This window comes from Aegilops tauschii, chromosome 3 (genome assembly GCF_002575655.3).
Source record: "Aegilops tauschii subsp. strangulata cultivar AL8/78 chromosome 3, Aet v6.0, whole genome shotgun sequence".
Lineage (NCBI taxonomy): Eukaryota > Viridiplantae > Streptophyta > Magnoliopsida > Poales > Poaceae > Aegilops > Aegilops tauschii.
The window spans coordinates 180,451,287-180,595,465 of NC_053037.3; the positions used below are offsets into that span (position 1 = coordinate 180,451,287).

General features: G+C 48.5%; 1 protein-coding gene across 1 annotated transcript; it reads left to right on the plus strand.

The window, feature by feature from the left end:
* Nucleotides 1-39,384: 39,384 nt before the first annotated feature.
* On the plus strand, nt 39,385-43,513 carry LOC109737857 (uncharacterized). The gene is made up of 7 exons (XM_020296985.4): nt 39,385-40,574; nt 41,141-41,273; nt 41,413-41,628; nt 41,919-42,074; nt 42,161-42,796; nt 42,888-43,004; nt 43,096-43,513. The coding sequence occupies exons 1-7, from the start codon at nt 39,496-39,498 to the stop codon at nt 43,471-43,473; spliced, it is 2,715 nt and encodes a 904-aa protein (XP_020152574.1). The 5' UTR covers nt 39,385-39,495; the 3' UTR covers nt 43,474-43,513.
* Nucleotides 43,514-144,179: the final 100,666 nt, after the last annotated feature.

Here is a 144,179-nt window from a genome sequence, read left to right on the forward strand (position 1 = left end):
AGCAATAGCAATAAACTAAACGATCAAGTGCTAAGCTAACGGAATGGGCCAAGTCAATCACATCATTCTCTAATGATGTGATCCTGTTAATCAAATGACAACTCATGTCTATGGCTAGGAAACTTAACCATCTTTGATTCAGCGAGCTAGTAAAGTAGAGGCATACTAGTGACACTCTGTTTGTCTATATATTCACACATGTACTAAGTTTCCGATTAATACAATTCTAGCATGATTAATAAACATTTATCATGATATAAGGAAATATAAATAACAACTTTATTATTGCCTCTAGGGCATATTTCCTTCAGTCTCCCACTTGCACTAGAGTCAATAATCTACATTACACAGTAATGATTCTAACACCCATGGAGTCTTGGTGCTGATCATGTTTTGCTCGTGAGAGAGGCTTAGTCAACACGTCTGCAACATTCAGTTCCGTATATATCTTGCAAATCTCTATGTCTCCTTCCTTGACTTGATCGCGGATGGAATTCACGCGTCTCTTGATGTGCTTGGTTCTCTTGTGAAATCTGGATTCCTTTGCCAAGGCAATTGCACCAGTATTGTCACAAAAGATTTTCATTGGACCCAATGCACTAGGTATGACACCTAGATCGGATATGAACTACTTCGTCCAGACTCCTTCATTTGCTGCTTCCGAAGCAGCTATGTACTCCGCTTCACACGTAGATCCCGCCATGATGCTTTGCTTTCAACTGCACCAACTTACAGCTCCACCGTTCAATATAAGTACGTATCCGGTCTGTCACTTAGAGTCATCCAGATCAGTGTCAAAGCTTGCATCGACGTAACCATTTACGACGAGCTCTTTGTCACCTCCATAAACGAGAAACATATCCTTAGTCCTTTTAAGGTATTTCAGGATGTTATTGACCGCTGTCCAGTGATCCACTCCTGCATTACTTTGGTAACTCCCTGCTAAACTAATAGCAAGGCACACATCAGGTCTGGTACACAACATTGCATACATGATAGAACCTATGGCTGAAGCATAGGGAATGACTTTCATTTTCTCTCTATCTTCTGCAGTGGTCGGGCATTGAGTCTGACTCAATTTCACACCATGTAACACAGGCAAGAACCCTTTCTTTGCTTGATCCATTTTGAACTTCTTCAAAACTTTATCAAGGTATGTGCTTTGTGAAAGTCCAATTAAGCGTCTTGATCTATCTCTATAGATCTTGATGCCCAATATATAAGCAGCTTCACCGAGGTCTTTCATTGAAAAACTCTTATTCAAGTATCCTTTTATGCTATCCAGAAATTCTATATCATTTCCAATCAACAATATGCCATCCACATATAATATTAGAAATGCTACAGAGCTTCCACTCACTTTCTTGTAAATACAGGCTTCTCCAAAAGTCTGTATAAAACCATATGCTTTGATCACACTATCAAAATGTTTATTCCAACTCCGAGATGCTTGCACCAGTCCATAAATGGATCGCTGGAGCTTGCATACTTTGTTAGCATCCTTTGGATCGATAAAACCTTCAGGTTGCATCATATACAACTCTTCTTCCAGAAATCCATTCAGGAATGCAGTCTTTACATCCATTTGCCAAATTTCATAATCATAAAATGCAGCAATTGCTAACATGATTCGGACGGACTTAAGCATCACTACGGGTGAGAAGGTCTCATCGTAGTCAACTCCTTGAACTTGTCGAAAACCTTTCGCAACAAGTCGAGATTTGTAGACAGTAACATTACCGTCAGCGTCAGTCTTCTTCTTGAAGATCCATTTATTCTCGATGGCTTGCCGATCATTGGGCAAGTCAACCAAAGTCCACACTTTGTTCTCATACATGGATCCCATATCAAATTTCATGGCCTCAAGCCATTTCGCGGAATCTGGGCTCATCATCGCTTCCGCATAGTTCGTAGGTTCGTCATGGTGAAGTAACATGACCTCCAGAACCGGATTACCGTACCACTCTGGTGCGGATCTTACTCTGGTTGACCTACGAGGTTCAGTAGTAACTTGATCTGAAGTTACATGATCATCATCATTAGCTTCCTCACTAATTGGTGTAGAAGTCACATGAACTGATTTCTGTGATGAACTAGTTTCCAATAAGGGAGCAGGTACAGTTACCTCATCAAGTTCTACTTTCCTCCCACTCACTTCTTTCGAGAGAAACTCCTTCTCTAGAAAGGATCCATTCTTGGCAATGAATGTCTTGCCTTCGGATCTGTGATAGAAGGTGTACCCAACAGTCTCCTTTGGGTATCCTATGAAGACACATTTCTCCGATTTGGGTTCGAGCGTATCAGGTTGAAGCTTTTTCACATAAGCATCGCAGCCCCAAATTTTAAGAAACGACAACTTGGGTTTCTTGCCAAACCACAGTTCATAAGGTGTCATCTCAACGGATTTAGATGGTGCCCTATTTAACGTGAATGCAGCCGTCTCTAAAGCATAACCCCAAAACGATAGCGGTAAATCAGTAAGAGACATCATAGATCGCACCATATCTAGTAAAGTACGATTACGACGTTCAGACACACCATTATGTTGTGGTGTTTCGGGTGGCGTGAGTTGCGAAATTATTCCGCATTGTTTCAAATGAAGACCAAACTCGTAACTCAAATATTCTCCTCCACGATCAGATCGTAGAAACTTTATTTTCTTGTTACGATGATTTTCCACTTCACTTTGAAATTCTTTGAACTTTTCAAATGTTTCAGACTTATGTTTCATCAAGTAGATATACCCATATCTGCTCAAATCATCTGTGAAGGTCAGAAAATAATGATACCCGCCGCGAGCCTCAATGTTCATTGGACCACATACATCAGTATGTATGATTTCTAATAAATCTGTTGCTCGCTCCATTGTTCCGGAGAACGGAGTTTTAGTCCTCTTGCCCATGAGGCATGGTTTGCAAGTACCAAGTGATTCATAATCATGTGGTTCCAAAAGCCCATCATAATGGAGTTTCTTCATGCGCTTTACACCAATATGACCTAAACGACAGTGCCACAAATAAGTTGCACTATCATTATCAACTCTGCATCTTTTGGCTTCAATATTATGAATATGTGTGTCGCTACTATCGAGATTCAACAAAAATAGACCACTCTTCAAGGGTGCATGACCATAAAAGATATTACTCATATAAATTGAACAACCATTATTCTCGGATTTAAATGAATAACCGTCTTGCATCAAACAAGATCCAGATGTAATGTTCATGCTTAACGCTGGCACCAAATAACAACTATTCAGGTCTAAAGCTAACCCCGAAGGTAGATGTAGAGGTAGCGTGCCGACGACGATCACATCGACTTTGGAACCATTTGCCACGCGCATCATCACCTCGTCCTTAGCCAATCTTCGCTTAATCCGTAGTCCCTGTTTCGAGTTGCAAATATTATCAACATAACCAGTATCAAATGCCCAGGTACTACTGCGAGCATTAGTAAGGTACACATCAGTTACATGTATATCACATAAACCTTTGTTCACCTTGCCATCCTTCTTATCCACCAAATACTTGGGGCAGTTCCGCTTCCAGTGACCAGTCCCTTTGCAGTAGAAGCACTCAGTCTCAGGCTTAGGTCCAGACTTTGGCTTCTTCACTTGAGCAGCAACTTGCTTGACGTTCTTCTTGAAGTTCCCCTTGTTCCCTTTACCCTTTTTTCTTGAAACTGGTGGTCTTGTTGACCATCAACACTTGATGCTCCTTCTCGATTTCTACCTCCGCAACCTTTAGCATCGCGAAGAGCTCGGGAATTGTCTTATCCATCACTTGCATATTATAGTTCATCATGAAGCTCTTGTAGCTTGGTGGCAGTGATTGAAGAACTCTGTCAATGACACTATCATCAGGAAGATTAACTCCCAGCTGTCAAGTGGTTGTGGTACCCAGACATTCTGAGTATATGTTCACTGACAGAACTATTCTCCTCCATTTTGCAGCTGTAGAACTTATTGGAGACTTCATATCTCTCAATCCGGGCATTTGCTTGAAATATTAACTTCAACTCCTGGAACATCTCATATGCTCCATGACGTTCAAAACGTCGTTGAAGTCCCGGTTCTAAGCCGTAAAGCATGGCACACTGAACTATCAAGTAGTCATAAGCTTTACTCTGCCAGACGTTCTTTACGTCATCAGCAGCATCTGCAGCAGGCCTGGCACCTAGCGGTGCTTCCAGGACGTAATTCTTCTGTGCAGCAATGAGGATAATCCTCAAGTTACGGACCCAGTCCGTGTAGTTGCTACCATCATCTTTCAACTTAGCTTTCTCTAGCAATGCATTAAAATTCAAAGGAACAGTAGCACGGGCCATTGATCTACAACAACATAGACATGCAAAATACTATCAGGTACTAAGTTCATGATAAATTAAAGTTCAATTAATCATATTACTTAAGAACTCCCACTTAGATAGACATCCCTCTAATCATCTAAGTGATCACGTGATCCAAATCAACTAAACCATGTCCGATCATCACGTGAGATGGAGTAGTTTTCAATGGTGAACATCACTATGTTGATCATATCTACTATATGATTCACGCTCGACCTTTCGGTCTCAGTGTTCCGAGGCCATATCTGCATATGCTAGACTCGTCAAGTTTAACCTGAGTATTCTGCGTGTGCAAAACTGGCTTGCACCCGTTGTATGTGTACGTAGAGCTTATCACACCCGATCATCACATGGTGTCTCGGCACGACGAACTTTCGCAATGGTGCATACTCAGGGAGAACACTTGTACCTTGGAATTTAGTGAGAGACCATCTTATAATGCTACCGCCGAACTAAGCAAAATAAGATGCATAAAGGATAAACATCACATGCAATCAATATAAGTGATATGATATGGCCATCATCATCTTATGCCTTTGATCTCCATCTCCAAAGCACCGTCATGATCACCATCATCACTGGCTTGACACCTTGATCTCCATCGAAGCATCGTCGTTGTCTCGCCAACTATTGCTTCTACGACTATCGCTACCGCTTAGTGATAAAGTAAAGCAATTACATGGCGATTGCATTTCATACAATAAAGCGACAACCATATGGCTCCTGCCAGTTGCCGATAACTCTGTTACAAAACATGATCATCTCATACAATAAAATTTAGCATCATGTCTTGACCATATCACATCACAACATGCCCTGCAAAAACAAGTTAGACGTCCTCTACTTTGTTGTTGCAATTTTTACGTGGCTGCTACGGGCTGAGCAAGAACCGTTCTTACCTACGCATCAAAACCACAACGATTTTTCGTCAAGTGTGCTGTTTTAACCTTCAACAAGGCCGGGCATAGTCACACTCGATTCAACTAAAGTTGGAGAAACTGACACCCGCCAGCCACCTGTGTGCAAAGCATGTCGGTAGAACCAGTCTCACGTAAGCGTATGCGTAATGTCGGTCTGGGCCACATCATCCAACAATACCGCCGAATCAAAGTATGACATGCTGGTAAGCAGTATGACTATTATCGCCCACAATCTTTGTGTTCTACTCGTGCAAATAACATCTACGCATAGACCTGGCTCTGATGCCACTGTTGGGGAATGCAGTAATTTCAAAAAAATTCCTACGCACACGCAAGATCCATCTAGGTGATGCATAGCAACGAGAGGGGAGAGTGTTGTCTACGTACCCTCGTGCACCGAAAGCGGAAGCGTTATGACAATGCAATTGATGTAGTCGTACGTCTTCACGATCTGAACGATCCTAGTCCCGAAAGTATGACACATCCGCGATCTGCACACGTTCAACTCGGTGACGTCCCACAAACTCTCGATCCAGCTGAGTGTCGAGGCAGAGTTTCATCAGCACGATGGCGTGATGACGGTGATGATGAATTTACCGACGCAGGGCTTCGCCTAAGCACTACAACGATATGACCGAGGTGGAATCTCTGGAGGGGGCACCGCACACGGCTAAGACAACTGTCAACTTGTGTCTCTATGGGGTGCCCCCGCCCCCGTATATAAAGGAGTGGAGGAGGGGGAGGGCCGGCCCTCTATGGCGCGCCCCAAGGGGAGTCCTACTCCCACCGGGAGTAGGATTCCCCCCTTCCCTAGTTGGATTAGGAGAGGAAGGAAGGGGGAGAGGGGGAAGGAAAGGGGGGCCGTCCCCCCACCCAATTTGGATTGGGCTTGGGGGGCGTGTAGGGTAACACAGCAGAAAACAAAAATTTTCCGACCTACGCACCAGCCCAGGACCACTATGAAGACTACATACAAGGTTTGATCTTTTTCGTTACCGACTCGTAGGGCAGCGGGAAGTAGTGACGATGACGATCGGCGGTGCAGATCCCCGCAGATAGGATTTACAACCTCCCAACCGCGAGGATGTATACCCTTATTTGCCCCTCGGACAGCCCTCCGGGAGGTGGTCGGACAGTCCCTCGGACGGTGTCGCGGACAGCCCTTCGGGAGGACCTTCGAAACTCGAACGGCCACTCGGACAGCCCTTCGGGAGGACCTTTGAAACTCGGACGGTCACACGGACAGCCCTTCGGGAGGCACTCTCGAACTAAGACCGAAACTACGATCTCTCTACAGAGTTGCACACATACGGTGTCATCTATCCGGCAGGGCTTCGTCGTCCAGAACTAGTTCCCACCGGAACTCAGACAACCTTTCGGCTCTACGAAACTATTTCGCGGGGAGGAAGAGAGAATCCAGATCATTGCAATGGCACTTGTATGTGAGAAAGAGTGAGTGTGGAGAGTGCCTCTCCACCTCTATTTATAGGAAAACCCAAGGGGTAGGGGGAATCATGAAAACCCCAAAATGCCCACACTTTATGTCACACATAAAAGGGCATAAAGGGATAACAAGTGGGGCTCTATGGAGGAGCTGCACCCTCCAACGTCCCACCTTCATGGGGCCCCCCAAAGGGGGTTCCTTGATCCCCAAGTCCTTCTAGAAGCCTTTTGGGAAAAGCCCCAAAAGGTGGCTTTCCATAAACATCCCAAAAAGCACTTTCACTATTCACGACGACATTTTTCAGCGTCCGTTCGAACTGAAAATATTTATGTGGGCTTAGAACATTTCCAGTATCCACTAAAATAATTTTCAACGCGTTCCAAAACAATTCAGGATTAGTGATTTTCATCTGCGAAAAGCATCTGAAGTGGTTCCGGCAGCTCCAGAGCAATTCTAGCTTTTATCCCGGAAAATTCGAGAAAGTTTCCAGAATGACTCTGGCACCCTCCAAGAATTATCAGGCATGTGCCGAAACCAGTTTGACTTAATAGTATATCCCGAAACAACTTTTCGGTTTCAGCGAAACTCATCCGATGACCTCTCAGTGCAGAACTTTTCCGCTGCCCGAAACTTTTCGGTGTCCGAAACATTTTCGGTGATTTTCTCTCAGACTGCCTGTCTAGTATTCAACAGATAGATGACCCTTAAGCGTGTGACCCTATAGGTTCAGTGAAGTATAGACATGACCCAGAACCCCTTCCGATCAATGATCAACATCAGAGCCGTGGACACCCATATTGACCCCTATACCCACACGAATAAATATTCGAGTGAACCTCCAGTTGCAGTGAGCTATTCTTGTTGCTTCGCGATATGTCACAAACACCCGAGGTGGGATTTATTGCATCCCCGTGGACGAACAATTTGTCCACCATGCAAGTTACCTCGTTACCGGTTTTGTTCTCTTTTCTCGTTAACGTGTTCCGGCATCCCAGTGATCAAATCACAAGGTGTCTGGCCAGACGATTATGGATACCGTAACACCGAGAGGGCCTAAGAATATCTCTCCATCGTCGGAGGAGCAAATCCCAATCTTGAGCTATCAAGTTACTTGACATACTTTTCCATGAACCCGTAAGCCGCCGTAATAGCCACCCATTTACGGATGACGTTTAACAAACCCCAAAGTTCATGAAGCAAGCATGAAGAAACTCGATACTCTCATAGTCTAAGGAATCATGCAAACGTTAACCATCTCTCTGTTATGTACCATTAACTTGTGACGAATGAATCTCATAGCATAACATCAATCCGGGTCGATTCAACACAAATGTTTTCTTAACATTGTGCCCTCAAAGTTGATGGCATAGACGTGCCCATTATCAGGAAAACAGAACAATCATGCAACACTTGAGCTAGTCTTAGAGGCCAGACTAGGAATACTTCTTACCGTTTATTATTCCACACGTGCATATGAGTCTCCCTCCGAGCCTCGTGGATATTGCAGACTCGAGAATCATTGCAGTTATAGCATGGAACATAAACATAATTATGAACTTGGAGATAAATAATATCATTTATTATTGCCTCTAGGGCATATCTCCTACAGACTCCCACTTGCACTAGAGTCAATAATCTAGTTAATGCTAATGCACTTTACACCTATGGCATACTGGTGTAAAAAATGCATCGCATGTGGTATAGCCTGATGTCTATCGGATCTGACAACTTCAACTCTGTGTGTATCTCTGCATATCCTTGCATTTTCGCGCTTTCACAAAATTCATATTTTGTGCGGACTTGGATTTGTATATATGTGAATCATTGGTCGAAACTTGATTCCTCAGACTGAGTTATGGAGCAACTATCTGCAATAGTGTCCCATTGACCAAAGCCTTCTTCTTGGAACCATACTAAGTTCATGAATGAACTATATGATTCAACATCTTTGTCTTTGTCACTTCTAAAGCGGCAACATACTTCGCCTCTGTTATAGAATTCGCCACAGTAACTTGTTTGGAACAATTTCCAACTAACTGCACCACCATATTGTGTGTTTCACAAAACCCTCATTTAAATTGAAAATCGCATGGAGAAATGATGAAGACTGTATCGATGTAACCTTTTACAACGAACTCTTCATGATCTCCACTTGCGAGAAAGCATGTCATCAGTGCTACTTTAGTACTCAATGATCTTTTTTCACTATTGTCCCATGATCAGTACTTTTGATTACTTTGGTATCTATACTCGCAACAGCTTGGGAGTATTGGACATATCTGGTTGTTTTACATACCATGGAATACATGATTAATCCAAACACAAGAGTGTGTGGAATCTCCATCATGTATTTTTCTCATCAGTGTTTTGGGACACTGATTCTTGCAAAAACTCTTTGAATGTGACTTTGGCAAGAATCACTCCTTGTCGTTCTTAGTGCTAAACGGTTTTAGCATCTTGCCAATATGTATTTTTGCTGAGCCCTATTAGGTAAATCTATCTCTATAGATCATTATGCCTAATATCAAGGCTATTTAGCTCAAGCACTTCATCAAAAAACTATTTTCAAATGAAGTCCTAATTCGTGTCAAGATATTTATTTCCAATTAATAATGTGTCAAGCACACAAGGTTTTCAGAAATATTATTATGCTCCCACTTACTTTCTTGAAACCACAAGCATCTTCGTTACCCATTGATGAAGTCAAACCCCTTTGACCATTCCATCAAAAACGAAGATTCCAACTCCATTTTGCTCTCTTTTGTCCATTGCTGGAACTCTGAAGTTTGCATACTTACTAGCATACTCTGGACTGACAAAATACTTTGGATTGTATCACATACAAGTCCTAGGTTGTATTTCCATTTCATGGAAATTCTTTTGTCATCCATGTTTCATATCTCATGTTTGAAATATGTATTAATTGCTAGTTTAAGCCGAACCGAATTTAAGCATTGCTACGGTGAGACAATCTCATTGTAGTCAACTTCTTGAACTTGTTCTTGCAACAAGTCGAGCTTAATGGATAAAACATTTTTTATCCGTATCAGTTTTTAGTCCCATTACAATTCGTTAGACTCCAAGTCTTTCGGAGGGTTTATCAAGATTTAAAGCTTGAATCATTTATGGAAACTATCTCAGATTATATTGGCATTTAGCCAATTCCAGAGTCAGGGCCCATCAACGCTTCCTTGTGTATCATAGGTATACTGTTGTATAACAACAATATCTCGTTTGTGCACCTAAGAGGTTTGCACGAGCTTTGCCTACGTTGGTCAGCTGCAAGTTCGACCGAAGTCCATACATCTCATGTACAGGCTTCCGTATCAGTCACAGTAGGAAACTCTGGAATCACTTCCAAGGTTCCTTTCCTTCGACCTGATGACGAAGATACTTGTTATCTCGTCGAGTTGCAATGTCCTCCCACTTACCCTTTTGCAAGAACTATTCTCTTTAAAAGCATACCGTTTAGTGGCAAAAATCCTTTGCCTCGGTGTGGTGGGGGAATACCCAGTGACTTTGGATAACTTACAAAGTAGCACTTTTCTGATTTGGAATAGGTTTGTAACCTTTTACACAAGCCCCATATTCCAAATGTTAAAAAAAGATATAAGATGGTTGGGCGTACCATACCATGTCGTCATTTCAACATACCTGATGGAGCTCTTTTCAGTGTAAAAGTTGCAGTCTCTAAAGCATTACTCTTTAAAAGTGATAATGGCAAATTTATTTATGTCATCTTTGATCTTACCATGTCATAAATGGTTTTATTACATCTTCACAAACATTCCACTCATAGTGGTGTTCCGAGAGGTGTAAGTTATGAAACTCTTTTCACAACTCATCAGACATTCGCTAAACTTGTAACTCAGATATTCCTTTCTGCAATCAAATTGTAGAAACACAATTTCCTTGTTACAATAACTTCTACTTCAGTTTTGAAAACCTTTTGAATGATTTCAAAAGATCCAGACTTACGTCTTATCAAGCAAATATCCATATATCTACTTGATTCATTTCTGAAGATAGATTAATCCACTACTTGCAACAACATTTATTGAACTACAAACATCAAAATGTATGATCACCAATAAGTTTGTTGCTCGTTCCTTATGGCCTGTGACGGTATTTCAGTCACTTCACTTTTCGGAGGAAAGTTGCAAGTATCAGATGATTCAAAATCAAACGACTTCAAAATCCATCATAATGGAATTTTTCCGTGCAGGTTTCTCCAATGTGACCAAATGTAGTGCCACATATGTGTGGTATTCTCATAGTCTTGCGACATTTAGCATCAGTGTTATGGATGTATCATTTTACCATCAATATTCATAACATACATCCCATCTTGGATGGAAGCATGGCCCTTCATGTTATTCAGAATACTGAACAACAATTGTTCTTTTATGAACAACTCTTTTGCAATAAACATTGTGCAATGGGCTAGAGTGTATGAAACTCTAAAATGAATTATGAAAGTAAACACAGAGGTAATATATTAATATCATTATTCAAAACATACATCTCATTCATAATGAAAGTATGGCCCTTATGTTTATTCATAATACTGAACATCAAAAGTTCTCTTATGAACAACCTTCTTGCAAGATACCTTATGCAAAGGGCTAGAGTGTGACAAACTATAAAATGAATTATGAATGAAAATACATAGGTAATACACCGATGGAAGGTGTAGTAACTTTTACTATGTTCCCAGCACATATTAAAACCTCATTCCTGGCTAGTCTTTTTAGGCCATAGTAGCTCTTACATTGATTCGCAACGGAATGCAATCAAGCGGGTATCTTCGTGATTAACTCACAATACCCAAGAATTAGTGATTAACATGTTTAACCATAATTCCCAAGAACTATATCTTTGAACAGCCTTCTATACATCAAAAACTTGTATGACATTCATACATGAGCTGGATATTCCAGTCATCTTTCTTTCTGCCTTTATACTTCTAATAGTTTAACTTTTAGTATTTCTCCTACTCTCAGAAGAAGCACCCAACTTAAGAGTGGCTTTTAGCCCTGGACATCCTAGGGGTGAAAGTCTCACTAACACCCTTTTGGATAATCCCTTTCTCTTTAAGTGGTGGTTTTATTCACCATCAGCACATGACAGGCGTTCTTCTGGATCCCTCTCCTAACAGTCAAATGCCCAGTAAACACTTTACTAATCCTTTGCAAACAAACATTGCTTTGTTTGTATCTGAAAATGATTTTCAGTTCCATGAATATCACATAACTATCCCAAACTTTCGAAGTTTGGGTCTCATGGAAGCAAACATTTTGCACTTGAGCGTAACAGAATTCTAGCTTTTGGATCGAAGGACGAGAGTCACATCATCCATAGCATTTAGCGGGAGTATACGGAAAGCATGCGATAGGACAAAGTCCTTCTCGCCACTTTTGAGGAGAATCCTCACATTAGATTACCAACCGTAAAGTTTTAACCAGATATTTAACAGCTATTTAATTTTAAGAGGGAAGGTGGAAACGCGAGCCATTATTCTACAACTATTTTGCAAGAAACACTTAGACAGTGTTCATAATTAATTGCACTGAGAATTAAACATGTTAATTCAACAGTGTGCTCCCAATCAAATCAATATCTCTCATAGTTGATTGTGAGTGATTCAAGATCCGCATATCAATTGTTCGCCATTGGTGTAACACCACTGATGACGAAAATCTCAACCGGTAGGCCAACTTGCCAATCACATCTCTATGCGACTCTTGTTCATCTTTCGATGGGCGTGTTCCGAGCTCATGACGGTCATGCCTGAACGTCAAGACAACCAAGTGATCTCGCTGTGAGGTCCCAACTCACCCGCCTCACACTTCTCTAATCGTTCGTACCCGTGTGACACGGCGCACCCCGAAAAGATAGGTGCCGTGACGGTGCTACACTTGGGAGAACACTAACTACTTTGATATTTTTGTGAGAGATCACCCTAATAAAAAGCGACTACCGCGCAATCAAGAAGGGTGTATCATAAGGGATAAACATCTCAGGCAATTCATAATAGCATGATATGGTATAGCCCTTTCTGACGGAGAAGTCTTTCATTTCTTCGTCTTCGGCATTCGCGTCGGTGTTCACCTTCGCGAAGATTGCCACCACCTTGTCGATGCACCAGATAATATTGCTATCTCCATAGCGTATAAAATTAATGCATTACTTAAGGTTGACACGCAGGTCATTAAAGTGCAATCATATGGCTCCAGCCGTCATGCCAAATCATGACTCGCAGGTCATGTTAATCAATTTTACACCATATAGTCATTTCATACATAATCAAATTATTATGAGCACTGCTATACCACATCACATGCACATGCAAAACCCTCCTGCAAAACCAAGTTAGACGCCTCTAATGGTTCATGCAAAAACTTATTTTTCGTGGCTTCTAAGGTTTCAAAACAGACCGAAGCTACCAACATCCATCATCAAGTATGATAATTCAAGTCGCTAGATTAACTTTGCGTGGTGTATGAAGCACGAGATAATAAAATCTCGAACCCCATACTAAACTTCATCATACGCATGACCCCCGTGCAGATCATATCTGCATTGCCCTTTCGACTGCGAAACATCCATCTTTCTTTAACTATGGTGGAACCCAAAGAACGGTTAGCACTTCGTTGATCTGTCAATCAGCATACTCAGGAGTAGCATGAAGGGATCACGGATTGCCAGAACTTTGTGAGATTCCACCATGCCATCAAGATCAGGATTATGCAAATTCAAGGGAAGCAACAAGAACATCGGGTAACAGATTTCATCTGCTACCCACACAAATAATTTTTAGTAATAGAACTCATCTATTACCTAATTATATTGTGCAACACCCATACATCTCTATGTATTCTAGATCGCAACCTGCATCTACGCATAGCACGGCTCATGATGCCACTGTAGGGTAACGCAGCAGAAAACAAAAAATTTCCGACCTACGCACCAGCCCAGGACCACTATGAAGACTGCATACAAGGTTTGATTTTTTTTCGTTACCGACTCGTAGCGCAGTGGGAAGAAGAGTCGATGACGATCGGCGGTGCAGATCCCCGCAGCTAGGATTTACAACCTCCCAACCGCGAGGATGTATACCCTCATCTGCCCCTCGGACAGCCCTCCTGGAGGTGGTCGGACAGTCCCCCGGACGGTGTCGCGGACAGCCCTTCGGGAGGACCTTCAAAACTCGGACGGTCACTCGGACAGCCCTTCGGGAGGACCGTTGAAACTCGAACGGTCACACGGACAGCCCTTCGGGAGGCACTCTCGAACTAAGACCGAAACTACGATCTCTCTACAGACTTGCACACATAAGGTGTCATCTATCCGGCAGGGCTTCGCCGTCCAGAACTAGTTCCCACCGGAACCCAGACAGCCTTTCGGCTCTGCGGAACTATTTCGCGGTGAGGGAGAGAGAAGCCAGATCATTGCAATGGTACTTGTATATGAGAAAGAGTGAGTGTGGAGAGTGCCTCTCCACCTCTATTTATAGGAAAACCCAAGGGGTAGGGGGAAACATGAAAAACCCAAAATGCCCACACTTTATGTCACACATAAAAGGGCATAAAGGGCATAAATGGATGACAAGTGGAGCTCCATGGAGAAGATGCACCCTCCAACGTCCCATCTTCATGGGGGCCCCCCAAAGGGGGTTCCTTGATCCCCAAATCCTTCTAGAAGCCTTTTGGGAAAAGCCCCAAAAGGTGGCTTTCCATAAATATCCCAAAAAGCACTTTCACTATTCACGACGACATTTTTCAGCGTCCGTTCGAACTGAAAATATTTATGTGGGCTTAGAACATTTCCAGTACCCACTAAAATAATTTTCAACGCGTTCCGAAACAATTCCGGATTAGTGATTTTCATCTGCGAAAAGCATCTGAAGTGGTTCCGGCAGCTCCGGAGCAATTCCAGCTTTTATCCCGGAAAATTCCAAAAAGTTTCCAGAATGACTCTGGCACCCTCCAAGAATTATCAGGCATGTGCCGAAACCAATTTGACTTAATAGTATATCCCGAAACAACTTTTCGGTTTCAGCAAAACTCATCCGATGACCTCTCTCTGCAGAACTTTTCCGCTGTCCGAAACTTTTTGGTGTCCGAAACTTTTTCGGTGATTTTCTCTCAGACTCCCTGTCTAGTATTCAACAGATAGATGACCCTTAAGTGTGTGACCCTATAGGTTTAGTGAAGTATAGACATGACCCGGAACCCCTTCCGATCAATGATCAACATCGGAGCCGTGGACACCCATATTGACCCCTATACCCACACGAATAAATATTCGAGTGAACCTCCAGTTGCAGTGAGCTATTCCTGTTGCTTCGCGATATGTCACAAACACCCAAGGTGAGATTTATTGCATCCCCGTGGATGAAAAATTTGTCCACCATGCAAGTTACCTCGTTACCGGTTTTGTTCTCTTTTCTCGTTTCCGTGTTCCGGCATCCCAGTGATTAAATCACAAGGTGTCTGGCCAGACGATTATGGATACCGTAACACCGAGAGGGCTCGAGAATATCTCTCCATCATCGGAGGAGCAAATCCCAATCTTGAGCTATCAAGTTACTTGACATACTTTTCCATGAACCCGTAAGCCGCCGTAATAGCCACCCATTTACGGATGACGTTTAACAAACCCCAAAGTTCATGAAGCAAGCATGAAGAAACTCGATACTGTCATGGTCTAAGGAATCATGCAAACGTTAACCATCTATGTGTTATGTACCATTAACTTGTGACGAATGAATCTCATAGCATAACATCAATCCGGGTCGATTCAACACAAATGTTCTCTTAACATTGTGCCCTCAAAGTTGATGGCATATACATGCCCATGATCAGGAAAACAAAACCATCATGCAACACTTGAGCTAGTCATAGAGGCCAGACTAGGAATACTTCTTACCGTTTATTATTCCACACGTGCATATGAGTCTCCCTCCGAGCCTCGTGGATATTGCAGACTCGATAATCATTGCAGTTATAGCATGGAACATAAACATAATTATGAACTTGGAGATAAATAATATCATTTATTATTGCCTCTAGGGAATATCTCCTACAGGGCACCCCCTCCTAGGCTCCCGTCTCCTCTCTCCCACTATGGCCCAATAAGGCCCATATACTTCCCGGGGGGGTTCCGGTAACCTCCCGGTACTCCAGTAAATGCCCAAACTCACCCGGAACCCTTCCGATGTCCAAACATAGCCATCCAATATATCGATCTTTATGTCTCGATCATTTCGAAACTCCTTGTCATGTCAGTGATCAAATCCGGGACTCCGAACAACTTTCGGTACATCAAAACACATAAACTCATAATACCGATCGCCACCGAACGTTAAGCGTGCGGACCCTACGGGTTCGAGAACTATGTAGACATGACCGAGACTCATCTCCGGTCAATAACCAATAGCGGAACCTAGATGCTCATATTGGTTCCTACATATTCTACGAAGATCTTTATCGGTCCAACCGCACAACAACATACGTTGTTCCCTTTGTCATCGGTATGTTACTTGCCCAAGATTCGATCGTTAGTATCTCAATACCTAGTTCAATCTTGTTACCGGCAAGTCTCTTTACTTGTTCCGTAATGCATCATCCCGCAACTAACTCATTAGTCACATTGCTTGCAAGGCTTATAGTGATGTGCATTACCGAGAGGGCCCAGAGATACCTCTCCGATACTCGGAGTGACAAATCCTAATATCGATCTATGCCAACTCAACAAACACCATCGAAGACACCTGTAGAGCATCTTTATAATCACCTAGTTACGTTGTGATGTTTGATAGCACACTAAGTGTTCCTTCGGTATTCGGGAGTTGCATAATCTCATAGTCATAGGAACATGTATAAGTCATGAAGAAAGCAATAGCAATAAACTAAACGATCAAGTGCTAAGCTAACGGAATGGGTCAAGTCAATCACATCATTCTCTAATGATGTGATCCCGTTAATCAAATGACAACTCATTTCTATGGCTAGGAAACTTAACCATCTTTGATTCAACGAGCTAGTCAAGTAGAGGCATACTAGTGACACTCTGTTTGTCTATATATTCACACATGTACTAAGTTTCCGGTGAATACAATTCTAGTATGAATAATAAACATTTATCATGATATAAGGAAATATAAATAACAACTTTATTATTGCCTCTAGGGCATATTTCCTTCAGCAAAGCCCCGTGAATGAAGCCAAATCCCTCAAATAGGTGGTAATCCCGGTGGCACATCTTATGGAAAGACGTCAGCAAACTCCTGCAAAATGTTAGTGATAGCAAGAGGCAAAGAGGGAGGCACGTCCTCGAATGAAAATAGTGCCTCTTTGCACACAAAAGCATAGCAAACAAATTTGCTAAAATCTAGATCATCAATATCAGATTTGGTGGCAAGTAAACATCCATTTTCAATTTAATTTCAGTCGCAACACTAGATGATGGTTTGTTATTAGGCTTAAGTTGTTGCTCAAATTCTTTTGGCACAATCTGATTTTCACTCTTGTTTTGCTCCTATTTTTCTTTACTAACTATATTAAGATCATCTTTCAAAATGTGTTCAGGAGACATAGGAAGCAGAGTAATATGTTTATCCTTATGAATAAGAGTATACTGGTTTTTCCTACCATGGTGTACATAATTTTTATCGAATTTCCATGGGTCGACCAAGTAATAGGTAACATGCTTGCATTGGTACCACATCACAATCAACATAATCAACATATGAAGCGATACTAAAATGCACATGAATAGTACGTGTTACCTTAAACTTGTCGTTGTTGTTGAACCCTTGTATGTAGTAAGGATGAGGATGTGGTCTGGTGTTGAGAGACAGCTTCTCCACCATCTTCATGCTAGCCAAGTTATTGCAACTCCCTCCATCGATGATGACGCGAAGACAACGTTCCTTCATGACTCCCTTTGCATGGAACAAATTGTGCCTCTGATTTTGCTCTGCTTGTGTTACCCGCACACTCAAAACACGTTGAGCAACTAAACTTTCATACCTGTCAGCATCTTCAGCAACCATGTATTCTGCCTCTTATTCAGAAAGTCATCACACGCTTGGATAGGCATTGGCTCACATAGTGTAATGCCCCTATAGTTAAGCTATAGTGACCCCGTGCTAATGATGCCATGTCATCACCTTTTTGTTAAGCGAATTGTCACTTGATCAAAACTCAAGTCAAAATCAAATTTATATTACATGTCAAATTATTATTTCTTCAAACAGTAACTCAAAATGTTTGTTGGGTTGCAAATATTCACTAACTATTTGTCATGTAGGAACCAACCTCTTTTTAATATTTAAAGTGGCCCTAACCTATATAAAACTAAATCATCAACATTTAATTGGTTCATTTGAGTTTAAATAAATATTGAACAATTCAAAATAAATTGAGACTTGGTGTGCTAGCTCAACACATTGCCTAGTATTTATGTTCTAAATATTAGTTTTAACTAAATTCATTTAATATAGAAAATAAAAGCAAAACAGGAAAGAAATAAAGAAATAGAAAAAGAAAAAGAGAAAGAGAAAAGGGGCACTGTGCACTTGGGCTCTAAGTCAACAGTGCAACCCAGCCCAGTAGCACCCCCTTCTCTTACCTCATGTTCATCTCCGACGGGCTGGACACCGTCCGTGCGTCCACGTCGCGAATCCGCCGAGTGGCAGCCATCCAGACCTCCCGGGTGCCCTATATGGCCATCGTCGAGCCCCTACAAAACCATAGCCACTCTTCCCCCTCTCCCTCGCTCACACTCTTCTCTGCAACACGCGCACCCGCCGCTGCGCCATCGTGGTCCTTGCGGCCAGAAACCACCCCGAGCCTCGCAAAGATGTCCAGGAGTAGCAGCGTTGACGTCTAAGTCGTCCTTGAGGAGTAGCTCTAGCATGGGGGCGTCACAACACCAAGATTGAATGAGTTCCTCTGCTTCGGTCCCCATGATTCCCCGCTTGATCTGCATCACCTCTACACTCCATCTAGCTCGACAAGCCTCCGTGTTCTCCTCGGTCAACCTTGCCGTCAATCCCCCCCCCCCCCCCCCCGTTCAGTGATGATGACATCACTAACAAAGTTACACCCACAGCTCCTACTGCTACATATACTGGACCAATTACTAGAGCTCGCGCACGCCAATTAAATTACCAGGTACTTTTGTTTCTTGGTAATGATTCTAATCTTCATGCGGATATGATGCTGCCTAAATTGGATAAATTTGTTTTGCTTATAAATGAAGGGAAAATCATGGACAAGAATGATGAACATTGGAGCATGATCAAGCATGGATAAGATTGTGCGTGCAAGGGCAGCAAGAACAGAGCTTCTGGTGGAGTTTTCACCACTTTGGAGCCACCATGATGACATCCAAGGACATGGGCTAAATATACAAGATGGCATTTCATAAATTTCGTCCATAGCTTAATATAGGTGCTGCGCCACCTTATTTTTGGGCCATGCCCATGTATTTCAAAATACTACTTATAGGTTATTTTTTAGAGTCTGTATTGTAGGGGAAATGACTCAGGAGGTGTTTTCATCCCACCTTGCCACAGAGGATGAAATCCCCTCTCTCCCCCCTACAAATACAGCCCTTAAGGCACCGCTTAGACTTTGGGTTTTGTTTAGATTAAAAGTTCTCCATAGCTGCAACTTCGCGTACTTCGTTTGTGTTCTATGACCAGACAAAGACGTCACACATCCCCACCTCCACTAATAAAGCTTTTCTCTTATATTCCTAATATCCAGATTGTAATTTCGGTTTCTTTCTTGTTCTTCATTTGCGTGCAGGAAACACACCCTCGTGGCCAGGTTGATCGTGCTCCGGCGTGGTCAATGATCTCTCGGAGTTGGTTTAGCAATTGCTAAGGCGCGACATCCTCACACATTTGTAGTTGGATCGTCAAAGTCTACTCCACCAAAAATGATAGCCACCATCTCATCGAAAGAAGGGACACCTTTGCCTCTATCATTCACTCTCCATTTGCATCGCCCACCACCTTGCTGTGAGCTCGCGCTTATCGTGCCCTACCCGCGTCTGCACGCTTCCTGCCGTACTCCCGCACACGTCCTCGCCGCCTTGGCTGGGGCCGCCTGCACGTGGCCACGTGGTACCGATCCCCTGGACCGCACCATGCTGCCTACCGTGCCCTGGCCACGCACGGCCGCGCCATGCTCCTCTTGTGGTGCACATGCATGTGCACAGTTCCCATGTGGCCGGTTGGGCCACTACTAGTGTGGCCAACCTAGCTCAGTTAAGGGGCTAACCCCTTATATATTAGCCCAAAGCGCTTCACTAAACCGTGCCTATGATTCGAATTTATCCTTTAAAATTATGTGTGATGCTAGTGATTTTGCTGTAGGTGTTGTACTTGGTCAAAGAGTTGATAAGAAATTGAATGTTCTTCATTATGCTAGTAAGAACTTGAACAATGCTCAGGAAAATTATGCTACTACTGGGAAAGAATTTCTAGTAGTTGTTTTTGCTTGTGATAAATTTAGACCTTACATTGTTGATTCTAAAATTACTATTCGCACTGATCATGCTGCTATTAAATATCTTATGTATAAGAAAGATGCTAAGCCTAGGTTGATTAGGTGGGTCCTTACTACAAGAGTTTGATTTGCATATTTTTGATAGAAAGGGAGCATGTAATCCTGTAACAGATAATTTTTCTAGGATTGACAATATTCTTGATGACCCAATACCGGTGAATGGTAGTTTTCCTGATGATAAATTAGCTGTTATTAATTCTTCTTCCTCTCGTGATAACACCTGGTATGTTGATTATGCTCATTACATTTTTTGCTAACTATATACCACCTAGCTATACATATCAATAAAAAAAATTCTTCTTTGACTTGAGACATTACTTTTAGGATGACCCACATCTATATAAAGGAGTAGGTGGTATTATTAGACATTTTATACCTGAGCATGAGCAGGAAAAAATCTCGAGGAAGTGTCACTCCAATGCATATGGAGGACACCATGCTGGAGATAGAACTGCACACAAGGTATTGTAATCCAACTTTTATTGGCCTACTCTTTTGAAGGATGCATGTAAGTTTGTCATTTCTTGTGATGAATGTCAAAGTGTTGGAAATATTAATATACGTCAAGAAATGCCTATGAATGTTATTTAACCATTTGATGTTTGGGGTTTTGATTATATGTGACCTTTTCCTTCCTCCCATGGGTACACTAATATACTAGTTGTCGTTTATTATGTTACTAAGTGGGTAGAAGCTATTCCAACTAGTAGTGCTAATCATAAGACTTCTATTAAAATGCTTAAAGAGGTTATCTTCCGAAGGTTTGGAGTTCCTAGATATTTAATGACTGATGGTGGCTCACATTTTATTCATGGTGCTTTCAGGAAATTATTAGCTAAATATGATGTAAACCATAGAGTAGCATCACCTTATCATCCTCAGTATTGTGGGCAAGTAGAATTGAGTAATAGAGAGATAAAATTAATCTTGCAAAAGAGTATTAATATATCTAGAAAGAAGTGGTCTATAAAACTTGATGATGCACTCTGGGCATTAGAACTACTTATAAAAATCCTATCGGTATGTCCCCTTATAAAATGGTTTATGGAAAAGTTGTCATTTACGTCTTAAGTTGGAACATAAAGCCTATTGGGCAGTTAAAGAACTTAATTATGATCTTAAACTTGCTGGTGAAACGAGGCTATTTGATATAATTTCTCTGGATGAGTGGAGAACGAAAGCTTATGAAAATGCAAAATTATTTAAAGAAAAAGTTAAAAGATGGCATGATAAAATAATTCAGAAATGATAATTTAATATTGGTGACATTATTGTTTTGTACAAGTCTCGTCTGAGACACTTTGCCGTCAAACTTCTCTTCAAATGGGAAGGACCCTATGTAATCGAACAAGTTTACCGTTCAGAAGCCATCAAGATTGATAACGCCAAAGGAGAAAAAAAGAAGGTAATTAATGGGCAAAGACTTAAAAAATTATACTGCAGGCAATCCCATTAACATTGATTTAGACGTTATTCAAGTAATTACACCAGAAGAGTGCATAAAAGAGATCTTCTGGAACGCTCCAAAATTCTGAAAAGGGATAGGTATGTTCTACGGTAAGTACATTGACTCCAAAAATTCCATAAAAATACCTTCTCTTAGTTTTGGAATAAATAAAAAAATTAGGAATATAAGAAACATGTGAGGGAGTTCACGTGGGACCCACAAGCCAGGGGGTGTGGCCTGGTGGCTTATGGGCCTCATGTGCAGCACTTTCTCAACTCTATGTTCTTCTTGAATACTAGTGCTGCAAGATAAAAATTCATTATATATATCGTGATGTTTTGACCTCCTATCGCAAATTTTCCTCCTATTTTCGTTTCTTGTAGTTTTCTGTCAGGATTTTGGGCTCTAGATCATCATGTATTCCTCCTCCTGCAACAATGTGGGCTAGATCGATGCTTGGCTTCTCTAGATAGATCGTGAGAGGGAGCTGATGGGAGACGTCATGATGGATGAAGGCTCATGGGATTCCTTGGAAGGCCGGTCACCGGAGTCCAGGCGAGGGACTCTGGCCACCATCTCCACTAAGCCAAATCCATGCAGGGCCTTAAAAGTGGCAAAAATTCATACAGGTCTCACAAGGTATTAGAGGGCTCCATTCCAAAGAGACCCTCAGGCAAGTTACATGGAAACAATTTTCACAATTTGAGTCACAATTATCGAGTTGAGAATACTTCTCGTACGCATATACCCTCCAATTGGGACATCTCTCGTCCAAGTGAAAGTGATGCAGGGAAAAGTTAATGTTGGCCTGAAAACAAGGATATAATGTTTGAAGTGAAGAATAATGACACCATGATTCAACACGTGCTTCATGAGATTCAAGGTCTAACTGAGATTTTGTTGAACGTCATTAAGGATGACAAGCCCACCACTTCATCGCCACCATCATCGAAAAAGGAAATTTGAGTACTCGGGTATGGGCACCACCCTTGGCTTGTTCCAAGCTTGGGGGAGGTGCCCCGATATCGTATCACTGCCACTTTTACCATCATTATCTATGTTAGTTCAATCTTTAGTATTTCGTGACCTAGAAAGAGTATTAATATGAAGTAGTTTTTGATTGTTTGTTTCATCCCCGTGCTATCAATGTAATCTGTAATAAAGATTTATATGAGTATCTTTTACTTTTATTGCTTTGCATCCATCTTTGCAGAATAAATTTTATATGCTTATCCCATGGGAAGTAATGACTTCACATGAGGGGCGTAGATGGTAAAATTTATTGAAGGTTAACAAACATAACATTGGTCATTCAGACAATTCATGAAAGAATAATCAAGGAAGATAGATTTCACATGCGAATACACTATCTTGGACACCTTTTAGGATTGGACAAGGAAGACAACATAATGAGTTATATTTATGTATATTTGGATAGAAGTTATATTGTCATGAATCCTCCAACATGTGGTGTTTGTTTATAAGTTTTGGCTAGCCAAAACTTCCATACTAAGTAGAGATACTGCTTGTGCATCCAAATACCCTTAAACCCAGTTTCTTGTCATGGGAGTTCACTATATCTACCTATGGATTGAACAAGATCCTTCAAGTAAGTTGTCATCGGTGCAACAATAAAAAATGCTCTTAAATATGTGTGGCCGTTTATTTGAATGGAAATAAGCTTTGTATGATCTTATGATGGTGAAGTAATAAAAGCGACATACTACTCAATAAAGGTCACTATTGTAAGGGGCAATATAAAGTGATGTTCCTTTGCATTAAGTGTTTGCACATCCCAAAATCATAAAGCACATGATAGCCTCCGCTTCCCTCTGCGAAGGGCCTACCTTTTATTCTTTAAGTTTTACTTTTATGCAAGAGTCAAAATATCTTCGTCTATTCCAACCTTAATTATTCTCCACTTAGCAAGCAACATGTGGTGGCGAAAGATCCAGGCACATATATCCAGTTGAATATTATGATCATGAGTTATTATTGTTCACAATTATCCTTTCGGTAAGTAAATTGGATGGTAACATATTAAACCCCCATCTTCCTTTGTGTTCAATGGAAATGGTTTGCTCAAAAAATATGCTTTGAGTATCAACAATAATTATAAGATTGTATGATAGTTGAGCATGTGAAGTTTGCTAAATTAAAGCTCTTACATAGACTCTTCTAGAAAGTATGATGAATTGTAATTCCTTGAATGACTGAGAACATAGTTTGTTAGTTTTAAAGAGAGTTTATTATTTATACCTTGACTTGTGGGTAGAGTATTACTTGATCATGAGAAGTTTTATGAATATTAATTACTGTTATAATGATGCTTATAAGGATGATGCTTCTATGTCCGTATTTTCTTTTATCAATTGATCACCATTCAATGTTTTGATGATATATTATGTGGTTCTTCCTCTAGTGGCGTCATGTGAACGTCAACCACATGACACTTCACCGTCTTTGGGCATAGGGGAACACATATTGGAATTAATTTGTAAATGATGGGTTGCGGGAGTGACTGAAGCCTAAACCCCAGTTTATGAATTGTTCTTTAAGGGGTTGTTATGGATCCATATGTTTCATGCTATGGTTAGATTTATCTTAATTACTTCTCTTGTATTTGCGGATGCTTGCATGGAGGGTATAATAATAAGTAGGTGTTTGTTCAAGTAAGAACAACACCTTAGTTTCGATCCACCCACATAACAACTTAACACGGCAATGAGCGCAAGTCGATGAATCGTGGTGAAAGTAACTAGAAGAAATTCATGTGCGTCCTCAAGAGTGTTTTAATCACTATAAGAAGTTCCACCGGCTTGTCCTTAGCAGCATTAAAGATTGGGCCACTTGTTGCACATTGCTACTTTTATTACTTGCTACTTGCTACCAATTATCTTGATATCAAAATATCTATCAAAACTATCTGACAACACTTGCAGAGCATACCTTGTTGAAAACCGCTTATCGATTCCTTCTGCTCCTCTTTGGGTTCTACACTCTTGGATTACGATTAAACCCCTATACTTGTGGGTCATCATAGAGCTGCAATTTCACGGTGAACAGAGGTATTATCTTGGTCACAAAATTTCTAAAAGAGGTATTGAGATTGATAGAGGTAAGATAGAAGCTATTGAGAAGCTACCATATCCCAGGGATATAAGAGGTATAAGGAGTTCTCTTGGTCATGCTGATTTTTATAGGAGGTTTATTAAAGATTTCTTCAAAATATTTAGGCCTCTTACCAGTTTGTTACAAAAGGATGTGCCCTTCTTTTTGATGATGATTCTCATCCATGTCACAAGGGAAACAAAACCCAAGGAGAAAAAAACGAAATGGACAGTCCCCACTCCTCTTGCCGCCAACGATGCCATCGAATGGGAGAGAGAAGGGGAAGCGAGATCGCGGCGTGAAGCGGACCTTTGGAACAACGGCTAGGGTTGCTAACATGTTTGGTGTTTTTTTGCGGGGGAACATGTTTAGTTTTGGCCTTTCGCAAACAAGAGAAGAAAAACATATACTACTACCTGATATTTGTGTGTTGGGGGGGGGGGGGAGGACCACACCTGATCTTAGATAAAAGACTACGTACTCTAAAAAAAACTTAGATATAAGACCATGGAAGGTATTTTTTATAGGGCGTGTACATCTTTCACCAAACAGTAACAACCAAATGTTCCTGCAAAAGCGGACTGGGTCTAGCTCAGATGGTCAAGTTCTTTGTGGTGAAATCAGCCCACCAGGGTTCAAGTCCTACACTTGACACTGTTGCTTGTATTTTTTCTGGATTTATTTCAGTCTTTTCGGCGAGGTCCATTCAGTGGGAGAAGACGTTCCTGTCGACTATGAAAGCGTCTGTGGTGACTTCATTAATCTTAAGTTGATAGACCGGATCAGTCCTTGGAGGTGCTCACATAGATAAGTTGTACGTACATGTATTCGTAGGGGTATGTATGAGGTGCATTATTGTGTTTAGAAAAATGTTCCCCAAAAAAATGAACACACACCCAGTCAAGCTGTCTCAATACAGCCGATGTCGCCTTAAAGGGAAAGTTGTGCTAGCAGCAGGTTCATTGTACCTGGCCGACTCGGCAGCCAGCCGCATATTGAGCTAAATTCATCGTTACGTTAGTACTTTGTATGTATGTTGCCAAAGCACTTGGTTTGAGCGAACACGGCTTTCCTTTTGGTACAAGTACTTTGTATGTTCATTGCCAAAGCAATTTGTACGAGTACGTACTTTGTATGTTCCCACAATCAGGTCTTTGTTCACAATAGGACGCGGTCGTTCGCTAGAGTTTTGTTGCCATGTTTAACCGACAGCTTAGCACGTGACCAACTTTTTTTCGTGCTAAAAGGCCGAAAGGGCATAAATTAAGTGTGACAAATTCTATAAAAACACTCAAATTGAAAACTACATCTAAATCTTTAGGGTTGCCAAAGTCTTCTTTCTCATATATCCATTGACGATGCATTGTGAGTAAAGTTTGTTGTTGTCTCTAGGCCTCTGTCTCAGCGAAGCAAATTTGTTAAATCCATGAGCGTGTAAAAACAGTGGCCAAAATATTATCGATATAGATCAGAAGAGGCCAATGACCACATTTTGTGTAGCAAATCGCCGCCACGCCACGGTTTGTGTAACTTCGTGCATATGTGGCTATAAATTGTATATTTCCCTGTGTTATAATGTGATATGTCAATATTCAATTGTCTTTGTTCTTGTGTTTACATGTTTGATCCTTTCAATTGTACGACTCTCTTCATCAACGATGGTTGCTGCTCTGGTCCTGTGAGGCCTTAGCACGACAACTTCCCTGACGACGACAGCGTGTGTTTGCATGGTTTGTTCGCCTCTGGTAAGAGATATGTGATGATGATGGCGTGCCTTTGGCTTGCTCCAGTGCTTGTAGTCATTGCTAGATGGTACATGAATTTGGTTATAATTTTTGTTATCACCGGTGTTCTCTGTATTGCTATAATCAGTTATGAATAGATTGAATGTTTCTTTCAAATAAATTGCAATCTGGTTATGTAAGTTCTTGCGTGTAATACCGGTGTACTTTACTACTACTTCCGTCATAGTTTATTGGTCTCCATTATATTTTGTGTCAAATTTTGATCATGTATTTAACTAACAAAACGTTTTTGCATGTCATAAAAAATTATATCATTGAAAACTATATTCAAATATGAATCAAACGATGTAATTTTTGTTGACATGCATTAACATTTTATAAGTTAAATCATTGTTTAAAATTTAGCACAAATTACAAAGGGAACCAATAGACCAAAACAGAGGTAGTAGTACTGTTTTTCTTTTTGCGGGGTCTTTAAGTTATTGTTTTGTCTTTGTTACACCACATCGTACGATCTTCTCAAAATAAAAACACATCATACGATTCTATCTTAAAAATTGTACTCCCCCGTTCATAATATTTTGAATACTTTAAAATGGGCTTAAGACTGAAATGAGTGAACAAACACAATAAAACATATCTATATACACTTGGTTCACAACAGTCAAAAAAATACCGCTCTATTTTGGCGTTTAAACTTCGCTATAGCGTATTTGAGGTTGCCACGTTATATTTTAGCCATTTTACACGCTATGCCGCTATTCACGTTATAGTGTGCTATAACGGCGCTTAACACAAAAACTTTCAGCGTTTTTAGCGTGGAGGAATCGAAACACAGCAGGGGCTCAGCAGATAGCAGCCCATCGGGCATCAGCCTAACGCAATGCAACAATAGGCCCATCATCCATATACCCTAACTTGCCAGGTCGTGGACAACGCAATGGAGGCAACTCATAGTCCCTAGATTTCCTCTACCCTTTTCCCACCCAGGTCATGGCGAGGGTGGCGGCGAGGTGTACTATGCTCCTGTTAGAGTATCTCCAGCACGTTGGCCTCCCAGGGGCTCAAAAAATCGCCGCCTGAGGGCGAACCGGCGCTAAAAATCGGCTCGGGGGCGATCGGGTTCCCAGCCGCCGCCCCCAGGGTCACCCCCAGTCGCCCTTTTTTAAATATTTTTAAAAAAAATTGGCTAAAATTCGGCAAAACATTACAAAGATTCGGCAAACAGGACATAAACTTCGGCGTTCTACATTTTTTTACATACAAAACATAAAATATACTAAAAAAACAAAGCGCCGCGACTACAGGCTGAAGAACTCGCTTAACGCAGCGTAGTCGCCGTCGTCGCCGCCGTCGTCCTTCTCCTTCTTCACGCTGTCGGACCCCTGCCCGAGGTCACCCTGGCGGACAAGTTTGGCCGGTGGCGGCGCGTCGTCTACGCTGTCTTCAAGCATGATGACGCCCCCTTCATCGCGCCCACGGCGGCGCGCGGCTATCTCTGCCAAGGCGTGGCGCTGGCGCTCCATCTCCAACCGCGCCCAATCTTCCCGCGCCCACTTCATGGCCGCCTCATCGTCGAGACACGGTTCCGTCTTCACGGCGGCGAGCCCCGACTCCGTTTTCGGCTTGACGAGGCGGGGAGGAGCCGAGGAGGAGGCACGCACGCTTTCGTTGATGACGATGCCGACGCTGCGGGTGCGCCGGCCGAGCGGCGTTTCCGCGGGCTCGGCCTTGACGCTGAAGAGCGCCGGTGACCCGGAGGAGTGGGAGGAGTGGGAGGAGGAGGAAGAGGAGCCGGTCCTCCTCGGCATCCATTGGCCGCCACTCCGGCGGGGGACCGAGGCGGCCGGGTACGTCAGCGGTGGCTTGTTCCCGCCCTCGAGGTGCTCGAGGACGGCGTGGAGCGTGCGGCCGGGGGCGCCCACCACAGGCGGCGGCCGTCACTGTTTTTGCTCCCCCGCACCACCGGCGCGTTGTTGGTGGTGGCTAGCCGCTCCGCCTGCCGGCGTTTGAAGTACACCACCCACGACTCGTGGTTGCCGGCGGCGTACTCGGGAGGGACCGCTGCTCCTCCGTCAGAGACGCCCGCGCATGCTCGATCTCGGCGCGGAAGTAGTCGGGGGGTGTGACGTCGGGCAGCGGGGGGGCGGGGATGCCCCCGGCGCTGAGCCTCCACCGCCCCGGCGCGCGCATGTCGGGAGGCGCCAGGTAGTTGGCTTCGTGCAGGAGATGGGCTTCCCACTCGTGCAGAGAGCGGCGGCCAAAGCCATTGGTAGCCGCCCCATCGCCGGGGAACCTTTCGCCCATTGTCTGCGGTGGTTGTGAACGGGGAGGGAAAGAGAGCTCGTCGACGGCAGCTGTGCACGGGGAGAGAGAGGGGCTGCGGGTGAGTGTGTCCATCAGCGAGGGAGGCGCTGCTTTATATAGCGGCGGGGGAGGGGGGGTGGCGTCGTGTGTACGTGTGGTGGGGAGGGGGCGCGTCGCCGCACCGTGCCGCCCATGAGGAATCAATGGAAGGCTGACCGGTGGCAGCCTTGGCATTGATTCCCCGCCGGAAACCGAGGCGATGTGAGAGCATCTCAATAGGCCCCCCAGGCCCCTTTTCGGCACCGGCGCTAAAAAAACGGCGCAGTCGTGCCCCCAGGAGCCCATTTTCGCCGGTTAGGCTCGAAACTGGTGCCGGCGGACCCAGGCCGAACCCGGCGCGCTGGGGGCGCCGGGGCAGTCGTTTCTGGGGCGAAAGAACGGGGGGCCCGCCGAGTCAGTGACCCGCACCTCGTCATCCTCAAATCGCCTCGTTTCCTGCGGGGAATCAATGGCATGGCTGCCCCTGGTCAGGCTTCCATTGATTCCTCACGGGCGGCGTGGTGTGGCGACGCGCCCCCTCCTCGCCACTCGTACACACGATGCCACCCCCCCGCCGCTATATAAAGCAGCGCCTCCCTCGCCGGTGGACACACTCGCCCGCAGCCCCTCTCTCTCCCCGTGCACAGCCACCGCCGACGAGCTCTCTTTCCCTCCCCGTTCACAGCCGCCGCAGACGATGGGCGAAAGGTTCCCCAACGATGGGGCGGCTGTCAATGGCTTCGGCTGCCGCTCTCTGCACGAGTGGGAAGCCCATCTCCTGCACGAAGCCAACTACCCGGCGCCTCCCGACATGCGCGCGCCGGGGCGGTGGAGGCTCAACACCAGGGGCGTCCCTGTCCCCTCGCTGTCCGACATCACGCGCCCCGACTACTTCCGCGCCGAGATCGAGCGTGCGCGGGCGTCTCTGACGGAGGAGCAGCGGGCCCTCCTGGAGTATGCCGTCGGCAACCACGAGTCATGGGCGGCGTACTTCAAACGTCGGCAGGCGGAGCGGCTAGCCTCCACCAACAACGCGCCAGTTGTGCGGGGGAGCAAAAACAGTGACGGCCTCTACCTGTGGTGGGGCACCCCCGGCCGCACACTCCACGCCGTCCCCGAGCACCTCGAGGGCGGCCAGCCGCCACTGACGTACCCGGCCGCCCCGGTCCCCCACCGGAGTGGCAGCCAATGCATGCCGAGGAGGACCAACTCCTCTTCCTCCTCCTCCCACTCCTCCGGGTCGCCGGCGCTCTTCAGCGTCAAGGCCGAGCCCGCGGAAACGCCACTTGGCCGGCGCACCCGCAGCGCCGACATCGTCATCAATGAGGGCGGGCGTGCCTCCTCCTCGGCTCTTCCCCGCCTCGTCAAGTCGAAGACGGATTCGGTGCTCCCCGCCGTGAAGACGGAGCCGTGGCTCGACGACGAGGCAGCCATGAAGTGGGCGCGGGAAGACTGGGCGTGGCTGGAGATGGAGCGCCAGTGTCGCGCCCTGGCAGAGATCGCTGCGCGCCACCGTGGGCGCGATGAAGGGGGCGTCATCATGCTTGAAGACATCGACGACGACGTGCCGCCACTGGCTAAACCTGTCCGCCAGGGCGACCCCGGGCAGGTGTCCAGTAGCGTGAAGAAGGAGAAGGACGACGGCGGCGACGACGGTGACTACGCCGCGTTAAGCGAGTTCTTCAGCCTGTAGTCCCGGCGCTTTGTTTTTTTAGTAAATTTTATGTTTTCTATGTAAAAAATTGTAGAACGCCGAAGTTTATGTCCTGTTTGTTGAATCTTTGTAATGTTTTGCCAAATTTTTGCCAAATTTCTTTTCAAAAATATTTAAAAAAGGGCGACTGGGGGCGACCCTGGGGGCGGCGGCTGGGAACCCGATTGCCCCCAAGCCGATTTTAGCGCCGGTTCGCCTCCAGATGGCGATTTTCCGAGCCCCCTAGGGGGCTAACGGCTGGAGATGCTCTGAGGACGACAAGGCGCGGGTCACTGACTCGGTGGGCCCGCCGTTCTTTCGCACCAAAAACGATCGCCCCAAGGCGCCCCCAGCGCGCTGGGTTCGGCCTGGGTCCGCCGGTGCCAGTTTCGAGCCTAACCGGAGAAAAATGGGCTCCTGAGGACGCGATTGGGTCGTTTTTGGGCGCCGGCGCCGAAAAAGGGGCTTGGGGGGCTGTTGGGGGCACGACCGAGATGCTCTTAGAATTATGTTCATTTGAATAATGATCCGGTCTCCTTTGGTGATTGTAGGCCTTGGCGTGTCTAGCACAACATCAACAGTAGAAGGACCGGTTGCTGTTGTGAATGTGAAATCAAAAGACTAGGGTGAAAATATTGCATTTGTGCGGAAGAAAACAAGAAGAATTCTCGAAAGTGCATCTAATGTCATAATATGTACACCAACGGTATGCATGTATAGCTCCTGGACAAAATTTTAGATGTGGAAATCCTTAATTTCTATGATATAGTTGGCATTTTCTTCGAAACGCTATTTTGAATATAGCACGCAATAACTTGTATAGCATTTGGAGAAGGGCCAAGCTATTTTAGATAGCACACTACTTTTTACTTTCTACAAAAATATCTTCACTAATTAGTACTCCCTCCGTTCCAAAATAGATGACTCAAGTTTCTACTAATTTTCTACATCAAAAACTTGATCTCACATGATATTCGACGTCCGAAAGTGTGCTGAACTTTATTTTAGATGAATGTATCCTGAACTTTGGTGCCTGACCAACGATACTGTAAGAGCATCTACAACCGGATCCTTCATACCCGTTCTAAACATCCGGACAGACTGCCAAGTCACTGTTCGGACGCAAAAACGCCACCCAACTGACCTCTTCGTAGCCAACCCGAACACCCGGACGAGCCCGCACTCCCATATCCAGTCTAAATCTAGGTGCGGGATGCCCAGACGTGCCTGTGCACGCCCGCCACGTCAGATTCGGCCCACGCCGGCTCACCCGACCCCACATAAAATGGACCCTATCCACACCTCTAGTCAAAACCCTAGCCGCATTCCACTCCACTCCCATCCCCTTCAGTCGACTCCCTTCGCCCACAAGCTCCCACCCGACGATCTCCTACCTTCTCTGGCATGGAGGCAATGAATCCGAGTCCTACACCTCCAGATCCTTTGACCCCGAGCTCATCTCACGTGGTCCCGAGGAGAAGATGACCGCCTGCCTTGCGCCCCGCCGCTCCTGGGAGGAGGTCGCCGACGGCAGTGCTCGAACTCCTTCCGTCGAGAATCCATTGCGTCCGCTTGGGGATGCCCCGGAAGGCATCCCCTCTTTCGTCTTCGTCCATCGGTAACTTTACTTGATGCTATATTTTTATTCACCACATGATATGTGTTTTGCTTGGAGCGTCTTGTATGATTTGAGTCTTTGCTTTTTAGTTTACCACAATCATCCTTCCTATACACACCTTTTAGAGAGACACACATGAATCGGAATTTATTAGAATACTCTATGTGCTTCACTTATATCTTTTGAGATAGATAATTTTGCTCTAGTGCTTCACTTATATCTCTTAGAGCACGGTGGTGGTTTTATTTTATAAAAATTATTGATCTCTCATGTTTCACTTATATTATTTTGAGAGTCCTTTAGAACAGCATGGTAATTTGCTTTGGCTATAGAATTAGTCCTAACATGATAGGCATCCAAGATTGGTATAATAAAAAACTTTCATAAAAAGTGCATTGAACACCAAGAGAAGTTTGATACTTGATGATTGTTTTGAGATATGAAGATGGTAATATTAGAGTCGTGCTAGTTGAGTAGTTGTGAATTTGAGAAATACTTGTGTTAGAGTTTGCAAGTCCCGTAGCATGCACGTATGGTAAACGTTGTGTAACAAATTTGAAACATGAGGTGTTCTTTGATTGTCATCCTTATGAGTGGCGGTCTGGGACGAGCGATGGTCTTTTCCTACCAATCTATCCCCCTAGGAGCATGCGCGTAATGCTTGGTTTTTGATGACTTGTAGATTTTTACAATAAGTATGTGAGTTCTTTATGACTAATGTTGATTCCATGGATTATACGCACTCTCACCTTTCCATCATTGCTAGCCTCTTCGGTACCGTGCATTGCCCTTTCTCACCTTGAGAGTTGGTGCAAACTTCGTCGGTGCATCCAAACCCCGTGATATGATACGCTCTATCACACATAAACCTCCTTATATCTTCCTCAAAACAGCCACCATACCTACCTATTATGGCATTTCCATAGCCATTCAGAGATTTATTGCCATGCAACTTTCCACCGTTTCATTTATTATGACACGCTTTATCATTGTCATATTGCCTTGCATGATCATGTAGTTGACATCGTATTTGTGGCAAGCCACCATGCATAATTTATTATACATGTCACTCTTGATTCATTGTCCATCCCGGTACACCACCGGAGGCATTCATATAGAGTCATATTTTGTTCTAGTATCGAGTTGTAATCATTGAGTTGTAAATAAATAGAAGTGTGATGATCATCATTAATAGAGCATTGTCCCAAATAAAAAAAGAGAAGAAAGGCAAAAAAAGAGAAAAGAAATAAAAAGGGACAATGCTACTATCCTTTTTTCCACACTTGTGCTTCAAAGTAGCACCATGATCTTTATGATAGAGAGTCTCTTGTTTTGTCACTTTCATATACTAGTGGGAATTTTTCATTATAGAACTTGGCTTGTATATTCCAACAATGGGCTTCCTCAAATGCCCTAGGTCTTCGTGAGCAAGCAAGTTGCATGCACACCCACTTAGTTTCTTTTGTTGAGCTTTCATACATTTATAGCTCTAGTGCATCCGTTGCATGGCAATCCCTACTCCTTGCATTGACATCAATTGATGGGCATCTCCCTAGCCCGTTGATTAGTCGCGTCAATGTGAGACTTTCTCCTTTTTTGTCTTCTTCACATAACCCCCATCATTATACTCTATTCCACCCATAGTGCTGTATCCATGGCTCACGCTCATGTATTGCGTGAAGGTTAAAAAAGTTTGAGATTACTAAAGTATGAAACAATTGCTTGGCTTGTCATTGGGGTTGTGCATGATGAGAGCATTCTTGTGTGATGAAAATGGAGCATGACCAAACTATATGATTTTGTAGGGATGAACTTTCTTTGGCCATGTTATTTTGAGAAGACATAATTTCTTAGTTAGTATACTTGAAGTATTATTATTTTTATGTCAACATTAAAATTTTATCTTGAATCTTTCGGATCTGAACATTCATGCCATAATAAAGAAAATTACATTGAAAAATATGCTAGGTAGCATTCCACATCAAAAATTCCATTTTTATCATTTACCTACTCGAGGACGAGCAGGAATTAAGCTTGGGGATGCTTGGTACGTCTCCAACGTATCTATAACTTTTTATTGTTCCATGCTATTATATTATCTGTTTTGGATGTTTAATGGGCTTTATTATACACTTTTATATTATTTTTGGGACTAACCTACTAACCAAAGGCCCAGTGCAAATTGCTGTTTTTTTTTGCCTATTTCAGTGTTTCGCAGAAAAGGAATATCAAACGGAATCCAAACGGAATGAAACCTTCGGGAGAGTGCTTTTTGGAACAAACGCAATCCAGGGGACTTGGAGTGGATGTCAAGAAAGGAACGAGGAGGCCACGAGGAAGGAGGGCGCGCCCAGGGAGTAGGCGCGCCCCCACCCTCGTGGCTCCCCTGACCGACTTCTTTCGCCTATATATACTCATATACCCCGAGAACATTCGAGAGCACCAAGAAACCCTATTTCCACCGCCGCAACCTTCTGTACCCTTTAGATCCCATCTTGGGGACTTTTCCGGCGCTCCGCCGGAGGGGGAATCGATCACGGAGGGCTTCTACATCAACACCATAGCCTCTCCGATGATGTCTGAGTAGTTTACCACAGACCTTCGGGTCCATAGTTATTAGCTAGATGGCTTCTTCTCTCTCTTTGGATCTCAATACAAAGTTCTCCTCGATCTTCTTGGAGATCTATTCGATGTAATTCTTTTTGCGGTGTGTTTGTCGAGATCCAATGAATTGTGGGTTTATGATCAAGATTATCTATGAACAATATTTGAATCTCCTCTGAATTCTTTTATGTATGATTTGTTATCTTTGCAAGTCTCTTCGAATTATTAGTTTGGTTTGGCCTACTAGATTGATCTTTCTTGCAATGGGAGAAGTGTTTAGCTTTGGGTTCAATCTTGCGGTGTCCTTTCCCAGTGACAACAGGGGCAGCAAGGCCCGTATTTTATTGTTGCCATCGAGGATAAGAAGATGGGGTTTATATCATATTGCTTGAGTTTATCCCTCTACATCATGTCATCTTGCCTAATGCGTTACTCTGTTCTTATGAACGTAATACTCTAGATGCATGCTGGATAGCGGTCGATGTGTGGAGTAATAGTAGTAGATGCAGAATCGTTCCGGTCTACTTGTCGCGGACGTGATGCCTATATACATGATCATGCCTAGATATTCTCATAACTATGCACTTTTCTATCAATTGCTCGACAGTAATTTGTTCACCCACCGTAATACTTATGCTATCTTGAGAGAAGCCACTAGTGAAACCTATGGCCACCGGGTCTATTTTCCATCATATAAGTTTCCGATCTATTTTACTTTGCAATCTTTACTTTCAATCTATATCATAAAAAATACCAAAAATATTTATCTTATTATCTCTATCAGATCTCACTTTTGCAAGTGGCCGTGAAGGGATTGACAACCCATTTATCGTGTTGGTTGCAAGGTTCTTATTTGTTTGTGTAGGTACGAGGCGACTTGCGTGTAGTCTCCTACTGGATTGATACCTTGGTTCTCAAAAACTGAGGAAAATACTTACGCTACTTTGCTGCATCATCCTTTCCTCTTCAAGGGAAAACCAACGCAGTGCTCAAGAGGTAGCATCCGCGCAAATGGTGCATGGATCCGGTGTGAGGTGTGTCACTGCTGAAAGGATGTGGATGTCGCCTAAAGGGGGGTGGATAGGCGGTTTCAAAACAATTTCAGTTTAGGCTTGATGAACGAATGTGGAACAAAACTAACATTTAATTCTTCAAGCATAACACCTAAATATACTAGGGTCAATTATGTGCACCAACAACTTATGCTAAGCAAGATAAATAACAATGTGATGATAGCAAGATATATAACATTAAGCACTATGGCTACCATAAAGTAAGTGCACTATGGCTACCATCAAACCCGTACAATTGGCGACCCTTGGGGTGGTTACCGAACCCGTAGAAATTGCATGTTTCAATCTCCACAACTTAATTGGAGGCTCCCTTAGTGTCCCGAAGCTTTACATCACAATGATTGAGCTCTGCAACAACACTAACCGTCTAGGGCACCCAAACACCCAAGAGGAACAAGATCTTGGGTACCAAGCACCCAAGAGTAATGAGCTACTCAACTTTCACTTCCACATATCACCGTGTAGAACTCAAACCAATGCACTAAATGAAAATGGCAAGAGCACAAGGAGTGCGCAAGTCCTCTCCCAAATCCCACCACAACAACTAATGTTATAGGGGAATATGGGAGGAAAAACAAAGAAGAGAACACAAAGAACTCCAGGATCTAGATCCAAAGGGTTCCCCTCACCTAGAGGAGAGATGGATTGGTGGAAATGTAGATCTCGATATCATTTCTCTTTTCCTCAAAAAGAAGCATGAATCATGGGGGGGGGATAGAGATAAAGCAAGCTCCAAGAGGTCACCAATGGTGGGAGAAAACTTGCACAAGGTCGTTGGGGGCAATGGGGAAGAAGAACCCCTTAAATAGGGCCCCACGAATCTAACTGTTACGCTGCGGAAAAATACATGAGTGGTACAACTGCATTGGAGTGCAGTACACCCGCTCAAGGCGAAAATGCCATCCCGTGGTGCCTGGTACGATACAACCGCTCGTGCTGCCGGCAGTACCGCTGAATAAATTCAGTAGGTACAACCAGATGTGTACCGCCGTTTATCGCCCTAGTACCCTAACGGAGTCACCCGTGTGCGGTGCAAGGGTAGGTACATGGACCAGAACAACCGCTGCGTCCAGGCTCTTGTAGTCGCTAAGTCCAGAGCAGTACGACCGCCTCAGGCCATCGGTTGTACCGCTGCAAAGATAGTAGCTGGGCCAACCAGGCGACTACCGTCGAGTACCGCCTAGCCACCCGAAAGGAATCACCCTTTTCCGGTGGTACTTCTGCCGGAACAACTGCCTACAGCTCCCTATGGGGTGGCTAAGTCCCCGGTGGTACAACCGCCAAAGAGCAGCGGTACAACCGCACCACCACCACCTGGGATACTGCTGGACCCGATGGAATCAACCCTCGGGCGGTAGTTGTTCCTGAAGCACCGAATGGTCAGTACAACCACCAAGGTATGTGGTACAACCGCCTTGTCAGCAATAGACAAAGGAAATATGTTAGACCGAAACTACCATAACTTTAACGAGCGAACTCAGATTTCGATAAACTCAAACTTGATAGAAAGCTAACGACAACAGTTGTCAAATCTTTAGGACAAGCAAGAGTAATATGCCAATAATGTAGAAGTGTGAAACCTCCATAAGTGAAGAACCGACAAAAACTTCAACATCAAAAACATAATAAAAGATGCAAATGGAATCCGTTTTCGATGAACTTGAGCTTGTCAAGAAGATAGCCACAAGCTCCAAAACTTCACATAGAGAAAAACCAAACAAGAACCAAAAAGATGATGCCAAGGATGGAAAGGTATGAGCTCTGTACGAACGATACTATCAAGCTACTCACTGGAGAGCGCCCCCCCCCCCTTGATAGTACGACTATCGATCCTATAACCCGGTCTTCCAACTAACACCACGAGACCGATAAGATAGAAAACCTATTAAGGATATACCTTAGTCTTGCGCATAGTCCACTTGAACTAGATGATGACGATCTTGACCCCCTCAAGTTGGACCACCTTTCTTGATTTCGATGGCTCGATGAAGACTAGTAAATTGCTCCTCCATACTCCACTATGGGTGAGCCTCTCTTCGGCACATCTTCACATTTTAGTTATCACCAGAGTGGACGGCAAGCTTCAAGCATGTGATCTCTTCGTGACGCTCTATTTGAACTTGCACATCGCAACCTTGATGATGATCACCACTTGATTTCATCCTCCATGAGTTATATGATATCTTACTTTTGATGCAAGCCAATGGAAAGATACCTAACCCACATAGAAACCTCACATAGATCATGGATTAGTAAACAAAGCGTAATGGACAATGCTTACCATACCATGGGATCATTTGATCCCACTTGGTACATTTTCTACACTTTGTGTGTTGATCAACTTGAATCCACTCTTTGTACTTAGTCTTGATCAACCGTGTATCATATATTCTCTCTTCATAAAGATGATGTCTTGAAGGTAAACATGAAAGCTCATACAATCCTTTTTTTAAGACATGCTTGCAATAGTCTCAACTCTCACATGGCCAAACTCCTTCTTATAACCTTGAAACCAACAAATGGTCTTCAAGTAATGCCTATCTACAAACCCCTCAAATATAACTCAAAGCAACCACTAGTCCATATGAATTGTCATCGATTGCCAAAACCAAACATGAAGCACCATGCTCTTTCACCTGCTGCGTCACCGGAGGTGGCGTGGCCCGTCTGGCGTTCAAACGCGTCGGCGGATGCGCAACCGCTTCGTTGGCGCGCCAAGGCGGAGGTGAACGCATGGGCTTCCGCTGACACCAATATGGCGTGGTGTGCCCGCCATGCAAGGCAGCGGGAGCGGGAGACGGTGGAAGCCCTCGCGGCGGTGAACGTTGGCGAGACGGAGTCACATTCTCCGGTGCCCCGTATGGTGCATCAGTCCGAGCGCTGCAACTACGTCGTGGTGGACATCACCGGCTTCTCCTAGGACGGATCCATCATCGATCTCACGTTCACCGGCAGCGTGAAGGTTCCGGACTCCGACGAGAAAGAGTAGGGCATGGAAGACGACGACGTCTTGAGTCCCGTGAGCCGGTCCGTGTCCCATGTCCCACTCTACCTCGCCGCCGACCGGACCAACACTTCAAGGGGCGCAAACGGCCGCCGGACATGGGCACGGCGTAGCCGGCTGAGATCCGCCTAGATTAGGTTTTATGTTGCATGCACTAATATGGATTTGGTAATTTGAAAATGGTGTTTATGGTTGTGAAATCAACTTTTTGTGTGTTGTCTCGTGGACGCGACCGGTCGTCCGTCCGCGGGTATTTGTGTGCCGGATTTAGGCAATTCCCGTTGTAGATGCTCTAACATCTTCCGCCTCGGTAGAAAAAAGAAGTGAACATCCAGAGTCTAATGCAATTTCATTTCAAACGTGTGCTGAGAACTTCAGATTTCCGTTCGACGTCGGTCAAAAACGAAGGCGTGCTCTCCGTCCCTGGGCCCATCGTCCCGTCCCCATCCTCCCTCATTCCAGGATCTATTTCAGCCAATGGGCAATGGCGGGCTTCCCAATCCCAAGTCGAGTAGAGCACCCGCGCGCGAGCCTCTTCCAGCTCTCCCGCCACCGCCATGCCGTCGCCGGCGACGGCGAAGCCCAAGACCACCAAGAAGCACAACGCGCGCCTCAACAACCCCTTCCCGCGCGCCGTCCCGGCCGCCGCTTTCCGCAACGGCGATGCCGCGCCGCCCCTCTCCTTCGGCCCGTTCTCCAAGCTCGCCCACGCCCACGATTACCCCGTCGGCTCCCGATTCCGCCTGAGCTGGAATCCCTCGCTCGGCGGAGCGGTCTCGCTGGCAGGCGTCCCCTCCTCCTCCGGCGGCGGCGACCCTCGCAGCCGCGTGATGTGGGAGACCATCCCCGGCGTCGCGTTCGTCTCCGCGGCTTCCACCACCACCGAGGCCGACGAGTGCCGCGGATCGTTCGCGCTCCGCGACGGACGCGCCCGCCTTGTTCCCGGCCGCCAGAGCGTCGACAGGATCAGGTCCTTGTACCGCTGCGACGTCGAGGCCGGCGCCGCGTTCGAAGCGTCTGACCAGACACGGTTCCCGGTGCTGTTGATCACCGGGGTCGTGTCTGCGAAGAAGGCGGACCCTGCGTCGTCGTGCTGCTGCGGCCTGCGCGCCGGCCGCCGCGCCAAGGCCCGCGCAGGAAAGCCGATCCTTTCAGCGAGGTACTGGGTCTTCCTGGAGGAGAAGAGCGACACGCAAGTGTCGTTCAGCGTCAAGATCGCTGACTACCAATGGAGCTGCGGCCACGCCGATCCTTCGAGTCCACCACCGGCGGCCACGACAGCTCCAAGGCCCCACCGGATCAACATCCTGAGCCTTCGGCTCCGCCTGGCGGGGCGACTCCATAGGAGCATGAGCAAGAAGAAGAAGCTCTCCGCCGGGTTCCCGGCCCAGGAGGAGGTCTCAGCGCTGCTGCCGCCGCCGGAGAGAGCGTCGGCGGACGAGGAGGCACGGCCGGAGGAGTTCAACCGGGTATTCCTCACGTACGCAAGCGAGCGCGACGAGCGGTTCTACGGCTTCGGCGAGCAATTCAGCTGCATGGAGTTCAAGGGGAGAAGGGTGCCCGTTCTTGTGCAGGAGCAGGGGATTGGCAGGGGAGACCAGCCCATCACTTTCGCTGCCAATCTCCTCAGCTACAGGTAAATTAATACTAGCTTCCCCATGTTTTGTTACAAATATTTGTCGATTGTGGTTTTCAATCCAAATACAGGATGTTTTTACATACTCCATATTATAATGAATCCCTCCGGAGTAATATAAATAAATTCAATTTTTTTTAAAAATAATTAAATTCCATATTATAATGAATTTTGTAAAACAATAATTTATTTATTTGAACAGTCCAATTTGTATAAAAGATTCAAAAGTTTGACCATTTAGATTCAAGAGTTTGGGCACCATCGATGGATTGAAAACGCTCTTAGTGTGGCTTGTTGTATCCATGAACGAACTTGAAACGTACAAGTATTTAAGATGGCAATGATGGCGAGTATAATGACTCACAGCTAGGCGCTAGCGACAGTGACAAATTGTCACAGTTGTCTTGCGCGTGTGCGCTTGGAACTCCTACTCGATGTCCACAGTTCTCTCACTTTGTCATAGCCAGACAAGGAGATTTTGTTGCCATTTTAATCAGTCCCACCTTTTGGTATTTCGATTATGAGATGCTCTGTTGTGGTATTCAACTCGTGGTGATTTTGTGTAGGTCGGGAGGAAACTGGAGCACCACGTATGCTCCATCTCCTTTCTACCTGACCTCCAAGATGAGGTCCCTGTACCTGGAGGGATACGATTATTCTATATTTGACCTTACAAAACCTGACAGAGTGCAGATTCAGGTAGCCATTCAGCCACTCTATATGCATTTTCTTTTCTAATCAGTCTCTGAGTGAGCTGACTGAAGTCAAGAACTGCGGACAGTCCAACTCAACTCCGCTGTGCACCAACGATTCAGCGATTCCATGCTCTGTTTTGCAGGTATATGGTAATTCGGTTCAGGGAAGAATACTGCAGGGAGAGTCACCCACCGAGCTGATCACGAGCTACACGGGGTCGACCGGACGGCCGCCGGTTCTTCCCAGATGGATCACCTCCGGCGCGGTCGTCGGCATGCAGGGCGGCACGGAGGCCGTCCGCCGTGTGTGGAGGCAGCTGCAAGACCACGACGTCCCGGTCTCCGCTTTCTGGCTGCAGGTCCGGTCTGAAGAAATCAACAAGCGCTTGAGAAACACTCAGCTCTTTTTTTTATTTTTTTTGAAACAGAGGCAAAAGACTTGCCTCATTCATTAATAAAGGAGGAGAGTTTTAGAGTACAAATTAGTGGCTCCACAACATAGCCCGTCCGTCAATAAAAGGAAAATAACAATCCAACTCTATATGCATTTTCTTGAACTCTGAACTCAATAAAAGGAGGAGAGTTCTAGTGGCGCTTGAGAAACACTCAGCTCTGAACTCTGAACTAGTGCGTGTTGCATATTGTGCAGGATTGGGTTGGGCAGAGGAAGACGGCGATCGGGTCGCAGCTCTGGTGGAACTGGGAGGTTGACGACGATCACTACGCCGGCTGGAAGGACCTTATACGCGATCTCCGGCGCGACGGCGTGAGGACGATGACATACTGCAATCCCTGCCTCGTCCCCGTTCGTGCCGTGCATCCCCGATCGATCAGAGCTTCAAATTTCGGTGAAATTTCCTTGTGATCGAGCTTAAATACGTATATGTGCAGATGGGCGAGAAGGGGAATGCGAGGAGGCACCTGTACGAGGAGGCCAAGGAGCTGGGGATCCTGGTGAGGGACGAGGCCGGCGAGCCATACATGATGCCCAACACGGCGTTCGACGTGGCCATGCTGGACTTCACCAACCCGGAGGCGAGCTCCTGGTTCAAGGGCATCCTGCGCGGGATGGCGGACGAAGGCGTGAGCGGCTGGATGGCCGACTTCGGGGAGGGCCTCCCGCTGGACGCGCGGCTCCACTCGGGGGAGGACCCCGTGGCGGCGCACAACCGGTACCCGGAGCTGTGGGCGCGCGTCAACCGGGAGTTCGCCGACGAGTGGAAGTCGGAAGCCGGCGAGGAGGACGGGCTGGTGTTCTTCGTGCGGGCGGGCTTCAGGGAGAGCTCCAGGTGGGCGATGCTCTTCTGGGAGGGGGACCAGATGGTGAGCTGGCAGGCCAACGACGGCATCAAGAGCAGCGTCGTGGGCCTGCTCAGCGGCGGCCTCTCCGGCATCCCGCTGAACCACAGCGACGCCGGCGGGTACTGCACCGTCGACCTCCCGCTCCTGCGCTACCGACGGAGCGAGGAGCTCCTCATGCGATGGATGGAGGTGAACGCCTTCACCGTCGTCTTCCGCACCCACGAGGTACCAGCACCACACACACACACACACGTACTATTGGATGATGAATCACGTACGTACGGTGAGTCAGATGAAAACACGAGCTGATTTGCAGGGGAACAAGCCCGGGTCCAACTGCCAGTTCTACTCCAACAGCCGGACCCTCGCGCATTTCGCGCGCTGCGCCAAGATATACAAAGCCTGGGAGTTCTACCGCGTCCAGCTCGTCAAGGTCCAAACCCCATGCCGCTCTACTAGCGCTACTAATTTTTCAATTAATCAGGAGTTCGGGTGATGGATCGATGGATTTCTTTGACATGCAGGAGGCGGCGGAGAAGGGCCTCCCCGTGGCGCGCCACCTCTTCCTGCACTACCCGGAGGACCGGCGCGTGCAGAAGCTGACCTACCAGCAGTTCCTGGTGGGGACAGAGATGCTGGTGGTGCCGGTCCTGGACAAAGGCAGGACCGCGGTGACCGCCTACTTTCCGACGTCGGACGGGGGGTCGTGGAGGCACGTGTGGACGGGCGAAGAGTTCGGCGGTGGGCATAGGAGCGGGCACGGTAGTGTGGGGGAGGCGACGGTGCACGGGTTCGAGGCCGAGGTCAGCGCCGACGTGGGCTGCCCGGCCGTGTTTGTGAGGGTTGGGTCACCCGTCGGGGAAAGGTTTGTAAGAAATTTGAGAGACCTCGGTGTAATTTAACTGGCCGAATAAATGGAAACAACAACCAAACAGTTGATAATTGGACGAGTACTGGAACGTGGAAAAGTCATTGCAGCCGTCTTGGAGCAGTGGAAGTTTCATTGAGAGCATGAGAGCAAATCCCTGTTTTTCCAAACAAACAAGAAATTTTGATGCTAACGCATTTGGTGTGCTCTTGAAAGAAACAAAACTAATACTCGACCTTTAGTTCCAGGCATTACATGCATACCTAACGACATATCCAACACGGACCATAAAACGGACACGTGTCCGTCCGCACACGTGAACAAAGAGTCCACGGGCAGTGATACGGGAGCTGGTCATCCAATCATACCGCATATATATTTGATATTTCAAAGTAGATTTGAACAAACTGGACGAATGTACATGCAAACCGTATGATTTTCATCTAAACCGGACGAAAATCTTTACATTTTCAAAATATTCCAACTAAACTATAACGGACTAGGCTATTCTAACTAGTCTAAATGATCGCCGGTCGTGGTGGCGCCCGTTTCCCACGACATGTCTTCTTCATGTCCGGCACCAAGCTCACCGGCAGCCCGTGAGCCTCGCGAAGTGGAGCTTCAGCGGGAGGGGGAAGAGTGCCTCCGCGAAGCTCCGGGCAAACTCACCGACTGTGAGGCCCGGCAAGACGTCGACGGTGGCATCCCATGTTCCACTCTTCCCCGCTATCGATGACGGCGGACGTGTACGTGTCGACTTGCTCGTCGTGGCGGTGGGGCGCGGACAGCGTTGACGGCACGGTCGACGGGGAGCTGCGACGAACAAATCACTCGAAGACGAGAAGAGGAACGAGCACGAAGAGCATCTGAAGCGTTGCCATTGTTGATAGAGCATACATTGCCAATACTAATATGTCAGTTAGGCCAACTCAATGCACGACCCTAAACAGACGTTCCTTTTGTTCGAATTTTGTCCGTTTGGGTAGGGCAATGAAGCGGCGTCCGGGCGTTTTCCTGGATGCGCCGCCACGGCCGGCCGGTGCCCGTATGTATACATTTTTCCCCACTAAAACACATTTCTTTTATTTCTTTTTGAACAGAGTACAGACGAAAGCGCTCATACATATGCACATACACTCACCCCTATGAACACACACACGCACACACACCATACCCCTATAAGCACCTTCGAGAGACTGAGCCGGCATATCATCTTGATATTTAAGAAGTCACCATAGGCGCCTCGTCGTCGACGGGAACATCTCCTCCCACTGAAATCACATCGCTGGAAATCCTGAAATAAATCCAGGAATAATGCAAGCACCAGGACTTGAACCCTGGTGGGCTGGGGATACCACTGTCCCTCTAACCATCCAATCACAGGTTGGTTCACCATTTCTTTTATTTCATCAATGACATTTTGGTACATTGAAGTACATTCACAAATTCTTTCCTAGGAGAGTAAGACAAAAAACAAGAACCACAATTAGACATTTTAAAAGATATCCAACTTCCATAACTACTCACACTAGTTGGATTAATATCTTCTCTATGTCTTCATTGTTGATCTGCTGCTTCTCGAGCTTGCACACTCATTTCTTCTTCGATTCTAAAGAAGTAGACGTTGATTCGCATCTAATCGCATGTAACACCCCGCATGTAACTTGCCATATTTGTAACTCCGACTCTTGCCATTTCCGGCTATGTGATATGTTTTTCCCTCCGTTGTTGGGTTTTGTCTTTCGTTTTGTATTTTGTCATGTCATGCATTTTCATATCATGTCATCATGTGCATTGCATTCGCATACGTGTTCGTCTCATGCATCCGAGCATTTTTCCCGTTGTCCGTTTTCCAATCCGGCGCTCCTATCTCCTCCGGTGCACCCTTCTAGTTTTCTTTCGTGTGCGTGTGTCAAACTTTCTCGGAATGGACCGAGGCTTGTCAAGTGGTCTTTTTATACCACCCGGAGACTACCGGTCAAGTTTCGTTCCATTCGGAGGTCGTTTGGTACTCCAACGGTTAACCGGGCATCCGCAAAGTCCATTTGAGTGTCCAGCAAAAACCCCCTCTAAAACCAGCCCAAAACCCACCAAACTCTCTTCCATGCTCTAGGTCGTTCGATCATGATCGTGTGGGCGAAAACCGCACCTCATTTGAAGTCTCCTAGCTCCCTCTACCTATTTATATGTGGGCATCCCAAAAACGGATTCGCAGACGAATCCTAGAGATTTTCCCACCGCGCCGCCGGACGCGTCCGTCCGCGCCGGACAACGTCCGCCCGCCTCCGGCCTCCCACCGCGCCGGCCCGCGAAGCCCGCCGGCCCGTTCGGCGCCGCCCCGCGCCGCCGGAAGCCCGCACCACCGCCGGCCGCCGCCGCCGCCACCGGCCCCGCGCCGCCCGCCGCCGCGCCTCCGCCGGCGCCGCCGCTCCCCCGCGGCGTCCTCTCCTCCTCCGCCGCCCTCGCGCCGCCCTCCTTCCTCCCTCCGGCGAGCTCCGGCCACCGGAGCCCGAGCGCCATCGGCCCGAGCCCGAGCTCGAGCGAACAGCTCGATCCAGATCCAACTCCACCGTACTTTGACTTTTTCTCGCGATCCAGTTTTTTTCTTCCAAGTCCTTAATTTTATCAGCATGTGCTCCTATTCAAGATGCGATAACTCTGTGCACGTAGCTCCGATTCCTGCGTATAATATGTCAAATTGTTCGCCTCGTGATGCTCTTCATTTTGTTCAATTGCACAATGTTCATTAGAGGTCATCTTGATGCCCAAATCTTCGTTGGAAGAGGGCTAGTTGCTGTTATTCTCTGGTTCTTAGCAGAACTTGGAGATTTGTCATTTTTGTATCATTTATTCTGTGCATCTTTTGAGCATGAGCTCTACATGTGTTTTGAAGTATGCCATGCCATATTTCCAGTGGTGTAGTCCATGTATTTTTGTGATCTTTGTGGTGACTAGCACAAGCATGCAAAGTAGGCCATGTAATATTTCTGATTTCAGGGACTTAGTGATTTCTCTAAGTCCTCGTCTGCTGTAACTTTGTTGCCATGTAAACTTGATGCTACAGAGATATGCATGCATATTTTGGAGATGTTCAGTAAGGATATTTTGTAGCTATAGTTGTAATTGATCCATTCCTGCAATTGTTTGCAATTATAAAGTGCCATAGCATGACTCAATCTTGCTCTACTTTTGCCATAAAATATTTCTGGCATATTCTTGACAAGATTTGCAATCTTGCCAAGCTTATTGTAGTTGTTCCATACAATGTATGTAATTGTTCTTGCCATGGATAGCTTCATAAACATGCCATCTTGCTGTAGGTATGCTTGAGTTGTCATGCATTGCTCTGTAGTGAGTGCATCAAGCTCACAAAGAGGCCTACATATTAATATTTCTGCCATGCTCTGTTTTCTGCTAAGTCTGAAACCTGATAACGAAACTTGCTATGTTTACATGCTTCCCATCATATCTTCTGGTCCTTTTTGGCTTATGGTCAGTAAGGGACTTTTGTCATGTGCTTTTAGTAGAACACTTCCGTGCCTTGTTTTTCTATGTTAAGTTCCTGTAGCATGTTGATTTCGTGCTCTGAACATTGCTACCTGATACTGATTTCTGCCATGTCCAGTTTTTCACTAAGTCTGTGAATCTGTAATCTTTTGCACTTTTGCCATGCTTGTTTGAGCTTGATATGTTGTGAACTAGCCGTAGCTCAGTGTTCATCTTTTGTCAAGCATCTCCTGTAGTTTACTGTCATGTGCTTTGTTGCTATGTTGGGGTGCTGTAGTATTGTTACTTGTTGTATTTTAAGTGCTATCTTGCTGTTAATCGCAGATTCGTGTCATTCTTGTTTTGCTTGCCATTTGCAAACCGTGCATCCGATTCCGGTGATCTTTATATCGATTTCGACCGAAATCATCTCATCTTTCCAGTGGCATGCTTGGTTTGCCAAGTTACCGCCATGTTCATCATTTTCCTTCCGGAGCACGCATATGCATCGCATATCATATCTCGCATATCATACATGTTTTGCATTATGTTGCTTGCGCATTTTTCGTTGTTGATTGTGGTTCCGTTTGTTTGTGTTCTTGTCTTGGGTAGAGCCGGGAGACGAGTTCGTGAATGAGGAACCTGTCGAGTACGCTTACGAGGATCAAGCTTTCGACAACTCTGAGAATCTTGCAGGCAAGATGACCACCCCTCGAAATCACTTCTATCTTTGCTATGCTAGTTGTTCGCTCTATTGCCATGCTCCGCTACCTATCACTTGCTATATCATGTCTTCTATTTCAGCCATGTCAGCCCCTAACCATCCTTTCCTAGCAAACCGTTGTTTGGCTATGTTACCGCTTTTGCTCAGCCCCTCTTATAGCGTTGCTAGTTGCAGGTGAAGTTGAAGTTTGTTCCATGTCGGAACATGGATATGTTGGGATATCACAATATCTCTTATTTAATTAATGCACCTATATATTTTGGTAAAGGGTGGAAGGCTCGGCCTTATGCCTGGTGTTTTGTTCCACTCTTGCCGCCCTAGTTACTGTTATACCGGGATTATGTTCCTTGAGTTTGCGTTCCTTACGCGGTCGGGTGATTTATGGGACCCCCTTGACAGTTCGCCTTGAATAAAACTCCTCCAGCAAGGCCCAACCTTGGTTTTACCATTTGCGACCTATACCTTTTCCCCCGGGTTTTCGCGAGCCCGAGGGTCATCTTATTTAACCCCCCCGGGCCAGTGCTCCTTCGAGTGTTGGTCCGAACTGAGCAGACTGCGGGGCCCCCTCCTGGAAACTCGAGGTCTGGTTTTACTCGTAGGATGTCTCATCCGGTGTGCCCTGAGAACGAGATATGTGCAGCTCCTATCGGGATTTGTCGGCACATTCGGGTGGCTTTGCTGGTCTTGTTTTACCATTGTCGAGATGTCTTGTAAACCGGGATTCCGAGACTGATCGGGTCTTTCCGGGAGAAGGTTTATCCTTCGTTGACCGTGAGAGCTTATGATGGGCTAAGTTGGGACACCCCTGCAGGGTATTATCTTTCAAAAGCCGTGCCCGCGGTTATGAGGCAGATGGGAATTTGTTAATGTCCGGTTGTAGATAACTTGTCACTTGACCCAATTAAAACTCATCAACTGCGTGTGTAGCCGTGATGGTCTCTTCTCGGTGGAGTCCGGGAAGTGAACACGGTCTGTGTTATGAATGACGTAAGTAGGTGTTCAGGATCACTTCTTGATCATTGCTAGATGACGTCCGTTCCGTTGCTTCTCTTGTCGCTCTCATTTGCGCAAGTTAGTCACCATAGATGCTTTTGCCGCTGCAGCTCCACCTCTTGCACCTCCTTGTCCTATAAGCTTAAATAGTCTTGATCTCGCGGGTGTGAGATTGCTGAGTCCCCGTGACTCACAGATTCTACCAAAACAGTAGCAGGTGCCGACGATGCCAGTGCAGATGATGGCGTCGATCTCAAGTGGGAGTTCGACGAGGAACGTGGTCGTTACTATGTGTCTTTTCCTGATGATCAGTAGTGGAGCCCAGTTGGGACGATCGGGGATCTAGCATTTGGGGTTGTCTTATTTTCATCTGGATTTTGACCGTAGTCGGTCTATATGATTGTATTTTGGATGATGTATGATGATATTTATGTATTGTGTGAAGTGGCGATTGTAAGCCAACTCTTTATCCCATTCTTGTTCATTACATGGGATTGTGTGAAGATGACCCTTCTTGCGACAAAACCACTATGCGGTTATGCCTCTAAGTCGTGCCTCGACATGTGGGAGATATAGCCGCATCGTGGGCGTTACATCGCATCTCTAGCCTCTATTCTAGCAACGAGTGCACGAGCATCTATCAAATTTTGTGCTATCTATATATCGATGTATTCTTCTTCCCAATACCAAAACTTGCATCTATCCTACACACACATTTGAGTATAAGCAATAAGACCTACCAAAAATGTGTCGAATCTGGGAGCACAATCGAATCAAAAGAAGCACATACCCCATCTTTTTTGCACTTGAAGAACACCCATCTAGGATGTTCCGACGAGGTAGAAACGTGGTGCACGACCTGCCGTGGCAGTCGTCACACTTTATGAGCGGCAACGGTGCTCCGTCGAGCCGTTGGGCCAGCGCCGAGCTAGGCATGTCTTTGCCGATAAACCGCTGATGGGATAGATCCGAGAAGCCAGAGGCGGAGTCTATACCTGCATGCGACGCGGAGGCGTTGCCGGAGCTGTGCGGGCCAGTACCCGGCAAATCCATGGCAAGGCGCAGTCGCCGGCGGCCGGATGCGCCAAATCCCGCCGCCGCGTATCTACCGGTTGGCCGCCGGTGCCGGGGCAAGAGAGGCACAAATCCGATGGTCGGGCTGGACAACGAGGCGCCTGAGAAAAAGGTGATGGTGGCTGTGGCGGGGGGTAGGGGCGAGGGCGGCAGGAGGGGAAGGAGAAGAGAAAAGGGGGTGTCGGTGTCCCCGACCGGCGAGCCAGGGAAGGACAAGGGCACACGTTGCGCCCGTCCGCGCGTGTTTGTTTCAACGTAAACGCAACCCAAATTTGGGTCTGGAATGGGTTGAAAGCTGACAAAAAACGGATGTTTGTCCGTTTGCTCCCGCACGTTGGGCCATGTTTTGTGTTCGTTTAGCCCCAAACGGACGCGGGCGGACCATTTGGGGTCGTGCATTGGAGTAGGCCTTACCTTCCGTAGTGGGTAGAAATAATAGTCATGATTAACCCTGAAGGAAATATGCCCTAGAGGCAATAATAAAGTTATTATTTATTTCCTTATATCATGATAAATGTTTATTATTCATGCTACAATGGTTTTAACCGGAAACATAATACTTGTGTGAATACATAGACAAACAGAGTGTCACTAGTATGCCTCTACTTGACTAACTCGTTGATCAAAGATGGTTATGTTTCCTAGCCATAGACATGAGTTGTCATTTGATTAACGGGATCACATCATTAGGAGAATTATGTGATTGACTTGACCCATTCCGTTAGCTTAGCACTCGATCGTTTAGTATGTTGCTATTGCTTTCTTCATGACTTATACATGTTCCTATGACTATGAGATTATGCAACTCCCGTTTACTGGAGGAACACTTTGTGTGCTACCAAACGTCACAACGTAACTGGGTGATTATAAAGGTGCTCTACAGGTGTCTCCAAAGGTACTTGTTGGGTTGGCGTATTTCGAGATTAGGATTTGTCACTCCGATTGTCGGAGAGGTATCTCTGGGCCCACTCGGTAATGCACATCACTATAAGCCTTGCAAGCATTGTAACTAATGAGTTAGTTGCAGGATGATGTATTACGGAACGAGTAAAGAGACTTGCCGGTCACGAGATTGAACTAGGTATTGAGATACCGACGATCGAATCTCGGGCAAGTAACATACCGATGACAAAGGGAACAACGTATGTTGTTATGCGGTTTGACCGATAAAGATCTTCGTAGAATATGTGGGAGCCAATATGAGCATCCAAGTTCCGCTATTGGTTATTGACCGGAGACGTGTCTCGGTCATGTCTACATTGTTCTCGAACCCGTAGGGTCCGCACGGTTAAAGTTCGATGACGGTTATATTATGAGTTTATGTGTTTTGATGTACCGAAGGTAGTTCGGAGTCCCGGATGAGATCGGGGACATGACGAGGAGTCTCGAAATGGACGAGACGTAAAGATCGATATATTGGACGACTATATTCGGACATCGGAAAGGTTCCGAGTGATTCGGGTATTTTTCGGAGTACGGAGAGTTACGGGAATTCGCCGGGGAGTATATGGGCCTTATTGGGCTTTAGGGGAAAGAGAGAGGAGAGGCTGCGCGCCCCCAAGGCCTAGTCTGAATTGGACTAGGGGGAGGGGCTGCGCCCCCTCCTTCCTTCTCTTCTCTCTCCCCTTTCCTTGACTCCTACTCCTACTACTTGGAAGGGGGGAATCCTACTCCCGGTGGGAGTAGGACTCCTCCTAGGGCGCGCCATAGAGAGGGCCGACCCTCCCCCTCCTCCACTCCTTTATATACGGGGAGGGGGGCACCCCTTGGAGACACAACAATTGATCTCTTAGCCATGTGCGGTGCCCCCCTCCATCATAATCCACCTCGATAATATCGTAGCGGTGCTTAGGCGAAGCCCTGCGGCGGTAGAACATCATCATCGTCACCACGCCGTCGTGCTGACGGAACTCTCCCTCAAAGCTCGGCTGGATCGGAGTTCGAGGGACGTCATCGAGTTGAACGTGTGCAGAACTCGGAGGTGCCGTGCGTTCGGTACTTGATCGGTCGGATCGTGAAGACGTACGACTACATCAACCGCGTTGTGCTAACGCTTCCGCTTCGGTCTACGACGGTACGTGGACAACACTCTCCCCTCTCGTTGCTATGCATCACCATGATCTTGTGTGTGCGTAGGAATTTTTTTGAAATTACTACGTTCCCCAACAGTGGTATCAGAGCCAGGTTTTATGCGTAGATGTCATATGCACGAGTAGAACACAAGTGAGTTGTGGGCGATATAAGTTATACTGCTTACCAGCATGTCATACTTTGGTTCGGCGGTATTGTTGGATGAAGCGGCTCGGACCGACATTATGTGTACGCTTACGCGAGACTGGTTCTACCGACGTGCTTTGCACACAGGTGGCTGGCGGGTGTCAGTTTCTGCAACTTTAGTTGAACCGAGTGTGGCTACGCCCGGTCCTTGAGAAGGTTAAAACAACACTAACTTGACGAACTATCGTTGTGGTTTTGATGCATAGGTAAGAACGGTTCTTGCTCAGCCCGTAGCAGCCACGTAAAACTTGCAACAACAAAGTAGAGGACGTCTAACTTGTTTTTGCAGGGCATGTTGTGATGTGATATGGTCAAGACGTGATGAGATATAAGTTGTTGTATGAGATGATCATGTTTTGTTGAAGTTATCGGCAACTGGCAGAAGCCTTATGGTTGTCTCTTTATTGCATAAGATGCAAGCGCCAAATAATTGCTTTACTTTATCGCTATGCGATAGCAATAGTTGCAAGAGCAATAGTTGGCGAGACGACCATGTAACGACACATTGATATAGATCAAGATGATGGAGATCATGGTGTCATGCCGGTGACGATGCAGATCATGACGATGCTTTGGAGATGGAGATCAAAGGTACAAGATGATTATGGCCATATCATGTCACATATTATGATTGCATGTGATGTTTATCTTTTATACATCTTATCTTGCTTTGATTGACGGTAGCATTATAAGATGATCTCTCACTAAATTATCAAGGTACAAGTGTTCTCCCTGAGTATGCACCGTTGCGAAAGTTCTTCGTGCTGAGACACCACATGATGATCGGGTGTGATAGGCTCTACGTTCAAATACAACGGGTGCAAAACAGTTGCACACGCGGAATACTCAGGTTAAACTTGACGAGCCTAGCATATAACAGATATGGCCTCGGAACACTGAGACCGAAAGGTCGAGCGTGAATCATATAGTAGATATGATCAACATAGTGATGTTCACCATTGAAACTACTCCATCTCACGTGATGATCGGACATGGTTTAGTTGATATGGATCACGTGATCACTTAGTAGATTAGAGGGATGTCTATCTAAGTGGGAGTTCTTAAGTAATATGATTAATTGAACTTTAATTTATCATGAACTTAGTCCTGGTAGTATTAGCATATCTATGTTGTACATCAATAGCTCGCGTTGTTGCTTCCCTATGTTTTATATATGTTCCTAGAGAAAACTAAGTTGAAAGATGATAGTAGCAATGATGCGGACTGGGTCCGTGATCTGAGATTTATCCTCATTGCTGCACAGAAGAATTATGTCCTTGATGCACCGCTAGGTGACAGACCTATTGCAGGAGCAGATGCAGACGTTATGAACATTTGGCTAGCTCAATATGATGACTACTTGATAGTTTAGTGCACCATGCTTAACGGCTTAGAATCGAGACTTCAAAGACGTTTTGAACATCATGGACCATATGAGATGTTCCAGGAGTTGAAGTTAATATTTCAAGCAAATACCCGAGTTGAGAGATATGAAATCTCCAACAAGTTCTACAGCTAAAAGATGGAGGAGAATAGCTCAAGCAGTGAGCATGTGCTCAGATTGTCCGGGTACTACAATCGCTTGAATCAAGTGGGAGTTAATCTTCTAGATAAGATAGTGATTGACAGAATTCTCTAGTCACCATCACCAAGTTAGTAGAACTTCGTGATGAACTATAATATGCAAGGGATAACAGAAACAATTCCCAAGCTCTTCGTGATGCTGAAATCGATGAAGGTAGAAATCAAGAAAAACATCAAGTGTTGATGGTTGACGAGACCACTAGTTTCAAGAAAAGGGCAAAGGGAAGAAGGGGAACTTCAAGAAGAACGACAAGCAAGTTGCTGCTCAAGTGAAGAAGCCCAAGTCTGGTCCTAAGCCTGATACTAAGTGCTTCTACTGCAAAGGGACTGGTCACTTGAAGCGGAACTACCCCAAGTATTTGGCGGATAAGAAGGATGACGAAGTGAACAAAGGTATATTGGATATACATGTTATTGATGTGTACTTTACTAGTGTTTATAGCAACCCCTCGGCATTTGATACTGGTTCAGTTGCTAAGAGTAGTAACTCGAAACAGGAATTGCAGAATAAACAGAAACTAGTAAAAGGCGAGGTGACGATGTGTGTTGGAAGTAGTTCCAAGATTGATATGATCATCATCGCACACTCCCTATACTTTCGGGATTAGTGTTGAAACTAAATAAGTGTTATTTGGTGTTTGCGTTGAGCATGAATATGATTTGATCATGTTTGTTGCAATACGGTTATTCATTTAAATTAGAGAATAATTGTTGTTCTGTTTACATGAATAAAACCTTCTATGGTCATACACCCAATAAAATGGTTTGTTGGATCTCGATCGTAGTGATACACCTATTCATAATAATGAAGCCAAAAGATGCAAAGTTAATAATGATAGTGCAACTTATTTGTGGCACTGCCGTTTAGGTCATATTGATGTAAAGCGCATGAAGAAACTCCATGCTGATGGGATTTTGGAATCACTTGATTATGAATCACTTGATGCTTGCGAACCATGCCTCTTCTGCAAGATGACTAAAACGCCGTTCTCCGGAACAATGGAGCAAGCAACAGATTTGTTGGAAATCATACATACTGATGTATGTGGTCCGATGAATATTAAGGCTTGCGGCGGGTATCATTATTTTCTGACATTCATAGATGATTTGAGCAGATATGGGTATATCTACTTGATGAAACACAAGTCTGAAACATTTGAAAAGTTCAAAGAATTTCAGAGTGAAGTGGAGAATCATCGTAACAAAAATAAAAGTTTCAACGATATGATCGCAGAGGTAAAATATTTGAGTTACGAGTTTGGCCTTCAGTTAAAACAATGTGAAATAGTTTCACTACTCACGCCACCTGGAACACCACAGTGTAATGTTGTGTCCGGACGTCATAACCGTACTTTATTAGATATGATGCGATCTATGATGTTTCTTACCAATCTACCACTATCGTTTTGGGGTTATGCATTAGAGATAGCTGCATTCACGTTAAAAAGGGCACCATCTAAATCCGTTGAGATGACACCTTATGAACTGTGGTTTGGCAAGAAACCAAAGTTGTCGTTTCTTAAAGTTTGGGGTTGCGATGCTTATAAGAAAAAGTTTCATCCTGGTAAGCTCAAACCCAAATCAGAGAAATGTGTCTTCATAGGATACCCAAAGGAGACAGTTGGGTACACCTTCTATCACAGATCCGAAGGCAAGACATTCGTTGCTAAGAATGGATCCTTTCTAGAGAAGGAGTTTCTCTCGAAAGAAGTGAGTGGAGGAAAGTAGAACTTGATGAGGTAACTGTACCTGCTTCCTTATTGGAAAGTAGTTCATCACAGAAATCTGTTCCTGTGACTACTATACCAATTAGTGAGGAAGCTAATGATGATGATCATGTAACTTCAGATCAAGTTACTACCGAACCTCGTAGGTAAACCAGAGTGAGATCCGCACCAGAGTGGTACGGTAATCCTGTTCTGGAGGTCATGTTACTTGACCATGACGAACCTACGAACTATGAGGAAGCGATGATGAGCCCAGATTCCGCGAAATGGCTTGAGGCCATGAAATCTGAGATGAGATCCATGTATGAGAACAAAGTATGGACTTTGATTGACTTGCCCAATGATCGGCGAGCCATTGAGATTAAATGGATCTTCAAGAGGAAGACGGACGCTGGTAGTAGTGTTACTATCTACAAAGCTAGAATTGTCGCAAAAGATTTCGACAAGTTCAAGATGTTGACTACGATGAGAGTTTCTCACTCGTATCTATGCTTAAGTCTGTCTGAATCATGTTAGCAATTGCCGCATTTTATGAAATCTGGCAAATGGATAACAAAAACTGCAATCCTTAAATGGATTTATTAAAGAAGAGTTGTATATGATGCAACCAGAAGGTTTTGTCAATCCTAAAGGTGCTAACAAAATATGCAAGCTCCAGCGATCCATCTATGGACTGGTGTAAGCATCTCGGAGTTGGAATATACGCTTTGATAAGTTGATCAAAGCATATAGTTTTATACAGACTTGCGGTGAAGCCTGTATTTACAAGAAAGTGAGTGGGAGCACTACAACATTTCTGATAAGTATATGTGAATGACATATTGTTGATCGGAAATAATGTAGAATTATTCTGCAAAGCATAAAGGAGTGTTTGAAAGGAGTTTTTCAAAGAAAGACCTGGGTGAAGCTGCTTACATATTGAGCATCAAGATCTATAGAGATAGATCAAGATGCTTGATAAGGTTTTTTAATGAGTACATACCTTGACAAGATTTTGAAGTAGTTCAAAATGGAACAGTCAAAGAAAGAGTTCTTGCCTGTGTTACAAGGTGTGAAATTGAGTAAGACTCAAAGCCAGACCACGGCAGAAGATAGAAAGAGAATGAAAGTCATTCCCTATGCCTTGGCCATAGGTTCTATAAAGTATGCCATGCTGTGTACCAGATCTATTGTATACCCTACACTGATTTTGGCAAGGGAGTACAATAGTGATCTAGGAGTAGATCACTGGACATCGGTCAAAATTATCCTTAGTGGAATAAGGATATGTTTCTCGATTATGGAGGTGACAAAAAAGGTTCGTCGTAAAGGGTTACGTTGATGCAAATTTTGACACTGATCCAGATGACTCTAAGTCTCAATCTGGATACATATTGAAAGTGGGAGCAATTAGCTAGAGTAGCTCCGTGCAGAGCATTGTAGACATAGAAATTTGGAAAATACTTACGGATCTGAATGTGACAGACCCGTTGACTAAAATTATCTCACAAGCAAAACATGATCACACCTTAGTACTCTTTGGGTGTTAATCACATAGCGATGTGAACTAGATTATTGACTCTAGTAAACCCTTTGGGTGTTGGTCACATGACAATGTGAACTATGGGTGTTAATCACATGGTGATGTGAACTATTGATGTTAAATCACATGGCGATGTGATCTAGATTATTGACTCTAGTGCAAGTGGGAGACTGAAGGAAATTTGCCCTAGAGGCAATAATAAAGTTATTATTTATTTTCTTATATCATGATAAATGTTTATTATTTATGCTAGAATGGTATTAACCGGAAACATAATACTTGTGTGAATACATAGACAAACAAAGTGTCACTAGTATGCCTCTACTTGACTAGCTCGTTGATCAAAGATGGTTATGTTTCCTAGCCATAGACAAAAAGTTGTCATTTGATTAACGGGATCACATCATTAGGAGAATGATGTGATTGACTTGACCCATTCCGTTAGCTTAGCACTCGATCGTTTAGTATGTTGCTATTGCTTTCTTCATGACTTATACATGTTCCTATGACTATGAGATTATGCAACTCCCGTTTACCGGAGGAACACTTTGTGTGCTACCAAACGTCACAACGTAACTGGGTGATTATAAAGGTGCTCTACAGGTGTCTCCGAAGGTACTTGTTGGGTTGGCGTATTTCGAGATTAGGATTTGTCACTCCGATTGTCGGAGAGGTATCTCTGGGCCCACTCGGTAATGCACATCACTATAAGCCTTGCAAGCATTGTAACTAATGAGTTAGTTGCAGGATGATGTATTACGGAACGAGTAAAGAGAATTGCCGGTAACGAGATTGAACTAGGTATTGAGATACCGACGATCGAATCTCGGGCAAGTAACATACCGATGACAAAGGGAACAACGTATGTTGTTATGCGGTTTGACCGATAAAGATCTTCGTAGAATATGTGGGACCCAATATGAGCATCCAGGTTCCGCTATTGGTTATTGACCGGAGACGTGTCTCGGTCATGTCTACATTGTTCTCGAACCCGTAGGGTCCGCACGGTTAAAGTTCGATGACGGTTATATTATGAGTTTATGTGTTTTGATGTACCGAAGGTAGTTCGGAGTCCCGGATGAGATCGGGGACATGACGAGGAGTCTCTAAATGGTCGAGACGTAAAGATCGATATATTGGACGACTATATTCGGACATCGGAAAGGTTCCGAGTGATTCGGGTATTTTTCGGAGTACCGGAGAGTTACGGGAATTCACCGGGGAGTATATGGGCCTTATTGGGCTTTAGGGGAAAGAGAGAGGAGAGGCTGCACGCCCCCCAAGGCCTAGTCTGAATTGGACTAGGGGGAGGGGCTGCGCCCCCTCCTTCCTTCTCTTCTCTCTCCCCTTTCCTTGACTCATACTCCTACTACTTGGAAGGGGGCAATCCTACTCCCGGTGGGAGTAGGACTCCTCCTAGGGCGCGCCATAGAGAGGGCCGGCCCTCCCCCTCCTCCACTCCTTTATATACGGGAAGGGGGGCACCCCTTGGAGACACAACAATTGATCTCTTAGCCGTGTGCGGTGCCCCCCCTCCACCATAATCCACCTCGATAATATCGTAGCGGTGCTTAGGCGAAGCCCTGCGTCGGTAGAACATCATCATCGTCACCACGCCGTCCTGCTGACGGAACTCTCCCTCAAAGCTCGGCTGGATCGGAGTTCGAGGGACGTCATCGAGTTGAACGTGTGCAGAACTCGGAGGTGCCGTGCGTTCGGTACTTGATCGGTCGGATCGTGAAGACGTATGACTACATCAACCGCGTTGTGCTAACGCTTCCGCTTTCGGTCTACGAGGGTATGTGGACAACACTCTCCCCTCTCGTTGCTATGCATCACCATGATCTTGCGTGTGCATAGGAATTTTTTTGAAATTACTACGTTCCCCAACAAACCCTTGTAGCATAGAAGGCAAGGGGACTCGGTGTACTCTATATAAGCCACTCCCTTCCACTTGGACGAGGGTTCGCATTCCTTGTAATTTCCAACAATACGTATAGAAAGAAGAGCTCAAGGAGCAAAGGATGTAGGGCTTGTTACTCTTCTGAGAGGGGCTTGAACCTGCTAAAATCTCTTTGTGTCACACTTGTCTCTAGCGAGATCCTCCACGTTCCCTACCCCTATCGCGTAGTGTCAGAATCATCCCCAAGATAGTTGGCATGGGCTGCACATCTCGCAATTAATGGCGCAAGTGTCATTTTCGTCTTCTTTGACTACCGACGTGAAGCTGGTTCCCGGTCACATGGTCCTCTTTGGCTAGATCAGTTTCATCGTCGATGATTCGGCATGGCTCAAGGAAGCCTTGCTAGATGTTGGATTTGAGTCCATGCACGACATCGCACACTTTCGCATCGACAACTCTGGCATTCTTCTCCGCTAGCCGTTCGCATTGTACCAAGCGTTGTCATGGTCCCTGGCCCGCTGCCGTCGCCAGCGCTTGGGCAAGCCATGTCTTCATTGTTGGATTTAGCATGTTGCCTCACGTTAAGCTTTGGATCAGCGGGTAGCGATGTTGAAAGTGCAACTAATCCCTGGGTGGTTTTGGTAATTCATAACAACATATAGCTCATTGAACTAATATCCATTCAAGATAAATATTTCAGGATGTTCAATGATTGGCATGGCATGGACTAGAGATGTGGACCCATCAAAATGCTAAGGACAAAGATTGGCAAAAGCTCAAGACTCTTCATTTCTATTTTAGTGATCTAAGATCACATTGAGTCCATAGGAAAGCCAATACTATTAAAAGGGGATCAGGTGTTGCTTAATGGCATACTTGCTCAAGTGCTTAGTGATATTGCTCCAAAAACCCCAGCCACTTTCTCCATCCAAATATGTCAAAACCCTAAACTTCAACTCGGCCCCACCGATATTTCCTATTCGGAGCCACCGAGTTCATTTGACATAGCCACTGCCAGAAATCCTAACAGTTCGATCACACCGATACGGACTCGGTCCCACCGAGATGGCCTTGCCAAGGCTCTATGACTTGTTGCATTCACCTTGGTCTCACCGAGTTGGCTTGACAGATTCTCTATTGCCCATTGCACTCACTTCGGTCCCACCGAGATGATGCAATCGGTGCCACTAAGATGAAATTTTCCCTAAGCCCTAGCACATCGGTCCCACCGAGTTGTTCCAGTCGGTCCCACTGAGATTCCTAACATTCATATTTTTGAACAGATCGGTGCCACTGAGTTACCTAATCGGTGCCACCGAGATGAGTCAGAAGTGTGTAACGGTTGGATTTTGTGTGGAGGCTATATATACCCCTCCAGCCCTTGTTCCTCATTGAGGAGAGCCATCAGAACATGCCTACACTTCCATCATTCATTTTCTGGGAGAGAACTACCTACTCATGTGTTGAGATCAAGAGATTCCATTCCAACCATTTGAACCTTGATTTCTAGCCTTCCCCAGGTTGCTTTCCACTCAAATCCTTCTTCCACCATAGCCAAATCTGTGTCAGAGAGTTGAGTGTTGGGGAGACTATCATTTGAAGCACAAGAGTAAGGAGTTCATCATGAACACACCCTCGATTACCTTTTGGAGAGTGGTGTCTCCTAGATTGGTTAGGTGTCACTTGGGAACCTCCATCGAGATGTGGAGTTGAACCAAGAAGTTTGTAAGGGCAAGGAGATCGCCTACTTCGAAGCTCTACCCGATTGAGGCAAGTCCTTCCTGGGCGATGGCCATGGTGGGATAGACAAGGTTGCTTCTTCATGGGTGGAGCCCTCCATGGACTCGCGCAATCGTTACCCTTCGCGGGTTGATGTCTCCATCAACGTGGACCAATAGCACCACCTATCGGAATCACGCCAAAAAATCTCCGTGTCTACATTGCGTTTGCCTTCTCCAAACCCTTTCCTTTACCTTCATATGCAATGTTTTAATTTTCGCTGCTATACTCTTAGAATTGCATGTGTAGGTTGATTGCTTGACTTGTCATAATTGCTAAAATCTGCCCATAGCTAAAATTGGGAAAAGGAAAGATTTTTATTTGGTTGAGTAGTATAATCACCCGCTCTAGACATACTTTCGATCCTACAAGTGGTATTAGAGCTTTGGTCTCCATTAGCCTTGATTTACATAGCTTTGGTGATCATAGCCTTGGTTTTCCCAACCTAGGAGAGTATGGCGTCTAGTGAGGGTAACTATCACCGTAGAGGTCCTTACTTTGATGGTACAAACTTCGCTAGTTGGAATGATAAGATGAAAATGCATATTATTGGTCATAACCCCGCCGTTTGGGCTGTTGTGCATGTTGGCTTGCAAGGTGAATTCTTTGAAGATGGTAGAGAACCGGATCATGAAGAGACCGCGAAAGAATTGAAGATGTTGCAATACAATGCTCAAGCTGGTGATATTCTCTTCAATGCATTGTGCCCCAAAGAATTCAACAAAATCAGCCGCCTTGAGAATGCAAAGTAAATTTGGGATACTTTGGTTGATATGCATGAAGGTACCGAGTCTGTCAAGGAATCCAAGTTGGATGTGCTTCAAAGTCAATTTGACAAGTTCAAGATGAAGGATGCTGAAGGAGTCATCGAAATGTACTCTAGGCTTGCTCTTATCACAAATGAGATTGCTGGCTTAGGAAGTGAACAGATGACCGGCAAATACATCGTCAAGAAGATCCTTAGAGCCTTGGATGGAAAATATGATACCGTGTGCATATTGATCCAAATGATGCCCAATTACAAAGATCTCAAGCCCACGGAAGTCATTGGTAGAATTGTTGCTCATGAGATGTCACTCAAGGATAAGGAAGAGCTTCACAACAAGTCTAGTGGTGCTTACAAAGCTTCAAGTGATGCTCATACAACATCAAGTGAAAAGCAAGTCTCTAATGTAGAATTGAGCTTATTGATGAAGAACTTCAACAAATTCTACAAGAGTAGAAGCAAAGAGAGAAGCTCCAAAACAAGGTCCTACAATGACAAAAGATCTTCTAGTCGTGATCATAATTGCTACAATTGTGGAAGACCCGGACACTACTCAAATGAGTGTACGGTTCCCTACAAGAGAAGAGAAAACTCACCAAAAATGAGAAGTAGAAGAGATGAATCACCTCCAAGAGAGAGAAGGAGTAAACACTGGTACAACGAGGTGCTATACAAACGTTTTTTAACCCCTTTCCGCCACGGCAGTTGGAACTGTCATCAAGTGAGTGTGGCCGATAGGGGGGCTCCTTCCCACACGACCCAGAAACCGTCGAGGATAGGGAGCCTTGATGCATATAGTTGTCCCTATATAACCGTTTCCGATATTTCGAATATCCCAAACGCTTCATCCTTGCTACTCGTTTGTGCTCGCATTGCCATCACAGTCGGAGTTTTGTGGTTTTACCTTAAACCAGGTAGATTCTAGGCACGGGAGTTTTCCAGGCATGTACCAAACTGGCTCTACGTTTACGATGCCTGGCACATCACAAACAGTTCATGATTATAAACCGTGTACGATAGGTAGACAATCACACACATTTAGTTTTCCCGCACCATATGTGATAGTGTCTGACATCACACACGCTTTGCAAATGGCAACTGTGTGCACTGTTACACACGTTTCCTCTCCGTGACCGGGTCGGATTATGATGTATATCGCACACGCTGTGCTTTATTAACCATGTGCGCCGTAATGACATGCACACCGTAATTTCGCCCTAATTTAATTGCTGCTATTTAAAATTGTACCTAATTTAAACTTGAAAGTAGGCTATAGCTTTATTCATATCCATCAGGTTCAAACAACCAATGCATTATTCGATTCACAGGTACATATGTTTAAGAATTACATAAGCATCAAATAAAGAATGATGAACCTGTTGGGGAATGCAGTATTTCAAATTTTTTACCTACGATCACACAAGATCCATCTAGGAGATGCATAGCAATGAGCGGGGAAGAGTGTGTCCATGTACCCTCGTAGCCGAAAGAGGAAGCGTTGAGTAACGCGGTTGATGTAGTCGAACGTCTTGGCAATCCAACCGATCCAAGTACCAAACGTACGACACCTCCGCGATCTGCGCATGTTCAGCTCGGTGACGTCCCTCGAACTCTTGATCCAGTTGAGGCCAAGGGAGAGTTCCGTAAGCACGACGGCGTGGTGATGGTGTTGATGAAATTACCAGCGCAGGGCTTCGCCTAAGCACTACGATGATATGACCGAGGTGTATAATTGTGGAGGGGGGCACCACACACGGCTAAGAGAAACTTTTGTGTGCCTTTGGGGTGCCCTCCTCCCACATATATAAAGTAGGGGGGAGGAGGAGGCCGGCCAAGGTGTGGCGCGCCAAGGGGGGGAGTCCTACTTGGACTCCCGGTCCAAGTAGGATTCGGCCCCCCTTTTCCTATTCCAAGAAGGAGAAGGGGAAAGAGAGGGAGGAGAAGAAGGAAAGGGGGTGGGCGCCCCCAACCCTAGTCCAATTCGGATTGGGCTTGGGGGGGGGGGGGCGCCTCCACCTGGCCACCGCCTCATCTCTTCCACTAGGGCCCATTAACCCCCCGGGGGGTTCCGGTAACCCCCCGGTACTCTAGTAAATGCTCGAACCTATCCGAAACCATTCCGGTGTCCAAACATAACCTTAAAATATATCAATCTTTATGTCTCGACCATTTCGAGACTCCTTGTCATGTCCGTGATCTCATCCGGGACTCCGAACAAACTTCAGTTCATAGAAACACAAAGCTCATAATACAAATCGTCATCGAACGTTAAGCGTGCGGACCCTACGGGTTCGAGAACTATGTAGACATGACCGAGACACATCTCCAGTCAATAACCAATAGCGGAACCTGGATGCTCATATTGGTTCCTACATATTCTATGAAGATCTTTATCGTTCAAACCACATAACAACATACGTTGTTCCCTTTGTCGTTGGTATGTTACTTGCCCGAGATTCGATCGTCGGTATCCTCATACCTAGTTCAATCTCGTTACCGGCAAGTCTCTTTACTCGTTCCGTAATGCATCATCCCATAACTAACTCATTAGTCACATTGCATGCAAGGCTTATAGTGATGTGCATTACCGAGAGGGCCCAGAGATACCTCTCCGAAACACGGAGTGACAAATCCCAATCTCGATCTATGCCAACTCAACAAACACCATTGGAGACACATGTAGAGCATCTTTATAATCACCCAGTTACGTTGTGACGTTTGATAGCACACTAAGTGTTCCTCTGGTATTCGGGAGTTTCATAATCTCATAGTCATAGGAACATGTATAAGTCATGAAGAAAGCAATAGCAATAAACTAAACGATCATAGTGCTAAGCTAACGGATGGGTCTTGTCCATCACATCATTCTCTAATGATGTTATCCCGTTCATCAAATGACAACACATGTCTATGGCTAGGAAACTTAACCATCTTTGATTAACGAGCTAGTCAAGTAGAGGCATACTAGGGACACTCTGTTTGTCTATGTATTCACACATGTACTAAGTTTTCGGTTAATACAATTCTAGCATGAATAATAAACATTTATCATGATATAAGGAAATATAAATAACAACTTTATTATTGCCTCTAGGGCATATTTCCTTCAGTCTCCCACTTGCACTAGAGTCAATAATCTATATTACACAGTAATGATTCTAACACCCATGGAGTCTTAATGCTGATCATGTTTTGCTCGTGAGAGAGGCTTAGTCAACGGGTCTGCAACATTCAGATCCGTATGTATCTTGCAAATCTCTATGTCTCCCTCCATGACTTGATCGCGGATGGAATTGAAGCATCTCTTGATGTGCTTGGTTCTCTTGTGAAATCTGGATTCCTTTGCCAAGGCAATTGCACCAGTATTGTCACAAAAGATTTTCATTGGACCCGATGCACTAGGTATGACACCTAGATCGGATATGAACTCCTTCATTCAGACTCCTTCATTTGCTGCTTCTGAAGCAGCTATGTATTCCGCTTCACACGTAGATCCCGCCATGACGCTTTGCTTTGCCTCTAGGGCATATTTCCATCAGTCTCCCACTTGCACTAGAGTCAATAATCTATATTACACAGTAATGATTCTAACACCCATGGAGTCTTGGTGCTGATCATGTTTTTCTCGTGAGAGAGGCTTAGTCAAAAGGTCTACAACATTCAGATCCGTATGTATCTTGCAAATCTCTATGTCTCCCTCCATGACTTGATCGCGGATGGAATTGAAGCATCTCTTGATGTGCTTGGTTCTCTTGTGAAATCTGGATTCCTTTGCCAAGGCAATTGCACCAGTATTGTCACAAAAGATTTTCATTGGACCCGATGCACTAGGTATGAAACCTAGATCGGATATGAACTCCTTCATTTAGACTCCTTCATTTGCTGCTTCCGAAGCAGCTATGTATTCCGCTTCACACGTAGATCCCGCCATGGCGCTTTGCTTGGAACTGCACCAACTAACAGCTCCACCATTCAATAGAAATACGTATCCGGTTTGTGTCTTAGAGTCATCCGGATCAGTATCAAAGCTTGCATCGACGTAACCGTTTACGACGAGCTCTTTGTCACCTCCATAAACGAGAAACATATCCTTACTCCTTTTCAGGTATTTCAGGATGTTCTTGACCGCTGTCCAGTGATCCACTCCTGGATTACTTTGGTACCTCCCTGCTAAACTAATAGCAAGGCACACATCAGGTCTGGTACACAACATTGCATACATGATAGAACCTATGGCTGAAGCATAGGGAATGACTTTCATTTTCTCTCTATCTTCTACAGTGGTCGGGCATTGAGTCTGACTCAACTTCACACCTTGTAACATAGGCAAGAACCCTTTCTTTGCTTGATCCATTTTGAACTTCTTCAAAACTTTATCAAGGTATGTGCTTTGTGAAAGTCCAATTAAGCGTCTTGATCTATCTCTATAGATCTTGATGCCCAATATATAAGCAGCTTCACCGAGGTCTTTCATTGAAAAATTCTTATTCATGTATCCTTTTATGCTATTCAGAAATTCGGTATCATTTCCGATCAACAATATGCCATCCACATATAATATCAGAAATGCTACAGAGCTCCCACTCACTTTCTTGTAAATACAGGCTTCTCCAAAAGTCTGTATAAAACTATATGCTTTGATCACACTATCAAAGCGTATATTCCAACTCCGAGAGGCCTGCACCAGTCCATAAATGGATCGCTGGAGCTTGCACAATTTGTTAGCACCTCTTGGATCGACAAAACCTTCTGGTTGCATCATATACAACTCTTCTTTAAGATATCCATTAAGGAATGCAGTTTTGACATCCATTTGCCAAATTTCATAATCATAAAATGCGGCAATTGCTAACATGATTCGGACGGACTTAAGCATTGCTATGGGTGAGAATGTCTCATCGTAGTCAACTCCTTGAACTTGTCGAAAACCTTTCGCAACCAGTCGAGCTTTGTAGACAGTAACATTACCGTCAGCGTCAGTCTTCTTCTTGAAGATCCATTTATTCTCTATGGCTTGCCGATCATCGGGCAAGTCAACCAAAGTCCTCACTTTGTTCTCATACATGGATCCCATCTCAGATTTCATGTCCTCAAGCCATTTTGCGGAATCTGGGCTCATCATCGCTTCCTCATAGTTCGTAGGTTCGTCATGGTCAAGTAACATGACTTCCAGAACAGGATTACCGTACCACTCTGGTGCGGATCTTACTCTGGTTGGCCTACGAGGTTCAGTAGTAACTTGATCCGAAGTTTCATGATCATCATCATTTGCTTCCTCACTAATTGGTGTAGGAATTACTGGAACTAATTTCTGTGATGGACTACTTTCCAATTCGGGAGAAGGTACAATTACCTCATCAACTTCTACTTTCCTCCCACTCACTTCTTTCGAGAGAAACTCCTTCTCTAGAAAGGATCCATTCTTAGCAACGAACATCGTGCCTTCGGATCTGTGATAGAAGGTGTACCCAACAGTTTCCTTTGGGTATCCTATGAAGACACATTTCTCCAATTTGGGTTCGAGCTTATCAAGTTGAAGCTTTTTCACATAAGCATCGCAACCCCAAACTTTAAGAAACGACAACTTGGATTTCTTGGCAAACCACAGTTCATATGGTGTCGTCTCAACGGATTTAGATGGTGCCCTATTTAACGTGAATGCAGCCGTCTCTAAAGCATAACCCCAAAACGAAAGCAGTAAATCAATAAGAGACATGATAGATCGCACCATATCTAATAAAGTGCGGTTATGACGTTCGGACACACCATTACGTTGTGGTGTTCCAGGTGGCGTGAGTTGTGAAACTATTCCGCATTGTTTCAAATGAAGATCAAACTCATAACTCAAATATTCACCTCCACGATCAGATCGTAGAAACTTTATTTCCTCGTTACGATGATTTTCCACTTCACTCCGAAATTCTTTGAACTTTTCAAATGTTTCATACTTATGTTTCATCAAGTAGATATACCCATATCTGCTGAAATCATCTGTGAAGGTCAGAAAATAACGATACCCACCGCGAGCATCAACACTCATTGGACCACATACATCAGTATGTATTACTTCCAATAAGTCTGTTGCTCGCTCCATTGTTTCGGAGAACGGAGTCTTAGTCACCTTGCCCATGAGGCATGGTTCGCAAGCATCAAGTGATTCCAAAAGTCCATCAACAAGGAGTTTCTTCATGCGCTTTACACCAATATGTCCTAAACGACAGTGCCACAAATAAGTTGCACTATCATTATTAAACTTGGATCTTTTGGCTTCAATACTATGAATATGTGTATCACTACTATCAAGATTCAATAAAAATAGACCACTCATCAAGGGTGCATGACCATAAAAGATATTACTAATATAAATAGAACAACCATTATTCTCTGATTTAAATGAATAACCGTCTCGCATCAAACAAGATCCAGATATAATGTTCATGCTTAACGCTGACACCAAATAACAATTATTCAGGTCTAAAACTAATACCCTAAGGTAGATGTAGAGGTAGCGTGCCCACCGTGATCACATCGACTTTGGAACCCTTTCCCACACGCATCATCACCTCGTCCTTAGCCAATCTTCGCTTAATCCGTAGCCCCTGTTTCGAGTTGCAAATATGAGCAACAAACTAGTATCAAATACCCAGGCGCTACTACGAGCATTATTAAGGTACACATCAATAACATGTATATCAAATATACCTTTCACTTTGCCATCCTTCTTATCTGCCAAATACTTGGGGCAGTTCCGCTTCCAGTGACCAGTCCCTTTGCAGTAGAAGCACTCAGTCTCAGACTTAGGTCCAGACTTGGGCTTCTTCACTTGAGCAGCAACTTACTTGCCGTTCTTCTTGAAGTTCCCCTTCTTCCCTTTGCCCTTCTTCTTGAAACTAGTGGTCTTGTTAACCATCAACACTTGATGCTCCTTCTTGATTTCTACCTCCGTAGCCTTTAGCATCGCGAAGAGCTCGGGAATTGTCTTATCCATCCCTTGCATATTATAGTTCATCACAAAGCTTTTGTAGCTTGGTGGCAGTGATTGAAGAACTTTGTCAATGACACTATCAACAGGAAGTTAACTCCCAGTTGAGTCAAGGGATTGTGGTACCCAGACAATCTGAGTATATGTTCACTAACAGAACTATTCTCCTCCATTTTGCAGCTGTAGAACTTATTGGAGACTTCATATCTCTCAATCCGGGCATTTACTTGAAATATTAACTTCAACTCCTGGAACATCTCATATGCTCCATGACGTTCAAAACGATGTTGAAGTCCCGGTTCTAAGCCGTAAAGCATGGCACACTAAACTATCGAGTAGTCATCAGCTTTGCTCTGCCAGGCGTTCATAACATCCGGCGTTGCTCCTGCAGCGGATCTTGCACCTAGCGGTGCTTCCAGGACGTAATTCTTCTATGCATCAATGAGGATAATCCTCAAGTTACAGACCCAGTCCGTGTGGTTGGTACCATCATCTTTCAACTTAGCTTTCTCTAGGAACGCATTAAAATTCAAAGGAAAAGTAGCACGGGCCATTTATCTACAACAACATAGACATGCAAAATACTACCAGGTACTAAGTTCATGATAAATTAAAGTTTAATTAATCATATTACTTAAGAACTCCCACTTAGATAGACATCCCTCTAGTCATCTAAATGATCACGTGATCGATATCAATTAAACCATGTCCGATCATCACGTGAGATGGAGTAGTTTTCAATGGTGAACATCACTATGTTGATCATATCTACTATATGATTCACGCTCGACCTTTCGGTCTTAGTGTTCCACGGCCATATCTGCATATGCTAGGCTCGTCAAGTTTAACCCGAGTATTCTGCGTGTGCAAAACTGGCTTGCACCCGTTGTATGTGAACGTAGAGCTTATCACACCCGATCATCACGTGGTGTCTTGGCACGACGAACTGTAGCAACGGTGCATACTCAGGGAGAACACTTATACCTTGAAATTTAGTGAGAGATCATCTTATAATGCTACCGCCGTACTAAGCAAAATAAGATGCATAAAGGATAAACATCACATGCAATCAATATAAGTGATATGATATGGCCATCATCATCTTGTGCCTTTGATCTCCATCTCCAAAGCACCGTCATGATCACCATCTTCACTGGCTTGACACCTTGATCTCCATCGTAGCATCATTGTCGTCTCGCCAACTATTGCTTCTACGACTATCGCTACCACTTAGTGATAAAGTAAAGCAATTACATGGTGATTGCATTTCATACAATAAAGCGACAACCATATGGCTCCTGCCAGTTGCCGATAACTGTTACAAAACATGATCATCTCATACAACAATTTATATATCATCACGTCTTGACCATATCACAACACAACAAGCCCTACAAAAACAAGTTAGACGTCCTCTACTTTGTTGTTGCAAGTTTTACGTGGCTGCTACGGGCTTCTAGCAAGAACAATTCTTACCTACGCATCAAAACCACAACGATTTTTCGTCAAGTGTGCTGTTTTAACCTTCAACAAGGATCAGGCATAGTCAAACTTGATTCAACTAAAGCTGGAGAAATAGACACCCGCTAGCCACCTGTGTGCGAAGCACGTTGGTAGAACCAGTCTCATGAACGCGGTCATGTAATGTCGATCCGGGCCGCTTCATCCAACAATACCGCTGAATCAAAGTAAGACGTTGCTAGTAAGCAGTATGACTATTATCGCCCACAACTCATTGTGTTCTACTCGTGCATATAACATCTACGCATAGACCTGGCTCGGATGCCACTATTGGGAAATGAAGTATTTCAAAAAATTTACCTACGATCACGCAAGATCCATCTTGGAGATGCATATCAACGATCAGGGAAGAGTGTGTCCACGTACCCTCTTAGACCGAAAGCAGAAGCGTTTAGTAACGCGGTTGATGTAGTCGAACGTCTTCGCGATCCAACCGATCCAAGTACCGAACGTACGGCACCTCCGCGATCTGCACACGTTCAGCTCGGTGACGTCCCTCGAACTCTTGATCCAATTAAGGCCGAGGGAGAGTTCCATCAGCACGACGGCGTGGTGACGGTGTTGATGAAGTTACCGGCGCAGGGCTTCTCCTAAGCACTATGATGATATGACCGAGGTGTGTAACTGTGGAGAGGGCACCGCACACGGCTAAAAGAAACTTTTGTGTGCCTTTGGGGTGCCCTCCTCCCACGTATATAAAGGAGGGGGAGGAGGAGGCTGGCCAAGGTGTGGCGTGCCAAGGGGGGAGTCCTACTTGGACTCCCGGTCCAAGTAGGATTCGGCCCCCCTTTTCCTATTCCAAGAAGGAGAAGGGGGAAAGAGAGGGAGGAGAAGAAGGAAGGGGGGGGGGCGCCCCCCAACCCTAGTCCAATTCGGATTGGGCTTGGGGGGTGCGCGCCTCCACCTGGCCGCCGCCTCCTCTCTTCCACTAGGGCCCATGAAGGCCGATTAACCCCCCGGGGGTTCCGCTAACCCCCATGTACTCGGTAAATGCTCGAACCTATCCGAAACCATTCCGGTGTCCAAACATAACCTTCCAATATATCAATCTTTATGTCTCGACCATTTCGAGACTCATCGTCATGTCAGTGATCTCATCCGGGACTCCAAACAAACTTCGGTTCATCAAACACAAAACTCATAATACAAATCGTCATCGAACGTTAAGCGTGCGGATCCTACGGGTTTGAGAACTATGTAGACATGACCGAGACACATCTCCGGTCAATAACCAATAGCGGAACCTAGATGCTCATATTGGTTCCTACATATTCTACGAAGATCTTTATCGGTCAAACCGCATAACAACATACATTGTTCCCTTTGTCATCGGTATGGTACTTGCCCGAGATTCGATCGTCGGTATCCTCAAACCTAGTTCAATCTCGTTACCGGCAAGTCTCTTTACTCATTCCGTAATGCATCATCCCATAACTAACTCATTAGTCACATTGCTTGCAAGGCTTATAGTGATGTGCATTACCGAGAGGGCCCAGAGATACCTCTCCGAAACACGGAGTGACAAATCCCAATCTCGATCTATGCCAACTCAACAAACACCATCGGAGACACATGTAGAGCATCTTTATAACCACCCAGTTATGTTGTGATGTTTGATAGCACACTAAGTGTTCCTCCGGTATTTGGGAGTTGCATAATCTCATAGTCATAGGAACATGTATCAGTCATGAAGAAAGCAATAGCAATAAACTAAACGATCATAGTGCTAAGCTAACGGATGGGTCTTGTCCATCACATCATTCTCTAATGATGTGATCCCGTTCATCAAATGACAACACATGTCTATGGCTAGGAAACTTAACCATCTTTGATTAACGAGCTAGTCAAGTAGAGGCATACTAGGGACACTCTGTTTGTCTATGTATTCACACATGTACTAAGTTTCCGGTTAATACAATTCTAGCATGAATAATAAACATTTATCATGATATAAGGAAATATAAATAACAACTTTATTATTGCCTCTAGGGCATATTTCCTTCAGAACCAGGGTTCTATACTTGTACTATTACATATGGTAAAGAAAGAGGCGACATACATTCTGGTTGCTGAACAAGGTGATGCAGAATGTCCCTATTGTGCTCTCATGGATGCAGAAGGCACGTACGACTCTATTCCAACCCCTTGTGATGGCCGACCGCCAATCATGTAGTTTGAGAGGTAATCTTGAGTGAAGTGCTCAGGATCCACTGCAAAGGAAAAAAGATTTAGACATTGTCATCTAACACAACTCATTACCGGTAGTAAAAAGAAGGCTACATGGTTCTTACTTACCATCCTGCAGTTCACTGTTGTCTTGCATAAAGTGTAAACAAATAGTTCGATTTACATCTTTTGACCCATTTTAATAACAATCTTTATCAGTTTCCTCACTTGACGCTGGTTCATGAATATCTCATTGCCCCATACGTAGAAAGGGTCGAAGTGTGGATCTTTGGCAATGACATATGTACCAAAAAGCACCAAGCTAATATTAGAAGCTAAACAACAATTGCAAAATGATGTAGTACAACACTCCATCCATCCCATTATATAAGATTTTATTACATGTATATCTAGACATCATCAGAACATTAAGGTAACACTCTTCCTTGTTGCTATGTAGCCTGGGATTGCATATTTAGTCATTCAGTACAATGCATGTTGCTATGTAGCCTCAAATATAGTAAATATGGCCCTAGTTAACCTACTGATAAATGAGTTACAGATATATTCAGTGAAATGTCCGATTTGACGATTAATCCCTTATCAGCCCCTAGGCTATATGGTACCAACTACCAATATCCTAAACAGTGAGTACATATAAGCAATGCGATGAAACTAACCTCGATGGGAAACAACACTGTTCTCAATATTGTCATGTATGAGTACATATAGAGGCATGTTAAGCACAATAGTATAAACATCAACCAAATATATCCATGGTAGACAAGATAATCTACAAATCATAGCTTAAGTGTGCAGGTTTAAGCACGCTAGTTAAGCAAAACAAGAAGTGGAAAGGTGTGTTAACTGCATCAGACATAACATTTAAAAACAAGCAAATAGTCATTCAAACTAGTATTGTGCAGGTCTAAAGTACACTAGTTATTGTTAAAAAACGAAAAGGCATGTTAACTGCAATATCCTTAACATGAACCAAATATCATAATTTATAGTGGTATTGTCGAAACTGTTATTGATGAAATTGAACTGCACGGCAAATAGTTGCACATATAGAGCATCACGTGGTGAAGAACTAAAACAAACAAGGCATAAGGCCATCTCTAGCCGATCCTTTAAAAGTTAAAGGACTAAAACCCTTAGTGGATATATATACTCCAACAATTTTTTGCTGTTTCTAGTCGATCCCCTAAACTTAACGTTGTAAACTTCAATTTGATCAAGTTCAAAGCAGGTTCAACCAAAAGTAGCATGCATTCAAACATAAACATAGATAGTTTTGCATAACCGAACATAAAACATAAATTTAAACTAAGCTAAACTACTTTCGGTCGAAGTGGAGGTCGAGCCAATCCTTCCTCGTCAGGTACGGTGTGTCGCGAGCTGCGTCCGGGCCGGTGCCGTCGTCGGGGTCGTAGGGGAAGACACCCCTCCACTCGTCGGCATCGATCTCCTCCTCGCCACACACCTCGCCGCCCTCCATGCCGCCGTCCTCGCCGCCTTCGACCTCGTCATCGGAGGAGAGCGCGATAACCTCGGCGCCCTCCGCGCCGGAAAAGATCGTCCGCTCCGCCTCCATGATCTCCGGGTGCTGTTGGCAGAGCTCTTGCATGTAGGCCTCGTCGGTGGCCTCGGCCTTGAGGCGCTCCCACGCCTCGCGGTCCTCCCGCGCCATAGCCGAGCATAGGGGCGCGGCAACGGGCGGATCGGGGGACCGCTGACGGCGGATCGATAAAGAGCCCGCGGAGGACGACAGGGACACCTCGGCGGCCGTGATAAACCTCCTTTTGGCCATTGGCTCCTGGTGAAGGAAATATGCCCTAGAGGCAAAAATAAAGTTATTATTTATTTCCTTATATCATGATAAATGTTTATGTTTCATGCTAGAATTGTATTAACCAAAAACTTAATACATGTGTGAATACATAGACAAACAGAGTGTCACTAGTATGCCTCTACTTGACTAGCTCGTTGATCAAAGATGGTTATGTTTCCTAGCCATAGACATGAGTTGTCATTTGATTAACGGGATCACATCATTAGGAGAATGATGTGATTGACTTGACCCATTCCGTTAGCTTAGCACTCGATTGTTTAGTATGTTGCTATTGCTTTCTTCATGACTTATACATGTTCCTATGACTATGAGATTATGCAACTCCCGTTTACCGGAGGAACACTTTGTGTGCTACCAAACGTCACAACGTAACTAGGTGACTATAAAGGTGCTCTACAGGTGTCTCCAAAGGTACTTGTTGGGTTGGCGTATTTCGAGATTAGGATTTGTCACTCCGATTGTCGGAGAGGTATCTCTGGGCCCACTCAGTAATGCACATCACTATAAGCCTTGCAAGCATTGTAACTAATGAGTTAGTTGCAGGATGATGTATTACGGAACGAGTAAAGAGACTTACCGGTAACGAGATTGAACTAGGTATCGAGATACCGACGATCGAATCTCGGGCAAGTAACATACCGATGACAAAGGGAACAACGTATGTTGTTATGCGGTCTGACCGATAAAGAACTTCGTAGAATATGTGGGAGCCAATATGAGCATCCAGGTTCCGCTATTGGTTATTGATCGGAGAGGTGTCTCGGTCATGTCTACATAGTTCTCGAACCCCTAGGGTCCGCACGCTTAACGTTACGATGATAGTTATATTATGAGTTTATATGTTTTGATGTACCGAAGGTTGTTCGGAGTCCCGGATGTGATCACGGACATGACGAGGAGTCTTGAAATGGTCGAGACATAAAGATTGATATATTGGAAGCCTATGTTTGGACATTGGAAGTGTTCCGGGTGAAATCGGGATTTTTCCGGAGTACCGGGAGGTTACCGGAACCCCCCGGTAACTTAATGGGCCTTATTGGGCCTAGGTAGAAGAGAGGAGAGGAGGCTAGGGCAGGGCCGCGCCCCCCTTCCCCCCAGTCCGAATAGGACAAGGAGAGCGGGGCGGCGCCCCCCCTTCCTTCCTCCCCTCCACCTCTTCCCCCTTCCACTCCTAGTCCAACAGAAAAAGGGGGGAGTCCTACTCCCGGTAGGAGTAGGACTCCTCCTGGCGCGCCTCTACCTCCTAGGCCGGTGGCCTCCCCCTTGCACCTTTATATACGGGGGCAGGGGGGCACCTCTAGATACACAATTGATCTATGATCTTTTAGCCGTGTGCGGTGCCCCCCTCCACCATATTACACCTCGATAATATCGTTGCGGAGCTTAGGCGAAGCCCTGCGTTGGTAGAACATCATCATCGTCACCACGCCGTCGTGCTGACGAAACTCTCCGTCAACACTCGGCTGGATCGGAGTTCGAGGGACGTCATCGAGCTGAACGCGTGCTGAACTCGGAGGTGCCGTGCGTTCGGTACTTGATCGGTCGGATCGTGAAGACGTACGACTACATCAACCGCGTTGTGTTAACGCTTCCGCTTTCGGTCTACGAGGGTATGTGGACAACACTCTCCCCTCTCGTTGCTATGCATCACCATGATCTTGCGTGTGCATAGATTTTTTTTGAAATTACTATGTTCCCCAACACCTGGAGCTCCCCAGCACACACGCAGAGGTTGAGGATGGAGGCGGCGGCGATGGCGGCGACCTACCAATGGTTTTGGGGGTGGTGTGTGTCTATGTGAGCGGAGGTTTTGGGGAGTGTGTGGTGTGTGTGGAGGGGAGGGGCAAGGTGGTGTTTGAGGAAATACCACGACAACTGAAAATTTTACTAGGCGGGAGTAACAAGGCGGGGCTACTGAAAATTTGGATCAAGGGCGAGAAGATATTTTTGAGATGCGAGGGATGGAGAGGCAGGAGTAAATTGTCGGGGCTACTGAAAATTTGAATCAAGGGACTGAAGTAGAGCGGGAGTAACAGACATCGGACACGGTCCGCACATACTAATTGTGTGCTATCAAACATTAAAACCTTTCAGGCGGTAGATATTTTCGTGATTATGAGGCAGTAGATATTTTCGAGATTGGGAGGCAAGCCTCGTGGAGCCCAATCTACTGTGCTGATGTGAGGGGCTGTAGGGCACGGGCGTAGCACACGGGTAGTCTCACCGAACCGTGTTTGTTGCGTACCCAATCGCAGACGGTTTCTACATCCAACTCGTGTGCTGTTTATAAATTTGGCAAAAAGAATAACGCGGGAGAGGGTCAGAACACGAACACACTTGCATGTGGACCAAATATATGTATGAAAAGGGTGGTTTGATGTTCGAATACCCAATGCACAACTTTGATGTGGCACCTGTCGCACAAAAGCACAGTATTGCTAGTGAGCCACCCCCTACAAACCCCACTTCGTGTTGGCGGTAAGGGAATCCTAGCTACGAATGCATGCCCCCAAATAGCTAGGTCTGAAATCTCACCCTACCGTAACACAAAACCTATAGGAGTCCATATATATATATGTGGTCAAACTTCCCCTTTCGCTTCCCGACAAAGGTGGACTATGTGCTGACCCACAAATGTGTGCTTGTGGCGCGAGATGGGTGAGACCACATACGAACCACAAGCGGGTGGCCCTACTATATGTATGAAAAGGGTGTGGGGTGTGATATTTAACTACCACTCACAACTTTTGATGTGGCACGTGTGCCTCACAAATTAACCGGACTTCCCCGATCCCACGGAGGTTGCAGGTAGCGCGAAGTAGCCCCCCCACACACACGTCGGGGGGAGGGCATCCCACCAAGACGTACTGTAACACGGACCAAGCAGAATCCAACTTGGTCGTACAACCTCTCCCCGCTCGTTGTTGGTCAAAGTGATGGACGTCCACACGGCCCCGCAAAATGGGCTAGCTTGTCGCCGATAACCTCGTGAGGGAGTATTGTATGAAGACAAACCCACTCTGTGCATGTGGCCCAAGTATGTATATGGAAGTGGTGTGTGTGGTGTTTGAATACCCAATGCTCAAATTTGATGTGGCACCATGCTTTGGAACCGTAAAATCCCCACACCGAGCGAGGGTTCATGACGCGTAGCATGCGCTCAAACTTAATTAGGCTTGGAATGGGTTGAGCTACTATACGGTAACTCGAAGCAAAGAAGAAGAATATATCCACCCTGGCAACCTTTCTCGTCGTTGGTTGAAATGATGGACGTCCACGCGGGCCCACGAATATACATAGGCTTGCCGCCCATAACCAAGCGAGTGAGAGTGTGTCCAAAGACAACCATTATTGCATGCATGTGTCCCAAACATATTTATGGAGGTGTGTGATGCATGCATATGTGTTGAATACCCGACTCAATGCACAACATTGATGTGGTGCATGCGTTGAAAATCGCAGAGGTCCCCACACAGAGCAAGAGGTCGTTCATGATGTGTCGTGTGCTCACCCCCCCATTCAATCCAGCTGAATGGATTCATGTGTACAACTACGCTATTATATATATATGTATTCTCACATCATGATCTATATCAAGACAAAACAAAAATTAATCCCCTCCTAAGTCAAATTAGTTAACCACTCTCGCGCTGTCGGTGAAAGTGATGGACCAAGCTGGTCACCCCCCATCGACATGTACTATATATACACCTAGTAACATAGCCCTAAAAGAATTAATCCACCTTGTTCATCAAATGCGTACCTCTCTCTCTCTCGCTGGGTCAAAGTGATGGATGACGAACTTGCGGGCCCAACACAGAAGCGAAGCGTATGTCGCACACGAGTGATCATCCTATATAGGACTACATACCACCGTCTGCATGTGGCCCAAAGAGCTGTTTGTGTGATGTTTGAATACGCAATGCACAACTTTGATGTGGCACCACGTATATAGGAAACCAAAAAGTCCCCACAGAGCGAGGTTCATGATGCGTGGTATGTGCTATATATACGCCCCCATTCGACGCATGGTATATATGTACTTCTACTGTATAGCACAAACCAAAAAAGAATCATTCCTTGATGATCAAATTAATTAACCTCTCCCTCATTGGGTCAAAGTGATGGAGGACAACCTCACATGCCCATGGATGGAAGCGCCACACGCGAGTGAGTTCCTATATATAGGGCAACCACCGCCTACATGGTATTGCGTGATGTTTGAATACCAATATAATGTACAACTTTGATGTGAAACCTGCCTCAGGAACCGAAAAGTCCCCCACATGGGGCGAGGTTATGACACACATATATATATAGAGTATTCATGTTGCCCCCTCTTTGACATGTACATACTCCTATACCATGCATATACGTAACACAAACAAAAAAAGAACCATCCTTGTTGGTCAAATTAACCTCTCTCTCGTTGTACGTTCAACTGGTCGACGACGACCTCATGGGCCCACAGAGAGAGGCACACGCGAGTGATGTCATAGGACAAAACCACCGCGTGCGTGCGCCCGTGTGTTATGTGATGTTTGAATACCCAATGCACAACTTTGACGTGGCACGTTCTTCGCAAACTGGAAACGCACTACACCACGATGCGTGTAGCCCCCTCACTTCAAGCCGGTGGGAGTGTGTACGCATGTGCTCGAACTTTGATATGGAATCCCACCATGATCCACACCACACACATGCCAAGATGAATACACCTTTTGGCCAAATGCCTCTCGTTGTCGGTGGAAACTGAAAACCTTTGCGGGCTAACGAATGGGCACGTCGCTGATAACCGCACAAGGAAGAGTGTCCAAGAGGACCACCAATGCATGCATGTGTCCTGAACATTATGTATGAAAGGGCTGTGTAATGCTTTAAATAACCAATTCACGACTTTGATGTGGCATATATGACTCACAAAATGATCAATAATCCCACACAAAGGTTCACGACTTGTAGTGTACTGTCGGACTCCTCCCCCACCCCCCACACACAGACACACACATCCCGCACCACCACAGCCACTGTGGGGCATGTCAAACTTTTTCTGCAGTGAAAATGTGACGAAAGGCGAAGCGTCATGTTAATTTTTTTCAAACAGACATCATTCGACCGTTTTTATACATTGATTGATTTCCTAGGGATTTAATGTGCAAAAATCAAATTTGAGCTACATGTGCACCAAAATGGGTTGCAAAATCATATGTGTCCCTGGGTGCATGTTTCCCTGTGCAAGAGATTTCAAAGTATTGAGAATATATATTTTTAAATTCAGTAAATCCAAAACTTAGTGGAAATTCATGAAACTTATCGTGGTGCCATATATGGACACCGGTAGGCTGTGACAATGTATTTTTTCATCAATGAGACCCGTTTTGATATAATCTTCTAACAAACGGGAGATTATTAAAAACTGGCAACTAATATCTCATACGGATTATTTATTTGGACCGTGTGCGTTAGGCCGTGCCATGCTTTAGTTAAGCAGTAAAGCAGCAGAATGAATCATCAATAAACCAAAAAATATACATGCTGCCACACGCCCCGTGTGTCGTGCAAGCAGGCGTGAGTTGACGGGATGCATGCGAGCAGTCCGCCATGTAGGCATACCAGGAGGCGTGCATGCAGGTGTGCGTATTGACGGGAGGCGTGCGAGTAGCTGTGTGAAATGATGGTAGGAATGGCAGAAGTCCGCCGTGCGGGCTCATTGGGAGGCGAGACAACTTTTGACCGCACCCTGCCTAGCTCCCACTGGTCCGTATTAATTGCGCGCCCGAGCCGCCGGCCATAATAGGCGGCCGCACCCCCGATCCACATTGGTCACGAACGTCTGGACTCTGGAGTGTATGAGGATGCCATTGAAGCGCACCATCAAACGGACTGGCGACGCCGGGGCTGGTGAAGCACCCGCGCAACGCGTGAAGCTGGGCTCAGAGGTTGCCGTTGCCGCCGACGAGGTCTCGCGTGGGCAGCATCACGACCTTGAGTTCATTGGTGCCGTCGTGCCCCCCCCAGCCAGAGCCGGAGCTCAACAACAACTCCGGCAACGACTGCGACTCCGACGGAAAACCGGTTAGTCATCTATATACCCATTTGTGTGGCAAACATATCATGTGTTTTCTCTGGTTACTCCCCCCTCTATAATTTTTTTGGAATACAAATCCTATGGTTTTGTTCTCTCAGTCCATGAAATCAGAGTAATTAAGATCCGTTGATGCACGTGGTGTATTGATTGTTTGAATGTTATCTGTATAGAGTTAGTGATTAATTGTTTGTTCTGTACAAATGATTTTTGCTAATAATTCGACTAGGGTTAGCTTGCGTGCTAATAATTTGTGGCCAGATCTTGAGAATTGGTTTTGAATGTCCTACATATATGTTTGTGCCTTTTTTCTTCCAGATCTTGAGAATTGATTTTGAATGTCCACATGTATTTTTCTGCCATTTTTTCTTTCAGATTGGTAGGTACACAGAAGAGGCTCCGGCCAGTGCAGCCACCGTATGTAGATCTTGGACCCGGCTGCGCGGCCAAAAGCGGCCATGCACCCCCTGGACCTGAGGAACGAGTAGAATCTCCGGCGGACCGCATCAGCGATTGCCCGAACGGTATTCTTGGGGAGATCATCTCCCTTCTCCCCACCAAGGATGGTCGCCACACACAAGTCCTCGCATCTCGGTGGCGCACTCTGTGGTGCGCCGCACCTCTTAATCTTGACTGTCGCCAGCTATCTGTCGATGGTGATTCTGAACTCCCCGGAGCCATCATCTCCTCCCACCAGGGCTCCGTTCAACACATCTGCATCCCGGCATGCTACTTGCTGGACATACCCTGCACGGTGGTCACCTGGCTGACATCCCGTCAATTCGATAAACTCCAGCAGCTTGAGTTCTACCATGACTATGTATGTAACATACCACGAACCGATGTATCTGTGCCCTCACCACCGATGTCCATCTCGTGGTTTTCCTCCTCTCTCCACACCACCACCTTGGCCCGGTGCCATCTAGTAGACAATCTGGTACAAATGCTTCGACTCCCACTGCTAAAAAAACTTGCGCTTGTGGTGGTTGATCTGTTGGAGGCCGCACTGCACAACATCATCCACTCCAGCTGCCCTGCCCTGAGCGCTTGCTGCTTGTTTTTGGAATCAAAATTCGTATCCGTTGTCTCAAAATAAAGTCGCCCCACCTTGTAAGCATGGGAATTTTTTTTGGACATGATCTCATCATCGAAGATGCCCCTTCACTTCAAAGGTCGCTCCTTGATTTTGGTATAGTACCTTCGCAAATAACTATAGTCTCTGCGCCTAAACTGGAGACCTTGGGTGCAATTCGTGATCCTTTTAGATGGTTCAAGATGGTGTTTGGCTCCACACCTATTAAGGTACTGTATATTATTCACGTAAACTTTTGTTATCTACTTTTTTCATTTGTGCGCATAAGTATCATCTTGGAGTACACTTTTGGTACTAATATTATGTTCTATGCTCAATGAAGAGCTTGTCCATCCTATTAGTGCTGGTGGATTCTGTCAACACCTTACATATCAGTATGTGGTGTTTTGATCTCAACACGATTATTGGCTTGCTGCAATGCTTTCCATGTCTGGAGAATTTGTATATAAAGGTGATGATTTCATGCACATTGAAAGCCCATATATAATGTACTATAATTAATCGTTCAGCTATCATTCTTTCAACATAATCTTTTTTAGACATTAAGTGTTTTCAATCTTCATCTCAATTTAGGCACTAACACATGGAGAAAAAATTATAAGCAATCGATGGTTCAAGAAGCACCGGGATTTTCTGAGATCTCATGACATTCGTTTGAAGACAGTAACGCTGGAAGGATATGCATCCAACAATGCAAACACTAGCTTTGTCACATTCTTCATGTTGAATGCGAGGGCACTATTGTCCGTGAGGATTATGTTTTTGACAAGAAATTTCTTACGGCTGCAAGTGTTGAACAACATAAAAAGAAGTTTCAGGAGAAAAGGGCTTCTGAACATGCTCGACTTCTATTTACAACAACTTGTTATCATGTACCAGTATAATTTCTGGTCCAGGATCTTGATTTTATGGATCAGACCGATCCATTTGATTGTCACTGCCGAAAACTTTGGTTGAGTTAGTTGTTATTGTCCTGTTCAATCTGGATTTTGTGTAAACCTAATGAGCAATTAATCATCGTGCTTTTGTACCTTCTGTAAGCTGGGGTTAGATATTGCTGCCGTTTTCAACTCGGCTTTAACCCATATTTTCTTTCATACTAGGCCAATGGCTTGCGATTTCTTTAATTAAGACATAAATATTATAAGCATCCACAACATAGGGAAAGAACCTCACTCTTGCGGGATCCTTGAGATCTTTGTTCACTACAGAACCACAAGTTCTTAGTGCCCACCAGCACCCACAAACATATTTTCAGCTAGCGTACCAAATGGGTTGTAATTCTTAATAAGAAAAGTTGCATGGGAGTGACAGATTTGGATTTGTCATTTGGGACCCACGAGGAAAAAGCCTATCCAGGGCGGTGCCGACTCGACAGTAAACATTGAGAAACCTGGTTTTAAAATTACTGTAAATCCAAAACTCGCCTCAAAATCATGAAACTTGGCATGGTGTTATGACATAGCACCAGCATGCTGTGGTAAAAAATTAGTCCAATTTGGGACAAGTTTTGGTACAAACTTCTTACAAACCGGAGCTTCGCTCAAAAAGGCTCATGGTTCCGAGAGGGACCTTGTCACCTATGTGTGCGAAACGACATACGCTGTCTCTTCCCGCCTTAATTTATTTTACAGATTCAACATGCAACTATAGTAGCGTCGTCCTAAAAATATGAAATTATTCACGATTCGTTTTGCCTTTTTATACATTATTTGAGTTTTCTAGGCATTTTGGAACATACTTTGGTGTGTGCAAAGGTCATGTGTGTACTAGCCACATATGTAATTGGATGTTAAATCTGTTTATGGAATCAAGTCCTTATAAGTTATAAAGTACATATGCTATTGTTCTGTGTGCAATGACATCGCACACGGACCATATTGGGGAACCCGTCGGTGATGATTTCATCAATCATTGACAATTGTATACCACCAAGCGTTTGCCCACAACACACACAACTTATTAGCAGCAATCAGTGGTATTATTATCGGTCTTCGCACACATTTCTGATTATAGACCTGTTTGCCGCGTATCACACACATCCTGTTAAATTGAACTGTTTCTGTTCTCTTGGCTCAAAGCAAACAGTTCATCCAAGTGAGCCGTATGTCGTATATCGCACACACCTTGATCTGGATGACCGTTTCTTTTGTGTTGCTTAATCACAAACAGTTCATCCGAGTGAACCGTATGCTGTATATCGCACACACCTTCATCTGGCTACCTGTTTCTTTTGTTTTGCCTCATCGCAAACAGTTCATTCAACTAAACCGTATGCCCCTCATCGCACACGCAACTATAATATGAACCGTGTTTGATGTATCCTTCATCACAAACGTTTTGCATCTTTTTTTACGGCTATTTTACATCACCGTTTGCGATTAATGCACCGCACACAGTTTCATCGAAGGGTCTCTGATCGTAGTGCCGCGTTAGCAGCATCCTGCAGTAGTGAAAGATGATCGTTATGAACGAAGACCCTCTCGAAGAAGCAAGGGTACGGAAATGAAGGGCAAGTCATCAAAGAGCTACACAAGACGAAGACATCAAGCTCACGTTGGTGAATGGGTTTCCAATTCCGACTCTGACAACTACTCCGAGAGAAGCTATCACACCGACTCCGACTATACTCAAGATGAAGGTGTTGCCGGTCTTGCACTAGTGTCATCCAACTCCCACGACATATTTGATTCACCAAACAAAGGAATTGGAAGATGCTTCATGGCTAAAGGCCCCAAGGTATCACACCTCGAGTATCTTGATTTCAATAGCGATGAAGATGATTTGCTAGGTGATGATGATTTACTTGTTGACAAAACTAGTGATGAAAACAATCATGCTAATCAAGATGAAACAAATGACAGTGATAAGTAGGAGATTGAGCGTGTAAGTGAAGAACTAAACACTCTTAAGTTAGCTCATGAAACAACTCTAGAGGGTCATAGAGAGCTCCTAAGGACTCATGAGAAGCTACACTTCGAGAAGTTAAATTTAGAGCATGAGTTTCTAAAAGCTATCAATGATGATCTTCGAAAGAAGAGTTCTTCTTACATTGCCAAACGTCTCCTCTTGTCTACTTATATGCCACAAGTAAAATCTAGCAACAAGAACAAGAAAAATTCTTCTTCTAGTAGTAATAATAATCATGCTAAATCCAATATTGTTGCTTCTAGTAGTTCTCTTGATTCCACTAATGATTCTCTTAGCCAAGTTACACTTGAGCAAGAAAATAGCTTTTTTACAGAAAGACTGTAAGGGAACCCCCTACAGTATAATTGCTACAACAAACCCAAATTGCAAGTACCATGCCTCGAATCTGGTTGGGTGGGAAGGCATCAGCCCCTTCCCACCACTAGGCTATGCCTTACTCTGCAAGAAAATTGCTTATTGAAGGGAATTATAGAGAAAGGTGTTGATAAGAGCCTTGCCGGGAGTAAACAATTTGAGGAAATTGTACGCAAGCAAGGAAGACACCGGAAGAATCAATGTATTGGTTTTGAACGAAAGTTCAATGCCAATAGAGTTGAATGGGAAGAAGATCAATACCCCAAGATGAAGTTTGTTCCTCAGCAAGGGAAGTATGACCCCACTTCTTTTGAGGGAACACAAGCTCAAAGATGATCTTCCACCACAAGACCACAAGCTAACAGGCAAGGACAAGCTTCAAGAAGAGATTGACTCATTGTAAGAAGCTCCTAAGGCCATGGTCAAGTGGGTTCCCAAGACTACGTCAAGCTCTACTTCATCAAGTACAACTACAACTCCAAGGATTCCCATCAAGTTGATGTGGATCTCAAATAAGAAGAACTAGAGTGTTCTTGAGGGTGACTCCGCCAACATACTTCACTCATATTCACTTTGGCAAGGACATGTGCAATCAACTTTCATATCTTGCACTAGTTCATGGAGTCACAAACCCTCAAGGTACAAGGTAACCTAATGCTTTCATGGACATCATCATATGTGCAATTCACTCTATGTCTATGGATATCCTTGTATTTTCCTTGGGGGACTAACCAATGTAGGTATTCAAAGTGCAACACTCCAAAGGATTGCTCCAAGTGATCTAAATCAATATTGAGCATCCACATCTTCACTATCTACATGAACTCATCATTGACGAAACCCATGTTTAGTTCATCCATCTTTAGGGGGATATCACATCTAGAGGGAGCTTTGCTATAAAAATTGAGCTAAAGCAACTCTAATGGTGTGAGCACATTAATGCTTTATGTAAAAGTGGTAACCCCACTTGTGCTTAAACGATGAGTATGACCTATGATCAAATGTTCTCATTTGACTCCTAAGTCAATATAGTCATATATAGATGACCTAGTCATCGCCAATTGCTTGATAGATGCTAGAATCGGTTGTGCATGTTTGACTCATATTTCATTTGCTATTTTATTGTGTGGGCATGTTGATTTGCATATTTCTCCATGTGAGGACATCCATTTGTTGTTTTGATTGTCTTGATTTTTATTGGCCAAGTGGATGTACAAAAATGCCTAAGAACTTTCTCTAGCTATCTATGCTCTTCTTCTCTCAAATTCTTTTCATGCTATATCACAAAAATTGAACAAGTTCTTTTCGGACCCTCCGGGTGACACTAAAAAAAATACACTTCCATGATGATACGTGTTTGTCACAGTAGGTCATGTTTTCTGTCATGCATGTACATCCATGAAAATTTTATGACAGAATTTAGATAGTCATACCTGTGCTGTCGTAGAAGTGTTCCATGACATTACCAAAATTATCATCACGGAAGTGTCCACTTCCATGACGATAAATCGTGCGTCATAGAAGTGCTTTCGTCAAGGGTGACTGACACGTGGCATCCACCGTAACGGGTCGCCGTTAAGCTATCGGGTTCCGGTTTCGATCCGATAACCCGTTAACAGCCCCGACCAATGGGGATTTTCCACGTGTAAAATTCTCATTTGCCGGATAATCCACGTGTCAGCTCATCGTTGGGACAGATGTCATCCCTACAATGGAGGGAAGACGCCTATGATATGTCGACACATGGCACAACACAACAGTGGCCCATTTAAAGTAAAAAGGCCAGCCCAGCTAGAGGCCCACCATATTTTTTCAGACACTAGTGGGCTGGCCCATTAAGAGCCTGCCATGTTTTTTGGGTCAAATTGAGGCCCACATCAAATCAGTCCTGTTCACAGCCTGCCGTGTTTTGGGCCAAATTACGGCCCATACCAGATCAGGCCCGTTAATAGGCCACTATTCTTTTGGGCCCATTCTAAGCCAGGTTTGTATTTCAACCTGTTAAATGCCCGTTTACCAGTTTGACCCAATAATAGTTTCGGCATGCTAGCGGCCCGTGGTGCATCTGGGACGTTGTCACCCCAGTTCAACTTTAGGCCATTTAACAACCCATGCAAAAATTGGGCTATTTCTTGTTCGAAGTAAGTTTAGGCCTCTTAACGGCCCGTAGTCTTCATGGATAAATTTCAGCCCAACTGGCCTATCGGCCTGTTAATGGTCAGTGTAACAGTTGGGCCTAATTACAGCCCGCGTTGAATCCGGCCTGCATACAACCCATCTGATAATGGCCCGTGACACTGTTGGGCCTACGGCCCGCGTTGATACCGACCTGCTTAAAGCCCATAATTTTATTGGGCGAAACAGGGCCCGAGATATATTTTGGCCTGTTAACGGCTCATCCTATTTGGGAAAACATGGGCCTTAGGCAGTTTCGGCCTGTATTGGCCTGTGAATTTTTTGGCTCAACGCTAGCCCAATCTAGTTTTTAGCCTGTTAAAAGCCCATGGTATTCTCTGGCCTAGCTGGCCAGAACTTTACTCAGCCTATTAAAGGCGGAAAACTACTACACGTTTAGACCTGCTAATGGCCCAAGATGATTATAGGCCCACGTTTTGGCCCATATGAGTAACGGGACGGCCTGAAGACCAACAACATTGAGATCCATTAAACCTTCTGGCCTAATATACAGCATATCGACCAAGAATAAACCTGGACTATACAATAAAGAAATTACGACATATTAAATCCACTGGGAATCAAAGTTCCCCACCGGTGATAATAAAGCACAACATGACCGCGAGTTACATACACTAGGCATCAAAGGTCGCCATCAGTGCATATAAATGCGCCGACAAAAGAATATACAAAACTAAGAGCACTTTAGAAGGCATTAGGCCTGGCCGGGACGGGAACCGCATGAAGCTGAACAAGCTGATGAGACCTCAATTGTGTAAATGATAGATGCTCCATCCCTAGCTATATAGCACCAAAGCGCGCAAGGCAGTCCTCTCAGATCTTCATTGCATCATTGGCATCAAGTCGGAGCTGAGATGAAGCAAGCCTTTCCGCTTTAAGTTGAGACTGAAGAAGTCGAACTGATTGAGGCAGTGACTGCACAGAGGTTGTCTCACAGCTGCTGGTGAGTAGCTTCAACCCACTGTCTTCATCAATACAGGATCTTGGGGTCATCTCGCTCTCTTCAAGATGGTTTGGCTCACTATCTTCCCTAAAGTTCTACTTGGCATAAGAGATACGACTCTGAAAGAGAAACAAGGAGACACATAATAGGTTTCACAATTATATAAGCAAATAAATTGATCTGTTTTGCATAAGGAACATGTTTTTACAACTACAAGTTAAAACTGGCAGTTGTTGCAAACGTCCAATCAGATGTAAACACCAAAGTAAACAACAGTGGAGGAAATGATGCCTACCCAAATCTATACTAGAACAAAGTTTGAAGGCTTGAGAAGGATGAACTTACATTACATGTTAACACGGGCTGGACAAAGCCCTTCTCCATGTTGATGGAAGGATAATTCAACAAACTCCTCAAAGAAACTTCTTTATAAGCGTTGCCATGATTCTACATTTTGCAAAGAGTAAATATAGATCAATAATATTGGAAGAAATAGAGGATAATGAAGCTCAGGTGCAGAGTGATGATACATAATCAAATAGCAATTAATTAAGTACACCGTTACAAGGCAAAAGGTACTGACAAGAGGAATGCAGACATCAACATGTGCGATGACATTGTCTTTATTCAACATTTTGGTAACAGTAAATGTAGATCTGATAATTCGGAGAAAGTGGAGGGCAGGGCTGATAAGATGCAGAGTAATGCTAGAAAACCAACTATCTCACAATGCAAGTACAGTAATACCACCACCGTCCGTTATTACTTGTCGCTTAAATGGATGTATCTAGCACTATTAAGTTCTAAATACATCCAATTGATCAACAATTAATTCGATACATAGGGAGTACATGAAAGCAGGTACTTACATGAGCAATCCAAAACTTCGTAACCATTGTGTTAATTTTACATTTATCTAAGAGTAGATATAGATCTTATAATTTCGAGCAAAGGGAGGATAAAGAAGCGAACATTTACAGTGATGCTACATTATCAAGCAGCAATGAATGTAAGTATGCTGACAAAGGGTAAGAGGTACTGACAAGAGCAATTCAGTGCCCAGTATTGTTGTGAGATCCTATGACCCTTTGAGCAAGGAGATTCATCTGAAATTAGTTTTCATACAAGAGAGAAGGTAAGGCACATGCAGAAATTTAGGAGTTCAAATTTTGAATTGATAGCATAGAGAGTACCTCACGCTAGGCTCTCTGCAGTTCTAATAGGGGTTTGGCAGTGGAGTAGGGGTAAAGTGTGGTACAGTTGGGCCTGTGTTTTCTGTGGCTGCTGATCTATCTGATTTAGCAGGTATGACTACCTTTTCCAAATACCTAGTTTGTACTCCTTGAGGATCTGCACTCACCGCTACAAAAAAAGACACATCCGTGACATTTTGGGCCGAAAGATTTTTTTTTTCTGTCATGCTTATGACACTTCTATGACGATAATTGTGACAAAACCCGGTATCATCATAGATGTGGTGGGCTCCTACTTCTATGACAAAAAATCATGATAGAAAATAGGCTTTTCTTCCTGGGCGGGCTGGAGACGCAGCTGCATGACATTCTTTGGGCCGTCCATGACGGAAAGAACCATGGTAGAAGCGAGGGCGAGGAAAATATCGGGGAGTTTCCGGTTACGGTGGGTGGTCGGGGCCGAGCGATGCACGGAAGTTTGCACATTTCTCTCGTACACGTACGCGCGTGTGTGCGAGGTGTTGCGCTCTAACTGAACCCGAGCGAGGCGTTGGACTCTAACTGAACCCGAGCGATTGCACTAGCTACGTTACCGAACCCCGATCGATCCCTTGCAGTTAACTGAACCCGAGTGATTCCTTCGCTACTGCTGCTAATTGAAGCTGATCGAACCCGCTGCCTCCTTCCCTTGATGAACAGTGAGTGTTGTTGGGGGGGGGGTGGATGAACAGTTCCTGGTGGGGGGTTGGATGAACAGGACCCCGTGGTAGTAGAGGCCATTGCTGCTGGATGAACAGGACCCCGATCGATCGAGCCGGTTGGGGGTGGATGAACAGGACCCCGTGGAGGGCTGGATGAACATGACGACCCCGTGGAGGGCTGGTTGAACAGTAGCCGGTGGAGGGCGAACAGTAGCCCGTGGAGGGGTGGTTAAACAGGACCCCGTGGAGAGGGCTGGTTGAACAGTAGCAGGTGGAGGAGAGCTGGAGGCTGGATGAACATGAGCCCGTGGACGAACAGTCACAGGTGGAGGCTGGAGGAGGTCGACGGTGGATGAACAGTAGCCCGCGGAGGCTGGAGGAGGTCGATGGTGGAGATGAACAGTAGCCCGTGGAGTCCCGTTTTGCGGTACACCACACCCCTCCCGATGAATAGGACCCTCGTTTCGATCGTAGCGCTCCAACACAAGTCTGTTTCCTCCGTTTTGCGGTACGCCACACCCCTCCCGATCAACAGGACCCCGTTTCGACCATAGGGACTCGAACACAAGTCCATTTCCTCTGTTTTCCGGTAGGCCAGACCCCTCCCGATGAACAGGATCCCGTTCCGATCCTGGCCGATCGAACAGAAGGCCGTTTCCTCTGTGCGGTACGCCAGGCCTCGTTTCGATCGGCTGTTCCGTCCAAGCCGGTTGGCTCCCAATGAACACGACGCATTTTTTGCCTCCCAATGAACACGACGACACAGTTTCTCCATTCCGACCTAGCCGGTTGGCTGCCGATGAACACGATGCCGTCGCTGCCTCTCCGTGTGCATGAGCCCTGGTCGTACGTATGCGCGAGTAGGAGTTCGATACCCTTCCCGTATGTACGTACATGGCCGTATTTACTTTCTTGCACCCTTGATGTACGTACGTGTACATGATATTAACGGGACTGCGTGACATGCTACGTGCGCGCCTCTACTACGACATGTGCGCGCCTATACTACGACACGTGCCCTTCCTTACTCGGCCACGGTTCATCGCTGCAGCCTGCAGACAGACCGATCGTACGTACATACACGTTCGCGACCAGAATGACAACGCTACATACGCTTCGACCATGTGGGTCCTGACTATCAGGGAGGATAAGGAGGACTTCCTTGCGTGCAAAGATGTAGCTGGTGGGTCCCAGCAGTCAAGGGGGAAACGTTTTTTTCATGAAATACGGTGGCCCGTCCGGTGGGTCCCTGCTGTCAGGTAGAGGAATCATTATTTTCCGCGTAATAAGGAGGCACTTCCTTGCTGCGGCCGTGGACTCAACTGTCAGCCTCTCCACATACAGTACCCTTCTGATGGAAGTCGTTCCTTGACAACATTGACCATGCCGCGCCGAGAGCACCAAGGCGGTGGACGACGGCGAGGCCTAGGAAGGGGAGAGGAGTACGAGGGTTCACTGGTTCGGCTGTGGTGTGAGGCTGCCATCACTGCAGGGCCTGGCCAGTGGTGGGAGTAGTAGGTGGCGGTGAGGCCTCCGCGGCAGCATAGCCAGCCACGGGAGGCAAGAGAACGCGGTGGTTTGGACGGCTGGAGCAAGAAAATCAGAGGTTGAAGAAGCAGGACGACCATTGGATCTTAGCAATCCAACGGTCACTAGTGATAGAATCGTTTGTTGACTAAGTTGACAAAGCCCTCCGTCCGCGTCAACTTAATAGGCCCACAAGTTAGCCTCCCACTATGGTGGGTCCCACTGTCGGATCTCGGGTTCCGGCAAAACCCTCAAGGTTCGAACACTGGGGTGCGCACGAAGATCTCCCCCTACCGATCCACGTCCTAGCTTTGCTAAGATCTCAAGGGCTAACTCGACGAACTCACAACACAAAGGATGCAAGATTTATAGTGGTTCGGGCCACCGTTGTGGTGTAATACCCTACTCAGTGTGGTGGTGGTGGATTGCCTCTTGGGCTGAGGATGAACAGTACAAGGGGAAGAACAGCCTCCTGAGGCGAGGTGTTCCTGTGTTTGGTGGGTGTGATGAGGAACTGAATGAGTTCGAGCCTAGTTGCCTCCTACTGTGGTGGCTAATCCTATTTATAGAGGCCCTGGTCCTCTCCCCAAATATTGAGCGGGAAGGGAGCCAACAACGGCCAATTTGAAAGGGGACAGCTAGTACAGCTTATCCTGACAAAAGCAGCCTTCGCCTGCAAAAGGCTCTGGTGGTGACGCCGCCTTGGGCTCCATGGCGACCTCCGTCTTGCCGTCCTACTGGTCTTGGTCTCATTGCACTGATATGGAAACCTTTGCTTGACGCCTTGGTACTCCGCGCCTGCGCTTGCTTCGTTAGCACCAAAGAGGAAACAAGGACATTGTGCGCACTGGTGCCCGCCTGGCGCCCGCCTGATCTTGATCGTCATGGCTCACGTCATTGGAACCTCGTGAGGTTTGCCTTGCCTTGAACTCTCCGCCCCTCGCGAGCCAGCCTGGTGAGGGTGCTCCTGAGGAGGTCTTGTGTCGTCCGCCTTGCGAGGCTTGGCCCCTCGCGAGGTTCTTGCGTGCTTGTTAGTGAAGATGGGCCGTACGGGCCCTCTCGCAGAGCCACGCCGTGGGCCGCAGGTAGGCAAGCCTGGGGACCCCCGTTCCTAGAACACCGACAGTAGCCCCCGGGCCGAAGGCACGCTCGGGCTAGGCTTCGAGGCGAAGCCAAATGTCAAGTGCGGAGCGCCGCGGGCCCCAATACCATGCGGCCTTGGTCGACGCATGTCAGTTGATTGGACGTGGGCGTCTCCGCTTCCCCACGCTGCCTCGACAACTGCCCGACTTGACAAGTCCCTGCGACATGCAAGGAAAAACCATCATTACCTGTGATCGTGGGGGGCGCTGGTTGGCCTTCTCCTGCTATCAATGGGGAGGGGGGCGGAGCCCCCGTCGCCCATCTCTTCCCATTCCACTTGCTTCTCCCCCTTTGCTCCATCACCGCCACCAATGGCGCCGTCGAGGAGGTTCTCTACCGCGGAGAAGGGGAAGGCCCCTCGCGAGGGGCCCGGCTCTCCAGCGCCGAAGCGTGGACGCGGTCATCCCCACAAGCTCACCGCGACCCTCGTCGCGGCCCCCCATTCTCGTGGTGGCACCGCTGCGCATGGCAGGGGTTGCTCCGGTCGCGGCAGCCCTGTCGATGAAGGGAGATGTGTCGTGGTTGCGCGGCCTCCCCGGCCGCGCTTCCACTCGGCGGAGGTGCTGCCGGAGTTCGTCGTCTGGTCGGAGAACCCGGCCGGCAACTGGCTTCAGCTCTCGCGTTTCTTCATCGATGAGCTGCCAGCCTCTGGTCCAGGCGGGTTCTGGCTGCAGGTGGATGGTTGCTGCAGTAGGGCTTCTTGGGTCACGGTCGAGATCTCCGCCGCGGGCAACATAGCTCTGGCCCACGGTTGGCAGACGTTCGCCCGCGCGCGTGGCCTGGGCAGGCGGTGCACCCTCCATTTCAGGTACAACAGTGATGCGACCCTCTATGTGAGGGTGTTTGGGGAAGATGCTCGCCCCGCCGGGTGCTGCCCCGAGGTGAACGACGGCGAGGAGGTGCTCGGCCATGGCGACGATCATGACGAGGATGAGGGCGAACCCTCCCTTGGTGCCCACAGCGTCTCGTCCAGCTACGGCGGCTCTTCCCCCGGTGACAACTCCAGCAGTGGTGGCTACGACCAGCCGCCATGCCACCGTGCCCGCTTCGAAGGCGGTAGCGGGTCGTCTCGTCACCGCGCCTCCATGAAGCGCGAGGAGGGGTCCGGCTGAGCTTTGGACGGCGCCAGGAGCCTGCCCTCGTGGACCGCTGTAGGGGCAGGCGCCGCTTTTATTTTGTTCTTCCTTTCCTTCCTGCATAAAAAAGAAACCAGAATGGGCCCCGGAGGGGCATGTATCGAACTATGATCTCAATCATTATGCTATGTTTGTTGTTTCTGTGTTGTGTCGTTATTTTGTGTAGAGGTAACTTAGCTTGGCACGTTTGGGGTAGCCTCCTCTTCACGAGGGACTTGCTTCCTAGTGCCTGTGAAGGCCTTCCTTGACTTGGCGGGTGCTAGGGAACTGCAAAAAACTCGTTAGGAGGCTCACTAGGAGACTTACCGTTCACCCGAGCCTTGACCCAGCGCTTTGCATCGCGATACCTGAGGGGCCAGATTAGGAGAGGTGCGCCAGCTTGTGGGCTCGAACGAGGATGCCTCGCGAAAAAATAGTCGAAAGGCAGAGAAAGGGAGAAAGGAAAAATGCTCGCGAGGGCGCCTGCCTAGCCCCCTCGCGAGGTGTGCGAGAGAGAGAGTGCAAGTTAAACTAGAGCCGGAAACAGCGAGAAAAGGCGACAACACCAAATCAGCAAAGAACTCCGGAAGCAAATTTCAATAGGAAGAGGGCGAGCCAACTACGGAAAGCAAATGAAAAGCCGCGTCCGGCACCTAGTCTAGTCTTCAAGTCTTCTCACCAGCGCGCAGCTAAGTGTTGCCACTTGGACGTGGGAGGGAGCCCCCGAGGCCCTAGGGCGGCACTCCTGAGACTCCGGGGTGTGTACAGCCCCACTCACTATTACATGAGAGTGTCACGGGCGGAGATCTTCACAGGCGCTGGGCCTTTCTTCATGGGTAGAACTTCCGGAGGTGCTGGATGTTCCAAGCGTTCTGGATGGGTACCCCGTCCTGCGTCTCCAGGCGTGCGGCGCCAGGCCTAGAGATGTGGGTGACCTTGAATGGGCCCTCCCACATGGGTGAGAGATTATGTAGCCCTTCTCTGGAGAGCACCCCCCTCAGGACGAGGTCACCCACCTCAAGAGTCCTGGAGCGGACGCTGCAATAGTGGTACCACCGCAGCGCCTGCTGGTATCTTGCCGCCCGTAGTGCAGCTTCGTGGCGGCGTTCCTCCCCCAGCACGAGGTCCATCCCCCACGTGGCGTCCTGCTGCATCTCATCAAACGCCAGGACCCGTGCGGAGTGATGCTTGACCTCGTGAGGGAGGACCGCTTCTGCTCCGTAGACGAGGAAGAACGGAGTCTCGCCCGTTGGCTTGGTAGCGGTGGTGCGGATTGACCACAGCACGGACTGGAGCTCGTCGTGCCAGCCCCTGCCGCAGGCTTCGAGCTTCTTCTTGAAGGTCCTGGTCTTGAGGCCCCCCAGGACCTCCGCGTTGGCACGTTCGGCTTGTCCATTGCTTCGAGGGTACGCCACTGAAGCGTAGCAGATCTGCGTTCCAAGGTCAGCACAATATGTTTTGAAGAGATTACTGGTGAACTACGAGCCATTGTCGGTGATGATGCGGTTGGGGACCCCGAATCGGCTCACGAGACCCTTGATGAACTTGACCGCTGAGCCAGCTGGTATGGTGCGGACGGCTTCCACCTCCGCCCACTTGGTGAACTTGTCGATGGCAACGTAGAGGTACCGGTAGCCCCGGCGCTCGAGGGAATGGGCCCAGGATGTCCAGTCCCCAGACTGCGAATGGCCATGAGAGTGGGATGGTCTGGAGGCCCTGAGCCGGCTGATGGATTTGCTTGGCGTGGAATTGACAGGCTTCGCAGGACCTCACCAGCTCAGCTGCGTCGTTGAGCGCCGTAGGCCAGTAGAATCCACTGCGGAATGCCTTGCCAATGAGGGTTCGCGACGATGAATGGTGCCCGCATTCCCCACTGTGTATGTCGGCTATCAGCTCTTTCCCCTGTTCCCTGGAGATACAACGCAGTGAAACGTCATTTGGTCGCTTCCTGTATAACTCACCGTCCTAGATGCAGTATGCCGTGGCCTGCCGGGCCAGACGCTCCGCGTCTTCCTCCTTCTCCGGCAATGTCCCTTGCATCAGGTATTCCTTGAATTCCTTGGTCCAGCATCCCTCCTGGGGCTCGAGCGCCAAGAGTAGGTGCACTCCCGAGGTCGGGCCACAGGCTGGGGCTCCTGTGGCAGGCGGCTGCGGGAGTTCCTCCCGAGGCTGAGCTGTTCTTGAAAGCGGTGGTGTTGCTGATGGCTTGAAGAGCCACTCCTCGAAGACGCCAGGCTCTTGGGGCTGCTGCTTGGATGCCCTTCTGGCGATGTCATCAGCTTCCTTGTTGGTGCCACAGGGCACGTGCTGCAACTCCAGGCCCAGGAATTGCTTCTCCATCTTGCGCACCTCCGCGAGGTATGCTTCCATGTGCTCGTCCTTCGGCTCATATACCTTGTTGGAGAAGTTGACGAGGAGCTGCGAGTCGCCCCTAACGGTGAGGTGCTTCACCCCCAGAGCTGCCGCAGCTTTCAGGCCAGCTATGAGGCCTTCTTATTCTGCGATGTTGTTGGAAACCTTCTCGCCCTGCTGAAAGCAGAGTTGCACAGCGTAGTAGAGCTTGTCCTGAGTGGGTGAGATGAGCACCGCTCCAGCCCCCGCGCCCTGGTGTGTGAAAGCACCATCGTAATACATGACCCAGCCGTCAGGCGCCTCACTTCCCGGCGAGAGGGACTGATCTTCGCCTATTTCAAGCGCCGGGGCGTCCGTCCATTCTGCCACGAAATCAGCGAGTGCGGTTCCCTTGATGACCCTGGTAGTGCTGAACTCCAACTGGAATGCTTGCAACTCGATGTTCCACTCAGCGACCCTTCCAGCAGAGTTGGGGCTCCTGAGCACTCTCTCCAATGGGTAGGCTGAGACGACCTTGATGGGGTTGCCCTGGAAGTAGTGCCGCAACTTACGCGAGGCCACCAAGAGCGCGAGTAAGAGCTTATGAGGCATGGGATATCGTGCCCTTGCGTCCCGCAACACTGTGCTGATGAAATACACCGGGTTCTCAACGAGAGCTGGCGCGTTGGTGAGGCTCGTGTCTTGCGGAAGTTGGGGCGTCTCCTGAGGTAGTGGAACCCTCGACGCTTGATCGCTTGTCGGGACCTCGGCGGCGGCGTCCTGCCGAGCTTGGTCCTTTGTTGATGCTGCTACGGCTCTTGGGGCACCTTCCTGGTCTTGCGTCATCTCGGCTGGTGGCGTAGCCCGGCGCGACGCGCCTTTGGCTTGGTGCTCTTCCCGAACCGCCACCAGAGCTGCGCTAGCGGAGTATGGGGTGGTGGCAAGATAAAGCACTAGGGGCTCGAGAGGTCGTGGCGCCACCATCACTGGAGGGCTGGTTAGGTATCTCTTGGGGTCTTGAAAAGCTCGGTCGGCCTCTGGGGTCCACTCGAACGGGCCCTTCTTCTTCATCAGTTTGAAGGGTAGGGCGCGCTCTCCCAGCTTGGAGATGAATCGCCCCAACGCAGTCACCCGACCAGCCAGCTTCTGCATTCCCTTGTGGGTCTGCGGTGGGCTTATGTCTTCAATGGCCTTGATCTTTTCTGGGTTCGCCTCAATCCCTCTTTGGGATACGGGGAAACCCAGCAGCTTGCCGGAAGGGACACCAAACATGCACTTCTCTGGGTTAAGTCGGAAGTTCACCTGGCGTAGGCTCGCGAAGGTCTCCTCCAGATCTTGGATCAAGGTTCTCGCCTCCCGAGACTTCACCACAATGTCGTCGACGTAGGCCTCCGCGTTTCTCCCGAGCTGCCGCCCTAAGGTGATGTGCATCAACCGCTGAAAGGTCGCGCCCGCGTTACGCTGTCCGAAAGGCATGCAAGTGTAGCAGTACACCCCACACGGGGTCAGGAAGGCTATCTTCTCTACATCTTCTACCGCCATCTTGATCTGGTGATACCCTGAGAATGCATCCAGGAAGCACAGCAGGTCGCACTCGGCGGTGGAGTCGATGATCTGGTCGATGCGTGGGAGCGGGAACGGATCTTGGGGGCAGGGCTTGTTGAGGTTGGTGAAGTCGACACACATTCGCTCCTTCCCGCCTTTCTTCGGCACAACGACGGGGTTTGCCAGCCATTCGGGGTTCCGAACCTCGCGAATGGCACCCGCCGCCTCTAACTTCGGGTTTCTTGGACGATGAAGGCCTGCTTCTCCGTGGACTGCCGTCTCGCCCGCTGCTTCACAAGGCGTACATTGGGGCACACCCTTAAGTGATGCTGAATCACCTCTCTCGGGACCCCCACCAGCTGGTTGGGTTCCCATGCGAATATCTCCTTATTTGCGCGCAAGAACTTCACCAACGCTTCCTATTGGCTTGGGTCGAGGTCGGCACCTATGGTAAAGGTTGCTCCTGAGGACCCGTCCTCATCGACCGGCACCCGCTTGGTTTCTGCCTTGTCTTGGGTGAACAACTGTTTCTTCTTGGTTGGTGCGGCTCCCTTGGCCTTGGAGGCGCCCGCGCCGGCGGGCTGTGCCGCCGCGGCGGTCTTGAGGGCAAGCTTGAGCGCCGTCAGGGCCTCCTTGGCATCCCCCTTGATGGTGAGGACACCCTTGCTCCCCGGCATCTTCATGAGGTGGTAAGCTGGATGGGTTGCTGCCATGAACTGGGCCAGAGCTGGGTACCCGAGGATGGCGTTGTAAGGGAGGCCGATGCGGGCGATGGCGAAGTCGACCAGCTCAATGCGGTAGTTGTCGCGCGTGCCGAAGGTGACAGGGAGGCGGATCTGTCCCAGGGAGTGGGCGGTGCCGCCGCCAACCCCTGAGAAGGACTTGCTGAGGCGGAGCCACTCGGGCGGTACGTGCAAAAAGCTGAAGGCCTCCATGGATAGCACGTTGAGGCCGGCGCCGCCGTCGATGAGGGTCTTGGTGACAGCCACGTTGTAGATGGTGGGCGTGCAAAGCATGGGATGCATGCCCGAGCCGACGGTAGAGGCGGGGTGATCCCCTGCGTCGAAGGTGAGGTTGCCCTCGGGCGCGGCCCAGCCTGACGGGGCCCTCGAGCGCTTGGAAGCGGCGCCGATCTGGCGAAGGAACGACTTGACATGACAATCTGAAGGCGGTGCTTGCGAGCCGCCTAGGAGGGCCGCGACCACGTGGTGCGCCGGCGTCGCGTAGCGCGCAGTGAAGACGCCGCGCAGCTCCTCCCAAGATGCCACCGTGGATTCTGGGAGGTTGAGTAGCCAGGCGCGTGGTGCGCCAGTGAGGGCCACGGGAAACCAGTTGGCCATGACCTTCTCGTCGCCGTTGGCTGCCTCGATGCTAAGCTCGTAGAGCTGCAGGAACTCCATGGGGTCGGGGGTGCCATCATAGCGAGGAGGCACATCCGGCTATAAATTGCCCGGCCAGGCGACGCTACGCAGCTCAGGGGTGAAGGCGCGGCAGCCTGCCGTGGTCACCGGGACTCTGTGCTGGTGGAGAACTTGTCCTTGATGGGGTCCGCGCACCGCTGCCGCAGGCGGCACACGGTCTTGCCGTGGTGGCGCAGGGAGCGTGGTGGCGTTTTCTCGCAGCCGAGGGACTTCTTGGCAGCTTCCCTCTTCTTACGCGGGCACCGGACGCGGCAGGTTGCGCAGTGGGGCCACGCGCCTGGGCGCCAAGACTCCGTCTTGGGGCAGAGGTGGTGGAGGCGCTCCATGGGCCACGCCGCCCGCGGCTGGCGGAGGGCGAGGCAGCAAGAGGGACGGCGCAAGGGAGCCCCCTGCGACGCTGACAAGCTCGGCGATGCGGTCGAGCCAGTCCTCGTAGAGGTCGTCGACGGGGCAGTAGCGCAGGAGCTCGCGCGCCATGCACAGAGTAGCCTGCGCGTCCATGGGAGCGTGACGAGCGTGGGATGACGAACCGGCTGGGGTCAGCGATGGAGTGGTGGTGCGGCCGTCCCGCCGCACCGAGGGGTGCAGCGAGGATGCTTGCTGCTAGTTCCCCGCTGGTCCGGTGTAGGCGTTGGCGGAAGGTGACGGAGAACGACGGGGTGGCTTGCCGATGGGAGCTGTCTGAGCAACGCGGGCAGCCCCGCGCTCAGTGCGAGCGTGGCGAGCGTCCGCCATGGAGACGATGAAGCAACGGGACACGGAGCGATGGAAGGGAAGCTTCGGCGCACCCCTACCTAACGCGCCAAATGTCGGATCTCGGGTTCCGGCAAAACCCTCGAGGTTCGAACACTGGGGTGCGCACCAAGATCTCCCCCTACCGATCCATGTCCTAGCTTCGCTAAGATCTCAAGCTATCTCGACAAACTCGCAACACAAAGGACGCAAGATTTATACTAGTTCGGGCCACCATTGTGGTGTAATACCCTACTCCAGTGTGGTGGTGGTGGATTGTCTCTTGGGCTGAGGATGAACAGTACAAGGGGAAGAACAGCCTCCTGAGGCGAGGTGTTCCTGTGTTTGGTGGGTGTGAGGAGGAACTGAATGAGTTTGAGCCCAGTTGCCTCCTACTGTGGTGGCCAATCCTATTTATAGAGGTCCTGGTCCTCTCCCCAAATATTGAGCGGGAAGGGAGCCAACAATGGTCAATTTGAAAGGGGACAGCTAGTACAACTGGCTCTGGTGGTGACGCCGCCTTGGGCTCCATTGTGACCTCCATCTTCCCGTCCTGCTGGTCTTGGTCTCATTGCACTGATATGGAAACCTTTGCTTGACGCCTCGGTACTCCGCGCCTGCGCTTGCTTCCTTAGAACCAAAGAGGAAACAAGGACACTGTGCACGCTGGCGCCCGCCTGGCACCCGCCTGATCTTGATCGTCATGGCTCACGTCATTGGAACCTCGCGAGGTTTGCCTTGCCTTGAACTCTCTGCCCCTCGCGAGCCAGCCTAGTGAGGGCGCTCCTGAGGTGGTCTTGTGTCGTCTGCCTCGCGAGGCTTGGCCCCTCGCGAGGGTCTTGAGTGCTTGTTGGTGAAGATGGGCCATACGGGCCCGCTCGCAGAACCACGCCGTGGGCCACAGGCAGGCAAGTCTGGGGACCCCCGTTACCAGAACGCCGACATACAACTAGCAGGGGAAGTATTTAATGTTTTTGTGTGTAATAAGGAGGCACTTCCTTGCCTGCGAAGATATGGCAGGTGGGTCCGAGCTGTCAGTGGGGGGAACATTTTTTTAACGAAATACACAGGCCCTTCTAGTGGGTCCCAGCTGTTAGGTGGTGGAATCATTATTTTGCGCGTAATAAGGAGGCCCTTCCTTGCTGCGGCTGTGGACCCAGCTGTCAGCCTCTCCACGTATAGTACTCTTCCGATGGAAGTCGTTCCTTGACCACATTGACCACATCGTGCCGAGAGCACCAAGGCGGTAGACGACAGCGAGGCCTAGGAAGGGGATGACGCGGAGCCGGGGAAGACGCGGCAGTGGATGCCCACGCGGAGAGGAGTACGAGGGTTCACTCGTTTGGCTCCGGTGTGAGGCTGCCATCGCCGCAGGGCCTGGCCAGCGGTGGGAGTAGTAGGGGGCGGTGAGGCCTCAGCGGCAGCTCAGCCAGTCACTGGAGGCAGGAGCAGGCGGTCTCGCCAGCGCTGGTTTGGGCGGCTGGTTCAAGAAGAGGAGCGGTTGAAGAAGTAGCAGGACCGTTCGATTCAAATCCAATGGTCACTGCTGCTAGGACCGTTTGACAAAGCCCTGCGTATGCGTCAACTTAGTAGGCCCACAGGTCAGCCTCCGAACCGATGCGCCCGAGATGTCAGTGGGAGGAATCATTTTTTTCGCGTAATAAGGAGGCAGTTGATTGCATGCGGCAAGGCCAGCGGAGGGAGTATGGTGGGCCGGTGAAGCCTGCGCGGCATCACAGCGGGCCACAAGAGGAGGGAGCAGGCAGTCCCGCCGGCGCTAGTTTAGGCGGATGGAGCAGGAAGATCAGAGATTGAAGAAGCACGTCGGCCGTTGGATGGACATCCAACAGTCATTGCTGCTAGAATAGTGTGTTGACTGACAAAGCCTTCTGTAAACAAGTCAGCCTCGAAATCTGTGGCGTGTACAACCCATTTACTATTATTTTTAAAGTTTTTACTCATTCGCTAATTCATATGGAATTTATTGCAGCCCATTTTCCATTTTTAGAATTGCTGCCCATTTTTTGGTTAGTACTAGGGTTAAAAAATTGAACTAAAAAATGTGCAAAATTTTAAAAATTCGCAAATTTTTGCTGGGGAACAAAATATTATTAATCCAAAAATTAGTAGCCATACTAAAACAAATTAGTACTATGTCATGTTAAAATCCAATGAAATATAAAATATGAGTGAAGAACAAAAAAAAGAAACTAATTTCCCATTGGCTATAATTTTTTTAGAATTTTGAACCCCTTTGATATTACTTTTAAGATATACTGACCATACTCTTTGGCCAGGCCGGAATGCATCCCTCCTCGTCTTGAAAGATTTGTAGCCTAGTAAGTCAGAGAAAACAATCAGGCCTAGCTTGGATATTCTTCAAAAAGAAATAGTGGGCTACCTATTTTCCCAAAGAAAAAAATGCTGGGCTGGCCATGTTGTTAGACGGGCCACAGAGACCGCACAACCCTGTTTATAGCTTGCTCCTCCAAATAAATCCTCAAAAAAAAGTTGTGCAATTCCGTCGTTAATTGACTATACGTTGACAATGATGTGGGTTCCAGATATCAGCAGGGTGGATTAGAGTAAAAAAACAAGGGGTGCATCTGAGTAGTAAAAGAGGCGCTTGCTTGTGTTCGGGAGTGGACCTGGTGGGTCCGTACTATCATACTCACAACTACAGTCCTCTCCCGATTCACTATGTTGATAGGGCTGGACGGCGGTGCCGCGGCGAGCGCACCAAGGCGGAGGATAAAGTACTGTCGCCAATGTGTTGGGCTGGGTTGGACATTCTTATTGAAAAATGAAAATGGACCAGAACTATTTACGATGTTGTCTACGATTTGCATGGGTCCGCTGGTTGTAGGAAGAAAATGGTGGGAGAAGGAAGACTGGTTGCTATCTTTGCCTAAGAATAATATCGACTGAATGTAACGACACTATCATAGGAAATAATATCCTCATGTTAAAATTTGACTTTTCAAATCGTGAATTTAAAGAACTGGTGCATGAGCATTTAGCTTTATTTATTTATTTAGTTATTTATGTTTAGGGGACCATGAGCATGTACCTGGGCCGGATTCATGTGAGAGCCTCCCTTCTAGTTAATTATGGGCTCCTATATTGGGCCTTCATCAGTGGGCTGCATGTTATCAACAATTGGAAAATGTGTTCCGTACCAAAAATAGTAAGCGCTACGTATGGTACGGGGCACTAAAGGATCGGACCTGCAACGACTTCCAAAACATTATGTTTGTCGTTCTAACAACACATTTATTCAACCAACAGACGAAATATACTACTGATTGTACATTGAAAACAGCAGCAACAGCAACAAGGGCTGGGGGTGCAACAGAAGCAGTAAGCAGGCCAGAAGAGTAAAGACACAGCTCTCTCTTCCAAACCAAACATCAGCCATCATTACGAAAGGGCTACCAAAAAAGAACATGTGTATGCATCAATCTAAATAAAGATCCTACTACACCAAGTGTACGCATCTAACTAACTGGCTTAGTGATGTCTACTACGCAACTTTATTCTTATAGACTCGTGCTGGGCCTCCAAGCACAGAGTTCTGTAGGACAGTAGCAATTTTCCCTCAAGTGGATGACCTAAGGTTTATCAATCCGTGGGAGGTGTAGGATGAAGATGGTCTCTCTCAAACGACCCTGCAACCAAATAAAAGAAATCTCTTGTGTCCCCAACACACCTTATACAATGGCAAATTGTATAGGTGCACTAGTTCGGTGAAGAGATGATGATAAAAGTGTAATATGGATGGTAGAAATATGTTTTTATAATCTGAATAAATAAAAACAGCAAGGTAGCAAATAGTAAACGGGCACAAAAACAGTGTTGCAATACTTGAAAATGAGGTCTAGGGTCCATACTTTCACTAGTGCAACCTCTCAACAATGCTAACATAGTTGGATCATATGATTATCCCTCAAAGTTCAATAAAGAATCACTCCCGAGTTCCTATTAGCGGAGAACAAAAGATATAATTTGTTTGTAGGGTACGAAACCACCTCAAAGCTATTCTTTCCGTTCAATCTATCCTAGAGTTCGTACTAAAATAACACAAGCTATTCTGTCCGATCGATCTAATCAAGAGTTCGTACTAAAATAACACCAAAGCAAATTCATATTCATAATACTCAATCCACACAAAGAACTACAAGGGGACCCCAAAGTTTCTATCGGAGAAAAGATAATAAAAACGTGCATCAACCCCTATGCCTAGATTACCCCAATATCACTGCGGGAATCCGCAAGTTGAATGCCATAACATATATCAAGTGAATCAATAAGATACCCCAATGTAACCTCAAGTATTCATACCGCAAGACATACATCATGTGTTCTCATCTCTGAATATTCAATCCGACATGACAAAACTTCAAAGGGTAAAGATTCAATTCATCACAACAAGAGTATGGAGGGGAGAAACATCATATGATCTGACTATATTAACAAAGCCCATGATATAGATCACGAGAGAGAGAGAGAGAGATTTAACACATAGCTACTGGTACAAATCCTTAGCCCCGAGGGTGGACTACTCCCTCCTCATCGTGGTGGCCGCCGGGATGATGAAGATGGGCACTGGAGATGGTCCCCCCTCTCCGGCAGGGTGCCGGAATGGGTCTAGATTGGTTTTCGGTGGCTACGGAGCCCTACGGCGGTGAAACTTCTGATCTAGGTTAACCCCGAAGGGTTTCGGAATATTTGGGAATTTATAGTGCAAAGAGGGGGTGCGGGAGGCCATCGAGGTGGGCACAAACCACCTGGGCGCGCCAGGGGGGCCTGGCGCGCCCTGGTGGGTTGTGCCCCCCTCGGCGCACCCCCCAGGTGCTACTCTAGCCCATCGGGAGTCTTCTGGCCCATAAAAAAATCCACAAAAAGTTTCGCGGTGTTTGGACTCCGTTTAATATTGTTTTTCTACGATGTAAAAAACAAGCAAAAAAACAGCAACTGGCACTGGGCACTGGGTCAATAGGTTAGTCCCAAAAATGATATAAAGTTGCTATAAAATGATTGTAAAACATCCAAGAATGATAATATATTGGCATGAATACTTCATAAATTATAGATACGTTGGAGACGTATCAGCATCCCCAAGCTTAATTCCTACTTGTCCTCGAGTAGGTAAATGATAAAAGAAATAATTTATGAAGTGTGAATGCTAGCAAAGTGCACAAATTTGATCAATGATAATTTCAATCACTTTTTCTAGCATCATAACAACAATTCTTTCTTATAAAACTTCTCATGTTATAGTGGGAACCAATTCACATGTTAAGGTTCAAACAATGAATTCTCTTGAAACTCAACAACCTATGTTCTCAGTCACCAAGCAATTGTAATTCAAATTATTCAACAGAGTTTAAGTAAGAGCTCCACATTCTCAACCATCATATAGTGTTCTATGATTGCTAAGACTCACTCCATACACATGAGCAAAACGTTTCAACCGGACACATAGAAAGATAGGGGCTTATTGGTTTGCCTCCCAACGTATTCTCCTCAAGGGTGATGTCAACAATAATAACTCATGCTACCCATATTCAACTGGACATATGTGCCTAGATCTTTCCTCACCACATGATGCTTGCCAAAGGAGTAAAAATAAAAAGGAATAGAGAGAAAAACTTTGACTCTTTGCATAAAAGTAAATACATAAAAGTAAAAGATAGGCCCTTCGCAGAGGGAAGCAGAGGTTGCCATGCGCTTATTTGTTTGTATGCTCAACCCCTTAGTGCAAAAGAACATCACATTATATTGCCCCTTATGATAGCAACCTTTATTATGTAGTCTGTCGCTTTTATTCTTTGCCATCACAAGTTCGTACAATGCTCAATTTTCTCTTACACTAAATGATCTCACACTTTTGAAAGCAATTTTTATTGCCTTATTGCACCGATGACAACTTACTTGAAGGATCTTGCTCAATCCTTAGGTAGGTATGGTGGACTCTTGAAGATAAGATTTGGATTTAAGGGTTTTTGGATGCACAAGTAGTATCTCTACTTAGTGCGGAATTTTTGGCTAGCAGAGATGGGGGGCAAGCACCACATGTTGAAGGATCTATGACAATATAACTTCTATGTGAATATGAACAAACATAAATCATTACGTTGTCTTCTTTGTCCAATGTCAACAATTTTGGCATATATTATTTTGGTGGGGGCTCACAATCACAGAATATTTCCAAGATAATGTATTTGCATGTGAAAGTTCTCTTCCTTATACTAATTATTTGTGAATTGCTTGTATGACCAATATTGTGATTGTCAAGCCTCAAAAGATTTCACTTTCTAAACCCAATGTGAAGCTACCACTAGGCATGATATAATTTGAACTTCATGACATTCAATTTATTCAACAATTTACTCATCTCAAAAGCTTCATCCACACAAAACTCAACAAGAACTCGTGAGATAAGTTAGTATAAACCAATGCAAAAACCTTATCATTCTCTACTGTAGCAAATCGCTAAAATTATTATTCAACATTGCATGCTAAATGCCTCTGCATATTTAATACTCCTATCCTAAAATAGAATCATTAAACAAGCAAACATATACAAACAATGCAAACATATAGCAATCTGCCAAAACACTACAGTCTGTAAAGAATGCAAGAGTATCAATATTTATTCAAATCAAAAAAATTCTGAACATTTAAGGCCACGTGAGTAATTTGTATATTAATCTTCTGCAAAAAGAATCAACTCAAAAGCACTCTTCTGTTAAAAATGAGAATTATTTTTGTGAGCGCAAAAGTTTCTGTTTTTCAGCAAGTTCAAATCAACTATCACCTAACCTGATCCCAAAGGCTTTACTTGGCACTTTATTGAGACAAAAGCTATAAAACATGATTACTACTGTAGCATAATCATGCGAACACACAAAAACAGTAGGTAAAAGTGCTGGGTTGTCTCCCAACAAGCGCTTTTCTTTAATGCCTTTTAAGCTAGGCATGATGATTTCAACGATGCTCGCATAAAAGATAAGAATTGAAACATAAAGAGAGCATCATGAAGCATATGACTAGCACATTTAGGTCTAACCCACTTCCTATGCATAGGGATTTTGTGAGCAAACAACTTATGGGAACAAGAATCAACTAGCATAGGAAGGCAAAACAAGTGTAACTTCAAAACAACACATAGAGAAGAAACTTGATATTATTGAGATATGTAAGGGCATAAGTTCCTTTGTCCTAATAATTTTCAGAGGCATCATGAATGGATTCAACAATATAACTATAACATGCAGCACTCTTTTCATGATGCACAAGCATAGAAAATTTATTACTCTTTATGGCATACATGTCATCATAATAATCATCATAGATAGCAACTGTATTGTCATAGTCAATTGAAACTCTTCCAAAATAGTGTATGTATCACTAAATAAAGTCATGACCTCTCCAAATCCACTTTCATCAATATTTTAATAAGATTCAACACCCTCCAAAATAGTGGGATCACTACTACCTAGAGTTGACGCTCTTCCAAACCCACTTTCATCAATGTAATCATCATAAATAGGAGGCATGCTATCATCATAATAACTTTTCTTATTGAAAGTAGAAGGAATCAAAGGATCATATTCATTAAACAAAGCATCCCCAAGCTTAGGACAAGCCTTATTTCTAGCAAATAAATCTTCAAACATATCATACTCATCAAACATAGCATCCCCAAGCTTGTGGTTTTGCATATCATCACAATCATTCTTATCAATAGCATGAATGGCACCAATAGTATAGCAAACATTATTATCGTATTCTTCCAAGCAAGTGCTAAAAAGATTGTCAAGATCATAAGGGATATCGTTGTCTTCCCAGTCATAATCATCACAACAAGCAATAGGCATAACAAAATCATCATCAATATCATCATCCTCCATCAACATATTTGATTCACTTTCATGAGGCACGATGGTGATGGGAGCAACATTATTTGGGAGATACCTTTTTACCTCTATTCTTTCTTCTTTACTTCTTCTTCACCACACCATGTGTGGGTTTAATTAATTTTTTCAAGCTTCTTGTTGAAGAGATTGATTGGATTGGAAGCTCCTCCTCGTTACCTGATTCATCATAATAAACACTAGGAGGGTATTGGGAAATATTTTCCCTTACACTCTCTTCATATTCTATTTGTTTTCTTGTCTTTAGATAGTTCGCAATATAAGGATTCTCAATGCAATTTACCGCACAAAACATATAAATTTCTTCTAGATCAAAACCAATAAATCTCTTGGGATTTGGAAAGCCCTTAGTTATACGTTTCATTTATTCCTACCCCAAAAGAAGGCTAATGTCAGCGTCCTGGGAACGGGGGTCCCCGGACTTGCCTGCCTGCGGCCCGCGGTGTGGCTCTACCAGCGGCCCGTACGACCCATCTTCACCAGCAAACACTCAAGAACCTCGCGAGGGGCCAAGCCTCGCGAGGCGGACGACGCAAGACCTCCTCGGGGGTAGTCTCACCAGGCTGGCTCGCGAGCGGCGGAGAGATCAAGGCAAGGGACACCTCGCAAGGTTTCTGTGACGCAAGCCATGACGACTGGAGCCAGGCGGGCGCCAGCACGCGCAGTGTCCTCGTTTCCTCTTTGGTGCTAAAGGGGCAAGCGCAGGCGAGGAGTCCCGAGGCATCAGGCAAAGGTTTCCATATCGGTGCAACAAGACCAAGACCAGTAGGACGACAGGACCGAGGTCACCATGGAGCCCAAGACGGTGTCACCACCAGAGCCTTTGGCAGGCGAAGACCACCTTTAGTCAGGATAACTTGTACTAGTTGTCTCCCTTCGAATTTGGCCGTTGTTGGATCCCTTACCGCTCAATATTTGGGGAGAGGACCAGGGCCTCTATAAATAGGACTAGCCACCACCATAGAGGGGCAACTGATTCAGATCATCCTCAACCACACACAAGTTCACCAAGCACAAGAGCACCTCTCCTCAGGAGGTTGTTCTTCCCTTGTAACTGTTCATCCACAGCCCAAGAGGCAATCCACCACACCACACTGGAGTAGGGTATTACACGACATCGGTGGCCCGAACTAGTATAAACTCTTGTGTCTCTCTTTCTGCAGGTTGGCCGAGCTAGGCTTTAAGATAGCGGTGAGGCTGAGGGCGTGGTTAGGTAGGGGGAGATCTTTGTGCGCACCCCAGTGTTCGAACCTCAAGGGTTTTGCCGGAACCCGAAATCCGACATTTGGCGCGCCAGGTTGTGGTGCGCCGAAGATTTCTTTCCGCCGATCCGCATCCCGTCGCTTCTTCGCATCCATGGCGGACGCTCGTCGAGCCCGTGCTGAGCGTCAGGCCGCCCTCGCCGCCCGCGTCGCTCAGGCCGCTCCTGTCGGCGGGCCTCCCCGTCGTTCCCCGTCGCCCGCCACCAACGCCCCACCGGCCCGGCGGGAAACGAGCAGCAAGTGACCTCGCTGCACCCCTTGGTGCAGCGGGATGGCCGCACCACCACTCCGTCGCTAACCCCAACCGGCTCGTCGTCTCACGCTCGTCGCGCTCCCACGGACGCGCAGGCCGCGCTGCTTATGGCACGCGAGCTCCTGCACTACCGTCCAATTGACGACCTCTACGAGGACTGGCTGGACTGCATCGCCGAGCTTGTCAGCGCCGCAGGGGCTCCCCCGCGCCATCCCTCTCGCTGCCTCGCCCTCCACCAGCTGCGGGCGACGTGGCTCACAGAGTGCCACCACCACCTCTCCACCAAGAAGGCATCCTGGCGCCAAGGCGCGCGGCCCTCGGTGCGACCCACCGCGTTGGGTGCCCGCGCGAGAAGAAGGAAGCTACTAAGAAGTCCCCCGGCCGCAAGAGAATGCGCCCGCGCTCCCAGCACCACTGCGACAAGACCGCGTGCCGCCTGCGGTGGCGGTGCGCGGACATCAAGGGCAGGCTCCACATCAGCAAAGGGCCCCGGTGGCCACCGCGGGCTGCCGCGCCTTCACTCCCGAGCTGCGTAGCGTTGCCTGGCCAGGCAATTTCAAGCCGGACCTGCCTCCTCGCTAAGATGGCACCCCCGACCCCGCGGAGTTCCTACAACTCCACGAGCTGAGCATCGAGGCGGCCAACGGCGACGAAAAAGTCATGGCGAACTGGTTCCCCATGGCTCTCAAGGATGGCGCTCGCTCATGGCTCCTGAACCTGCCTCCTGGCTCGATCTCCTCCTGGAACGAGATGCGCGACCGCTTTGTCGCCAACTTCCAGGGCACTCGCGACCACCCTCCGACCGCGGGTGACCTGCGCCGCATCAAGCAGCAGCCAGGAGAGACCCTGCAGAAGTACACGCAGCGCTTCAACAACGTTCGTCTCAAGATCCCCTAGGTGATGGATGAGGCCATCACCTCCGCATTTTCTGATGGCGTCCGCGACGTCAAGATGAAGGAGGAGCTCGCCATCCATGAGGTGCTATGCACGGCTGTGGAGCTGTTCAACCTAGCGACCAAGTGCGCAAGAGCTGAGGAGGGTTGTCTTTCCCTCCTCAAGCTCCCTGCTGCCGACCCCGAGGAGAAGAAAGCTAAGGCCAAGGACGTGAAGCGCAAGGGGGTAGCCGTGCTCGCGGCGGAGCCAGACACGAAGCGCGGCCGAGACCATCCCGAGTCATCCAAGATTAGCCGGCCGTTCTGTGCCTTCCACAACGTACACAGCCACAACACCAATGACTGTCAAGAGCTCAGGGCCATTCGAGACAGACGCCTCGGTCGACGCCCCGAGCGCAACGACCGGGGGTACGGCCGAGGAGGAGGACGAGGCGGAGGACGCTGGGACGTCCGCGGCCCTCGCCAAGAGTGGCGCGACCGGCCTCGCGATGACCGCTGGCAGGACTAGCCTCGTGAGGGCACATGGAGGGATCAGCCTCGCGAGGACCGCCCTCAGGGCAATGCTGGGCTTCCTCCGCTGCCACCACCGCCAAGAAGGAACGATGACCACCATTAGGACGAGGGGGCTTGGGGCTTCCAGGAACCGCGCGCCATCGCCTGCATCTTGGGCGGAGCTCAAGCCCCAACCTCTCAGCGTATCTTCAAGCAGCTTGCTCGCGAGTTGAACGCAGCCCTTCCCAGGCTCGAGGCCACGCGCCCGCTCAGGTGGTCCAAGTGCGCCATCACTTTCAGCTCTGTGGACCAACTCAAGTGCGCGGCCACCGCTAGCGCCCTCCCGATGCTTTGCTCACCCGTCATCAGCAACGTACAAGTCACCAAGACCCTCATCGACGGCGGCGCAGGGCTTAACGTCCTGTCCATCGAAATGTTCGACAGCCTTCAGGTGCCATACGATCAGCTTCAGCCAACCAAGCCCTTCTCAGGAGTGACCGACGGCTCCACCACGCCGATAGGGCAGGTCCGCCTCCCTGTCACCTTCGGACAGCGCGACAACTACCGCACCGAGCTCATCGATTTTGACATTGCTCACATCCGTCTGCTGTACAATGCCATCCTCGGGTATCCGGCCCTAGCCAAGTTCATGGCGGTGACCCACCACGGCTACAACGTCCTCAAGATGCCAGGAAGCAGCGGGATCATCACCATCCCCTGCGAAGAAAGAGATGCGATGTGCTCCCTCGAGCGCGCCTTCCAAGCTGCATCAATCGAAGACCCCGACAACAATGGTGTGCAGTACCCTCCTGAGGCCGTCCCCAAGAAGAAGAAGCAGCTACTCCGCACATGGCCTTAGGGGAGCGGCACCTCTGGCGGTGCAACATCAGGATCGGCGCCCGCGCCTGGGGCGCCTCCCTCCCTCGCATAGGAAAGCGCACCCGGCGCCCTCCTCGGGCAGGGTTCGTGGGCTCTCTTCTAGAGGGCCTCAGACCTAGCCCACATCACGAGGGAGGCGCTCGGGCACCACGTGGAGGCGTGCTTCGCGGCATGTTTCCCTCAGGAGGATACAGGGCGAGGAGCGCCCGACGCTCAGGAGTTCATCACCAAGGTCACTCAGGAGCTGCAGGATGCAAGAGCCATGCGCGACGACTGCCGCTCACCTGGCGCAGCTCCCCATCCAGGCGAGGATGGCGGGCTGCGCGTCTGCGTCGAGATTCCAGGGCTCAACAGGGCCGCATCTCAGGAGCTCTTCTCGCCATAGCGCGTGGGACGTTGCGAGGGCCCACCTCACAGCTATGTTCGCATGCCATTTGGCCTGCCGAGCATGGCAGCCGCCTTCCAGCGCAACCTGCGGAGCGTCCTGGCGACTCAGGAGGCCAGACATCACGCAATCCTGACGGAGATGGAGACGGTCCTCACGGAACCGCCCGGACCCCCAGAGCCTCCCGAGGCTCAAGGCCCCGGTGGCTCGTGAGAAGCAACCCCTTCACCATGCATCTTCACCTGCCCCAACATCCCTTCGACAACGGAACCAGGTGACATTTTCCAAGTTTATTTAGCTGGGAGCGCCCCCTGGGCTGCATCATTCTCAGGCCGCGTGGGTCTGTCCCTGCGGCATGTATCCTTTTACGCCTTTAGCTTACTCTACTGGGGGAGCCCCTCGGGCTGCATCATCCCCAAGCCGCTCGGGTCCGACCCAGTTGCATGTATCGTTCTTGCATTTACCTGAGCTAGTCTGCTTTTCATGCATAATCTATCTATGGTTATCACCTGCTTGATTGTCACCCACCATGGGAGCCGTGCGCCGATCATCTTTCTTCAGGATCCCTCATATAAGAAGGCTAGGCACGGCATGTGTGCTCAGGCCCGTCCCTGCAGCATCGATAAATCCAACGGCTGAGCTCTGTCTGGCGGGCCGGCCCCGTTCACATCACCTCCCGGGGTCGTTGGTGCTTGGCCTTCTCATGCGATAACCTTAGGAAATTCATTCGGTGCAGGTTGCCTAACCATCTCGCAGGACTACCACAACCATCAAGAACCATGACCAGGCGCAACCCGCCTTGAAGTAGGGCCTCGTGAGTCCCGCGCTGGCTCACGAGTGCCCAGACACACCTCGTCTAGCCCTGCCGTGCAAGCCACGTGTCAGGGCGGGGCTGTACACGCCCCCGGGGCTCTCCGTAGTAGGGAGTCCCCTCCCACGTACCAGTGGAAGCACCATGCTCCGTGCTGGCCGTTGACACTGCCGAGGAGCGGCTATGCCCGTGCAAGTGCGGAAGCGCTATGCTCCGCGCTGGTGATACACAACTGAGGGCGGCGTCATGGCCGTATCAACCTCAGGGAGCCCTTGAGCTCAGTGTCTGGCCTCATCGCAACACCTCCCCTCGTGAGAGTCACGTGAGGGGGCTGGACACGGGGGTTGCACCCGGATAACGCCCAAGCATACGCTACCCTGCCAGGTCCCCCAGACCTGGTCGTCGCGCGCCCCTCCCGAGCCGAGCCTCGGCGAGGGCAAAGGGATGAAGGTCGTTTGAGCGTCAAGGGCGACTCCTGAGCATCGCGACTCAGGAGCATAACTGGCCACGTAGCCCCTCATTCCTTGGTCTCGTCCTGGTGATCCAGATGACCCAACGGTGGTTGAGGTATGCGCGGGGCCAGGCCCTGCCGACGTAGAACACTAGACCTATTCCCGCATTTCCTTCCCATAAGCTGTTTGCGCATCAAGCGGGACTCCTGAGCATCGCGACTCAGGAGCCTAACTGGCCACATAGCCCCTCACTCCTTGGTCTCGTCCTGGTGATCCGGACGACCCAATGGCGGCTTAGGTATGCGCGGGGTCGGGCCCTACCGACGTGGAATGTAAAGCAAATGGGAAGGAAATCGCAAAATCTCAAGCAAATATTACAAGACATATGGTTCTTCCAATACCAAACGCAAGTTTAAACGCCTCCACGAGGCACGGTACATGTTGCAGGAGTTAAGTAGGAAAGGAGCCGCCGACAAGTCATTCCGTCATCCCTTGACACCGTCGTCGCCTGCAAGGGATGCTCCTTCTCCAACAGCGTCGCCTTCACCTGTGCCACCAGCCGGAGTTGCAGGATCAGTAGCACCGCTGGTCGAGGGCGCGGGAGCGAAGGCACGAAACTTGTTCAGCAGGGCCTCCACCTGACCCTTCATGGCTGTGGCAGCGGCCGTGCAATGCTCGTCGTCCACAGGCTCCAGCAGCTCGTTAAGGTGGGTGGCAGGGTCGCGAAGATGGAGGTGGCTGAAGACGCGCGTCAACGCGGCTGAGGAAAGGACGCGGGCTTCTTCCTCTGCCATGGGGCCGATGCCGCTCACGACGTCCTCAAGCGCATCAACCAGATAAGGAAGCAGCTGGGCGGGGCCCTTGTTGCTGGCGGGCAGCGGCTCCTCCAAGCCCTTCTCGTAGAGTGACCGCAGCGCCATCCGAGACCTCTCCTCGAGGAGCTTGAAGGCCTCACAGTCCTCGGCCAGGACCTTCGCCTTGGCTTCAAGCTAAGCCTTCTCCGCCTTCAGCTTCTGCTCCAGCTCCTCCAACCGGCCGCGATCCATGGCCTGCGCCTTCACCAACTGCTCCAGCTCGGCATCGCGATCCCTGACGGTGTCCTCTCGGGCCTTCATCTTCTCCTCCTTCGCCTTGCGGCCCCGGGCTTCTTTCGCGCGCTCCCTCCGCGCGGTCTCCAGCTCGGCCTCCAGCGACTAGCAGTAGTCCTTGGCGGCCTCGGCATCCTTCAGCGCCACCTCGCGGGCGGCCACAGCTTGGGAAATGGCCTCCCTATCCTTCTCGGAGTCCGCAGCAGCCTGGCTCAGCGTCGCCCGGATGGACACATTGGAATGAAGCCAGCCAGAGACCAGCTCCAGGCGCCCAGCCACCAGGCGACGGTCGGTGCCTTGAAGATCTTCTCGCAGCAGGGTCATCGCAGAAAGAGCGTGCTCCAGAACATCAGGGGAGGCCGAAGGACCCGGAGGAAGCAGTGCGGCAGAAGAGGGAGGAGGCGACGTCGTCACCATGCCCTGGGAGGATGGAGGCTCCTGAGCTCCCGCGATCACGGTGACCGAGCCAGGCGTTGGCACGTCTGGAGCCAGCGGGGCCACGGGGGCTGACTGCTCCCGAGAATGCTCCCCCCAAACCTTGGAAGGATGATCGGGCCGGAGAAGCGCGAGCGCCATTGCTGCCCTTGTCCATGGAGAGGGGTGCGGCCACCGTAGGCGACCTGGTCCCGAGCAGCACCGCCTCGTCCTCCTTCCTCCTCTTCGCCGCGGGCGTCGGCCTAATTGCACAACGGAGAAGCGTCAAGGGCAAGTAGCAGAAGCAGGAACAAAACAGGGCAAGAACACTTACTGGTCTACCGCGGCTTATCCCTCCGCTTCATAAGCTTGAAGCCGAAGACCCTCGCAGCCTGAGGCGCAGGCGCGCGGGCTCCATGAGCGGAAGAAGGGGCAGCGGATGGACCAGAAGCAGCTCCAAGCGGAGTCAGAGCGAGAGCGTCATCTCGAGAGATCAACGCCGACCTGCCACTCGTCAGAACCACGGGCGGCTCCTCTCTCTCCCGGAGGACGCCGGCCTCGTCATCGTCATCAGGTAGGGTGCGGAGGATGTCGGCCTTGCGCAAGGGGGAGGTCTCCCCTGTGACACCAAATTTTTTATTTGGATTTTTCAAAAGATTTTGTTTGACTTGAGGGAGGTGATTTAAATTTTTCTTCAAAAGAACTCGCCCTTTCAAAATATTTTTTTATGGCAAGAGTTTTATTTGGATTCACCCAAGACTTGTTTTTGGTCTTGGAGGTTCTTGCTTTTTATTTGGACTCAAGACAAAGTGCTTTTCATTTGGGGAAAATGACTTTTGAAAATTTCTTTGAAAATACTCTATAGCTTTTGGAATAATCCTTTACCACTTTCAACAATTCTGTCTTGCCATGGCCTTAGTGCAAATCCACTCTCCTAACCCTTCCCTCACCTTTGGATCATGATTTACTTCAAATCCAGCAAGTTGGACCTCTCCATAAAATTATTTTTTCATTTAAATCTTATCAAAACAATTTCTGTCTCCTATTCTAGCCCTTGGAGATTTACAAAGGAGCTACCATTTCTGTCTTGATTTTTGCCCCCAAACCTTTTTCCCTTCCTAGTCCTTTGAACTCTCAACCAAGATCCATGAAGATCCACTGGTCTTCAGTTCAAATTTTTCAAACTACACTTGCTGCAAGTTTGGACCAGATTTGTCAAATTTGGTGAAATTCGTTCAAATCTTTCTCCAAAAATTCTGAGTAAAATCAGGCAGCCTCTGGGTGCATTGAGTGGTCACATCACCAAGTCCTAGCCCCAAGAAATTTTTTCTGCTTGCCAAATCATACTGTTGAACACCTGCAGGGCATTGTCAAAATCAAGTTCATTCAAGTTCAGTTAACAGTGGCTGAACCACTATCGTTTTCTTCAGTGTTCGATCTCAATCTCGCCAGTGCCTCGATGTCGCCTTGCTCCCCGTCCTCTCCCCCTTGTTCCTGCGCCGCACGATCCCCTGGAGCCTTGCGGACGTCGGCGACGAGCAAGAGGAGGTGCGCCGCCCCGTGACCGACGCCAGCGGCGGCTTTGCGGCCGCCAGAGAGAGGCGCGGCGCAGACGATGCCACCCAGCGCCGCCCAAGCCACCGGAGCTCGCCGCGTGGCCTTCCACTCCCCAGAACGCGCTGCCACTCTCGTCGTGAACCACAGGGCGCGGAGTGCGCTCTCTGCCGCCGTCGTGCCCATGCGGCCAACCCACCGTGGACCGGCGCCATTACGCCAAGACCAACCCAGTTTAGCAGTGGAACGGCACCAGTAAACCTCCCTGATGCTGCCCAGCCACTTAAACCCCCTGCTCAACCACTGCCTCACCGTAATCGCTCGCCGGAGCAACCCCGTTCACGGCCACCCCCTCGATTCGCCTATAAATAGAGGCCCCGAGCTTCAACTCGAACCCACACCACCTCTGCACTCCACCAAGACCCTGCCTAGTCACTGGAAGAGCCCCGAGGAGGTCTCCTTCCTCAACTCCGGCCGCCGCGACCCGCCACGGGATCCAGCTCGATTCGCTCCCGTGCGTGCACCTCTGCCCCCCATTTCTTGCCAGTAGCTCTCTAGTGCATCCCTCCTTCTGACCCGCGCTTCAATTCGAGGTTTGCAGCTCACCACCGGAGTTCCCCACCATCACCCGAGCCGCCGTCCGCCGGAGAAAGTGTCGCCGTCGACGTGGTGCTCTCCGTCGGTCGAGTCCACCACCCACCGGTGCGGAAGGACACGCTGAAGCTCTTGGTACCCTCCGATCTCCCTGACTCGCCGTGGTTCGACGCCGGCGTCCCCTGCAGTCTTCGGGCGCCGGCGAGCTTTTTAAATCTGACATGTGGGACCCCCTGTCAGCCTCTCTTCTATTTCCCCTCGCGAAACGTTTTCTGTTGGCGCCTTCGGGCAAAATACGTTTTCCCTTTTGAGCTGGCGCGTTTCTTTCCGAAGCATTTTCTGTTTTCTCAGTTTAAACCCTGGAACTTTTCTGTTTCATTACAGATGAGTCCCTGGACAGAAACCTTTATAACTTTTTAATAAAAAGTGATTTTTGAGTGATTCTTTTTTTGTCAGTCTTTTATTTTTGTCTAGTTTTTATAGTATTTATTTGGAAATTTTTTGGAGAAATTTTTATGCACGCGTTGGTTTTCACGTTAGTGCCCGTTTTCGTATGTCGTAGGTTCCGGAAGAGGTGACGGAGCCGCGAACTTCGCCGAGCTAGACTCCGACTTCTCCGAACCAGGCAAGCATGTTTGAACCTTTGATATGATAGGTGTTTTGCTTGTTTGCATGAGAGGTTGTGCGTGGCATATGAGTATCGGTCCTCGTTGCTTGTGAGGCAACTACCCGCATGTTCCAAAGTTGCGATGATCTCTGGTGAGAGATGGCCTAATCATGTGGTGACATGAAGGGCAGCAAGGTGGTACTGTTGTAGCATACCAGCCTTGCGTCATCCGACAAATTCCGACGTTAACGTGGACGGAGTCACGTTATCGTTCTTTTCCCTTTCGTGCTACCACATGTTTCTTTGCCAGGATACGGTTTAGTAAGTTGGTAACCTCTTTCCATGTACACACCAAACAGAGGGGCCGGGATGATGGTTCCATGGCCCTGGATTAAAGCCAGTCATCCGGTCAGGGGGCATGGGTGTTTCCGGTTGGGACCGAGAGGGGGGGCACCCCCTTAGAGCGCGCGTATAGAAATTTGATCCCATGCTACGCGAGGTTGTAGCCTCCCCGTCTCAAGGTTTTTCTTGAACGTTGCCGAGGGTGATCCCTGGCTTCGGAATGTTGAATGGGTGTGTACTGGTTAGACGTGTTTCTTCCAAAACACCGTAAACGGAACTAGTCCCCGTGACTACTGAAATCCGTTGGCTGTGGTTAAGTACAAACTCTGCAGAGTCAAATCCTTCCAAGTCATCGTATCCATGATCAAGTAGGGTGATCAGTATATCCATATCTATCCTCGTGGAAATTTATCTCCGGTGAACAAGCTCAGGTGGTAACCAAGTTTAATTGTTATTCCTGCGGATGGACTAACCTCATATTTGTTTCGTACTTGTAATAATTTATGTTCTCGAGCTACTGAATTATTGAGCTACAATATAAGCCCTTTACGTGATGTCGCTCAGACGTCCGACTGTGGCATGTTTGCCTTTTACTTTCAATATAAGCCCTTTATGTGATGTCGCTCAGACGTCCGACTGTGGCATGTTTGTCTTTTATTTCCGTTATAAGCCCTTTATGTGGTGTCGCCCCGACGCCCGACTGCGGCATTATTATTCTTGCAGTTTCCTCTCGAGGAGTCATTCAGACCCTCGTTTGGCACCAGTATTACTATTCTTGCAGTTTCCTCTCGAGGAGTCATTCAGACCCTCGTTTGGCACCCAGTATTTATTTTGGGATTTCGGGAGGACTACCGCCCGACTTCTCTGCTATTATTCCCATGCATTATTATCTCTATGTCTGAACGCACCGGTTAATCTGTTCTTCTGCCTCATGTTTACATTTGTTATATCTTATGTCCGAACTGTCTTGCGAGTACTTTCATAGTACTCACCTGGCTTGTTGATTTGGCCAGATGTTGACGAAGGCGATCTCTTGGATGAAGAATTTGATAGTGCGTCCGACGCCTAGAGGAGTCCCAGTCAGTCCTGTGCGATCTCGGATATTGGTCACTTGTATTATATACGCTTCCGCCACCCGCAATAAGTCTCCTCGAGCCTCACTCCGACGCTCGAAGAGCTGTAGTCTTCAGGAGTCATATCACCCGCTTCGCGGTGATATTTCCACCACCGTTATTATCGTGAGTTAGTAGTTATGCCACCCTAGCCGCCGTCTTGTTTTATCGGCGTGCATGTAAAAAATTGTTGGGCAGTCCCCGCTCAACCTTGTATTATATTCAGTACTCCTGGCATTTTTTTTTCTTCTGTGACCAAGATATTGTCTACCAGTGAGAAGGATTTCTTCTTTACTGGTCCGTAAAACGGATCGGTCTCTCAATAATTATTTTATTGAAAAACCGGTCATGACAAGCTTGGTATCAGAGCCCGGCTGACTGTAGGAAGCCACTAGGTGCGATCGCTAATCGGTTATTAGCGTCTTTTGTGCTTTTTCAGCATTTTGCAATTGTAGCTATTTTCTGTTGGTCATCATAAATTTATGACATGACTACTCAGAATTTTTGCCTACTTTTGTAGATGGCTGGCAGCAGCTGTGAGACTCGAGTGTTCACGAACGTGCCCGAGGGGTTTGTCAAGCTCCTCATCTCCATCACCCAGCTCGCGATCGGGCCAGCGGCTCGTCCGGAGTTCACGCTTTACCAGCACAAGCTCAGCGACGACGTGTCTATGCACCAAGCTGTGGTGCAGTTCAAGGGAGGACGTTCTGCAGCTCACCACTTCCGTTTTGTGGGAAGAGCCATGCCTACGGAGAGGCATGCCATGCAGATGGCTGCCCGTGAGGCGATAGCTCGTCTTCGGGACATCCTTCCTACGATGAAGACTCGTCGCTACCGCTACCTCCCATGCCATGTGCCATACACCAGTCACTATGCATTCGCCTGCCATCGGGGAGAACGAGATGGAGCCATCGAGATGGTTGTGGAGTATCTCAAGGCTCTGGAGGAGTCTTTCGACAACCTCGTGGACGATCTTGTGGCTGCCCGCATGGACTTAGTCCGGGGCGGTCCTGCCAGCAGGAAGGAGCTTCTTCACACAGCACCGCCTCTGACATTCGTTTCGTCCTCAGCATCTTATGCACCGGCCGTTTTGGCCACTGCTCGCCGTTTGCCTACCACTGAGGAGTTCGACAGAGTCATCGCTCCTATTCCAGTCAGAGCTGCACCGCCTGCCGCACCCGCACTACCACCAGTCGCCCCCGCGCCATCACCGCAGCGCAGCGTTACGCGCCAGGAGCCAGCTAGAGAGGAGGTGGAGGTTGATTCTCCTGGACCGCTGAGTCTTGCCCTCGGCAAGGGAAAGGAAATCTTCACCATCTCCAACTGAGAGCGCCGAGTAGCCGCGCGTTATGTCTGCTTGTATGATGTGTTTTCTCTGTACGCTAGTTGTATTGGTGTGTTTGCTGCTTTCCGGAGGAGTACGCTATTCTAAATAACATGTCAGGAATGTGTACGCGCATCCCGAGTGCTGTATCGTGTGTTTGCTTTTCGCGTGTAAGATATAAGCTAAGCAGTTCTTCTCCGTGCAAAATCATTTTTGTTTTCTTGAAAATCTTGAGATCTTTAAATTGTTGCCTTTGCAAGATTTTCCTTGTACTACACAGTTCTTCTCATGGGTTTTGCAACATAATACCCCAGACTGGAAAAATGTCTCGCCGTGGACTCGCTCCATGCCCAATCAGCCAGAAGAAGTTTATGGGACACAGACTAGCAACAACTTCACCTAGGGACAGTCCAGTCAACAAGACAGCGAAGCAGCCTTGTCTCAAGTATGCCGTCTCTTCGAACAAAGCCAGCAACAGCACCAAGATGAATCATGTCATCAATATGGGAAACCACCGTGAACCCTATCAACCTCATTCCAAGTTATTTGAGTTACAGAAGACTCGCCCTTCAACTTTTGCTCACACTGATAGGCCGCTGGAAGCCGATGACTAGCTTCGTGATATCGAAAGGAAGCTAATTATTGCTCAGTGTTCAGGTCATGAGAAGGTGCTTTATGCACCACACTACCTTACTGGAGCAGCTGCAGCATGGTGGGAAAACTTCCTACACATGCATCCCAGTGAACACAACATCACCTGGGAAGAGTTCAAGGAAGGCTTTCGTGGAGCACACATCCCCAGGAGCATCATAAAAATCAAGAAGAGAGAATTTGATGACCTGAAGCAGAGAGGCATGTCAGTGACAGAATACAATGGTCAGTTTACCCAGCTATCCCGTTATGCCTACGACGAGCATATGACTGAGAGCAAGAAGATGGAAAAATTCCTGGACGGTCTGGCACCAGCCCTAAGATGCCAGCTGGTGGTGCACACTTTCCCGGATTTTAAAACTCTGGTTGACAAGGCCATTACCTTGGAGAATGAGCGCCGTAGTCTGGAAGATCTCCGTGGCACTGCTGCGCCACTTCTTCCTCCGGATCAACGACGGCCACACCTCAGGGTGTGCTAATTTTGTCTCGGCCGGCAAGGCCAATGCAATCTCGAAGGCCTGGAAGAAGGCCGATGGCTTCAGGAGCAAGTGGGTCATGGTGGATGCCAAGTGTGTCCACCCCCGGTTGAGGCTGCCGACAGAGATTCCCCAGTCTGACGAGGGGTAGTCTCGCGCGAAGCTTACTGATGACCGGGCGACGTCGGTGCTGGAGAAGATGAATGCCGACCTAAAGCCGGGCAACGCGAAGGTGGCGAAGCTTATGGGGGCCATGCTCCTAAGGGAGTTCCTGATGCTGCGGGTGGCTCCGATCCAGGCGCGCTCGCGCCCCTTGTGGACGCTTGGGAGTGAAGAAGACAAGCTTCGCCTGAGTCTGGGGGCCTTGTCTGACGATGAGCTAGCTGTAGCTCTCCGCCTCTTGGTCGGGGACGACCAAGAGTATCCGCCGAACGCCATCGTTCCCTTGTTCTGTCGGAAGGACGGGGCGCAGGTTGTGGCCGCTGTGCCCACCTTTGACGAGCGTGGCCTGGTGCCACCGGTGCCCCTTGTGGCCCCAGTGGCGACGGCGCTGGTGGATGTGTCTTCTAGCGGCTCGCGCAAGGAGGAGGAAGAGGAGGAGGACGAGGAGCGTGACTCGGAGGCGACCCCCGAGGGGATGGGGGAGTCCTCCCCCTTGCGCTAGGCCGATGTCCTCCGCAGCATGCATGATGACGATGACGAGGCCGATGTCCCCCCCGGAGAGAGGGGAGCCGCTCGTGGTTCTGACGAGGGGCAGGTCGGCGTTGATCTCCCGAGATGACGCTCCTGCTCTGACTCCGCCTGGGGCTGCTGCTGGTCCATCCGCTGCCCCTCCTTCCACTCTTGGCACCCGCGCGTCTGCGCCTCAGGCTGCAAGGCTCTCCGACTTCAAGCTTACGAAGTGGAGGGACTACACTGTGGTAGACCAGTAAGTGCTCTTGTCCTGTTTTGTTCTTGCTTATGCCGCTCATCCTTGACGCTACTTCGTTGTGCAATTAGGGCGATGCCCGCGGCGAAGAAAAGGAGGGAGGAAGCGGTGGCGCTGCCCGGGACAAGTTTGCCTGCTGCGGCTACATCTCCCTCCGTGGAGAAGGGCAGCGTCGGTGCTCACGCCTCTCCGGCTCGATCATCCTTGCAAGGCCCGGGGAGCATCCTCGGGAGGAGTCAGCCCCCGTGGCCCCGCTGGCTCCGGAGGCACCGGTGTCCGTTTCGGCTGCTGAGGTCCCCAAAGCTCAGGAGCCCCCAATCTCTCAGGCTATGGTAACGATGCCACCTCCGCCTCCTCATGCTGCACCGCTGGCTCCAGGTCCTTCCGCCTCCCTGACGTCTTGGAGCGCTCTCTTTCTGAGATGACCCGTCTGCAAGAAGATCTTCAGGGCGCCGACCCCCACCTGGTAGCTGGGCGCCTGGAGCCGGTCTCTGGCTGGCTTCATTCTGATGTGTCCATTCGGGCGGCGCTGAGCTAGGCCGCGGCAACCTCCGAGAAGGAGAAGCAGGCTACCGCCTAGGCAGCGGCCACTCGCGAGGTGGCGGTGAAGGATGTCGGGGCCGCCCAGGATCGCTGCCGGGTGCTGGAGGCCGAGCTGAAGACCCTGCGCAACGAGCGTGCGGAACAAGCCCACAGCCGCAAGGCAGAGGAGGAGAAGGTGATGGCCCGGGAGGAGGCCATCAAGGGTCGCGACGCCGAGCTGGAGGAGTTGGCAAAAGCGTAGGCCGCGGAACACAGCCGGCTGAAGAAGCTGGGGCAGAAGGTGGAGGCGGAGAAGGCTGATCTTGACGCCAAGGCAAAGGTCCTGGCTGAGGACTGCGAGGCCTTCAAGCTCCTCGAGGTGAGGTCTCGGACGGCGTCGCGGTTGCTCTACGAGAAGGGCTTGGAGGAGCCGCTGGCCGCCAGCAACGAGGGCCCCGTCCAGCTGCTTCCTTATCTAGTTGATGCGCTCGAGGACGTAGTGAGCGGTATCGGCCCCATGGCAGAGGGGGAAGCCCGCGTTCTTTCCTCAGCCGCGATGACGCGCGTCTTCAGCCGCCTCCATCTTCGCGATCCCGCCGCCCGCCTTGACGAGCTGCTGGAGCCTGTGGACGACGAGCACTGCGTAGCCGCTACCGCAGCCGTGAAGGATCAAGTGGAGGCCCTGCTGGAGAAGTTCTGCGCCTTCGCTCCTGCGCCCTCGACTGGCAGTGCTGATGATCTTGCCACTCCAGCAGGCGGTGCAGGTGAAAGCGACGCCACCAAGGAAGGAGCATCCCTTGCGGGTGACGGCGGTGTCCAGGGATAACTTGCATGCGGCTCTTTTCCTGTTTAAACTCCTGCAACATGTACCGTGCCTCATGGAGGCAGTTAAACTTGCGTTTGGTATTGGAGAACAATATGTTTTGTAATATTTGCTTGAGATTTTGTGATTTCCTTCCCATTTTCTTTTGTCGGATCTCAGGTTTCGGCAAAACCCTTAAGGTTCGAACACTGGGGTGCGCGCGAAGTTCTTTCCCTCCTACCGATCCACGCCCTAGCTCGCTAAGATCTCGCGGACGAACTCGACGAACTAGCAACACAAGGGACACAAGATTTATACTGGTTCGGGCCACCGTTGTGGTGTAATACCCTACTCCAGTGTGGTGGTGGTGGATTGCCTCTTGGTCTGATGAAGAACAGTACAAGGGGGAGAACAACCTCCTGAGGTTGAGGTGTTCTTGTGTTCGGTGTGGCTAAGGGTTGGCTCTCGATCAGATGAGATCAAGCTGCCTCCTTTGGTGGTGGGTAGCCCTATTTGTAGAGGCCCTGGTCCTCTTCCTAAATATTGAGCGGGAAGGGGGCCAACAACGGCAGCCAATTTGAAGGAGGACAGCTAGTGCAAGCTATCCCGACAAAAGCGGTCTTCGCCTGCGAAAGGGCTCTGGTGATGACGCCCTCCTGGGCTCCATGGTGACCTCCATCCCGGCGTCCTGCTGGTCTTGGTCTTGTTGCACTGATATGGAAACCTTTGCCTCATGCCTCGGTACTCTGCGCCTGCACTTGCCCCCTTGGCACCAAAGAGGAAACAAGGACGCTGCGCGCGCTGGCGCCCGCCTGGTGTTGATCGTCATGGCTCACGTCATGAGAGCCTCGCGAGGTTTGCCCCGCCTTGATATCTCCGCTCCTCGCGAGGCAGCCTGGTGAGGCCGCTCCTGAGGAGGTCTTGCGTCATCCGCCTCGCGAGGCTTGGCCCCTCGCGAGGGTCTCGAATGCCTTGTTGATGAAGATGGGCTGCATAGGCCTGCTAGCAAAGCCACGCCTTGGGCCGCAGGCAGGCAAGTCTGGGGACCCCCGTTCCCAGAACGTCGACAGTAGCCCCTGGTCCCAAGGTGCGCTCGGGCTTGGCTTCGAGGTGAAGCCAAAGGTCAAGCACGGAGCGCCGCGGGCCCCAAAAGCCTGCGGCCCTGGTCGACACGTGGCGGTTGATTGGACGTGGGCGTCTCCACTTCCCCACGCTGCCTCGGCAACTGCTCGATTTGACAAGTCCCTGCAACATGCATGGAAAATCATCATTACCTGTGATCGTGGGAGGCGCCGGTTGGCCTTCTTCCGCTATAAATGGGGAGGGGGGCAGAGCCCCCGTCGCCCATCTCTTCTTGGTTCACTTGCTTCTTCCTCCTTGCTCCACCGCTAGCAGCAATAGCGCCCATCCGAAGGTCCTCCACTGAAGAGAAAGGAAAGGCCCCCCACGATGATCCAGGGCCACTTCCGCTGAAGAAGAGGCCGGTTCACCGTCGCAACGAAGCAGCGATGCAGCAGGTGACGAGGCCTTGGCGCGAGCGGCCTCCTCTAGGGTATCCACTACCCTTGTATGCCGGAGCCGACGGCTCAGGAGGGCGGAGCGACGAGCAGTGCCGCCCGCGCAGCGTCTGTGGTCGCCGCACAATGGCGATGCGTGCCGTTGCTCCTGGAATCCACGCCGCGGATTCCTCGCGCGAGCTTGTGCTATGGGCGCCAATGCCTCCAAGCTCTTGGATCCGCTTCCCGCGATTCTTCTCCGACGTGATGCCGCCGAGGGGGCCTCTTGAGCTCTGGCTGCAGCATTCCGACTGCAACGCTCCGGCGACCGGAGCAGAGATCGAAGCGGTCCCCACCAGCAAGATCTTCATGACTCGCGGCTGGGGCGAGGTTGCGCGGGTTTGCCGTGCGGAAGGTGCCCTCGCGATCCACTTTGAGTTCGACGGCGCCACCACGCTCTTCTTCATGGTCTTCGACGCGGAGGGCTGCCGCCTGGAGTGTTTCCCTGGAGGGGAGCGCCAGGCCGACGCGCGCTCCGCTCGTGGCTACTCCAGCAGCAGTAGCCCCTGGGAGTCTAGCGACTCTCCTGAGCTTTACAAGACTCCGGAGACGAGCGACAATAGCTACGTCCCCCCGAGCTCATGCCGGGCTCAGAGCAGGGCCGCGGCGTCCAGCTGCCGCTGCCGTTAATCTGGATGGGGTCGGCGCCGGCCGCCCATGGCCCACTGTTGATGATGGCGTCCGCCACGGGAGGGTGTAGATAGGATTACTCTTATATCTCGTTTTTGTTCCCTGCGAAGAATCATGAAGTACCCCGTGGGGGCGTGTAAAGGGTCTGTAATGTCTTTTGTGTATATATTCCCTGTTATGAAAATTTGCGAACGCATGTCCTGTTCAGGCTCGGTCTCTCCTTTCCATCCTCGCAATAGCTTGTTGCTCTACGCTGACAGGTCCCGGTCCCCAGGCAGGCTGCAGCCGTCGCTGGTATGCCAGGTCACGTGCCGTGGTCAAGGCCAGGAGGTGAGCGGCCCGAGGTCCAGTAAGAGCCCCTGAGGCGCGATGCTCAGGAGGTCCCCCTTAGCGCTCAAGCAGCTATGGTAAGGCAGGAAAGGGATGCGACGTGGACGCAACAGGAATGCGGTGAGCATAACGCCTAGGTTCCAACAACTTAGTTGTTCCGAGCTCGTGACTTATCTTGGCAGTTCGGGGTCGATTCTCCGCGCTGCGCCGGACCTGTGCGCAATCCTCCGCAACGTATCTTGGTTAGGCCCGTACGAGTCCTCCCCCTTTCAATGCTTTCCTTCGGGCTCTACATCCTCAGGTCCCGGCCCTCGAGCGAGCTCAGCCGCCACTGGTATGCCAGGTCGCGATGCCGTGGACATGGCCAGGAGGTGAGGGCTCGAGAGCCAGTAAGAGCTCCTGAGTTGCGATGCTCAGGAGCCCCTCTTTTAACGTGCAAGCGGATTACTTGGAAGAGGTGGGAGCTCACGGTGCCGCCTGGTGCTATCCTCGTGATGTTCCTGCGAGCCAACACAAGGAGAAACACGGTTTTGCCGTTATGGTTGCCAGTCTGCCACTGGTTGCTCCGTGAGGAGGTGAAGGCACTGAGGGCCTGATGAGGTGACGTGCGCGGGGCATGCTGCGAGCCAGAGCTCGACCGCTCAGGTTTGTCGATGTGGCAGGGACGGACCCATGCACCAGCGCCGTGCCAGTGTGAGGAGGCCCCGTGGGAGGCGACGATTGAGCAGGTGGTAATCGGGCAGGTGACAATCATAGGCAGATTAAGCATGGAAGTCAAATCAGCTTGGGTAAATGCAGAAAGATACATGCCACTAGGTCAGGCCCGAGCGGCTTGGGGATGATGCAGCTCGAGGGGCGCCCCCAATAGGGTAAACTAAAGACATAAGCAAAAGGGATACATGCCACAGGGATGGACCCACACGGCCTGGGAATAATGCAGCCCGAGGGGCGCTCCCAGCTAAATGAACTTGGAAAATGTCACCTAGTCATGTTGACGAAGAGATGTCGGGGCAGCTGAAGGCACGCGGCGAAGGGGTCGTTCCTTATGAGCCACCAGGGCCCTGAGCCTCGGGAGGCTCTGGGGGCTCAGGCGGTTCCTTGAGGACCGTCTCCATCTCCGCCAGGATTGCTTGGTGCCTGGCCTCCTGAGCCGCCAGGGCGTGCCGCAAGTTGCGCTGGTAGACGAACGACACGCTCGGCAAGCCAAAAGGCATGTGAATGTAGCTGTGCGGTGGACCCTCGCATTGGCCCACGCGCGAAGACCAGAACACCTCGTGAGAAGCGGCCCTGTTGAGCCCTCGAACGTCGATGTAGACGCGCAGCCTGGCATCCTCGCCTGGATGGGGAGCTGCGCCTCGTGAGCGGCGGTCGCCGCGCATGGCCCTTGCGTCTTGCAGTTCCTGAGTGGTCTTGGTGATGAACTCCTGAGTGGTGGGCACTCCTTGCCCTGTATTCTCCTGAGGGAAACGTGCCATGAAGCACGCCTCCAAGTGGTGCCCGAGCGCCTCCCTCGTGACGTTGGCAAGGTCTGAGGCCCTCCAGAAGAGAGCCCCCTAGCCCTGCCCGAGGAGGGTGCTGGGCACGCCTTCCTATGCGATGGAGGGAGGCGCCCCTAGAGCGGGCACTGATCCTGACGAGGTTCCAGCCGCGACGCCACCCTCCTGAGGTCCGGCACGGCGCAACTGCTTCTTCTTCTTCTTGGGGATGGCCTCGGGAGGATCCTCGCTCTTGCTGTCGGGGTCGTCGATTGCGGCAGCTTGAAAGGCGCGCTCGAGGGAGCACACCGCATCTCTTCCTTCGCACGGGACCGTGATGATTCCGCCGCTTCCTGGCATCTTGAGGACATTGTAGCCGTGGTGTGTCACCGCCATGATCTGGATACCCGAGGATGGCGTTGTATGGCAGACGGATGTGCACGATGTCGAAGTCGATGAGCTCGGTGCGGTAGTTCTTGCATTCCCCGAAGGTGACAGGGAGGTGGACCTGCCCTATCGGTGTGGTGGAACCGTCAGTCACTCCTGAGAAAGGCTTGGTAGGCTGAAGCTGCTCATATGGCACTTGGAGGTTGTCGAACGTGTCGACAAACGGGACGTTGAGCCCTGCGCCGCCGTCGATGAGGGTCTTGGTAACTTGCACGTTGCTGATGACTGGTGAACAAAGCATTGGGAGGGCGCCAGCGGTGGCTGCGCACTTGAGCTCATCTGCCGAGTTGAAGGTGATGGCGCACTGGGACCACCTGAGCGGGCGCATGGCCTCGAGCTTGAGGAGGACTGCATTCACCTCACGAGTGAACTGTTTGAAGATACGCTGCGAGGCTGGGGCCTGAGCGCCGCCCAAGATGCAGACGATTGCACGCGGCTCCTGGAAGGCCCCAGCTCCCTCGTCTTGATGGTGGTCGTCATTCCTTCTTGGTGGTGGCGGCAGCGGGGGAAGATCGGCGTTGCCCTGAGGACGATCCTCACAAGGCTGGTCCCTCCATGCGCCCTCGCGAGGATGATCCTGCCAGCGGTCCTCACGAGGCCTGTCGCGCCACTCCTGGTGCGGGCCACGGTCGTCCCAGCGTCCGCTTCCACGTCCTCCTCCTCGGCTGTAGCCCTGGTCGCTGCGCTCGGGGCGTCGACCGAAGCGTCCTTCGTGAATGGCTCTGAGTTCTTGGTAGTCGCTGGTGTTGTGGGTGTTCAGGTTGTGGAAGGCGCAGAACGGCCGGCTGCTCTTGGATGACTCGGGCTGGTCCCTGCCTTGCTTGGTGTCCGGCTCTGCTGCGAGCATGGCTGCTTCCTTGCGCTTCACGTCCTTGGCCTTCTTCTCCTTTGCGCCCACAGCTGGCTGCTCGAGAAGGGAGAGGCGCCCCTCCTTAGCTCTTGCGCACTTAGTCGCCAGGTTGAACAGCTCCTGAGATGTGCATAGCTCCTCGTGGACAGCGAGCTCCTCCTTCATCTTGATGTCGCGGACGCTGTCAGAGAATGCAGAGATGATGGCCTCGTCCGTGACCTTGGGGATCTTGAGGCGAGTGTTGTTGAAGCGCTGGATGTACTTCTGGAGGGTATCTCCTGGTTGTTGCTTGATGCGGCGCAGGTCACCCGCGGTCGGCGGGCGGTCGCGAGTGCCCTGCAAGTTGGCGATGAAGCGGTCGCGCATCTCGTCCCAGGAGGAGATCGAGCCCTGAGGCAGGTTCAGGAGCCACGAACGGGCGCCGTCTTTGAGCGCCATTGGGAACCAGTTCGCCATGACTTTCTCGTCGCCGTTGGCCGCCTCGATGCTCAGCAAGTAGATCTGAAAGAACTCCGCGGGGTCGAGGGTGCCGTCGTAGCGAGCAGGCAGATCCGGCTTGAACTTGCCCAGCCAGGCGACGCTAGGCAGCTCGGGGGTGAAGGCGCGGCAGCCGGCCGTGGTTGCCGGGGCCCGTCTTGGAGGTGGAGCTTGGTCTTGATGAGGCCCACGTGCCGCCACCGTAGGTAGCGCGTGGTCTTGGCGAGGCGGCGCGGGGAGCGCAGGTGCAGCTTCTCGTGGCCAGGGAATTTCTTGGCAGCTTCTCTCTTCGCGCGCGGGCACCGGGCGTGGTGGGTCGCACCGTGGGGCCGCGCGCCTTGGCACCAAGGCACCGTATTGGGGCAGAGGTGGTGGAGGCCCTCCATGAGCCACGTCGCCCGTGGCTGGCGGAGGGCGAGGCAGAGAGAGGGACGGCGCCGGGGAGCCCCCTGTGGCACGGACGAGCTCGGCGACGCGGTCGAGCCAGTCCTCGTAGAGGTCGTCGATCGGGCGGTAGCGCAGGAGCTCGTTCGCCATGAGGAGCGCGGCCTGCGCGTCCATGGTAGCGCGACGTGCGTGGGACGATGAACCGGCCGGGGTCAGCGATGGAGTGGCGGTGCGGCCGTCCTGCCGCACTGACGGGTGCAGCGAGGACGCTTGCTGCTCGTTCCCCGCCGGGCCGGTGGCGGCGTTGGCGGCAGGCGACGGGAAACGACGAGGTGGCCCCCGACGGGAGCCGTCTGAGCAACACAGGCAGTGAGGGTAGCCCGGCGCTCAGCTCTGGCGCGGCGAGCGTCCGCCATAGAGACGACGGAGCGACGGAGGGCCGGTCGATGGAAGGGGAGCTACGGCGCACCCCTACTTGGCGTGCCAAATGTCGGATCTCGGGTTCCAGCAAAACCCTTAAGGTTCGAACTCTGGGGTGCGCGCGAAGTTCTTTCCCTCCTACCGATCCACGCCCTAGCTCGCTAAGATCTCGCGGACGAACTCGACGAACTCGCAACACAAGGGACACAAGATTTATACTGTTTCTGGCCACCGTTGTGGTGTAATACCCTACTCCAGTGTGGTGGTGGTGGATTGCCTCTTGGTCTAATGAAGAACAGTACAAGGGGGAGAACAACCTCTTGAGGTTGAGGTGTTCTTGTGTTCGGTGTGGCTAAGGGTTGGCTCTCAATCAGATGAGAACAAGCTGCCTCCTTTGGTGGTGGGTAGTCCTATTTGTAGAGGCCCTGGTCCTCTTCCCAAATATTGAGCGGCAAGGGTGCCAACAACGGCGGCCAATTTGAAAGGGGATAGCTAGTACAAGCTATATATCCTAACAAAAGCGGTCTTCGCCTGCGAAAGGGCTCAGGTGATGACGCCGTCCTGGGCTCCATGGTGACCTCCGTCCTGGCGTCCTGCTGGTCTTGGTCTCGTTGCACTGATATGGAAACCTTTGCCTGATGTCTCGATACTCCGCGCCTGCGCTTGCCCCCTTGGCACCAAAGAGGAAACAAGGATGATGCGCGCGCTGGCGCCCGCCTGGCGCCCGCTATCGGTGTCAAAACCGGCGGATCTCGGGTAGGGGGTCTCGAACTGTGCGTCTAAGGCGGATGATAATAGGAGGCGGGGGGCACGATGTTTACCCATGTTCGGGCCCTCTCGATGGAGGTAATACCCTACTTCCTGCTTGATTGATCTTGATGATATGAGTATTACAAGAGTTGATCTACCACGAGATCGTAGATGCTAAACCCTAGAAGCTAGCCTATGGTATAATTGTCGTTGTCCTACGGACTAAACCCTCCGGTTTATATAGACACCGGAGGGGGCTAGGGTTACGCAGAGTCGGCTACAAGGGAGGAGATCTACATATCCGCATTGCCAAGCTTGCCTTCCACGCCAAGGAGAGTCCCATCCAGACACGGGTTGAAGTCTTAAATCTTGTGTCTTCATAGTCCAACAGTCCGGCAGAAGTATATAGTCTGGCTGTCCGAGGACCCCCTAATCCAGGACTCCCTCAGTAGCCCCCGAACCAGGCTTCAATGGCGATGAGTCCGGTGCGCAGATTGTCTTCGGCATTGCAAGGCGGGTTCTTCTCCAAATTCCGAATACCTGTTGAGTAGTGTCCAGCTTCCCATAAATGTTGCACTCCTTGGCTTCCGCGCCTAATAATGGCTATCTTCCACGTGTCGAGCGAATGCGAGATGCCAGGACATTTTTACATTTGCCACCCTAGCCATGCGAGTAAATCGTCTATTAAAGAGACGGGGCCTCCCGCGGTGAGTATCCATCGGAGCGCGCCCGGAAAAAATCCATTCCAACATGGCCGGCCGTCGCAGCTCCTCCTCTCGCTCTCGTAGACCGAAGCCCGGCAATTGGAAGAAGTGTTCCGTCCCCCACAGCCAATTATTGGAGTTACAGACCCAGGGTTTTCTCCCTCCAGCCTATATGGTCCCCATTCGAGCCGGGCTCGCCACCTATAATGGCGGGGAGCAGGCGGAGAGCTTTCCCAACCCGTCCATGGGGGAGCGGGTATGCCTTGTCCCTTACTTATTAAGAGGGCTTGGATTTCCAATTCATCCGTTCCTCCGTGGGCTCCTGGAGTTCTACGGCCTCCAGCTGCATAATTTCACTCCCGCCTCCATATTACACATCGCTGGCTATGTCGCCCCTTGTGAGCTGTTTCTGGGCTGCGAAGCTCATTTCGAGCTATGGAAGAGGCTATTCTGCCTCGTACCCCGTACATAGGAAGGGTCAATATACCTAGTGGGCGAAGCCAAAATATGGCGCATCGCCGGGACCGGATACCTGTCCGGTACTCCGAAGAAGACATCCGAGAACTGGCCTTCGGAGTGGTTTTATATGGAGGACGTCCCCCTTCCGGACCCTATTCGGATGGGCCTTCCTGAGTTCGACAATGCTCCCTTGAAGAAACACCGCAGCTGGCGCCCTCGGGGCCCCCAGGAGGAAGATAACGGAGAAGTCCTTTACCTGATGGGCCGGATAAAAATGCTAGCTCAATCAGGACTGACGATAATCGAGGTTATGTCAATATGTATAATGCGGGGGGTGCAGCCACTTCAATATCGGGGACAACCCATGTGGCACTTCAACGGAGAAGACGATGCCACCCGCTGCGGTCGTAAGGGACTGGACTCAGTCACTGCTCTAGCAAAAATCATGTCCGATTTGTACAAAGGAGAGGAAGAGGAGTTCATCCGGATTAAGCCACGGGATGGATTCTCCATGTACAACCCTCCAAGCTGGGTGAGCTGCCACTTTTTAGTCCAGACCGCTCCACTTTCTTTGTCATAAATATTTACCTTGCTGTTTCATAGCAGGAGTTGCGAAAAAGCTGTGAGGGATGACCACAGCCCGCCTCCACAACCAGAGGACCCTGACCGGGCCCTTGATCCAAGAATCGAAGAGGATCCGGACATATTTATGGAACTGATCGACATGACGTTCTATCAATTGAGCTGCGATGGTGCCATGGTGGACATCATTGCCGATTATCCTGGACTACTCCCCGCATCGCATGTAAGTAAAACCGGAGTCCCAACTTCCGAGAAGGATCCCTTTTTCTGCACTTCACCTACCGCACACGTATGGTGTTTTACAGGGAAGGCCCTCGGGACGCCATGCCGAACCCGAAGTGATTCACCAACAAGGGGCACCGAAGCCGGGTAGGCTTAAAAGGAAGGCGGTCAGGACTGAGACGCCGTCGCACAGGTATGATACAGAACCCGCTCCATGGTTGTCGTCTTTTAAAATATAACAACGTCCATGTTTCCTAGTAGGAAAAACGCTCGCCGGACTATATCCGGAGAGGCTGCCGGTCATGCCTCCACCAATCGGGCTCCAGAGCCGGACATAGAGGCGGACGCTAACATGGGGCGAACGCCGGATGTTCCTCCTACAGAGGATGCGGATAGGCTATCCGCTACACACTCCAAAGTGGAGAGCTCTATGAATCACATGCGTCGCCGGGCCGTACTCCGCGACGCTTGTTTTTCCCAAGAGGCGTTCGATGCCTTCAACTCAGGAGACGCGTACATCCGTGCTGCTCAAAATGGTCTTGCCAGAGCCACGGACCAGTATGTAAAGGATATACGGGTAAGAAAATCTGATGATTATGTATATCAGTAGCCCCTGAGACTTGAAACAGTTGACACAACTGATTTAAGGATCATTATATGTGCAGGTTCTTACGGAGAAGAATACCCAATTGTCTCAAGAGCTGGAAGAGTGCAAAGCCCAGCTACGGGCCGCAATCGCCGTAATGAAGGAGTCCGAGAAGGCCCCCTATGGTAAGACTTGTCTCTATCAAAACGAATGACATGTTCCGGTTAGTATGTGGCATGCATGCAAATCTGAGAATAGATTCTGCAGATGATCCCGGGGTTAATCCGGAGGTAGTGCAAGGGGATGAGCAACATGCTCAGTGACAGTTAAAGGCTGGCGAGCGCGTGCTTAAGCAGGTTAGGCAGGAGAAAAACGATCTCCAAGATGCCAATATCCGGCTGAATGTTGAACTGAAAGATATTCGGTCCCAACTTGCTGACTCCGTAAAGGAGAATAAGAGGCATCGATGCGGCATTTTTAGTAAGTGCTTGAACAAACTTTGTATGGAGTTCAGCGAAGAAACCGGCTAACAGAGTTATATCTGTAGGTATGTTGACGGGTTGTCCCGCAGAGGAAATGCCCGGGTCTACAGGTGATCTTCTGCCAGAGCTCTCACAACTGCACGAACAAGTTCGGCAGGTGATGCAGGGCATTGCCCAAGCCTTGTGGCCATCGGCCTCCCTGCCAGGAGGCATGGGGGGGCTCGTAGAGAAGCTCAAGGGAGCGCGGCGGTGCTTCCGATTATGGAAGATATCAGCCTGCCGACAAGGTGCAAGGGAAGCCTGGGCCATGGTGAAGACGCGATATACCAAGGCTGACCCGAACCACATGGCCGAGGTCGGACCTGTGGGGCCCGATGGGAAAGAGATCGCCGTCAGTTTGGTGTATGACCAAGTAGAATTAGCCGCAAAGTATTCCCAACAGGATTGTAGGCTAGACAGCTTGTTGGATGGTATAGAAGAAGAATTTAGTCAGTCTAAGTGACTGTGTACTTCAAGTGACATGTATTGTCCCTAGCCGGATTGTAAATCATTTGTCATGGCAGACCTTTTCGCTTCAACCTCTGGACCCGACAGTCCGGAGTGTATCCGAGTACCCGCTCAGTTATGTAAAAACCGGGGTACGCGTGGAAACCATGCGTAGGGGTCATAAGTGCTTGATCATACAAGTACCCAACTAGCTATGTTATATTACATGGATAGTAAGAAACATCTTCCAGGGAGAATAGTTCCGTTAAGGGTTCCTTTCCCTGGGTACGCATGCCCTAATGTGCATGTCCGAACTGCGAAAAGAGACGCAAGATATAAGCATCTGGGGGCATGTATTAAAATAAATAAAAGTCATCTTTTGTTCACCGACCGAGTATTCCCTTAAGAACGCTAGCTTTCGGCTTCACCCAGTCTGAGGTACACATCCGGCTGACCCGGCAGTAACAATCGCAGAGGTGCTCCCCTTATGCCCTAGCCGAATTAACGGGAACGTAGGGCATAAACACAAGAGCCAGGCAACCCAGCTTGGCCAAAACTTAAGTAATATCGATGCATATAATGGTGAAAAAAGGTACATGCGGAAGAATAATGTAACGCCCACGATGCGGCTATATCTCCCACGTGTCGAGGCATGACTTAGAGGCATAACCGCATTGTGGTTTTGTCGCAAGAAGGGTCATCTTCACACAATCCCATGTAATGAACAAGAATGGGATAAAGAGTTGGCTTACAATCGCCACTTCACACAATACATAAATATAATTCATACATCATCCAAAATACACACATAGACCGACTACGGTCAAGATCCAAATGAAAATAAGATAACCCCAAATGCTAGATCCCCGACCGTCCCAACTGGGCTCCACTACTGATCATCAGGAAAAGACACATAGTAACGACCACGTTCCTCATCGAACTCCCACTTGAGATCGATCCCATCATTTGCACTGGCATCGTCGGCACCTGCAACTGTTTTGGTAGAATCTGTGAGTCACGAGGACTCAACAATCTCACACCCACGAGATCAAGACTATTTAAGCTTATAGGAAAAGATGGTGTAATGAGGTGGAGCTGCAGCAGGCACTAAGCATATATGGTGGCTAACATACGCAAAAGAGAGCGAGAAGAGAAGCCACGGAACGGTCGTCATCTAGTAATGACCAAGAAGTGATCCTGAACTCCTACTTACGTCATTCATAACTCAAACCGTGTTCACTTCCCGGACTCCGCCGAGAAGAGACCATCATGGCTACACACACAGTTGATGTATTTTAATTGGGTCAAGTGACAAGTTCTCTACAACCGGACATTAACAAATTCCCATCTGCCTCTTAACCGCGGGCATGGCTTTCGAAAGATAAATACCCTGCAGGGGTGTCCCAACTTAGCCCATCATAAGCTCTCACGGTCAACGAAGGATAAACCTTCTCCCGGAAAGACCCGATCAGTCTCGGAATCCCGGTTTACAAGACATTTCGACAATGGTAAAACAAGACCAGCAAAGCCGCCCGAATGTGCCGACAAATCCCGATAGGAGCTGCACATATCTCGATCTCAGGGCACACCGGATGGGCAAGACGTCGGGTTGGCATAGACCCTGGTTGCCCAGGGGGCGCCGGACATCGCCCAGTTTGGGCCAGCACTCGAAGGAGCACTGGTCCGTGGGTTTAAAATAAAGATGACCCTCGGGCTCGCGAAAACCCGAGGGAAAAGGCTTAGGTGGCAAATGGTAAAACCAAAGTTGGGCCTTGCTGGAGGAGTTTTATTCAAGGCGAACTGTCAAGGGGGTCCCATAAATCACCCAACCGCGTAAGGAACGCAAACTCAAGGAACATAATACCGGTATGACGGAAACTAGGGCGGCAAGAGTGGAACAAAACACCAGGCATAAGGCTGAGCCTTCCACCCTTTACCAAATATATTGATGCATTAATTAAATAAGAGATATTGTGATATCCCAACATATCCATGTTCCAACATGGAACCAACTTCAACTTCACCTGCAACTAGCAACGCTATAAGAGGGGCTGAGCAAAAGCGGTAACTTAGCCAAACAACGGTTTGCTAGGAAAGGATGGTTAGAGGCTGACATGGCAATATGGGAGGCATGATATAGCAAGTGGTAGGTAGCGCAGCATGGCAATAGAACGAACAACTAGCAAAGCAAAGATAGAAGTGATTTCGAGGGGTGGTCATCTTGCCTGCAAGGTTCTCAGAGTTGTCGAAAGCTTGATCCTCGTAAGCGTACTTAACAGGTTCCTCGTTCACGAACTCGTCTCCCAGCTCTACCCAAGACAAGAACACAATCAATGGAACCACAATCAATCACGGGAAATGCACAAGCAACATGATGCAATACATGAATGATATGCGAGATATGATATGCGATGCATGAGCGTGCTCCGGAAGGAAAATGATGAACAAGGCAGTAACTTGGCAAACCAAGCATGCCACTGGAAAGATGAGATGATTTCGGTCGAAATCGATATAAAGATCACCGGAAACGGATGCACGGTTTGCAAATGGCAAGCAAAACAAGAATGACACGAATCTGCAATTAACAGCACGATAGCACTTAAAATGCAACAAGTAACAATGTTACAGCACTCCAACATAGCAACAAAGCATATGGCAGTAATCTACAGGAGATTCTTGACAAAAGATGAACACTGAGATACGGCTAGATCACAACATAACAGACTCAAACAAGCATGGCAAAAGTGCAAAAGATAACAGGTTCACGGACTTGGTGAAATTACTGGACATGTCTGAAACAGCATCAGGTAGCAATGTTCAGAGCACGAAATCAACATTCTACAGGAACTTAAGATAGCAAAACAAGGCATGGAAGTATTCTAATAAATGCATATGACAAAAGTCCCTTACTGACCATAAGCCAAAAAGGACCAGAAGATATGATGGGAACCATGGAAACATAGCAAGTTTCGCTAACAGGTTTCAGACTTGGCAGAAAACAGAGCATGGCAGAAACAATAATATGAAGGCATCTTGGTGAGCTTGATGCACTCACCAAAAAGCAATGCATGACACAAAAAGCACACCTACAGCAAGATGGCATGTTTATGAAGCTATACAAGGCAAGAGAAAGTACATAGCATGAATGGATCAACTACAACAAGCTTGGCAAAATTGAATTACACGTAAACAATCTGCCAGAAATATTTAATAGCAAAAGTGGAGCAAGATTGAGTCATGCTATGGCATTCCATAATTGCAAACAAGGGCAGGAATGGATCAATTACAACAATATCTACAAAACATCCTTACTGAACATCTCCAAAATATGCATGGATCTCTCTGTAGAATCAAGTTTACATGGCAACAAAATAACAGCACACGAGGACTTGGAGAAATCACCAAGTCCCTGAAATCAGAAACATTATGGGGCCTAGTTTGCATGCTTGTGCTAGTCACCACAGGGATCACAAAAATACATGGAATACACCACTGGAAAGATCACATGGCATACAACAAAACACATGTAGAGCTCATGCCCATAAGATGCACAGATTAAATGATACAAAAATAACAAATCTCCAAGTTCTGCTAAGAACCAGCAGATAACAGCAACTAGCACTCTTGCACCAGAGATTTGGGCATCAAGATGGCCTCTAATGAACATGGTGCAATTGAACTAAATGTAGAGCATCACGAGGCAAACAATTTGACATACTACACGTGCGAAACGGAGCTATATGCCGAGAGTTATGATGCTATGAACATGTGCACATACTGTAAAAATCAAAGACTTGGGAAAAATCTCGGGGTCACGAGGTCGACCTAGTTGACTGGATCTGGATCGAGGAGCTCGGGCGCCGGCTAGTGTTCGAGCTCGGCCGCCGGAGCTTCGCCAGAGACGGCAGCGGGGACGAGGGGAGGGGCGACGAGGGGAGGACGGCGGCCGGAGGGGCGACGGCGGGCGACGGCGCGGAGGCGGCGGCGCTCGGGCGCGGCGGCGGAGCAGCGCGGAGGCGGGCCGGCGATGGCGGCCGGTGGCGAGCGGCGAGGCGGCGGCGGCGCTGGCGCGGGAGGTGGCGGGCGAGCGCGGGCGCGGGGCGGCGGCGACTGGCTCGGGCGGGCCCGCGGCGGGCCTGCGGGCCGACGTGGTACGGGCGTCGGCGGGCGCCACATGGCGGCGCTGGATTGGTCCGGGGCGGCGGCGCGATTTTTCCGGCCGGCGGCGGACGTGTCCGTCGGCGCGGAGGGATAGGGTTAGGGTTGGACTGCGAATGTATTTCGGGAGAGATGCCTATTTATAGGTAGAGGGAGCTAGGAGAGTCCAAATGAGGTGCGGTTTTCGCCCACATGATCGTGATCGAACGACCTACAGTATGGAAGAGAGTTTGCTGGGTTTTGGTCTGGTTTTGAGGGGGGTTTTGCTGCAACACACAGAAGGCATCTGCGGTTACCTGGTTAACCGTTGGAGTACCAAACGACCTCCAAATGGAACGAAACTTGACCGGTGGTCTACCGGTGGTATACCAAGGCCACTTGACAAGCCTCGGTCCATTCCGAGAACGTTTGACACCCGCTCATGAAAAAAAACAAGAGGGGTGCACCGGAGGAGATGGGAGCGCCGGATTGCAAAATGGACAACGGGGAAAATGCTCGGATGCAAGAGACGAACACGTATGCAAATGCAATGCACATGATGACATGATATGATATGCATGACATGAACAAAATGCAAAACAAAAGACAAAACCCGACCACGGAGGGAATATCATAGCACATAGCCGAAAATGGCAAGAGTTGGAGTTACAAATATGGAAAGTTACATCCGGGGTGTTACAAATAACACATGTGTGGGGCATAGAGCCCGAAAAATAGTTATATTAAGCTTCTGTATAAGAAGCCCCCAGGTATAATGAGCGCGGCTAGCGCATCAAGATTGTGTGGTCAAGACACATCTTAGCCTTTTAAGGAGTTGAAAAAGGGAAGAAAGAAAGAAATAAAAGACAGATAACAGATATATAAAAAGTTGACGGAGGTAAGGAGATGAACATAGAGTCCGGCACTAGGCGTAGAACCTTCGGAGTCTGGCTGCGTTCCATGGGTTTGGCTCGAGTCGATTGTCCGATGCATCCCGCAGACGGTACGCTCCACCGGTCAGAACTTGGTCAATAATGAAGGGACCTTCCCATTTGGGCTTGAGCTTGTTCTTTTTCTTCTCCGGTAGGCGTAGGACGAGTTCGCCAACGTTATAAGTTTTGGCCCGTACTTCTCTGCTTTGATACCTTCGAGCCTGTTGCTGATAGAATGTGGAACGGGCTTTTGCCACGTCACGCTCCTCCTCCAGGGCATCCAAACTGTCCCGCCGATCGAGCTCGGCTTCTTTCTCTTCATACATGCGCACTCGAGGTGAGTCATGAATAATGTCGCAGGGCAGTACCGCCTCTACGCCATACACCATAAAAAACGGTGTGTATCCGGTAGTGCGATTCGACGTGGTCCGCAGCCCCCATAGTACGGAGTCGAGCTCCTCTACCCAGTGCGTGTTTGATTCCTTTAAGGACCGCACTAATCTGGGTTTAATGCCGCTCATGATAAGACCATTTGCTCGCTTGACTTGACCGTTAGTTTGCGTGTGATAGAAAGAAGCATAATCGAGCTTGTTGCCCATGTTGCTGCACCAAAGTTTTACCTCGTCGGCTGTAAAGTTCGAGCCGTTATCGATGATGATGCCGTGGGGGACGCCATAACGGTGTACAACCCCAGATATGAAGTTTATCACTGGTCCGGATTCGGCCGTTTTAACTGGTTTGGCTTCTATCCATTTGGTGAATTTATCCATTATGACCAATAAGTATTTTTTCTTATGGCTTCCCCCTTTGAGGGGTCCGACCATATCAAGCCCCCAAACCGCAAAGGGCCAAGTAATGGGGATTGTTTGGAGAGCGGTAGGCGGCATATGGCTTTGGTTTGCCAAAAGCTGGCAACCGACGCAATGTTGGACAAGGTCCTGTGCGTCTGCTCGGGCCGTCGGCCAGTAGAAACCTGTACGGAAGGCCTTGCTTACAAGGGCCCGAGCTGTGGCGTGGTGACCGCCGAGTCCTGCATGAATTTCTGCCAAAAGTTGCCGTCCTTCCTCTTCGCAGATGCACCTTTGAAGGACTCCGGTAGCGCTTTTCTTATGAAGCTCTCCCTCGTGGACCTTGTAGGCTTTAGACCGCCGCACAATGCAACGTGCCTCGTTTGGGTCCTCAGGTAGTTCCTGCCTAGTTAGGTAGGCCAGGAAGGGTTCTGTCCATGAGGCGATGACATCCATAATCACGTGGGCGGAAGGTGTTATTTCGGTGGCAGAGCCACCGATTACGTCAGAGTGTTCGGTATCTGGGGCCGGGTCCAGACTATTGTTACCAGTCTCTCCTTCCCATACCACGGATGGCTTAAACAACCTTTCCAAGAAGATATTAGGTGGGACAGGGTCGCGCTTAGCACCTATGCGGGAGAGGATATCCGCCGCCTGATTGTTTTCCCAGGCCACATGGTGGAATTCATGCCCCTCGAACCGAGCTGACATTTTGAGGAGGGCATTGCGATAAGCCGCCATTTTTGGATCCTTGGGGTCGAAGTCTCCGTTTATTTGAGATATTGCGAGGTTCCAATCCCCCCGCACCTCTAGGCGTTGAATACCCATGGAGACTGCCATCCGGAGACCGTGTAACAGGGCCTCGTATTCTGCTGCGTTGTTGGAGTCTGTTTATAGTATTTGGAGTACGTACTGGACTGTATCTCCGATGGGGGATGTCAGGACAACACCAGCCCCCAGACCCGCCAGCATTTTAGATCCGTCGAAGTGCATGATCCAATTGGAGTACGCGCCGTATTCTTTAGGGAGTTCGGCTTCTGTCCATTTGGCGACAAAATCAGCCAGTACTTGCGACTTAATGGCTCACTGTGGTTTATATGTTATGTTGAACGGGAGGAGCTCGATAGCCCATTTAGCAATCAGGCCCGTGGCATCCCGGTTATTTATTATGTTGTTGAGTGGTACTTCCGAGGCCACCATAACTGAACACTCTTGAAAGTAGTGTCGTAATTTCCGGGATGCCATGAATACCGCTATCTTTTGATAATGTGGGTACCGTGATTTGCATGGAGTGAGGATAGTGGATACATAGTATACCGACTTCTAAAGTGGGAATTTATGTCCGTCCATCTCTCGTTTGACGACGAGCACTGCGCTTACAACTTGGTGAGTTGCCGCTATATATAACAACATCGGTGCACCGACATTTGGCGCGGCCAAGATTGGGTTGGTGGCCAGGATGGCTTTTATTTCTTCCAATCCGGCCGTGGCCGCATCTGTCCACTCAAAGTGTTCGGTGCGCCGAAGAAGGCGATAAAGGGGTAGTGCCTTTTCTCCTAATCGGGATATCAAGCGGCTTAAGGCCGCCACGCATCCAGTTAATTTCTGGATTTGCTTGAGGTCTGTTGGGATAGCCAACTGTGACAGAGCTCAGATTTTAGCCGAATTTGCTTCAATTCCTCTACTGGAGACGATGAAGCCCAGGAGCTTCCCGGTGGGCACGCCAAAAACGCATTTTTCCAGATTGAGCTTGATGTCGTATGTTCGGAGATTGTCGAACGTGAGCCTCAAGTCGTCTATTAAGGATTCGACGTGTCTGGTTTTAACGACCACATCTTCTATGTATGCCTCCACTGTTTTGCCGATCTGTGTTTCTAGGCATGTCTGAATCATGCGTTGATAGGTTGCACCGGCGTTCTTAAGCCCGAAATGTATGGTGTTAAAACAGAAGGGGCCGTATGGGGTGATAAATGCCGTTGCGGCTTGATCGGACTCCGCCATCTTGATTTGATGGTATCCGGAGTATGCGTCGAGGAAACACAATGAGTCGTGTCCTGCAGTAGCGTCGATAATTTGATTGATGCAGGGGAGGGGGAAGGGATCCTTGGGGCAAGCCTTGTTAAGGTCCTTGAAATCGACACACAGGCGCCAGGATTTATCCTTCTTTGGTACCATCACCAGGTTTGCTAGCCAGTCCGGATGTTTTATTTCTCTAATGAATCCGGCCTCCAGTAACTTGGCTAGCTCCTCTCCCATGGCTTGTCGCTTAGGTTCAGAGAAACAACGAAGAGTCTGCTTGACCGGCTTGAATCCCTTTAGGATGTTAAGGCTATGCTCAGCCAGCCTGCGTGGGATTCCTGGCATGTTTGAAGGATGCCAGGCGAATATGTCCCAATTTTCGCGCAAGAACTCCCGCAGTGCGGCGTCTACTGTGGAGTTTAACTGTGCCCCGATGGATGCTGTTTTTGTAGGGTCCGTTGGATGGACTTGGAATTTGACTATCTCATTCGCTGGTTTAAAAGAGGTGGACTTGGATCTTTTGTCAAGTATCACGTCGTCTCTGTCCACTTTGGAGCGCAGCATAGTTAATTCCTCGGCCGCGAGGGCTTCGGATAACGCCTCGAGGGCCAGTGCGGCGGTTTTATTTTCGGCGCGGAGTGCTATGTCCGGATCACTAGTAAGAGTGATGATTCCATTGGGCCCGGGCATTTTGAGCTTCATGTACCCGTAATGGGGTATGGCTTGGAGGATAGTGAATGCCCCGCGCCCTAGAAGGGCGTGGTATCCGCTATTGAACGGGGCCACTTTGAATGTGATTTCTTCGGACCTATAATTCTCCGGTGTGCCGAATACCACATCTAGTGTGATTTTCCCAGCACATCGTGCCTCCCGACTAGGGATGATTCCTCTGAAGGTCGTGCTGCTTTGCTCAATGCGGCTTCTGTCTATTTCCATTTTTCTAAGAGTCTCCTCATAGATGAGGTTTAATCCGCTGCCGCCGTCCATGAGCACTTTAGTAAGCCGGAAGCCGTCCACAATTGGACTAAGGACCAAGGCGGCTGGTGCTCTGGCTGTTCGGAATTTAGGTTCGTCACTGGCGTTGAAGGTGTTGGCCGTATCGCTCCATGGATTTATTGCCACGATGTGGCAGACTTCAGCAAGGCTGCGGAGTGCTCGTTTACGCCTATTATTTGAGGCGAAGGTCTCGAAGACTGTCAATACTGTATTGTTGTTCTCTACGGGATGGTGGTCTGCGTATTGTTGATGAGGAGATCCTCACCGCTCTTGGCCACCTGCCGGAGTACCCAACATGCTCTAAGGCTGTGTGTTGGTATGGTATCCGCTGTACTGTGAATTTGGCATGGCCCATTGAGCCATCGCTCCAATACGGTTCCAAACCCTGTAGTGGGCTTTTGCTTCTTTGTAATTGGGTCAGGCGACTTACGAGAGTGCACCCTTTTAGTTCGGACTGGGGGTTTTGTCAGAGCCGGGGGATCCCAAAATTTTGTTTGGGTTTTCTGGGCGCTTTCCATCGCACAGTACTTCCGTACTATGGCCGCCAAGTCAGCGAAGTGTGCTATGTCACGGCGACTTATGGCATTGAGGATTCCCTTGTCTGTGCAATTATTGCAAAAGAATGAAATTGCGTCTTCCTCGCGACAGTCCTTGACCTTGTTCATTACAAGGAGGAATCTGGCCCAATAGTGGTGTACTGTCTCCTGGGGCTCTTGTCTAATATGGGAAAGATCGCTTATATCTGGGTGGGTGCGTAGATTTAGGTCCGAACCCTGACCCGATCTGAGACCCAGGGGCAGAGGTGTTTCCGATCTTGGAAGTTCGGGCTCCGGGATGTTGCCCAATAGGTCTGGCCCGCTGCCTAATTCTAGGTTCAAGGTTTGGGCCATGTCCTCCCGTAGACGGGTATCTGGCTCGGAGAGCTCGGGAATCCGGACATAGTTTGTCCTCAGGATAGAGGAAGAATCACCGCATTACTCCACCACTGCTATCTGATGGGTGACCGGCGGGGAGTTAATCTCCCTTTGGTCGGGTTTAAGCCCGATCTGATCATAGTCCGTAGCGACTTCCAAGGCGGCGATGCGATCCAAGAGATTGTTCAAGGAAGAGAGCTCCATTGGATCCAACTGCTCGGGGAATTCCGAGCCGACATGGAGGCTGTTTTTGATGACCCGAGAAGTCATTGTTGGCGCAGCGGCCGAATAGGCGGTCATGACGAAACCGCCTAGTCGGAGAGTTTGGCCTACAGCCAGGGCTCCCCCCAGAAGTGATGTTGTCCTTGACAACAAGACGAGCCATCAAGCCTTATGATGACAACACAGTGGAACTCTCAATGAAAGCACCAATGTCGGTGTCAAAACCGGCGGATCTCGGGTAGGGGTCCCGAACTGTGCGTCTAAGGCGGATGGTAACAGGAGGCGGGGGACACGATATTTACCCAGGTTCGGGCCCTCTCGATGGAGGTAATACCCTACTTCCTGCTTGATAGATCTTGATGATATGAGTATTACAAGAGTTGATCTACCACGAGATCGTAGAGGCTAAACCCTAGAAGCTAGGCTATGGTATAATTGT

Coding starts and splice junctions, on each gene's coding strand:
- LOC109737857 (XM_020296985.4), top strand. CDS start 39,496: ATGCCGTCGCCGGCGACGGCGAAGCCCAAGACCACCAAGAAGCACAAC. Junction 41,274..41,412: donor CTGACAGAGTGCAGATTCAG/GTAGCCATTCAG, acceptor TCTGTTTTGCAG/GTATATGGTAATTCGGTTCA. Junction 41,629..41,918: donor TCTCCGCTTTCTGGCTGCAG/GTCCGGTCTGAA, acceptor CATATTGTGCAG/GATTGGGTTGGGCAGAGGAA.